The sequence below is a fragment of the Delphinapterus leucas genome, chromosome 9 (genome assembly GCF_059928025.1).
Source record: "Delphinapterus leucas isolate spDelLeu-1000000601 "Yukka" chromosome 9, BTC_Dleu_Yukka2, whole genome shotgun sequence".
NCBI lineage: Eukaryota > Metazoa > Chordata > Mammalia > Artiodactyla > Monodontidae > Delphinapterus > Delphinapterus leucas.
The window spans coordinates 66573100-66717278 of NC_143137.1; the positions used below are offsets into that span (position 1 = coordinate 66573100).

Consider the following 144179-nt stretch of genomic DNA (forward strand, 5'->3'; position numbering starts at 1 on the left):
GATTAACTGAAAGCTTCATTGTATAGCAACAGGCATGATTGACCTGAAACACTCATTATATTTGAATAAAAGTATCCCTGCTTCCCACTGTCACTAGCATTTTAAAGACCACTTCGTTACCATACTCCTTCTCCACAGACTTTATGCACTAAATAATGGATTATTTCAGCCTAACTGATATATCATATGTAGTTCTCTAAGTGTGGGTTAGATTCATGTGGGTTAGTTTTATGTAGTTTGAGGGCAGGGATCGTTTTTATAAATCTACTACATCCTCCATAGAGTCTACTTATGGGGTAGGGTAACTTAATTACAGTAAGTACACAATCAACTGATTTTATAGCAATGTTTAAGACCAATTTGTAGAAGATTCATAACTGGGGATTTTTGAGGGATGAAATCAATGGATTTCCCAACAAAGAACAAATTGAAATGAATAATCCAAAGTCTGTTCTAATATGAGTGAGTTAATACTCATTCAATGAATAAATTAGTGAGCAATGTATTTCTCCTTTGAGATCTAAATTATCCAAATATTTATTTTCATATTTCTCCTTGTTTTGGTTTTGGAAAACTGCCTCAGGATTTCTACATGATCACAGATTTTTACGAAAATAACTAAACAGTAAATTCCAAGGAAGAATTCTTTTTTCGGTTGATTCTATTTCATAACTTTTTAAAAAGATTTATTTATTATTTATTTTTGGCTGCATCGGGTCTCAGTTGCGGCGCACGGGCTCTTCATTTTGGTGCGTGGGCTTCTCTCTAGTTGTGGCGTGAGGATTTTCTCTTCTCTAGTTGTGGTGCGCAGGCTCCAGGGCACGTGGACTCTCGTTGAGGTGTGTGAGTTGTGGGATGTGGGCTTAGTTGCCCCGCAGCATGTGGGATCTTAGTTCCCTGACCAGGGATCGAACCTGCGTCCCTTGCATTGTAAGGCGGCTTCTTTACCACCGGACCACCAGGGAAGTCCTTCATAATTTTCGTGATGGTGAATTTCAAATGTTGGCATATGAAATAATTGAAATGGCAATTTTATGGGTGATTTGTTACACCTGCAAACAAGCTCTTCATGAAACAGACAAAAATCAACAAACAAATGTGGCATGTTATCACATTTGGGCCTGGCATTATATATCTGAGGAAAAAATAAATAATAGACTTCTCTCTTCAGATGCTGTGCTTTCAATAATAAACCAAAATTTACTCTATAAGTGAATGATTATAAACAAGTCACCTTGTGATTAAGCACCATATTTCAGGGGACAGATTTTGAAAGGAATATATGAGATTTGAAAAGTCACAGAAAAATATTCAATTTGTTTTAATTTAGCAAGTTCTTAGTGTTTGGTGAGGGGGTGGTGGCGTGATGCCCAGTGTATCTTGTTAACCTGATTTCACATTAATTCAGTACTTTTATTAAATCTCACATGTTTCTGTTTGGGAATACTTTCCTAAAAAAAAAGTTACCTGAAATTATCACTGTATTAAAGAGCATAGCTTCAGTATGTTTGTGTCTTTATGATGTGTTAATCAAATCTGTCCATTCAAACTAAAGAAACAAGAGTGCAAAAGGTCAGTTCTCTGTTTGATGTAGTTTGTTTTAAGGTTCTGGGCCGTTTTTATTTGTTAACATAGATGTACATAACTGAGTTATTTTCAAAGCATCCGGTAAGCTCCTTGTCTAAATGAACTTTTTTTCCCTGCAATCATTGGGACTTTGTAGAAATAGTGTTTATACATAAAGTTCTTTTTTTTCTTTAATAACGCTATTAAACTACAGTATGAAATCAAGGCCAACCTATTAATAAAGGAACTACAAGTAATGTGAATTACTAGAAAGCATAAGGTTGCATTTCTTACATTTCTAATTCTAATATATAACAAAGTATCTCCTATAGTATTTTTTTTAAAATACTTTAAGAATAAAATAATCTAAATGGATTGGAAATACTAGTGGTGATGGTTGCACAACACTGAGAATGTCATTAATGCCACTGAAGTGGACACTTAAAAATGGTTAAAATGGCAAGTCTTATGTTACATATATTTTACTACAACATTTTTAAATAGAAAAAATTTAAAGAATTTAATATTTTTAAATATCAAGTAAAATATTTCTCAAGTATTAAAAGTAGGAGAGCATTGTGCAGTTTAAGATGTAATGTCAGGACTTCCCTGGTGGTCCAGTGGTAAATAATCTGCCTTCCAGTGCAGGGGGACGCAGGTTCGATCCCTGGTTGGGGAACTAAGATCCCACATGCCGTGGGCCAACTAAGCCCATGCCACAACTACTGAGCTCATGCCTCAGCGAGAGCCCACATGCCTGCAAACTACAGAGCCCACACGCCGTGGAGCCAGCATACCACAACTACAGAGAAGCCTGCATGCCACAACAAAAATCCCGCATGTGGCAGCTAAGACCCGACACAGCCAAAAAACTAAATAAGAAAATAAATAAAAATTTTTAAAAATGTAATGCCACATGCATTATCTTATTTTCTCCCCATCTTTTTGTGCCATATTTGTCTTCTGTCAATTAAATTCACATTAAATTTTCTATAGGACAAATAGTTTTACTGGCTGTTCAGAAAATTTAAACGTACATAAGATGTCATACTCCCCTCTAAAACAATGTGATAGTTTTTAAAAATTAAGATTTCTTTGGAAAATAGTTGCTGTGATTTCAGTTCTACTTTAAAAATTCATTTGTTGCTTCTTCTGAATCACGTGACTTCAAAACTGCCGTGCTTTAAAAGTTTTCTGGGCAATCTATTACTTTCAGAAGTCATGTCTAATAGCGTAAGTCATGGGGGCAGTGTTTACAACATTCTGAAGAAGTTGATCTGTCTCTTTGGGGATCATTAAGCTGTATCCTCCAGTGGAAAAACCAAAGTGATACATCAATCATTTTGATTTCTAAATGCTTAAAGACTCAAAAAAAATTCATGTTATGATATTGCTATTGTTTAAGGAGTACTTGATTTCTTTTTCAGATTTTTCTATAAAGACTAATCAAAGATGTTTAAAGAAATACATTTTAAATAAGACTGTGTTTCAGCAAAATGTCACTGTTACATAATTTTTTTTTTTTTTTAGTAGCTAAGTTTTATTTTCTGCAGTAATAAACATTGAAGCATCCCACTCCTCAAGCTGCAGGGAAACAAAACAAGTGAACCAAGAGATACCAAGGGCCAGTAGAGGCAAAAAATTAAACCCAAATAACAAAGTGGCAGTTACTCTAAGTTTGAATTCCCTATGCCTTCCCTAGTAGGGGACACAAGGTTAGGCCACAGCCCCCTTTCCTCTGCCTAGCCTTTGGGGAGGCAGGGGCCCAAAGCGCCAAATATTCCGAATCACCAGGGAAAGCTGATCCAGGAATGAGTTGATGGAAATCCAGAAGAGGACAAGGTCTTCAGCAGACCATCTAATAGCCAGGGCACTGCCATTCACTGTATATTCCTTATGAATCATGCCTTGGTGGCATTAGGCATCTGGGATCAGAGATCTGCGGGGCATGTCTGCCCCCACCCCCGGGGGGGGTCGGAAAGGCACTGTAAGCGTGAACACCAGCAGTCCACTTCCAGGCCCTACAGCCGCGGGTGCTGCATCTCCACCATGTCCTAGGGCACGTGGTGCCGGCTCACCCTTGGGACCAGCGGCAGCTACTTCCATCCCTGCTCCTCTGCCAGGCCCACCCCAGCCTTCTGAGCCCCGGTGACCACCCTCAACTCCAGGGCTACCTGAACTACTCTGGCGATCAGGAGTTCCAGAGCTTTGCTGACCAACTCCGCCCCCTGCCCCTACAGCGCTGTCCCCCGGGGCCTGCACAGCCGACGCGTCCCTCTCTGAGCTGAGCAGAGACTTACATACATTTTTAAGTTATTTAAAATTTAAATCAAGAAAGTAGCTAGGTCCAGGTTACAAAAAAAAAAAGCAGCGTTTATGAATTTGCCTGTGATCACGACATTTTGAACACAATGACATCCTGGTTTTGTCTTTAGCCTCAGCTTCTCCTCAAAGCCAATCAGTGATGGAAACAGTAACATCTGTCAAGCATGCACCCTGGCTGGCACATGGGAGTCACTGAAATAATTTAGATAGTTCCTTTCCCAAAATTTCTTCCTGCTGTAGCTGCTGAAAAGATTAAGTGAAACCATGTATTGAAGGAGATTAGAACACAGTACTAGAAAAATATTTATCAGGTGTCCTGGGACCTAAATTACCAGAAAAAGAATAACACGTGGGAACTGACAGGAGGGCAAAAGACTACTCAAGCACACTGGTCATAAATTAAATGATTAAAATGATTCAAAGGAAGTCAACATCTTAGATGATATTTATCAGTTTTACATGTGCCACCTCCCAGAGTGATCACAATAGTGCAATATTTTCAGCTTCTGGGGCTTTTATTTCAGATTTAAATTTTGAGCATATTTATTTGCTATGATCACATAAACTTCATGGAATGTTTTCTCAAACCGTAAGTATAATTTTAATATATCCAAGTGAATTAAAAATTTCTTCTCCATAGAAACATAATTTTAGGATGGAACTAAATAAGAATATTGGAGTCTATATGCAAAAAGAAAAAAAAAAAACCCTATCTTACATATGAGTTTATAAACCACAGCTATTCTATGAATACTTTTAATGGAACGTTCTAAAATCGTCAATATTTTTCAGTAAAGGCATCCACTACTCTGATCAAATTCTCCTCTTCTTAAACTACATCTTTCCATAAAAATTTTTTTTAATAAATAAATCTTTCTAAAGAAGTCTCATATATTAAAAAAAGAAGAAAAAAAAAAGCTAAGTATTAAAAGTATGTACTAGTTGAGTTCTGAGTAAATTGAGCCGAATTCTTCACTATCATGTCCAACACTGATATCTTATGGAAACTTGGCTTTGATGTAATTCTTATCACAATTGCTCAATATGTTCATTTGCCTTCAACTTCCTTCTTTTATTTTTACCCGTCTTTATTTTTTTCTTACAATTCTATTTTTCCCCTTCCCCATATCAAACTGCAACTGGAAAATAGCTCACTCATTTCTTATTTTCAAATTTCAGCTTTTCTCTTTTGAGATACCAAGTAAGAAACATTCAAATGGTCTTCCCCTCTGTAATGTTTTGTCATTATACGCTCTGAAAATGCTACCTGATAGAACATTCATTTTAGAAGCACCTATGATCTGGCCAAATGCTAAGACATCTGGTAATAGATTTCTTTCCTTGTCATATAAACATAAGTTGACTCATATTTTAAAATTGCTCTTTTGAGTAGCAAACATATTCTACATATCATTCTTTCTTAAACAGTAATAACTTGTAGATGTTAAGGCTGTAGAGTAACAACCCGTACTAGCATCAAAATTTATATTAAAAAAAATAATCCGACTTGGATAACATAATTAACTGTGCTATAACTCTGTAATTATCACACTATATTTTTCTCTCATTACATAATTTTTACATGTGGGGGAATTAAATAATCTAAAAGCTCTATGTGATTATCAGATGCTTTAATGGAGTAGGTGAACTTTAACATAGAATGCCTTCATTACCTTTTATGCAGAGTAAAGTGAGACCATCTCAACGGTAAACAAAAATGTTCTTCAGTAATTTCTCACCCTAGATCCATCAATAAGAACATTTTTGTCCATAGGTAAGTCAATCAGTATTTTTAATACACAGTGTCTTCATCTGTGTGGTAAGCTGAATAACAGCCACCCCTTTTCCTCCATGCCCCTTACCTGTGTCCTGATCCCTGTGAATGATAACTTACCTGGCAAAAGGGACGTCAAAGATGTGATTAAGTTAAAGATCTTGAGATGGGGAGATTATCCTGCGTTATCTGGGTAGACCCTAAATGTAATCACAGATATCCTTATAAGAGAGAGGCCAAGGAAGATTTGACTACAGTAGAGGAAAAAGAGATGTGACCACAGAAGCAGAGATTGGAGTAAGGAAGGCAGGAGCCAGGAGCCAGAAATGACAACAGCTTCTAAAAGTAGAAGTAAGGATGGGCTTCCTCCAGAAGGAACCAGCCCTACAGACACCTTGATTTTAGCCCCTTTAGACTCATTTTGGACTTCTGATCTCTAGAACTAAAAGAGGATAAATTTGTGTTGCTTTAAGTTATTAAACTTGTGGTAATTTGTTATAGCATCTACAGGAAACATAAAAATCTATAAAAAGGAGTTTCAATTAAGTGACCCCCAAGAACTTTCTATAATTTGAGAAAACTGCTCTGCACTGTCAGCTGTGTGAATTTTTATTTTTAAGCATTTTTGTAGGCATAACTTAAAGAAAATCATCTTTCATTAGTTATTGGAGAGGTGACATTCTTTGTTGTAATTAGTCTTTTGGGTATTAACATCAAAAGGCAGCAAACATGAGGGGAGATAATTCTTTTATTTTCCTTTACCAAGTTGAAGGAAAATGTTATGTTGTTGATTTCTATGTTTGAATAGCCAATTCAATTAGAAATTCAAAACACAAGAATCTTGCAGAAATCAGCTGCCAGATTTATTAATCTATCTGAAAATAAAAATACAACCAAACAAAAAGTAGAATAAGAACAGAACCAAAAAAAAAAATTTAGATACATTTCCCAAGAGTTTATAATGTAATGTCTTGAACCCTTCTGTATGAGAAATATACTTAATGTTGGCCAATTACTTACTGCATTCAGTGAGTTAGTACCGTAAACAGCAAAATATATAATTTGTCCTTAAATATTATATAATCAATACCAATTCTTCCTTGATTCCTTAAAATAACTCATAGCCCAATTTTCTCACTGTCAAAGTAGAACTAGAAGTTTTAAAAGAATAAGAGAAAAAGAGGAAAAAAAAGAATACTCAATATAATTTTCACTTAGATCATATTTTAAGGACCCACTTTCAATTTCTCCAAATGTGTCAATTCTCTTTCCAGTAAAACTTTAGCTGAATATTTTAAAATCTGTTTTTATTCTACGTGCTGTAAATGGCCACATGAGCAAAGTGGGGGAAAAAAGTTCTGATTTTTAAGGCATATTTATTAGCCCATAATGGGCCTAATGCTATATAATGTAAGTGTAGAACAAGCCTTGAAATCGCAGGTTACATAGATGTGTTGAAATTAGAATTTTTTTTGTAGGATTAAACGTGAGTAGTATTGATTATGGTATGTGGGTTTCCCAGTAACTGTTCAATTTAAAGACATGAGTTGTGATCCGTGTCATGTTGGAAAATGGGTAGCCAGGAGATCATCTTTCAACAATTTTCCCTGTGTTCATCATGAAAAGCTTTTATAAGTCGATTTTGGCTTTGTGTTTAGGACTTTTTAAAAATTTTGCTACTGACTCTTTAAAAATTTTTGTTCCTCTGGGATATTGATGGAGTGAACAAAATTCGTGTTTCTTGCTTGAATCATTTTAGCAAGCTCTTCAGAGATACTGTACCACCATTTACTTATGGCTTTGTTATACCCTAATTTCAGTATTTTCTCCAAATGCAAAACAAAACCAAAACAAAAACCTTTGAAACTTTAAATCTTTAAATCTTCTTTCAAACAATCCAATCACATTTACACGAGTGTCCAAAACAAGATGATGGATAGTACCAGCGCCAGCACTATGTCATACAGCAACTTCCTCATATTCTTTGACAGTTTGTAAATAATTTTCCATTTCACCAAAAGTTACAAAATTTTCCACAGTTTCCCTTAGCAAGCTGAAGCTTACTCTTCATTTTGTCAATGTGCATAAAAGCTGCTTATAGCATAGCATGGCATAAGCTATTTTTGAAGCAATAAATGGTTCGAGTCATCTATTTTGTCCTGAAATGCTATCTGTAGTTAACTGCATTGCTTATAAATGGTCATAGTAAATTCAGCATGAAAGAGAATATTACAGAAAAGACAGCAGCAGAAGCATTAGCATTATCTAATATTTATATATGTTTCAACATAACACAGCAGTAAAAGGTTTAAATGCATATCAATGGGTACCATGTCTAAAAATTACTATAGTACCTATTTAGTGTATTGGATATTTTTCTTAAGGAGTGCTTGCTGTATCTAGAACAGCATATTATGTGATTTAGTACAGTTAATTCTTATTGATTAAATAATGTTTTTATGTACTGAAGGAAGCGAAAGGAGACAGATATTTTTTGCTTCATTGTGATCCCAGATTTACCATTTAAATGAAGATCTCAAAGGACCATGAAAAATATCATTATTTAACTGAAATGAGCTTCAAAATACTTTAACAACAGTATGATTTGTATCTAAAGAGCAAGGTGGCACCAGATACGTATACTGCTACTGGCCTGTGACTCAGTTTGGAGCCAGAGTCCAAAATTGTGCCCCTCATTTACAGTCATGGTGATTACTCAACTTCAGAGAGAATTACCCATTTTATGGTTATCCTCTAAGAGTCATATGTAAAGCAAAACGAAACAAAAAGCAGCAAATGCAATCTCTAGATACCTTTTTACAAGAGGTGCAAAAACAGTCATTTCTAACAATTAAACTGCCTTTTACAGTAGTTTTTTTTTGTACACCTTGCAGAGACTCAGAAATGATAGGGGAAAATGCCCAAGGCAAATAGTCTCCAAGTGGATATTTACACAATGTGAATTAACTGTGTACTATAGACACCCAGAGGAAATGAACATTTTCTAGGTTGTTATGAAATCAAATCAACATGATAGAGCTTCATCATACTTAAAACCTGTAGGACCCCATCCCAAGCCTAAGTAAAAAGTAATCCCCCAATCCCCCCCTCCCATTCACCCATTACCTTCCTGTTACACAGAATAAATGTTTAGATTACTCCCACCCACTCTCAAATAAAGTGCACAGTCCATGGCAGACCATAGAATAATGCAACAGGAAAAGCCCCTTTTTGTGTATTATTATTTAAAAATAAAATACAAACAACAAAAATCAGACAAAGATTGAAGAGAATTCAGAGATTCTCTGCATCTCGCAAAAGAGGAGAGGCGCGAGGAGGCCCTTGACTGTCACTTGTGTTAATACACGTAGCCTTCGTTATAGGGGTGAGGGTTGCAGCAGCCCCCTTCTGGCATATAGGCCATGCTCTCGTCAAAGTGGGACAGAGGCACCGTGTCCTCTTCGTTGATATGACGCTCCATGTCTGTCTTCAGCAGTGGGCGCTGATTATCTGGAAAGGCCATGGAGAAGAGGGCTTCTGGATCACATACAAATTTGTAGACGTATCTCTCTCCAGCCACCTAAGGGAAACACGGAAGAGAAATCCCATCCTTATGTGCAGTGCCGGATGGTAACTAGACTTAGTGTGGTAAGCATTTCGCAAGAGATACAAATATCCAATCGTTGCGTTGTACACCTGAAACTAATGTGAGGTTGTTATGTCAACTACATCTCAGCTTAAAAAAACCCAACAACTCATCTTCACCATCCCAGATTGGAAGGGCAGAGAAAGAAATAAACAAAAACATGATTTAATACTCCAGAAAGGATGAATAACAAAAGAAGAAGCAATGAACTATTAACAGATAGAAAAAAAATCCTCACTTTGTGTGACAAACTACGGTTCAATCGAGGGAAATGCAAAATGTTGACCTTGAGTAATAATTACATTCATTCCAGATATAGCTAGAAAGCTTAGCAGCTTGCTTGTTTTCATGTAAGTGTAAACTTACATTGCTATTTGGGGGGAAAAAAAATCAATGATTTCATGCAGGCATCGTCACATTACAATCTTTTCCCCTCTGTTTGAAAAGGTAATATCTATAGTACTTATAAAATAACCAGGCCTTTAAAGTGTAGTGTCTCCCTCTTAACATTATATTTCTGAAACTGTAGAAAAACTAAACTTCCAAAGCTTAGAAGAAAAATGTATTGTGTTCCTAATAAGACTAGACTAGTGATTCACTGATTCGCAGGGTGAACTGTTCTTTTTTTATTTTTTATTTTCTTTTGCACTGTATATTCTCACCTGAAAAAAAAGATACATAGCCTTATTTAAACGAAAGATAGATCGAGAGGGCAGCATTATCCTGGGTACATCACTTTTAAAAATGAAAGCAAGATGCCTTAGACAGAAGGTAAGGATGTATATAAAGTGTCAAATTGAAGTAAGAGGTGTAAAAAAGTGAAAGGAATTTAAAATACACGATGCATAGGGAGGAAATGAAAGAAAGAAATGTGACAGCTGCTTGAAATAAAGGAGAAGTGGCGTAATTTGTAGGAAATAACATGTCCCAAACTTAAATTTTGAAGAGTAATGCTTCTCTAGGAAATTATAAACAATTGAGTGGAACAAATACAGCCCTGCCCCCGCTGCCATTAATAGACAATGCTGAGCTTCTCAAAAACCCACGGGGGGGGTTGGGCAGGGCAGGAGTGGATGAATACAGTTCTTTGTATTAAGTTTGGCAGTAACTTTTTGTGTGTATGTAGAGTTCAGTAATTTTAGAAAGGTGCAAATTACTCAACTCCTCTGCTACTTTGCTGTGTGATGTGGGGGTATGGTGAGTTCATAGTTTATAAACTATCTGTGCATGTTTGGGAAGAAAAAAAAAAATTACCAAGGAGCACTGCTGTTCTGGACTCAGATTTAGAATGTTTTTTGCCCTGGATTTTTTTTACCCTGTAAGAGGAATCAATTTAGAGAATTCAAATACTCTGAATATCCTTAGGCTTGAAAACAGCCAAGACTTAGTTTTTATGGATTTGGACATGTTTCTTAAACTGCCCCCAGTTCCCCTTTTTTTTGTGAAATGGAGTCAGGAATGGCTTCTTGGAAAGCCTGTTGCAAGACTAAGATGGAAGTCTCTAGCACAGGGCATGGCAAACGGAGGAGTCTGGCATAAATTTATTCACTTTAGTCCTTTATAAAAAGGAAATTAAGTTCGTAAAGGTGAAATGGTGAAACTACCATAAAAGTAAAAATAGACCATATCAGAAACAAAGCTTAACTATACTAAATCCCCGTTTCCCGTGTTTCTTTGTTCAAAGCACTTTGAGAATAAAAATAAAATAAATGGCCTGCATACCTCAGAGCATTTAATAACCTGCTTTGTTTTGTCTGCAGCCGCTGAGAAGGAGGCATTTGCTTTAGGATACTGGAAGTTTTTTTGTACAACCTGTTGCTATTGGTTATAATTAGAAATGATTCGATAAATCACTGCGGGGAATTAAAATGTATAATATGCAATCAAGATTATAAAACCTCTTAAGGACTCTGCCTTGACTCACTGTTTTATTTTCCTTACAGTAAACATATTTAGGGCTACTACTATAATTACTGGCCTATTTAAATGCCACAAAGTTTAGAACAAGGGCTGATAACCAACCAAGGGACAGAACGTCTTCTGTTATTCAGTTATAATATGGAAAATGCTATACATTCAGTATACACAAATTGCAATGCTTAGATAGATAAAACATGAATTTTGAAAGACTAGCTATTTAAATTATGTGTTAACTTTTAAAATTTCAGAAGTAATACAGGGGTATTGGAAGAAAATTTTAAATTACAGATTAAGCCAAAAGAAATAATAATCTGATTATATCAACCAGAAATAACCAATGCTTAAATGTTTGTATATACTTTTCCCATCATTTCTAAATTTTGAAATTCATACATGTACTGTCTATAAGGTATAATGATCATTACTTCATTTCTTATTTCTTTCATAACTACTAAAATAATCAGGGTTTCTTTGATGTTTAGATCCATTTGGGTTTTATTTTATTCTCTAATCTTTCCATTTTATTTTCTTTTACATACACCACATACACACAGAGTTTTAAGTTCATGAACAAGCGTGGTCAGATAAACACTTTCCCCATACATTAAAATATATAATTCTACATCAGAGTTTTCTTTTTTTAAAGGACTGCATAATTTTTCTCTGAATGACTATACTAGAACTTACTTAACCATTATGTTAATAGGTAAAGATAAGATGGCAGGACATTCTAAAAAGAGTGAAGCAATGAGAGAGTCACAGGTGTGTCAGAGAGTGGCAAGTAGAACGGCTCAACACGTGGAAGGAAGAATAAGTATATGTACGTCTGTAAAAATTGTCCAAAGTCTTGATTGTTGTGCTAGTTATAAGTAGACTTCAACTTTTGCATTTTTCACCTTTAAACGACCTGGTTTTCCTTATATCGTATGCAATACCCCAAAAGGCCTGTGATGTACAACATTTTGCTCTCCTATATTAGCTGACAAATAAATGGTTGCTAATAGTTTCCTTTGGCAATTACAACCTAATAGAAAAAACGTGAGGAGCCACAACATTTTTTCAACATCTATGCTGTCATTAGACTATTTGATAGCATCTTGCCTTATTAATTTATTAAAGTAAGAGGTAAATAAATAGGATATGTGATAACTGTATAAATAAATAGGAACATGGAAGCGGTGGTATCAGTAATAAGCATAAGTTTGAACACCTTTGAGAATATTTAAGACCAGACATGTCATCCTGAAGATACCCCCTCAAATACTGTGTACCCCCTAAAACCTGAGGTATGATTAGACAGTTTACGATACTTTTTAGCTCTCCATTTAGTAAGGGACTTACTGGTCAAGACACACAAGCTAAATATGCCTTGGATTCAGGGTGTGAGATGCATTCACAGCTACCATTTGTTGAAGACTTTTGCGCCAGGTACAATGCAAGTGTCTCAAGTACATTATTTCATTTAATAATCACAGCAGCTTCACGAGGTAAGAATACCACTGCTGAGTAGCAGAAGAATCTGTTCAAAAAAGGTGATCTAATGAGAAGGTAGCATGCAAACCAAAGTCATGACTGCATTTTGTGTAACACTGCCCAGGGGACCTGCAGAGCACCTACTGTGCCAGCCCGCTTGATGTGCCCAATTAGGAAGATGGTGATGAAAACGAAAAGAATGGGATGTATGTGAAAGGGGTTGGCTGCAAATGGGAGTGGTGGATGAGAGAAAGGGAGGAATTAAAAAAGCCTCCGGGGTTGAGATGGAGAAGACAGAGCAGATAGTAACTGGTTTTACATTTTGAAGGTGAGATTCAGGGAAATAGGAAGCAATTAAGAATCTAATTCAGCCTTATCTTTTAAGGATCTTCCAAGTTCTAACTTGCAGGCTGGCCAACTCCAGAGCACAGATTCCCTTTGGTCTAGAAAACTCAATGATGCTGTTTCCCTGTCTTCTAGTAAGTTTCATGGACCAACTGGTCTAGTTTTTCTTGGCAGAACCATGGTGACATAAAACTATGCCACAATCTGTAATATACGTCTGTGTCCCCCCAAATGAACAAAGGATGCATAATAAAACTATAACGTAATATTCACGATGAATAAATCCTAAACGTTGTTCACAGTCAAGACTATTAGATCGAATATGCATGCAAGGCTGAAGGATGTAACAATAACAAATACCCACATGTTTTATCTTTATTTATTCGTTTATTCATTACCTTCTTCAAAAATTTTATATTTTGTTTCTAGGTGTAATTCATTTGTTTTATCTCACACCTTTTAAAAAAGCTACCTGGAAATATTAAGAGACACTCATTTGAAATAAAATAAATGTAACTTCATTATACCAATGAAATAAGATCAAATACTTATTTTTAATCAACGGTTTAAGATGTTAAGCTGTCAAGTAATGAAATCAGCCAAGAAAAAATGTTTTTCAGAATGAGAACAAGCAATGTTCTGAACGTTTTAAGAACCAGAACAAGAGGGAAAAGGTAATAATTCAGATAGTATTCAAAATTATATACTTGTGGAGAATGTAGCAAAATATCAACGACTTCTGGGGATATATGCTTGCCATATTAGTACGAAAACAACAGTTTTTCTACCAAACACAGGAAAGTGGGGACTTCCAGAAAGTCTACTACTTTGTATATGATATTATTACACATTTGTCTATAATGCCCATGCATTTATAAACAGAAAGGCTTGTAATAGCAAAGCAAACAGCTAAGCATATGTTAAAGTGGGCGGAAACCTTGCTTCAGCAGTGTAATGGTACGTGGCTTTAAAGTATGACACGCGGATGAATGCGCAACATTTCAATGCATTTTAACGCTGTATTAGCTGCTCACCTTTTGCATGATTCCTTTCTCATAATAATAGCGGAGTGAACGGCTAAGTTTATCATAGTTCATAGCTGGTCTGTTTTTCTGAATGCCCCAACGCCGGGCCACCTGCCACCAAAACAGAATTACATTGTAGTGTTAAGTATAAACTTATCAACATATCTCATAAAAATCAGTTAATTCATTAATTACTTCCAAGCACTCTAAAACACATCCAAATCAAAAACGTAAGTAAAGACACAAAAGCTATCATGATCTGCATATCCTGCGTCCTGGTTTGCTTTTTAAACCAGGCCTTCAGTGATCACCCTGAAGCCGAGGCATGCTTCGCATGCTGAGGTACCCTGTTTTCTCCTTCTTACTTTTTCTTTTCAGATAAAATCTACAGATCAAGAGTGGCTTCGTGATCTCTTTGTAAAGGTGTTTTTGAGGTCACGATAAACCAAAGGAAAACAGATATCCTGCATGACGCTGAATAAAAGAGTGAACAAGTGGCACAGCGTGTACAGCAGAGGAAACAGTATACCAATTAGTAAGCTGAACTGCAAATAATTTTTATTGCCTGAAGCAGCATCAGGATAAAACTGCAGCCAATACTACACTGGGGAATTAAGCGTTCATTTAAAGAACAGTAGTAATCAGATGCTAAAAATAAGGAGGCCGCCATGTGTATGAGTCCACAGACAAAAATCTCTAAAGCAGGATATCTGCTTTTGCTGTTCAGTGAACAATGTCTGAGCTTCAACAGAGCTTCAGCAAAACCTCCTTCCTCAACATATCTGTATCCCCTACCTCACCACTACCCTGGCTAGATGCAGCGTTATCCAGAACAGGGTGGCCTGCTTCTATGACCTCAGCTAAAGTCACCTTCGCATTAATTTCCACTTTTGCTTCATCTGAGCAGAAATTGCAGCTGCCATGCATGCCTAGGTAACCCTGAGACACCATTTTTAAATAGGGTTAGAGTTTTCCTTCATGTTCACAGAATTCCAGGTTGTTGCTACGTTTCCTTCATGTTCACAGAATTCCAAGTTGTTGCTACGTGTAATATACTAAAACAGAATGCTTTGCAAAGAGGTCATTCTGTCTCTCTCTACTTCATTAGCAATAACCTTTCTCCAGAGTTTTTTTTTTTCTCTTTTAAAAACACTGATCCTTGCTATTTTCTCTCTCGCTAATTTCTACTTCCTGAATGAAGATACAATGTAATTTAGTCACATATATCAGTATAATTTTTGAAGAGCAGAGAGATGTAACGTCACAGGGACGTGACTATATATCAAAACAGAGTCACTGTGACAGGTACACCTTAAAGTTCCAAAGATAAACTTCGTTTTAATGTAAATGTTCTAAGCAATAGCAAAATGGGCTGATGGCAATAAGAAGTGAAAGCAATAATTTCTAAATAAAGTGTCTTTTAAAAAGCTAACAATGGACATCAGTGAATCTTTAATAGACATGACAACTGAACAGCCTGCGAACCTGGAGGGGATGTGAAAATAAATTATTAGTATCTCCTGAAACTGAACAATTTCTGAACACTTATGCATTTGTAAATCATGCTTTTCTAGAGGCTCACCAGGAGGCACCTAGAAAGTAAAATACCTGCAACACACTTCAAGACAACACAGTGGAAGTCTTTGGGGAGAGAAAGATGTTTTTTTAATACCATAAGCAGAGTTTGACTTTTATGATGCCAGTTAATTCTCAGCACCATGGGTATCAGTAGACATTTTAAAACAATCAAATTTATTCTTTTTTTTTCTTTTTTGCGGTACGCGCGCCTCTCACTGTTGTGGCCTCTCCCGTTGCAGAGCACAGGCTCTGGACGTGCAGGCTCAGCGGCCATGGCTCAGGGGCCCACCCGCTCCGCGACATGTGGGATCCTCCCGGACCGGGGCATTAACCCGTGTCCCCTGCATCGGCAGGCGGACTCCCAACCACTGTGCCACCAGGGAAGCCCCCAAATTTATTCTTAGAGCTGTTTCAATATCACATTCATTATAAAGTTGAGGGAAATGGATACTCATATGCCTGAGAGATGCAGACAAGTTGTGCAAGATGAAGGAATAAGATACAGAAATCTGTTGTACAGCACTGTTCCTATAGTTAATGATACTGGATTGAACGTGTAAAAATTTGATAAGAAGATAGATCCCATGTTGTGTTCCTATCATGATAAAAATTTTTTAAAAGATTGCAACTTAAAATGAACAGATAACATAAATAATTTCCAGGATAGGTTGGACCATCCAACAACTAAGAAAGTCCACTCAGCCCTCACATATGACCCCGTCAATCACCACTATACCCGGCGCCACTAAAAGCCAAGGTACCAAATGTAAAACAGATAGCTAGTGGGAAGCAGCTGCATAGCACAGGGAGATCAGCTCGATGCTTTGTGACCACCTAGAGGGGTGGGATAGGGAGGGTTGGAGGGAGACGCAAGAGGGAGGAGATATGGGGATATATGTATACATATAGCTGATTCACTGTTATACAGCAGAAACTGACACACCATTGTAAAGCAATTATACTACAATAAAGATGTAAAAAAAAAAAAAAAAGCCAAGGTACCATTTTCAACATGGAGTGGGTACGATGATGGCAATACTTTCAGTAAATTCCTTTTAACACTCTTTCAAAAGAAAACTTTGGATGTTAATGAGGAGAGTGAAAAGATCTCTATAGCACTCTAGCATTTATCCTTATCACCAAATGAATTAAACAGGAAAATGCAATCGTTCAATTATTATTCAATTTATTTTTAAAATCACGCTTGAATATGCAACAGTAAACCTAGAAACCACAATCAGGGCCTGGCTATCAGACTTCTCGATAACTCTTCCAGCTCAACAAGCTTGCATATTAGCAGAAGACTTCTACTCTGCCTCCTACAGATGCTTCACTATGTCAATAACTGTTCCCTGGAACAATTCCCCAGAACCCATGATTAATTAAAAAATAACATCTCGTTATCTCGAATATCTCAAAAAGAGATGTTAAAGATTATGTGCTTGCTAAAGTTATCCAAACACACTGAGCAGATAATCAGCCACAAGACTGCAGTCTCACTCAGCATCATTTTAAACTGCAAGAGGAAATACAAAAAGCGGAACTCATGAGTAATTCCAACAAGGATGGCTTCAGAGCCACCTTTCATGAGCTGTGCTGTCACAGATCCTCAATTAACTGCTGTGTAGTTGAAAGAAGAGGGTGACCGTGGGCCACAGAGACTAAAGAAATTTCACAAACATTTTCCAAAGAAGAAATTTAAACATAAGCAGCACAGTCATTGCCTGATGGAAGCAATTGTAGCAGTGAGCAATGCAGCAATCAGAAATGGAACGTTTCATTTTGAACAAAGGGCCTTAGGAGACATTGAGCGCTTATTGCACAATTGCCAGGGAGTTAGGCTGACTCTGAATTCCCCTGTCCTTTTTTACTTTCTGAGTCTGATACAGAAAAGGTGTCTAAATGTTGGTTTGTTGTATGGAACAGAAATAATTGTATTCCTTCCCGGCATTTAAAAAACAAAAAATCACAGAAATTCACAATTTGATGTAACTTAATGGTCCCCTGGTCAAGTCTCCTATTCTACTTGTTCAAACATGATCAGCTTAAAAATCAACAATTGCTATATAAAGAACTTAATCACGTGTGCCTAAGTATTTTTACACTTCTGAGTGGATCAATAATCACAGACATAATTCAGTCATTTCCCCCATCTTAACAGATAGATGGCAAAAATAAAAATTCTGTTTCTGCTCACTTATTTTAACCACAGATGGACGGAAGTAATTGATATAAATCCCTGTTGAATGTCCTCAGTTCTAGCATGAACCAACTCTTGCAGAGATTATTAACATCTTTCACGAGGTGAAGAGCACACATTCCCATCATGTTAAAGGGCTTTCAAATTACTTTACGTTAAGTGTTTCTAGTCTCAATTTTTAGTGCTTCACATTTTTGCGGTTCTTTCACTTATACCATTTAAGTACACCTACATAAAAAATGAATTTCTTTTGACAGCCAAATTAAGTTTTAGATGCAGTACAAAATTCAAACACCCAAACATTTAGCCTATACTCAATTGAATTTCTGATTTAACTTGAGCCCTCAAATGCTACCAGGGTATTGATGTAACCCGGAGTACACTTAATCGTACTAACCGTCTCCTCTGATTTCATACTTTATTTAATACATATGCGAATCGGATAATCTCTTAAATCTTAATAAGTAATGTCACCTTATCTTCTGGAAATCAAATTAGGACACGTTATCTGATGATGATTAAGTACATGGTCTCATAGAGCAGAAGATGCAAGATGTATAGGCCCAGTAGCCTAGTCTAGGCTGTAGATGTCTAGTCTACGTGAAACTAATCACTTTGACTTAAAAAATAGCTGGATATCTCTCTCTGAATTTTTCGACTTTTCTGAGGTGTTTAGATCCTATAGCCAATATGATCAGTCATAGGCACGTTAGCTAAAAGTCTTCCATTGCTTTCTCAGCTAACGTAAACTGAAGTCAATTTTAACAGCAGCAGAAAAAGCATCTTTAATAAGACACAAACGTTTCATATAAAAGTCACCTTTCTTTTGAGGTCCAAAATGCTATTCGGTAGGTTATGTTGTAATAATAATAATAGTAGGCTTGGGACTTCCCCGGTGGTCCAGTGGTAAGGAATCTGCCTGCCAATGAAGGGGACACGGGTTTGATCCCTGGTTGGGGAACTAAGATCCCACATGCCGTGGGGCAACTAAGCCCGTGTGCCACAACTATTGAGCTCACGCACCTCAACGAGAAAGAGAAATCCTGCATGCCACAACTAGAGAGAAACCCGAGCACAGCAACGAAGAGACCATCCCGTAATGAAAAGGTCCTGCATGCCTCAACAAAGATCCCATGGGCCGCAACCAAAAAAAGAAAAGAATAGAAAAATAAGTAGGCTTAAGCCTAAAGTTAGTCCTGGGCAGAATAAAAATTGAACTGAGAGGTTTTTCAGGAAAACACTCCATTGGTATGTGCATGGGGGAGGGTTGGAGGAAGTAAGACAGCTGAACAGAATGAAAGGTGTTCCATTTACCTGTATTCTCTCTATCCAGAGTCTTCTTAGGTATGGTGACATTTTAAACTTTATTCCTACCTTCCAAAGGAGCGTACACAGCCCAGCAGATTCAAAACAGATGTCACCAATAATCAAAGGGAAACAATGGCTGTACAGGTCTGTGTCTCCTAAGAAACACTTAAGGAGTAAGAATTTCCCACTGTGGCCCTTGTGTGCCTTTATTGCCCACAGCTACGTCTCCCCTACACCCTCTCACACATGACTTTGTTCTCTAAATGTTCCTCTCTAACCCTCTTGACAAAAATCAAGACTGTCCAAATAATAACTGCTAATTCTCAAGAACAATTCCTCCATACCCAAAACTAGTTGAACTTTGATAGACATCTCTCTTCCTCAAAGACCATCAAACGTGCCCAACTTAGATGCACCTTTAGAGACTTCCCAAGCCCTGCTCTCTTGAATAAAGGATTATGCTAATAATCCGGTTGATTTCCTTCAATTCCTGTAGGACGGTGTGCAACTGGAAAAAGCCTGCAACATATTCATGTCTTATTTTAAATACATTCCTGCTTTTTTTTTTTTTTGGCCCACCTTTTAATTCACAATGTTTCCCTATAGTTTTAAAATTAAAAAATACTTCTTTGGCATATTAATCAAGTCTATGTTTCCTTATATTAGAACATATCTGATCTTCCTAAGTAGAATCTACTAAACTCACCTCTTCAGGCTCAATCAATTTAAATTCCATGCCTCTCCCGGTCCAGGCAATGAAATGGGAATTGGAAGGGTCGTCCAGAAGTGCTACCAAAAACTGCCAGAGCTGAAGTGATCCCCGCCGCTGGTACGTGGGTCCTTCCCGATACATCCCTGGCTCTTGCTTTATATCTCCTAAATTAAAAACATTTTAAGTTTCTATGATTAGCCATGATATTTACATAAAATTTATATTAAGCCAATCACTAAAATGGTTACACTACAACCAATTTAAGGGTGTCTATGAAATATACTGTTACCATTAAATAGGGATTTAAAATAGGTAAAAGGGTGAATATAACCCAGGAATCTACAAATTTACACACAGCTGTATATATAAAGGTCACTATAAATGCACAAAGGCCAGAATAAATCCATGGAGGTCATTTACTTATAAAAATGCTGTATATCTTTTTTTTCTTTAGATACTATTTTAAAAACTGTAGTATCCGATCATACTTCTTGCCTTCATTGTTAATGCTATTACTTACTGCTCTAAGTAACAATGCAGAGGGAGTAATCAATTTTAAGCTCTGTGCATTTTATTTGCGCAAATTAAATTCTGCAATTTATAAATACCTCATTGACCTGCACATGACAAACTAGTGAAAATTTTAATGCAAATACTTCAAAGCAAAGTTAATAGCATCTTAGACTCTGTGAGTTAAGTAAAAACTAGGACAATGTCATGGGTAATTCAGGGCATACTGGATTACCGGTATACCATCTTTCTTCCACACCTTCGCTGGCACTCTGCTTTCTCAACTGGCAGCAAATGAAAATTCTCTCATTTTTCCTTGTCTCTTGTTTGTATTGCACTTATCTGAGTTTAGCTTGCTATTCTTTTTCTAAAAGTCCAATTTTATAATGTTTATACACACACAAAAAAGAATACACCAGAGTTTTCTGTTATCTATATTTTTAAACAAGAAAGGTTTGTTTGTGCTACATTTATTTGTTATTCATACAAAGTGTAAAAAACTCTATTAAATAGATTACAGCAGCAAAGGTATTAGTTTCCAATTCTTTGGAATATCTGGCCAGATATTTTGATTTTACCAAAAAACAAACAAACCAAAAAAAACCACCACAACTCAGTTTCATGACTACTGATTATTTACTTCTATCTCCAGCAAATTGTCTCAAAAATATGTGGAATTAGTCACATTGGGGATTGAATGTCTAGGGCCCTACAAGCATATCACTATTAATGCATGAATTTCTCTCCTGCACTAAAGAAACAATTCAGACAGAATACATTTGAGCCGATTTTCTGACATTAAGTGTGAATTATAAGCCAGACCAAATCATGAGCTTTTTAAAAATTTCCTTTGGTCAAGAGACAGAAATACACCTCTTAAAATAATTAGAAAGAACACTTAAAAAACCTAAACCAGGGCTTCCCTGGTGGCGCAGTGGTTGAGAGTCTGCCTGCCGATGCAGGGGACACGGGTTCATCCCCGGTCCGGGAGGATCCCACATGCCGCGGAGCGGCTGGGCCCGTGAGCCATGGCCGCTGAGCCTGCACGTCCAGAGCCTGTGCCTGTGCTCCGCGACGGGAGAGGCCACAACAGTGAGAGGCCCGCGTACCGCAAAAGAAAAACCTAAACCAAAATAAAATTATTCACTCAACAGCTGCTAAAAATCATTATGTTGTTTTGGTCTAAGCTATAAAATATAGAAGTGTCTCTTCATACTGATTTCAATGACAGGTTTATTTATCTCCGTTTTTCCTTCTGAGATTTAGAAATTTTCAGGGGGGTAACTGAGCAATTATGCAGATAGAGTGAAACACTGTCAGATTCAGATTTTCTAACCTTTAGATTTCTTCTGCCTATAAATGTGACTGACCATACTGGCCTTGTACAACGAAAAAATAACCCTTTGTTCTTCTTTCTTCTTGGTCTCTATTCCTTACAAAATGTAAGCCCAATACTATCTTCCCCAAAATATTTTCTTAGTATAAAATTGAGGAGTATTTCAAAGCCAAAGGGAAAATATAATCAAGACAGTTAGCTTCCCCAAACATGTAAGTGACTTAGACTTTGCCCTGTTAGATTATATCATAATCCTGTTTACAGTTTTGAGCTATTTTCCTTCCTTACATGCCCATACTAATCATCGCGATTTCTTAAAATGTTAAGCTCACTAAGCATGAAAGAAACTGATGAAGGTCATGCCAAAAAGTAGACTTTATGCTTTATCTCAAGAGAAAAAGCTGGACTTTAAGGATTTTGATGCTCTGCGAATGATGCCAAAGAAAATAACACAGATCACACCTCTGAAACTCTAAGGTTAAAAGTAACATCTATTATAGAGTAAGGCTGAAAAAGTGATCCCTATTGGAGTTTAACCCTGTGACCTTGGCATGAATGTAGCAATGTAAAGGGAGGCTAAGGACACAGATCTTCCCAAGACTTATATCACCCCTTCTGAAACGTCTACCTGTAGCGAAAGCCTGGGGAACACAGTAGACTTCAAGCAACTAATTAGAGACTGAGAAGCAATCTGCACATACACTTTGCTGTTTAAATAATGACAATTAAAAACTCCTGAGAGCTACCAGGCCATTACAGCCATGATCCCTAAAGTTTGTGCAATCAGCTAATCAGAGGGCCCCTGCTTGTTTCCTGTTAAACAATCAAAGCAGGAAATATGGAGACCGCTCTGAAGAACCACTAAGTCAATCAACTGTTCACTTTTTACCCAAGCCTCTGGGTAGATGCTGACTGCTGCCACCTTTGTCAAGAAAAGAAGATTCTAACTTGACACCCCTTTCTAACGTGTGTGTGTGGGGTGATATTTTCGTTTTCATTGCCACAGCAAGTGATATTAAAAGAGTGATGCAGGGCTTCCCTGGTGGCGCAGTGGTTGAGAGTCCACCTGCCGATGCAGGGGACACGGGTTCGGGCCCCGGTCCGGGAAGATCCCACATGCCGCAGAGCGGCTGAGCCCGTGAGCCATGGCCGTTGAGCCTGTGCGTCCGGAGCCTGTGCTCTGCAACGGGAGAGGCCACAACAGTGAGAGGCCCGCGTACGGCAAAAAAAAAAAAAAAAAAAAAAAAAAAAAGAGTGATGCTTTCCTAACTCCATCTGAAGCAATTACAAAGTAATGTCACATTAGTAATGAACATCTTCCCAGGGGAAAAACAAAAAAGGAGGACTCACAATCACTAACTAAATGGGCAGCTGTATTGTTCCTGTGTTCCATAATGCATCTTTTCGTGAACAATAAAAGGCAAGAGCCTGCATTAGTCATCCATGCATCCACAGTAGCATGCTTTCTCCTCTGCTTTGTTAATTACGGGATCAGCTCTCAATAAATCTCGAGCAACAAGCTGCATGTCCTCAGCCAGGCAATGGAAAGGGCCCCCTTATTCTACATAAAGCCCAGCAAGAATGACACTCTGTCTAACTCTAAAAATGGGATCTCTCATAGGACAAAAGAAAAAAGCTTCTTAATGGGCAAAGGAAAGGGAATTTATAAGAGGCAAAGTTTAGCGAGACTTGAGTGCATCGTAAGTGATGGGCATGAAGATCGTTAAGTAGCGATGTTGACTGCTTTCAGGAGAGGCGAAGGTGATCTCTCCTCGCCCTCTTACAGAAATCAAAACTTGATACACAATGAAAAACCTACCATCGAATTTCTCTGGGACAACACAGGTGTCATCATAAAACTGCCTGGGGCCCTTTTCAAACATGCAGCCTGTGGGGGGAAATGAAATACATTTACTCATGACAGAAATAACACTCACAAATAAATCAAAATATAACCATTAAGGCAAAAACGGAGGTAGAAAAGGACTCTTCTACTTTTCCACTCCGTGACCTTGGACACATTATTTAACCTCTGTGCCTCAGTCTCCTCATCTATAAAATGGGAATGATAACAAAGCATCTACCTTATAGGGTTGTTGTGAGGATTACATGATTTAATATATGCAACTTTAGAACACTGCCTAGCACATGGTAATACATGAGAGTTAGCAATTTATATTATTACTAACCAAAGCATAGAGCTTACGTAAACACTGGCAAACCTGGGATGTATAATGTATCATTTCCTTTTCCATTTTCTTCCAAGTTTTGTTATTCAACCAGATGAGAGGGAAATCAGAGTGAATTACTGCCATGTACCTTGCATTATGACCCTGATGAACTGAAACAGGTACGGTTTACCCCCTTACTTCTTTGGAGAAATATTTAGCTAGGTTAACTTTCTCATGTTTTCATCTTCAATAGCCAAGGCAGTTAAAAAAAACTTTCCTTTTTTGCTGTAACATAACTAAGTCCATAGGAAAAATGCAAAATAAATTGACAGCTTTTCACAATCATTTTCTCCCCCAAATATCCTTGACTGTGGCACCTTCATTTAATTGCTGTTATCTTTCATCACCAGGAAGAAATTTCCCATAGTTTAGTCACAGTTTTATTTCTCAAAAGTATTGGTCTCTGTGGTAGGTACATAATATTAAAAATAGCAACAATAATTATATTGCATTTGTGCAAAATTCTTGGCCTCATATTTTCTGGATTTACCATCTCATAATACTACCCTTTAAACATGGGGATTTACTTCTATTAATGTTATTTAAACAAAACAACCAATGCTGGACTCAACCTAGAAGGATGGATCTAAGTCATTCACTGAAGATACATAGTGTTGACATCAAGGACCATGCACATAATTCCGGAAATACTTTAAAGGGGAGTCTATCCAGATAAAATCATTTTCATTCATTACTTTGCAGGTATCATGCCCATTAGAACAAAACTTTCCCCCCACGGTTACCATAACACATCCACAACAGAAAACTCCTTTTCTAAGTCTCTTCTGTGAAAGTCCATTCTTAACAATTACTTGTCCCAAAATGTAAAATCTAGGATATTTAAAGGTGAATGTATTTAAATCAACGGTGCTTTATTTCAAAACAATGACTTAGGTCTCTAAAGCAAAACTGAAAATTCCTAAAAGATACATTTCAGTAGAAAGCAGTAAGGTAAGGTGATCTTATAAAAGCACACGTTCTCTTTCAAAAGGATGTAGTTGCTGGCAAAAAAGAACAGAGAAGTCCACTTTTCAGCTGTTTATATGCACATGACTCATGTTAACAACCAAATATAAGAGATCATGACCTGAAAAATCTTCCTTTTACTTTAAAAAGAAAAGTTTTAAAATAATGGTTTAGTGGACATAAGTGATTTTCCCCATGTAATATAATGATAATCTGACAGCATCCTTAGGATGTCCAATTATGTTGACAGGTATTTACAAGAATTTCAATAGTGGAAAACTTAACTTCTGTTCTGCTGGGATGAGCCAGGAAGCCTTCTTGCCTCATATAAATGGAGTGGCAGCTAGGCACTTCTGCAAGAGGAAACAACAGTGGTCAAAGATGTCTGGAGCTGAAAATGTGCTGTTATCAGTGGACAGAGTGCAGAAAGGAAAAGTAACAGAAACTGACACGAGTCTCTTGAGGGGAACTTGTCAACACATAGTTAACATTTCAGGCAGGGCCCACACAAGAAACTTAAGGATGAGAAGCATATCATGGTGGATACTGATTCTCCTGAACAGGCAGGTGAATTCAAAGTTTTACCCACACCAACCTTAATAAAGTAAAGGTGGCTTTACCAGCAACCCTGCATAAATGTGATTGTGTCCTCAAACAGTGTCATGACTTAAAAAATATTTCAGGACATGTATGGAATAACTTTGTATACTCAATGTCATCCAAAGCAAAGATCAATAAAAGACTCATTCATAGTTTATTTCATGAACACTGGCTAGAAATTATTATGAGAAGACGAAATTGTTATATCTCTTAAAATTACTCCAGCCTAGTAAGGTGACTGCTCTTTTTTCTTCAGATAGAAACAAGACTGGCTTTTCATTTTGTTAAGCCCACAGGTCAGATTCAAATCCAGTGAGGCTATAAAAGAGAAATCCAACAACTTTTTAGCAAACACCATTGTTACCTTAAGAGTGAGGCCTTGCCTGTGTGACCAAGTTAACTCATCCCTGAGAAAATAAACTTGGTTAATGGTTAAACTTGAGTCATAGTGATGGTTGTGTATCTAATGTGTTTAGTAGCTTTAGATATGGAGAAAAGGAAAGATATATAGATTAAGAGACAAAAGATTAAAATTCAAGTCCTTCATTTACTACTAATAAAGCTACATGACTTTAGATAAGCCATTTTGTGTCTAAGTTTATATAAAACAAAGGGTTGGGTGAGATGCTATCTGAGTCTGTTATCGTCCCTAGTTATTTAACTCTGAATATAGAAGTTCACTCACATAACCAGAGGTCTATTCATGGTGAAGAGAGTGTAGTTTCAACCTCAAGACCCTCTACTTGCAAGAGCCCTACTGAAATCCTATGCCTAATTTTGTATATGTCATTTCCTTTTCCTTTTCTTTCAGAGGGTTCCCCAAATTTTATAAGTTTTAGGTACCAAAAACCTGGGCCCAACCCTACATATAACATATATAGGTTCCACAGGAATATATACACATGTGATTAAGTTGATTCTACCTTCTGTATGTATTACTTAAGTTTTTAAAACAACATGTACAAAAATAAATGTATAAAATATATATGACAAGTGTGCTATTTAATATAAGAATATATCTTCCTTTCCACCACTTGTAGTAAGTACTTAACTTCTGAACAAGTAATAACATTTAAATGAATGGGAATCCAAAGGCCCTTATCTCTCTACTATCCATCTATAGACTTTCAGGCTGTAATAGATAATGAGCACTGTTTAGCCCAGATGTCATTCTTTCTTGGTCTGGAATGTTCCATTTTTAAAGTCTACCTGATGTTCTAAAATTTCTTCTAGTGATAAATATCAACCAAAATATGAGATATTATTTCACAGGAAAAAGCTTATCTTATGTGGTTTTAGTCAAAAATAGCTTAATGGCGATCCCTAATAGCAGTAACATTGAAAAGTATGTGGCAATCAATAGCTTACAAGCCGAAAATAGTGTAAAACTCATTTTCAAACACTTTATTACATTGCGCCTTCTTTATATAAAGTATTATGTAGTATATAATTCTGACCCTACAGGGTTAAACCGTGCTCTCTGATATCAGTGCTTAGAATAGGGTTGCAGTGGAGTTGATCTTCTGGGTTAACAAATGATTAGCAATGCATTTTATCCCAACTCCTTAACCAATGGTACTTCAAATTAATTTTTCATGTTATTTTGATTTATTACCAAGGCGTAAGTTCCCTCAGGCAGCTGGGCCTGGAAAGGAGAGTGTTAATGACTCTGCCATCAGCTCCGCAGCTGCTCAGAGGCAAGCATTTTGTTGTACCAATGTTGACACCCTGCCACAAAATACTTTTACTGACTGCTGCCCAGCTGGAGTGTGGCTGTAAAAACAGCTGGCTGGCTCTGGAGGCAGCTAGGAAATGTATAGGTTAAACTCTATTATATATTTAGCGTGACTAAATGTAGTTTCCTCCCCAAAGGGGGAGAAAAAGCGGAAGAAAGAAAATGCAAGCGTTTCTGAGAAACCCACTATTCAAAGTTGAAGGGTCGGCTTATAAAAGTGCCCTAACATCATACGAAATAATCATAATCCTGGAAAACTAGACATTTGACATCAAAGATAGGATTCGATGGATAATTTCACTAATACTCGTGTCTATTGAACTAGCTGATTTATTGGTTTCTGTTGTACTTACTCTGTAATATTATTCATAAATTCTACTTATTATTCTATGACATGTAAAGTATACTGATTTAAAATTCATCATAAATTAATGACATAAAATATGGCTAATGCCACAGCCTCCATTACGTTTCCAAAGGCTCAACTTGTGGCCTAAGTTCTAAACAAAAAAGCACTGAACAGCAATTTAGAAAAAAATGCATACATGAGAATATATTTGTGATTATGCCAGTTCTTAATACTATTGATTACACCCCAGAGTAAATAAAATTAACATCTAGCTCTTGAAATTGAGACACTTGGCCAGCATCGTTTAAGTCCAGTCTATCTTTAAAATCGGTGCCCTCTGTATGGTCCAGAGAAGCCTGAAAAAAATATGGCTAAGAGAAGTTTATTCCCCTAAAGTAACTAAAGTCATGTTATCCTAAAGCGATATCAGTTAATTTATGACCATCAGAGTGGGTCAGACTCTAATCAAATTGTAGAAACATTTCCAAAGTGATTATTCAATCAAATGACTAACATGGTTAATTAGGAGCCATAAACGTTGCTCTGAAGTTCATCAAAGTAATGACTTGCCCAGAAAAATGACTGCTAATTAAATTGCCTGCTGCTTTCATTTCTACCTTATCTAATAAAAAATCCAACCAATGAAGTTTGGCATTACATTTTAACTTTTGCTAAATGCTCAACTCAGATCCAAACTAGCTAAGTGGCGACTTCAAAGGGAAATGTTTTGTAGCAGGGAATGGAGGCATTTCATATGCATTCGTTTATGTTTATCCATGAAATAAAACTTACATAATTCAGTGACAATAATAAGCTGCAGTTTATCCTATTGACAAACGTTAAGATGCGAGCATATTTACATTGTCTTAATATGCATCCATAATTATAATCTTAGGATCATTAGTACAGCAGTGATTACAAACATTCACCTTGTCATCTAAGACACCTGGTTTTGAATCTCAGTTCTGGTATTTTATGGGAGTATAACATTTTGTTAGTTACTTAACACCTCTTAACTCTCAACCTCCACATCTGTAAAATGGGAATAACAGTGATTTCCTTCAAAGGGTTTTTGGAAGACCATGCGGAGTAAGCCACGGGCAACATTCTGCCCACTTTCTGCTAACACTCAGGATTCAATATAAGGTACTTATTATTAACAGAATCTACTTTTAAGTGAACCTCACAAGTATTTAAACTGTGTGAATCACCGTACTTAAAACTAGAAATAATTACGTATCAAAATTATTTTTGTAACTTAATTTGCTATTCTTAAATCATGTTTCTATTGAGATGGTTAACATTGCTTATTCGTGTACTTATTCAGTAATATTCTTCATAAATCTATTAACCTATGATATTTAAAATATATCGATTTTAAATTCATTATAAATTTATAAGGTTTAAGTGAGAAGCTCCATTATATTTTCAAAATATTTGGAGGTACCTCTTTTGAGCTTCTTTTTACAGTATTACTCCCTGATATTTGATGCTAAATGGCTTTAGTCTAAAAAGTTTTAAATTCAATCTGTAAATTGAATTATGTATATTTAATTTAGGGTAAAGGATTGTTTTTTATTATTTGGAAACTTATGGATCAAAGAGCTCTTCAGCATGACCTTAGGACGGGGCCAAATCAGCTTGCAGAAACTAAACTGCCTATAATTTGTCACAGATGAGTTCTTGGTGATGAAAGCTGATCTAATATGCTGCAAAAATTCAAAGCAGCAAAGCACTGTTGTCATTTTAATGCGCTAGTCATAGTCACTGTGGCGGAAGTTAAGAAGAAGTAAACTAACACACTAAACTACCTGATTTGATTAGTCTTCACCTTTAGTAACGCAGTTAAAATTTCCTTTAAATTAAGATAAGCAAGTATGAAACTAAAAAGCTGTTTCTTGACTTGCATTTTAAAACTGTATTGGGAAACATAATACTGATTTGGGAAGCTTTACCAAAGGTCTGCCCACAAAGTGCAGTTTTGAAGTTGCTAGGCACTTTTCTGATTTGCATATGCGTTGCCCCATGTACAGGATGAAGTTTCTTCTTCAGGGCATGGTTTGCCTAAAGTTTCTAGGAGCTATAACAGGCCGGATCAGAGAGAAACTATTTGCCACAGTTGTATGAGACATCCCTATGATTTGCTGAAATTCTTTGTTATCAAATAGTGCACGAAGCTGAAAACACTTCAGATTGTAAACTCTAAATAAGGGGGAAAAAACACCTTTCTTTCATTTGATGCTTCTAGTTAAATTCCTGGAGAAACAATCAGTGTGATAACTTAATTAAGCATTCAAATCTCTGAGAGTAAATGAGAAATCCCAGTAAAATAGAAATAAGTTCGATGTTGTATTTTAATGTGATTTTGCTTTCATGTGAGTGTACACTGCAGAGATGGATTGATTACACACTTAACTAACTCCTTGAAGAGGTGATGTAACAAGATCAAGTCCACCTAAACTTGTTTATGGTATAATGATGATGGGGGAAATTAAAACTCCAGGGCCAAAATGTGTGAGTCAACATACATCTGAAATTAACAGGTACTTGGTGAAAAATGTGCTTGTGTGTGTGTGTGTGTGTGTGTGTGTGTGTGTGTGTATTTCAATGTAAACACAGGAGTTTAAACAAGTTTTCAAAGACATTTATTTATCATCTAAACAAATACTGAGCTGTACCAAGAACTAATGGCATCAATCTCATTCAAGAAAGAAGAGCATTATGACAGATCTTGCCTAAATTTTGTCTTTCTTAAACTTAAGTTGTTTGTTTCTTCTCATTTCCTAGCAAATTCAGATTAATGTTTAAAATCCAAAGGTTTTCCAGAGTGCATAAATAAATGAGCTTCATAAAGATGTATTTCAATGCACAGGTCTTCACATACATACTAGTGTAGCATCCTTGTACTCTGCATTTCTACTTGCCACATGAAGAGATTTCGTGTAACTAATCAAGAAAATATATTTTATAAAGTGTTCTAAAAAGGATGCTAACATGAGGATTTTTTTTTACACCCATACAAGCTATTTATAGAACAAACCTGAAAGTAATTAGCTCTAAAAAATAAGGCCCAGTATTAATATGTCTGAATTCAAGTGTGAAGGCTTTAAGTCAAGTTTTATAAGATCTATCTGTTGTCAGTCACAAAAGCTCTATATAAATATAACAACTTAGTCACTGAAACATGTAAAGAAGGCAGAAAAGTTGGAGGTGGCTAAAATCCTAAGAGAGTGATGCATTTGGTATTACTTCATTCACACTTAGATGGGAGCTTTGTCATTAGGATTTTTAGTAAACTGTGAATATAAATAATGTAAAATCTGCAGAGATATTTCTTTTGCCACAGATCAGATGTACTGAATCTACTGTTGACAGACTTTGAGGACAGAAAGAGAACTATGTCAGTCTTTGTATGCCTAGAATAGTGCTTGCAAAACCTTAAAAAAGAAAAAAAAAAGTAACACAGTTATCTGCATTCAGATGCTTTTAAAACTTAAAGGCTATATAACCTAAAACAACAGCATAGAATTTTACCTAAGAAACCACAAACTTCTCTTGTAAGCATCTGGGTTTTTTGGCTTTTTTTTTTTTTTTTGCAGGGGACAGTATCCTACGCAAATAACCACCACATTCAAAGAGGATTAGCTTATTATGATCTAGTTGGCTCACAGTTTTACAAGTTTTACAAGCCTGTGGAGGTTTCAGTAAGTTAGAGTTGAAAATAAAGTTGCAATGATAGGAAACACAATTGCACAAAATAAGCACAATTTTAACTTTGACTACTTATTAGATATTATTGCACTCTGACAATTAACGGAAGTTTAAAAATATATATGAGAAAAGATGCCATTAGTTGCCAAAGCGGGCCACAAAAAAAATTCTGAAGTGGGGGAATTTTTCATGATGAGCTTCAATACTGAATTGTTCCCTTTCTGGAACCTACACAATTTGAAACAAATACATCATGAATTGCTTTGTCCTCTCACTCATTTTTCCTTGGATCACCTCAATATTCAGATGATTTAGTCTCCTTGCTTTAAACATGAATAACACTAGCAGTAAGTTCAGTATGACTGTTTCACTACGTCAGAAACAGCATAATTGTACACTATCTTGCTGGCTATGCACAATATGATTGTTTTTCTTTTTTTTTTTTTTGCAGTACGTGGGCCTCTCCCGTTGCGGAAAACAGGCTCCGGGACGTGCAGGCTCAGCGGCCATGGCTCACGGGCCCAGCCGCTCCGCGGCATGTGGGATCTTCCCGGACTGGGGCACGAACCCGTGTCCCCTGCATCGGCAGGCGGACTCTCAACCACTGCACCACCAGGGAAGCCCCAATATGATTGTTTTAACGTAAGAATATCTCTCTTATTTTGTCTTATCCTTTAGCACTGAAGTGTATTTATAAATATTATAATAGTGGCACCTCATTCAAGAACTAGCAACAGTCTGAGGAAATCTCTAGAAGTTAAGATAAAATCATATCAACAGAAATCCTTATTCTAATTGCCTAGACCCCTAACACTATATTAGCAATTTTAAAAACATAGTCATATTTAATCCTCACAAAAACACAAAAGGTATAGGAATTATTTTCCCCTTTCCATGAATGAGGAAACTGAGGACAAAAGTGGTAACAAAACATGCTCAAAATGACATTAGTAGTAAATAGGTAACAGGTCCAGGATTCAGTATAATGTTTCCAGTGTCATACCAAGTGGGTGGTTTTATTTTTTAATGCTAAGAATAACAAAAACATGTGGATGAAAACAGTGAACTGTGAGGGCCCACACACTGCAAAGAAGGGTTAGCAGAATGGAATGTTCAAAGATACTTTTCTAAACTTAAGAGAATAGTAAATAAATCATAACGATATATGCGTGTCATTCTTTCAGTTTTGCCTTGCTTTGTTTTTCACATGTGTTTTTGAATAGCTATCTTTGTAAAATTTTCAAGACTGTATTAGAAGCAATTAAATAGAAAACTTACACACATGTACACACATGATAAAATCCATAATCTATTTAATCTGAAAAAAATTCCTTGAAAAGATTTCAATTAAGTTATGCCTATGTTAGGTAAAAATATTTTATGAAATAAAAAGTCTCCCTTTAAACTATTAAATAGTTAAGTCACTTAAGTATAGAGATCCTTTAAGTGTAAAATATTCTATAACAATATTCTAAACCTAAAACATATATACTCAGATATATACTTGTAAAAAATAAATATTTATCTTCCCTCTCTTGTTCACGTTTATGAAACACACACACAGAGGGAGAAATCCAAATGCGCATCCTTAAACTGTCTCATTTAATTGCAAATCTTAGTTGCACATATGAAAACAGTTGTATGTTCATCTCACCCACTCGCAATAAGCAGTTCTGGGCCTAAGCATCCTGGTTGTTTTCTTTAAAAAGAAACTAAAAATCCTACACTAAAAAAGTACACCCCCCTCCCCATTCTAATTCCCTTTTTTCATGCTAGTTCAACTCAAAAGCAGATTATCCCTCCCTTCCCCCTTTCCTGCCTGTAAAATCCCAGTTAGACAAACACTGTGTGGCTGAAATGACATATTTGAATGGAATTCAGACCCACCAGTTCCTGTTTATGTTTCTGATTTGAGAATGTTGCCTTCTCATTCACTATACATTAGGAACACTGCAAGGCCATAAATAGTGTCAGGTTACATGCAGGCAGGACCAATGAGCATTAATCATTACTTCCAGTCAACTGGCAAAAGCAGCAGCTGATGGAACACTATACCCTTCAGCTCTGTATAAATGGACATTCCAGAGAGTAAAGAGTGTGTGTGTGTGTGTGTGTGTGTGTGTGTGTGTGTGTGTCCTTTCAGTCTCCATTTTATGAATGAAACTCCAGGCTCTATAGAGTCCATTCATGTAAGAGAAATGCTTACAGGGCTCTGCCCCTAGGGATCAATCAGTCATGGGTAAAACTGATATGATTGGTTTAAGACAGCCTTCAGCCTTCCATTACTGACTTAAAATACAGTCCCTGTCCATTTGACCTGTGTTAATGCATAAAGAGTAAATCCAGACCATAGTCTCAATTCTCAAATCAAATCACTAGCCAATGCCACTTACTGTAACTGAAGATTTAGAGCATACTGAAGTATTTCTTAGAAAAACTGATATAGTGGACCAAAGTACTATTTGGGGAGATTTGCTATTTTAACCCAGAACTGAATGAGGAGAACTCATTCTGCTGATCTGCTAAGCAATAAAAAGCAAAGTCAAATTGTGAGCTCTATTATAATAACAAAATCAATTAGGAAGGCATCACCGTCACTTTTCATAATTTAAGCACCTAAATATCAGAGATTAAGTGATCTACTAGTCCACAAATCACACACTGAGAAAAAGAAAATTATATTTGGATTCTAGAGAAACAGGTAAGATGTTAATTTTTTCTGAAGGGTCAATAGCTCATTCCTTTAAATTCCCAAGTGATTCTCCACTTGAAAATTTTGGAGCAGTGGTTTCAAAGTTAGGAGGGAAAAAAATCAGCTGCCATGTTTTAGGAGAAAATGTGGCCATAAGCAAATGATGCTTAGTAATGGAGTAGGGCCAAGGCTTGGCCTTTGGGAGTGTTAAATAGCAGGTACAAAAAGCCAAAGTTCATGGAACCATAATCATCACTGCGCTGGAAATTACTAAAGATGGTAATACTTAAAAATATCCAGAGTTTTTAGGAGGGAAGAAAACTATTTATGAGCAATTATGGGAATGATTTGTAAAGAGTCAGTCCAATACCAAACACTGTTAAAACATATAATGGGTTTTATCAGCCATCTGTAACTTGGTCCTTGACTCCAGAGGGAAGAAAATACTTTTCTCTTCCAGTGACCTGAAGCCATATTGGGAAATGGTTGCAGTCAACAATCCCTGAATACATCTCTAACTGATTTCTCATAGGATCTTTGCTATGCCTATAGAAGAAGGAATGAGGAGAAACATGAAAAATGCATGGTCTTTGGTTTTAAATGTGTGCAAGATTTTCTACTATGGCGTTATAATTTAATATTTATCTTCCAATTTCTAATATCTGGCTAATAAAATGATAGAGAATAAATCAAGTTACTACCATATTTAACTTTAAACTAAAATTAAACTAAAATTAAAATACTTGACACAGCCAGGAGGGGAGATGATAAGGAATCCTATAATCTATCATCCAGAGAAAACATGGAACAGAGAAAGACCACTGAAGAGTCAACGTACATTCAATTATTAATTCTTAAATAACATTCTCTTTTTTTGGCTTTAAAAAATTTCAGTATTCTTTTAAGAATTAGTTTTTAAGGTGGTTCAAAGATATGTAAGTAAAAGTGATGAAGTAAAGCTTAATATTTCTAAATGTTTTTATTTCTTATTTTTAAAAATTAAAGTTATAATTATCAATCATGGGGCCTTCCATTTCAGAAATGAAGAAGCTAGTTTATGGCAAGCCTGGAAGTTCAAAATAAATATCAATAGCCTTTACTTCTCTTCTCTCTGTTCCATCCAACTTTAATGAGCATTTTTCAACAGTTTCCTTTTGTCATCACTGCATTCCTTGTATTTCTTGAACAATATTTCTGGTTGTTTACTTATGTATAACTCAATTGTTCAGAAGACATATAAGAACATTTATTATAAAATATATGAGGTTAGTTTCCCTAAAATATATATCCCCTCTTAAAAAGTAAATAATAAGAAATCATTAAAAAATAATATATCCTGATGACAGAATTTCTGAGCTATTACTACAGGAGTAGTAGTAACAATCATAGTAGTAACAGTTTAGAAATAAACTACTGAGTACATCTTGCCTTCTGAATTTTGGTGTTTTTTGGTTTTTGTTTTTTTGTAATTTTGTGCAAGTTGAGCCAGTTGATTGAGGCCCTGACAAATCATCTCCAAACACATAAAGCACTATTTACTCATATTTCCATGTGGCTGCAGAAAACAAGTACGTTTTTCTTGCTCTATTATCTACTGATTTCATCCTATAACTTTAACCTTCAAACCATATTCTAAATTCTGCAAGGGGAATCCCAAGCAATGCTCACTAAAAGCAGCATTAGGAATTACTTCACTATCTTCTCTGCTATTTAAGATGAGTACCCATCAACACAGCAAAACACAGAATAACATTGACAACATAAAAATCTTCTCTAGCCACTTCAGAAACGCAAAACTATTTAACTCTTACGACTACATTGCCAGCTTGGCCCTATGTGAGTACCAGATATATTTGTCAGCTCTCACAGAGGAAAGTTAAACGTATTCCTAGTTTTAACATACTTAACATGAGCTAAGTATTGTGCATCTATTTTATCATTTCTCTGCCTATATATTATTTTTCTACATGCTAAGTACAGATAATTACTCTCTAAATTTGAAGGTTTGTCTATTGGCCTTCATCAAAGTCCTAAGGTGATGAAGTATATGGAAGCTTGGAAAGGGTTGCTAGGATTTAAAAATGAAAGATAGAAAAGGTCCGTCTTATTTTTCCAAATGTAAGCTTTCCTTATATGTTCTTTTGTTTGTTTTGTTTTTTAATTTTTTGGCCATGCCACACAGTATGTGGGATCTTAGTTCCCCAACCAGGGATCGAACCCTCACCCTCTGCAGTGGAAGTGTGGAGTTCCAACCACTGGACGGCCAGGGAAGTCCCGTATCTGTTTTAGATACCACAGTCCTTCATAAGCTTTCTGCTGAAAAATAGCTTCAGCTGACAAAAGTTTGAAAATGACTCCTATAGTTAAATTTTAAGCCATCAAGCTATCAAGTGTTTTAACAGAGAGTGAAGTCCAATAAGAAAGAAGGCTCAGACAAACTCAAAGTTTATATAATCAATCAAAGAATTTTCGAGCTGGCTAGGCCATCAATTTGATACTTTTCCTTCTAATAATTGTTCAGCCTTTTCCAGAAGAACTATTAGGAAAAGTTACTTCTCTGACAATCTCAATGTTTGATAATGTTTATGGTGTATTTTTAAAAAGGAAATAGAACACATTTTAATCTGAAATATCATTTGAAGTTTTATATTTTCCTACCTTACAACAGTGAGCACCTAACAGAATAAAATCTGGGGACTGTCTAATGTGAAATAAATACCCCCAAATTAGGAAAAGCACAACTTAAGTTTTAATGCAAATGCTTTCTTTGCCCTGGGTCACATAGAGCTTTTAAAAGACATAGGCAGGGCTTCCCTGGTGGCACAGTGGTTGAGAGTCCGCCTGCCGATGCAGGGGATGTGGGCTCGTGCCCCGGTCCGGGAAGATCCCACATGCCGCGGAGCGGCTGGGTCTGTGAGCCATGGCCGCTGAGCCTGTGCGTCCAGAGCCTGTGCTCCGCAGCGGGAGGGGCCACAACAGTGAGAGGCCCGCGTGCCGAAAAGACATAGGCAAATACTCATTCTAAGAATTAGAGAAAAGGGTCTAACAAATTGTAGATTAAAGTACTTTATTTTGGACAATTATATAGAAAGATAGGCTGTGGACTGTGCACTAAACTAAGAATAAGAAAACCTTGGTTCTGATTTTGGCTGTTTCACAAAACACCTTTGTAACTGATGGTAAGTTAACTTGAATGAGCCTCGGACATTTTATCTGTATAATAGGGTGTAAAGAAGGAATGTGAATTAGGTGATACCCCAGCACTTTCATGAGTTTAAAGATTTATGATTCTATGAAACAGCTATTTGTGTCAATTTCCCAATTGAAAATAATGCTAACATTTACTACCACATAAATGCGACATGCCTCCAAACTGAAAGAAGGCCTCATCAGTACCAGGACTCATGGCCCTAAAAAACACAATTAAAAAGTACAGAAACTTTTTCTTCAGAAAACATGATGTCAGCTTTCTCCCTTACCCTCTACAACTACTTCCTCCTCTCCCGAAGCTCCAAGCACACGCTTTCCCCCTTTTTCTTATTTCAGAAACCTTATTCTGTCCCTGAAAGTTCTCTTTCCCCTCTTCCTTCCCAGCTCCTAGCTTAAACTGCTCCACCACAGGGCTGGGAAGTATCTTTTAAACTAATTAAAGTAATAGAATAGGCACTGAGTGTTAAAAACACCTTATTAATGTATCACCCCCTCCAATCAACTCCTAGGTTAAGATTTTTAAGACACCCCAAAATGCAAAGGAACGTAATAGCATTAAATGATGGTACTGCAAGAACAGTGCAGGGATGAACCTGAAACCCACCAAGTAGCATATTCATTCTCCTCCCTCTCTAAGGCAGTCCTGGAAACAAACGAATAGAAAGTCAGGTTTGCAATGAATGAGACTGTGTCATCTTTAAATTAGCATTCTTTTCACTTATAGGACTGATGTGATTAATTTGGACACTTTTTTTCTTCAATTCTAAATTGGCTGATACTTTAAAATATAATACGTACTCTGTCTGAATAGGAAAGCAGTACGTAAGCACTGTTGAAGGACAAAGCACTTTACAGACAAAATAAATATTGCCTATAATAGCACCATGCATATATAACCACAGTATTTATGTCCTGAGTCTTATTTTGCATAAGTCGGGCTTTACACTTATAATTTTTTTTACTCAACAGTCTCATTTCACTAAATATTTTTTAAAACCTGACTTCTAATGGCTGCATAGTATTTCTGTTATTGGCAGCCATAACTTACATTACCATTCAATTACTCTGTAATATTCCTCCCCCCCCAAACATTCATCCTGCATCTCCCCTTCCTTAAGATAATTTTCTGAGAGTGAAAATACCTACTAGTCAAAGCACATGAACATTGTGTGCTGATATTTTCTTGAGTCAAACTTTAGTTTCATGTGCCCACCACCCTCCTAAAAATACTACCCGAAGCTATCCAAAACAAAAACAAAAACAAAAACAAAAGACGAATCAACGAACACATACAATTCTAATAAAATATGTTGTTGTGAGTATCTAAAATATTTACCTCATTGGGCATTTTGAATCTGCAAAACCTCATATGCAAGCATGAAAATGGGAAAATAACCACGATTTTATGAAAATGGAGCATTGCATCCATATGAAGCGCACAATGCTTATTCAATGCTTTTTACATAGTCACTTGGCCATAGGGGCAAAAGAGAGGAACCAGGTTGGATTCAAGACCAACCAACCAACAAAAAACCTGTGTCCTGCTTTATGCAGCACTATTAGGCTAAAGAAGCAGAGGAGGAAAACAACAATAATAGATGCAATTGGACTGCTGAGGACTTAATATCATATAATCATGATCACACTGTACTGGTTCACCAAATTGGCCCTAAATATCAATTTTTTTTAATCTCCTCAGCGTCTTCTGATCCAAGATTTGTCCCTTTTCCTGAATGAAATTTCTACTCTACTAACATAATATTTTGCAATTTTTTAGCTTAAATACTCAGCAGTTGAAATTGCATTCCTGTAATTATAATTATACCTAATAGACCTTCCATTTCCCATATCATAATTAATGTCAGGCTTTATTAGAGCATAATCATGCTACCTTTTCACTTACAAAGCTTCTTTTATTTTCACAACATTTATGCTATATTGAATTAAGCAATAACGAGTTCTAGAGGCCTTCTTAAAGGACATACTTTGGATCACAGACGCTGAGTAAATGGACTATGAAACGTTTTTTGCATTGTCTTTAAATCACATAAAGTATTTTCTAATGTGCTACTTGTTCAACATCAATAAGTGAACAAAGAACTTAATGATTCAGTGATAAATACATTAGATTTCCTAAAAAGGTTATTTAATATTCTGTCAGCAAGGATGAAAGAACTAATGACAACAAAACAAAACATCTGGAGATCGTACTTGTTGACGGCAATGTATGACGTATACAGAGGCGTCAACTTAATTGCAGCAATTTGGTGGCCAGTAAAACATATTTTGAAACACACAGGTTAATTTTTCATCTGCCCTGGTTACACAGTAACTACAGTTCTTTAGACCACATCCATCCAGAAGATACAACTTTACTATTTAACTATTCAAGCGAAACTGAAGTGTATCTTATTGGCAATATTGAAATTAGAATTCAAAGGTGTTGTCCAACTTTAGCAATCGGAAATATAATTTACAGGGGAGAAAGTAACATAAATTAACAGCTTCTCAAATATTAAACAAATATTCCACAAGTCATTTGCAAGCTTTATGGCAACTTCCAAAAGAGATGCCCTATGTACCTTTAAAACAGGATACTGGACTGTTATAGACTGAATGATCGTGTCCCCCATAATTCATTGTGAAGCCCTAATGCCAAAAGTGATGGTATTTGGAGGGGGGCGGGGGCTTTGAGAGGTAATTAGAATAAGACTAGGTCATGAGGGTAGGGCCCCCACGGTGGAATTAGTGTCCTCATAAAAGAAGAGGAAGAGAGACCAGAGCCCTCTCTCTGCCGCATGAGGACACAGTGAGTAAGTAGCCATCTGCAAAGCCAGGAAAAGAGGCCTCACCAGGAAATGAATCTTCTGGAACCTTGATCTTGGACTTCCCAGCCTGCAGAACTGTGGAAGTTAAATGTCTGTTACTTCAGCTTTCCCACTGATGATGGTATTTTATTATAGCAGATTGAGCTAAGGAATGGACTATCCTTCTTTAGGTTAGAAGTGACTGAATCTGTGCTTTTGAGGGTCAGACCATAGCTGACTCTGGAATTCATATTATATATGGTCCACAAATAATGCAATTAAAGCTCACAGCCCGAGTTCCTATTTTTTTGCCCTCAATGTATTATCTAAATCTTTTTCTTGTTTGGTTCACATCTTCTCAGGAAAAGTTACACGTCTTCAACATCATGTTATATATAATTTTATATACAATATAAATATAAGGAGAATATATATATGTGTGTGTATATGTATATATATATATATGTATGGAAAACCACAGAATCAAGAAAATGATTTCAATGATAATCTTTCCGAGATTATACATATAAAAACATTTCTAAAAAACACAAAGAATTTTCTAAAAATGCTATGCCCTACAAGTCCTTTTCAACCAATTATTTGGGCTATTTTAACTGATTTCCACGTAAAGTTTCTTGAAATCACAATGAATTCAAGAAACTGTGCAGCAAATTAAAATGTGGTTTGGAGAGTAAGGATAACATCAGTTAACAGGACTAGAAATTTGCAGAGAAAAATGAATCGTGTCTATAATAAAGCCCATTGTAGTGCAGAGTTCTTAAATATGCCCGTAAATCATGGACAAACATAAAAGGTTCTAAAGTGTAAACACTATGGTACATTCTAGGACCGTCTCCAAATTACAGGGCCTGGGACAAGCATTCAAGTACAGTCCCTCACACCATATGTTTAAATTTTTAAACTATAAACCAGCCAAACAAAACGATAAATAAATATGTTCTCTCCTCCTATTCCTTGAAACTATAAAAACATAACAACTTGGAAGGCCAGGCCAAACCTAGAATTTGGGGAAATCTCTAGGATTAGTGCTGAAAGAGGATGGTATGCAGCCAGTTTTCAGTCTTCAGACCCCGGCCCCTCCACACCCCCTTCCTGCCTCTCTCCCTATCCCTCAACCCCACCTTGTTCCACACCACGGGGGCCTCACACACCAAACGTATGGGCACAACCAAGCTTCATCCTCATCCTCCCACAAGCAGCTGTCCCTTGGCCACCTCCTTGGACCTAGACAGGAACAGTGTGCTCTGCCTTCAGAAAACTAGGCCTGGGATAAACTTGCTCAGGCCCTGGAAGTGGACTCAAGGTTGGCTGGGCAGGGAATTCATGGGCCCTGGGTAACTGGTATACCTTCCAGAAGTAGAGGTATAGCCTCTCAGTGGGCAATTCCCCTTAGTCCTTTTCAACTTCTTGGCCAATGAGGAAGGGTGGCCAGAGGGAGACTCTCAGTGGTAGGGCTCCTTCTTGCTGAGCTTTAAGACCAGTTTATAATAAAACAGGTAACTTTATGCAAGTTGGCAACTTAAGACCAGGAGACAATTTTCTTTCCTCAAGTAGAACCAATAGAAAAACTCAGCAGAGTTATGCCTAGAGAAGCAATAGTTCCTTCCTAAAGAACATCCACAACTTTGTATCCAGATGAAAGGAAGTCACATTGTTTTCAAATACTTTTAAGTCCACAACCATCTACTGACCATGCTTACAATAACGTTAGTAATATTTTGCCTGGTGCCCTTCTTAGAAGCATTAGCTTTTATTTCACACTTTTTCCCCAAATTCCTGAGATTTCTGAAGGGCAGGTGTCCTGATTTTGAGATTATAACAAGAGAAATGAGCACAGAATAGTTAAGTAATTTTTCTGAGTTCTTAAGGTCAAACATTGGCAAAGTTGGTGGTAACATTAACAATAGACATAAGTGCTTTTTACTTTCGGGAAACCCCAATTCTCCATCTTGACGTACTACTTAGTGAGATCTTTCGGGCTCAGTGAGACTAGAGCTAAGCCTATTATTGCTATTTTTGCTATCCCTCTCCCAATATGGAAGAATCCTTACTTCCGGACCCTTGGAATCTTGCCACAAGAATAAAGAAACAAACAAACAGTTATAAGCAATAAGTTACTCAGTACAGAAGAATATTGCTTTCTGTAAATATTGTTATTAAACAGTGCAGCAGGAGCAAATGGAAAGAAAGCCCAGAATCAAGAAAAGAATGATCATGTTACTCTCTTGGGCTGAGAGTGTGCGTAATTTTACAAATTGTACTCTTCTTTGGACAGGTTTCATTTCTAGACACTATTTCATCCATTGGCTCATGCCAAAATGGTTTGACAGGCCAACCCTTCACATAAAGAGAAAGATTCAAAGAAGGAATAAATCAGAAAGATTCCACCAAAAAATGGTCAGGAGCCACCCAATCTGTGGCCAACACTAATGAAACTGACAAGCAAGTGAAAAGATTTATCTTAAACATAACTTAAAGCATAGGCCTACCTGAATCATATGCAAAATCTCTGGGCTCCTGTTTGATCATCAGAGGAGGGGGGAAGCTTTGGCTGGCCGCACCACCAACCATGGTGTTGTGTTCATACACTGGGTCGTGGTACTCCTGCTTAAAGCCTTGAGGTGGGAAGGGAATGTTTGGCTCAGACATCTGCCGTTGGTACATGGGACGTCCTTCCCTTGGCATTGTCGGCAAAGGAGGAAAGGAATTACAGGGTTCAGAAAGTTGGCGGCGAAATCTGGGAAATAAGAGAGCATGTTTCAAATAAAATAGTAACAAGGAATACCCTTTAAAAATACCGGCACGATTTTTAACTTCTAGTTAATGAACATGACACCAGCTGACCCGAAGTGTAAATCTTTACCAAAGACTAGATATCTCCTTCCTGGGTCAGTAGCACTGTGATTTCTAATCATAATACACCTTGTGTTCCCCTTCTAATTGGTTCCATTCAGCACTATTTCAGTACCTGACAAAAAGTTAAAGATGTGCTTCGGGGAAGGCTAGGAGAGCATTGTAGTGTTTGCAAGAAATAACACACTCTAACAGTTAAAATGCCCAACTAGAAATCAACTGGATCATTTACCAGATTTCCTTATTAAGAGGGTCTCAAATTAATTATAGACAAGAAAAACAAAACAAAACAGGGGAACCAGAAAGAATCTGATTTCAAACTGCAGCCTCCAGCTTTTAATTCTGTTATCAAACTAACCAACCAACAAACAAAATCAACCACATAAAAACCTCCTTATTGGTTTTCCTTCCCTTACCATCAGTTATCAAGGGAGCGAGAAGGGAATGACTTTCTTCTCAAATGTGCAGGACTCTTACATATTCAACAATGTCCTAAATAACACTGTATTCTAGTGAGAAATTAAACTGGGAAATATTATAGAGACTGAAATCCAAGCTAGTTGTAAAAGACTACTTCTTTACTGTCAAACAGCAACACAGAACTCACTGGCTTCCAAGATTTTCAAACAAAATATCAAGTTGATAAAAATAAGCATAAAATATTACAGCAGACCTCCAATGATGGAAGGAACATGCATGCATCACATAGCTTTGGGACAGGTCGTGCTGTTAGGTCATGGGGAAGTTCTGAGGCCTTGGCAGAAGGCTGAGAGTGAAGCTCTACGCTCCTTCCTTCCTGGTTATCCTGTGTACTGATTGGCTAATCACTTCATCAGTTCAGTTCTGTGTTTCTCATCCTAATATCATTGACCCACCGCAAAGATGTGGATTAATTAAAGATTTAACCGCTCTAAACATGCCCAGGAGTGCTTAAAAATAACCTATCCAACATTTCTATGAGCAAATGTAAGCCTATTAACTCCCCTGCACCCGCCCCCCAAAGCATTCCTCAGACTTTAATTTGGAAAGTTAACATTTAATTTTGGTAACGTTAAATGAAAACAAGGTAAAAGCGAAAGAATGGCAAGACAATTGCTTTAGCATTTCTAAGAACACTCCACCCTGTGATTCAACTCTAGCCTCTCTGGCTGCCATGGAAAGCACTGAAATTCCACCTACACCTGCAGAAAATAAACTCAGAAACTCAGATATAGCAAAATAGGCTGACTGGCACTGCATTCACTTCCCTTCGCTTGCTTATTTCATTAGCCAAAAAAAGAAACAAATTATCATTAAGAACTGTCAAGGAATGAATAAGAAAACTGTAAGTTGAAGTTAAAAAAAGAAACCAGCTCACTTGGGAAGCCTTCAAAAGAAGATAATAATACTTCTACTAAAAGCTTTGTTGAAAAATCAAGCCATTTGTTTTCACAAGTCAACATGATTCCAGTTGGTACTCACTGAGGACCAGGAATATATCAAACACACGTGCTTCATAAGAAACTACAAGTTTGTGGTATCATTCTTATGACCCATTGTAAAGAGAAAGCGACTCCAGAAGCTTTCTGGAGAGAGTTCATGGGTAAGGAGGGCGTGCTGATGAGCTCCTGGGTAAAGAAAAACAGTGCCTAAGTGGTGGGAAACATTGAGAAAAAGAGACAGGGCTCCTGCACAGTGGGTTCAGGAAAAAGTGCCAAAGGGCTGGCCCAAGGAGCAGAATGAGGCTGAGGAAAGGAAGCGGGGTGCAGCCCAGTTGGCCATGAAGCATTCCCAGAGTGAGGTGGGGTGCCTCGGCTGGATGGGGCTATTTGGGGGAAAGGATCTGTTCCCAGAGCAAATTTGCCAATTATAACTGAGGGACTGTCATTTGTTGGCTAGAGCTCTCCAAGAAATCCTCCTCAGAAGCATACGGCTTCAGAGATTTTCCTGGGATCGGCCAGCTGGTGCTGTCCTCAACACTCAGTGGGGGGCAGTGGGAAAAGACCCTGAGCTTTCCTCTTCTAGTTCCGGGCCGGCTGTTCGCAGTCTCAAATATTTGAGTTCAAGTAGAGAAACTAAAATGGATTTGGCTACAGCATTTCAGGTTAGGTCACCTAAAAACAGCCATACTGCTTGTTCAGCAGTCACCTCCCATAAGAAAGAACTATTCTGCACAGAGCACCGACTATGCAATCTCTAATTCTGGCCCTCATCTGAGGTGTGAGACACGCTATCAAGAACTCTGGGAAGTCACCAGAAGTAGACAAAACAAAACTTGCTTTTCTTTGGTCGCCCTCTTTTTCCCTTTCAGCCCTGCACAATGTGCATCTGTTAATGGCCCACCCGGCAATAAGATGTCTTTCATCTGTATTTACAAAACTGTTTACACAGATGCACATACCATTACACTCGGACAAAGTCTCAAGTCCACAGGGTGAGAAGGGAAAGATAATGGGAAGCATTTCATAACTAACGCACAAGAGGACTCAGGGATGGAAACCAAGGTAGGAAAGTTATTACTTGGTCTCACATTGGAAAGAATGCTTTCATCTTACCTTCATATCAAAAGAGTTACTGAACTTGAGATTGAGTCCCATTAAATAACCTATAAAAAGCAGATCTGAGTATTGCCTTATTTTCCGAAAGTTGCCAGTGGCACATCTTCTGGTTTCCTCTGCTGATCTGGGAGATTCCTCTGGCTGAGCTATTTTTATAATGGTGTGTCAGAGCCAATTTGCACGGGCTTCTTGTTAAATTTTCAGGAATTATGGGAGCCAACTCTTAAACACAGCCATTGTTAAGAATTAAATTATGTAAGTTTAAAATTATTAAAAAATTATATTTAAAACAAAGGCAGAAAACACTCAAAACTCATCACTTCCAAATTCTTTTACTACATTTTACTACTAATTATACTAATTATGCTCTAGAGGTTATGTCTATTGTATCTGTTTGGTAGAAATACTGTTTCATGGCATGTTACTACACATCTCTTTGCAATTCCACATTCAGGGTTGTCACAGTGATACCCTGGAGTCTGCCATGGGGGCAATATTTACATCACAGACGCATCAAATGCTATAGATCAAGGTCCTTGGGTTTACTCCCATAGAGCCCGTTGTTAACCATTTACCAGCACACCACTCACTCTATATAAGTACAAGGTAGAAGGGGAAGAAAGGATGCTATACATAATTGACTTGTGTTTTAAGTTGTATTATTAAGGCCTCTAAAGGTCCTCCAATATTTTATTTCAATATGAATTTTTTCATCTCTAGGAGTCGAGAATTATCCACCGTAACATTCTCTTTAGCTCTATGTTGTGTCTTGCATTATTCCTTTCTAAGTAATACTAATTGAGTCTCTACCTCTTTATATTCTCAGCGTTCAGGGTCATGCCTCTACTGACATTAAATATTCATTACTTGGAAAGGAGGAAAGAGTTCTATCAAATAAGTTTTCTTCTGCAAAACTATGTACAGCTAAACCACTCATCTAAGGTAAGGAACCTAATTCTGTAAGCCACCTACTAAAATTAGTCTCCTAACTTTATAGAAAAAGTACACACATATGCTCATAAAAATGGGATGATCTGATTTAAAGTTTAAGTGAAGCAATTTAATTCAAGCAAAGTGAAAGGGAAATGTTCAAATGTCAGTATATAGATTAATTTTCCATTTTAGCAACCAATTTAAATGTTTATAAATGAATGTTTATAAATGACCTTCTCCACAAATTATTTATAGCTAAAGACAGATAGAGCAAGCTCTTCCTAAAAATATTTTGCACAGATGTGCAAAATTAATACACTCCCCTTGAATTTACTATAGGTCTTAGGAATTGGTAGTAATAGGACTTTCTTCCAAGAATGCTAAAAACAGTTGTTTTTTTGGTTTGTTTTTTGTTTTTTTCAATGGTACTTGCAGTTACCAGGGGGTAAGGGTGGGAGAAGGGATAAATTGGGAGATTGGGATTAACACATACACACTACTACATAAAAAATAAGTAACTGATAAGGACCTACTGTATAACACAGGGAACTCTACCCAGTACTCTGTAATGGCCTATATGGGAAAAGAATCTAAAAAAACATTGGATATATGTATGTGTATAACTTAACCACTTTGCTGTACAGCAGAAACTAACACAACATTGTAAATCAACTATACTCTAACCAAAAATTTTTTTAAAATGGTACTTGCAGTTACCTGTGGTCCATGGGGTAGCTACTGTCTTGAATGGGCTGCGACGGAGGGAGGTGAGCTGGGAAGGCGCGGTCAGGTTTCGAAGTGTGAGCTGAATTGGGAGACGCATGGTGCAGGGGGGACACTGGGGTGCTGGATGGTGTTGGGGGGTTGGAGGGCCTCATTCCCACTTGTGGCTTCTGATCATAGGCACTACCCAAGGAATGAAAGAAAAGAGAACATGTGCTTCTTGGGAGCAATTAAAACTTTTTTTTTCCCCCAACCCAAGGGTAGAAAAAATATTTTAGGCTTAAGCCTTAAGGAAGTTGGAATTGCATGTTTTTTGGTTTCCGCAGCTCTAGAACACGTAATCTTTGAAACTGTCACACACTTAAAAAGAAAATGGGATAATGAATGTATAACTTGGTAACAGCATAAATATAAAACATCTATTTTTAATATATATACAAACAACACAGTATAAGGAACATCTCTGTCAATGAAAGCAGTGGCATATTATTTCTATCTATTCTTGATATGTCTCCTTAAGCAAGTTTCATAGATCTTTTCTAGATCATTAAATATTTCTGATATTATAATCCTTCTATATTACATAAGATTTTAGAATAAGGACTCACATCAGTTTAACGAGATGCGGATCATACCTGGCTCGCCTTTATTTGTGGTAGAACTCTAAGAAGGCCATGCTTTTGCCTTATTGTCATTTTTTTAATGTAAAATAAATGACGCCTGGCATTAATTTCCTCACATAGGATAATAAAGGTTTATGAGGCAAATTAATAAAGATTTATGTCTCTGATATCTTTAAACTTTCTTGGAGTATAAGAATAGGTACAAAATAATGTTCTTAAGAGTATAATCCTGTTATCGTCTAACTTCTGAACACAGTTACAAAATAATACAATGAGTAAGCTTGTTTTTATATACATTATGAATTTAAGTTGCTTTCTTTAGCGTAGCTCTCAGGAATATGATTTAACTAATTTTTGTAATCTAAAAAATATTTTATTGAAAACGAATTGTACTTAAATTTCTGAACAAAAAAAGATGTTCTAGATTAAAATACTGTATTTCATTTTAAAATAAAAAGCATTCATTAATATATATTTTTCTTTAAAAAAGAAACTTAAAAAAAAACTGACTTATGTAATAATTTACCCTGTTGCACCATCTATATAACAGAATAACATCCAAGTGCAAAAATACTTTATAGAAGTGAAGGAGTATGTGCTGCATAAGTCTTCCTTGCTTTAAAGCAAAGTCAGTGGAACTCATATTATGTTTGGTCCTACCTATTTCACTTACCAATATTTCTGAATGTGAACCCACTTCTTTTATAAAATGGTTCACATGTCTCATTCCCACATAAAAAGAAAAAATGATACATCTCCTGTCCTAGAATATTACTTTTTTCCCTTATGAAATGCTGTATTGAGTTACACTGTTTGTATAGAAATGGAAATAACAAAATTTAATCCATATATCACTGTGGGAATTACTGGTCCCCAAGAAGAACCTCAAAATATTCAGGTAATTCTTCTACCATTAATTTATGAAAGTCAGATATGTCTTTCTTCTTTCTAAGTCCATAAAGCAGCAGTTATTTCATAGTCACACCTCTGATCAATGCTAAAATGCAATGGCAATTCTATACCTATTTGGTTTATTAATTTAAAATTCCTCCATATGTTAAATAATTACTCTGAGAATACACAGTACTCTTAAGGAGAAAATGCAAAAATTAAAAACATGATAAAAATAAAACTCAGATTGATCAATATTGTTTTATCTGAACTCAGTATGTTTTATTAGTTGGCTTCTACAAGAGATCTGTTTTATAAAAGCTTTGAAGTTCAACTGAACTGCCTCATCATTTCAGGCTCTGGTGAACCTCCTAGAAAAACAGATATAAAAGACAAGTTGGCAAGAACAAATAGTAATAGAATGTCCAAGCACTGGTCAGGTACTGTGAGACTGCACAAATCGAAGTTTCTCAAATCTTAACTATCTTGGACAACAAACTAGTGAATATAACAAAAAGGAAGCAGACTCACAGATATAAAAAACAAACAAGTGGTTACCAGTGGGGAGAGTGAAGTTGAGAGGGGCAACACAGGGGTAGGAGATTAAGAGGTACAAACTACTAGGCATAAAATAAGCTACAAGGACATACTGTACAACACAGGGAATATAGCCAATATTTTATAATAACTATAAATGGACTATAACCTTTAAATGTTGTGAATCACTATCTTGTACACCTCTATCTTATATAATATTGTACATCAACTATACTTCAATTTTTAAAAAAAGGAAAAAAACTTATTCCACGAAAAAGAAAAAAGAATATATGTAAAAAAAATCTGAGGAAATAAAAGACTCCTTTGGATTATAACGTATTATGAACTGGAATCAACATAATTTATAAGCCCACAAATATTTGTAATCATTTTTATAAGTTTCTAAACTAACTCCTTTAAAGAACTACGTACGTCTCTACTATAATTGAGAGTAATAACATACAATATACAGAGCCAACTTTTTCTGTACGCAATTAGAGGCCGATATGAAAAGCAGCAGAATGCAATTTACTATGAAGGGTTCTTAATGAACATACATGTTATCAAATTTTCCAACAAATGAACAATGCACTTCTACTGCTCCACCCCCCTTTATTATCATCCGAAGGAACAACTGGCTTTTTAATAGATAATAGCCTCTGCTAAGCCTTATAAAATTCTAACTTTACTGCAATTGTCCATGAATGCATCTTATAGATCATCTGCAAAACCTGTCAGATAACTAATGTACAGCTTAGACCTGCCAAATGGTTCATTTTTTCCTACACACTCTATCTAAAGTGCATAATGCTTTCTTTCTAATGAGAACTTTCATGCATGCAAAGTAAGAACCTCTCTCTCTCTCTCTCTTTTTTTTTTTGTCTCTCTCTCTCTTTTTTTTAAGTGAAGATAGACACAGGAAGCACCTTTCTCTTTTACTTGTTTATTTATTTATTTATTTGGGCACACCGCACAGCATGTAGGATCTTAGTTCTCCGACCAGGGATTGAACCAGTGCCCCCTGCGGTGGAAGTACGGATTCTTCACCACTGGACGGCCAGGGAAGTCCCCAGTCCCTCTTTTCAATCCCATAGTGCATCACTACAGTAGAAAAGTAACTCATGATCTGGATAAAAATGACTGCATTAAAATGATTCTGGGGGCTTCCCTGATGGCGCGGCGGTTAAGAATCCGCCTGCCAATGCAGGGGACATGTATTCGAGCCCTGGTCCGGGAAGATCCCACATGCCGCGGAGCAACTAAGCCTGTGCGCCACAACTACTGAGCCTGCGCTCTAGAGTCCATGAGCCACAGCTACTGAGCCCGTGCACCACAACTACTGAAGCCTGCACGCCTAGAGCCTGTGCTCTGCAACAAGAGAAGCCACTGCAATGAGAAGCCTGCAAAACCCAACTAAGAGTAGCCCCCCTTGCCGCAACTAGAGAAAGCCCCCACACAGCAACAAAGACCCCCAAAAAAAAAAAAAAAGATAGGTCTCTGACTTGACCTTTAATTAAAATGATTCTGAAAGTATGTAATCAGACAGTAAATGGTCCTTCCGAATTCTGCTAAACACATAACCTAATTAGCTTGTTATATGCTGCAGGTGTAACTCATAAAATATGACTTGAGATTTTATATTATGCTGGAATTGTGTTTCAATAAGAACCACCAGGCCTTCTCTATACACCTGATTGCTTTACCTGACATTGTACAGGCACTTTTCTCCATAGCTGAATTTAAAGGGCTGTTCTTGACTGCAGGCAGAGCCAAGTTCTGAACATGGACTGTGGGGTTCTTTCTTGATTTTCAGTGGGAGGCCATGGAAAGCCACTAGAAAACAAAACACAAATACCCACAAAAATGAAATAGTTAGGAATTCAGTACACTAATCTGTTCTACTCCTCTCGGTTAAAATGTCACTAACATTTCATATTAACTTTCATACATAAGAAAAATCACATTGGATGAATTTCATGCAAGGAAAGATTCTGGAGGATCTCCATATACTCGTTGTTTGCTTTTACTGCATAACGAAATGCATGCTTAAACTCTCTCTCATTACTTAAAGTCAGATGGACTACTTGTAATTGGTTTAGCGGATATTGACAATACTAGAAGTTTTTAGAAAGTAAGCTTGAAAACATTTCAGAAAGGTTTCCAATGACTAAAGCAGAAAAAATACAGCTGATTATCCAAGAATTAACTGAAGACAGGAACATAAATTTAAGTATTATTGAAAGGAAAATATCTCAAATGTACCAATAGTAATGGTTTAATGGAATAACAACTGGACTATGAGAAAGAAAATCCAGATGCATGCAGTTCTCAGGGTAACTAATGATACTTCGGACAAAAGGACAAAAAACTCGACCTCTTTTTAGGCCAGTGCTCATATATAAAAATACACATAAAACTATTTGCCTAACTACTTACCACAAGTGTGAAGATACATTGTGAGAAATATGTTAAAGTTATTTTTCATATATAATCTACCATAAAACAATTATTCTATATGAAATGATGTTTCCTCCTTTTTCATATGACTTAGTGTCATATGTCATTACTGTTCAATATAATATAAAGACAATATCATAAAATATGAAGAAATATGTATATTTGGGGTGGAATCATAGCTTTCAAACCAATAAATAAATAAGATTATATATTTTTATTCTTCTATATGAAACTGAATAAATGCATATTAGAGATCCTCAGAATAATTGAAGTTTTAATATAAATGGAAAATGAATAAAAAGATAAGGGGAAAATAGACATGAGAATGAATTTTATTTTCATACAATTTGCACAGGTATGAATTATCAAGGATAAACACAAGAAGGACACACTGTGGATAGTTACTCCAAGTCCTATAAAACCTGGGATTAAAACAAAATATTAAGTGTATATACTATAAAGGAAGATATTACAAGAGAAGCTTTGTGGCTTATGATGCCATTCAATCTTGATTATGATATTACATCATTATGAACTTGTACTAACTTGAACGTCATATATAATTTTAGTATAAGAAATTGATATCAAGAGCTACCAAGCTCCAGGAAGATAAATGCTATTTGTTTACATAAGCACATAATTTTGACAAAAATGTTCAGTGGTACTCAAGAGACGTCTGAAACATTGTAGAAAACAAATGTGCCACAGAAGTAAACAAGTTTCATCTAAATTAGTTGTCTAAGGAAAACTTAATAGATAATAATACAATTATTTCGCTGAGTGGTCTATTTCAAAGTATTTTTTTCTAATTTAATGTGTGTTTAATATACCTACTCAAAGTAGAGAGTTAGAAACAAAGGGGAGATTACATGTCTCTTCATATGCAAAGGGTACGTATGTTCATTAACTTTACCAAGTCAGAAAGTTATAATTTATAAAACGTTACGATAGAAGAGGCTTAAGAACCTCAAGAATCAATTGTAACATGAGGACTTGTTTGGATTCTGACTTGAACAAACCAATTGAAAGAGACACCTTTCCAACAAATAAGATATTTCAATGTGGACTAGGTATTAGATGTTTAAGAAATTATTGTTAATTTTGTTGGATGTGATAATGAAATGGCAGTTGTACCAAAAAGAAAGGTTTAAAGCTAAAGCTTCATAAAATATTTACAGATAAAAAATAAGCTCTGGGATTTTCTTTAAAATACTCTAGAAAAAAAATGTATGAGGGAAGAATCAAATAGAAAAATGTTGATAAATGTTAAAAGCTGACTGATGGATAGGTGGGAGTTCACTACATTATTTTCTTTACTTTTACCTGAATTTGCAAGATGAAATGTTTTTTAAATGTGGGGAAAAAATCACAAAAAATTTAAAGTAGTATTCTATAAGAAAATTCTCTCCCTGTGTGTGTGTGTGTGTGTGTGTGTGCTACTTCTTAGAATGACAAATATTGTATGATGCAATCTTGTAATATCTTAACCATGCATTTGTTGCTTTCTTAACAAATAGTTTTCCACTGTTTATTACTTACTTGAACATATACAATAAAATGTGTATACCCTGGTTCAGCACTTTAGATTAAGTAGTAGGTTTTATATTTTCCTAAGAAAAAGCAGTAGCAACATCAAAGGAACTCACTTTGCCATTCAACTAAGTAACAAATCATTATACCTGAGAGATGAGATCTAAATTATATGAATGAAAATGGATAAGAACTTAAAAGCTAATAAATTGCCACGTATGATGCAAAGTTTATCATATTTATCAAAATATCAAACATACCAGAGACTGCCATATTCAACATTACTATATTTTAAAAGTCTTTGGGACCATAGTGTAGGAAAAGGTTAGTAAACAGGATGCAAAAGGCATTAACCATAAAAGAAAATAATCTACGAATTAGGCTTCATTGAAATTAAGAACTTCTCTTCATCAAGACACTAAGTTACAGACACCAAGAGAATACTTGCTATAGAAAGATCTGACAAAGAAATCATATTCAACGTAATAAGAATTGCTACAAATTAATAAAAGAAAACAAGAGACCCAATTAAAACGGGCAAAAGACTCAAACGGGCAGTTCATAAAAGAAGATACCCAAATGACAAACAAATGAGCAACAAAGCAAGCATATATGAAAAAGTATTCAGCATCTTTACTCATCAGGAAACTGCAAATAAAATCACACGAGGTTTTCACTATAGACCCACTAGAATGGCTAAACTGAAAAATACTGGCATTACCAAGATATGAAGAAGACCTAAAGCAATAAGAACTGCTTATATATGCTGCTAAGAGTATAAGCTGACAAAAACACTTTGGAAAACTTTTTGAAGTATCTACCAAGTCTCCATATAAATCTCCACTATGATCCAGTAACTATAATCTTAGGTAGATATCAAAGAGAAAGGACTGAATATGTTTACTAAAGTACATGTTCATAGCAGCTTTATTCACAATACCAAAAACTAGAAAAATTCCAATGTTCATTAGCAGAAAAATGGATGAGTAAATTGTGGCTTATTCATACAGTGGAATATTCCACAAGAATTAACAAGGAACACATTGATGACACATGCAGAAATGTGGATGGTCTCACAGATGGTAAATTGAGTAAATGAAGACAAACACAAAAGAGTATACAAAGAGTACACAGTATATGAATTTCAAGTACAGACCAAACTAATGGATAATGAAAGAATCTCCTTCTGTTGGTGGATGGGAGTGTTCATGACTGAGAAAGGGCACTAGTAACCTACTACAGAGCTGTAAATATTTTATATCTTGCTCTTGGCGGTGTATATATGAGTATATACCTATGTAAAATTCATCAAGTTATACACTTAAGATTTTTGCATTGTAATGAATGTGTATCTCCATAAAAAGATTTAAAAGTATGAGAAGCATCAAGCAATGCTATACAAATTAAGATGTTTGAAAATGTCTGGTGGCCTCCTCTTCCAGCAGAGACATCTGATAATGTGCTTCAACTTCACATAATAAATAATTCCAGATGACTCACGGGAGGAATGACAAGTCTGGGATACCGTTGGGAATGGTTGCTAGCAGGACAGTAGCCTCCTATCAAAATGTCCATTAATATCAACCTAGAAGCAAAAGGCATGACCCATCCTTGTAGATACACCATCTGGAGCTCTAGTGCTTTCAGACTGGCCCCATGAGTTTCCCAAAGTGACTTTAGAAGAAAGAACACATAAGGATTCCCAAAGTGCTATCAGAGGCAAGTAGATCCCTAAACAGGGGTTCCCCAAATTTGGCCAATCATCAGATTACCGAGGGAAATTCTGAAAAAAAACAAACAGGCATTCCCATACTCCATATGTTACAGGTTCAGTTGTGTCCCCTCCAAATTTTATCCTGAAGTCCTAACCCCACCTCAGAATGTGACCTTATTTGGAAAATTAGTTAAGATGGAGTCATTAGGGTAGGACCCAGTTTGTGGTACCTTGTTATGGCAGCCCTAGCAAGCTCATACCCTGTTCCCAGAAACTGATTCACTAAAGCTGGTATATAGATCAGGATTCTGTATCTTATAAAATTTTCTAGGTGATTCTCACAACCGGGCAAATTTCAAATCCACTATGATGCTTGGCAACACCTGGATCCAGTGTGTGCTGCACTGAAACAGGTCCAGTACTTGTAAAGACGTTTTTAAGAAAACTAACAATGTCTTCCTTTTCGTTAGATGCCAACACTCAAGGATTCTCACAGGTTCTCCAAGAAGTTTAGGGCTCCCCTACTCTCTCCGTGTGTGGGCCTCTTAATCACTGTGTGCCCTTGGAATCATGACTTTTTTTTTCTAGTCGTAAGCCAAATGCTAGGATTTTTTTTTTAATTGCTGTGTTGAGGGGAAAAAAGAAGCCAGCCTAAGATCGTCAACCTTTTGCACAAGAACCAGAGCTACTTTATTTTCCTCATTTTCACTTTTCTGCTTCCTCGAGATTTTAGATCACAAAAATGACTTCCGTTATTTATTATTCTTCAGTAAGGGTAGTACAGAGACTCCCACCACAGAGGGCTGAGCTGAGACCCTGTTGGGTATTTCATCACAGGGCTGAGAGCCTGAGCGTCTGTGAACAGGCAGTTTTCCAGCTCACTGGCACCGTCACAAGTGGAAGCAGCACATTCATTTTGTGCAATTTGCTTTACCTTCCCACAAGGAGTTGGTGCATGTAAAAGGCTGTTAAGTACTAAATTATTCCTTATCAAATCACCATCATCTGGAGTCATGATCAACACTAATTAAATTACTTTCGCTGAACATGGCTCCAGCCTGCTGCCGAGGCTGCTTAGGTACATTTCATCTCGCTTACTGTACTGTCCTGGCTGGCTCTGGAACCAGGGCTACAGGAATCGGCATTGTTTGTAGTTTTAATTAAAGTGAATCTTTCCTTCTTCAAGTGTATCAAATCAAGTGAGTTAACTCCTTCATTTCATTTACAAAGAAGTGATGGTTCCCAATGATATTATATTATATCCTTATCCCTGACTTCAGACAGTTCAGATCATTTATCTATGAAATCTGCTGTCTTCCTCAAACACGTTTCCATGCAAACTTTTATGACCTGCAACTCCTCTGGACAATCAGATTTTTAGGAGGAGAAGCCAAGAGAACTCTCAAGAGATGACTCTTGCATTTTTTCTTTGATGGAGGCGTGACCTTTAAAACCACATCTTAAGGCTGACTTACAATGACTGAATTCGTCTAATGGTTAAATGTAAGTGCTCCAAAGTACCAGGACTTTAAAAAATGCACTTCCAAAATAAACTTAACCACTTCTTAATTCACACAGTTTACTTGGGTTTATGGTATTCATCATAAAGTATTTGTTAGATTAGTGACTGTTTTCATTTTAGAACTATGAACTATGAGGCATCATCTTGGATTCCATTTTTTCTGCCCACATTTTTGACCAGAGACCCACTCTTGTTGTCATCGTTCTCCTGGAGCACAGAAATCCCCTTGGCTTTACAAATGCAACAATGCTGGTATACAACCAATTCTTTGGCTCAGGGTAGACATATAAGTCATATGTGAACACCTACAATATTAGAGATGGAGATAATGAATTTAAAAATTTGCTCATAGGAGAATAATTTCCTAAACAGTCATGACCCTGGAGTATTTTTTGGCACCACTAAATTGAGAACAGACCATGTGATGACTTACTGGTTCATGTTAGTCCAGAGAATAAACAATGAAACTTATGAATTGAGTTTCTGTTTATATTTCTATAGTGAACATGATATAAATTTAAGAAAGATAATATGCTACACTGTAGGTGTTAACATACTGAACTCTGGTTGAGTTTGGAATAGTGCTAGAAAACACCAGCTATAATGCTTTTTTTTTAAAAAAGACTCAAATTTACATAGTATTATAAAGTTTTCAAAGAATCTTCACCAACTCTCGATTCTCATCATTCAAGATAAGGACATTAGCATTCCAATTTTGCAAAAAGAATTTTTAAAGGCATGAAGAAGCTAAGCTTCATGTCCAACTAAAGACCGAGGACTAACTTATAACAGGCTAGGAATTAAAGCCATGGGCTTTGGGCAGCAACTCTTGAACCCTTGAGCATACAATTCAAATATATTTTTGAATAAGCACACTTAAGATCTCCTTCATGCATGAGCACCACTACAACATTATATCAGATGTTTCTTTATCCATTTACTTCTTCATTAATTCATTCATTTTCTACAGCCCAGACATGATGCCAGTTGCTAAGGGACAGGGAATGTGGAGCTATAGAAGAAGCTGAACAGTAGACACAGTCCTAACCACCAAGAGCTCACAGAAGTCCAATTAGAGCTTTATTTAGTTGTTTTTTTAAGAAAAGTTCTAATAAATAAATTAGCCAGTCTTCTTTAAGTTTGATCAATTCATGTGCATGCTATGCATACTTCTGTATACATGACCTTAATAATATATTCTTGCACTTGTATCTAAATGAAGACACTTAGAGCATTCACGCTTGCTTTTAGGCATTCTGCCTTCTTTCAATTTATTGCTGTGGCCAAAGGCATTTAAAAATTCACACCACTCATATTCCACTGAAGGAAAAACATTGCTATCCAACATCTAAAGCTTCCCCTTGATTCTGATAACCAAAATGTCACAAGTGATGGGTCCCCTTCTCTATGTGGACACTGAATGTAAATACGGTGATAAATTGTCTTAGCTCCGACCTTTCACTCTGCTTTCCTCCCAACTCTTATCCTAAGAGTGAAATAGAGCAGTAATTTCTGTGAGTACAAAACAATTACCCTGCAGAGAGAAGCACATCAGATTTTTAACTACTACTTCTGTAAACAAAACTATGTCTTTGAATCACATCTGTAGTTTTTGAATCAATATTAGCTGGGAATTTAGAGCCTTCATGAGAGTCTCCTGAGTTTGATGTTGCGATTTCTGGTCTGGTCAAAAAGTCTGTTTTAGAATGGTCTACTGTACAGTATTCTAGAACAGGGGTTAGCAAATTGCAGCCCATGTGTCAAATCCAGCTTCCCACCTGTTTTGGTAAATAAAGTTTTATTGGAACACCATTCTACCCATTCATTTAGGTAGAGTCTAGGACTACTTTGAGTAACAATGGGGTATTTGTGACAGAAACACTTTGACCCACAAAGCCTAAAACATTTACTATCTGAAAATAGAAAAACAGAAAAAAATGTCTGCTGATCCCTAGTCTAGATTATGGTCTGCAATGAGAAAGGAGAAAGATCTGGTACAGTGACCCCTGCTAGTGATAGGGAACAGCTAAATTAGTTAACAATGGATATTTAATCTTGCTTCACTAACCCTGTGTTTACTCTGGCTGTGTAGCCAATTTAAAGGGATATACACAAAAAAGATGGTGAAAAACATGACATGATATTCAGGCTCTAAAACACTAGAAATTTATGTGTTTTGAGGTATTTCAAGGCATTTACTTAGACCATGGTTATGTATAACGCAGAGAGTTTTTTACACTTGTCTACAAAATATAGCTGAGGAAGTCAAAACAAATCATTCTGTGGACACAAAAGTGTTTGTAAAATAATTTCACTTGGCTATATGAGCAAATTAAAAAAAAACTCTGTAAAAAGGGGAAAAAGTAAATGGTATACATAAATTAGGTTATTTAAGACCAGATACAAGCATGGCATGAAAAATGCATGTAGCCTTTTATACAAATATATATAGTTGGGAATACACTCACTAGATGAAAAGCATTCACTTTAAGTTAACATCACTTCAATTTCAGGTGATAAATGGGTGGCAGTGACCTCAATTAGTACTGGGTTAAATTCCAGAAGCAAAGGGGAAGGCTTGTGTACAAATAAAGACAATAGTGTCACACACTCCGTAAATCCATCTTCCAAGTCTTACAGAAAATCGGCAGGCACTTCTGCTGCATCTGAGCCTCTCAAAGATTCTTTTCCAGTACATTTACTTCTTCCAAGCCCTCCCCACCCCCACTGTGTACACATACCACTCACACATACACACACCAACATCCATTACTAAAGGGCCTAATCTCAGCTATCAGCAGAGTGCCTCTATGGGGCCATTAAACCATTTCTCTTGTTTACAGTGCCCGAAGAAAGATGTGAATTATGTCTGTGACAAAAAAAGCGATAACATTTCTAAACTGCTATCAAAATGCAAACTGAAACACATTTAAGGACAGAGACCCTGATTCCACTTTCCATGATTTTCCATTATTTGCAGCATCTGGAAATAGATTCACCTATAATATTTCCAAGACAAAAATTTAGACCACTGCACAGCAAGTTGATATATATTTTTTCTGAAAGAATATTCTATGAGTAAAGCAGTTATCAAAAAGATGATACAATGTTTCTTAAAGGAATATTATCAGTGGGGATAGATCCCATACCTAGTTGGTCCTTTGATATTATTTTGGCAACACATAGAATGCTGCCCCGTAGTAATCACAAAGGTAAAGTAAGGGAGACTCTCACCTCTTGTTATCAATCTCAGAATTTTTAAATTGAAAACATTAGATATGATCAAGTTTTAGCTATTGAGCCGGTGTTTGTACTCAGAAACCTCTGTGCTAAAGGAACCATAAGTGGACGCCCTATGGGTAAAAATATAAACAAGAGGAGCTACTTTAACTGGAGGAAGGCAAACAGTCATCAAACTGCCCCTGCATTGCTCCCAGAAGTAAATGTTCGGCACATGCAAGGAACTTCCTGGGCAGTCTGAAAACCAGAACTGAATCTCAGAGAAGCCACACCTTTCTCAGAAGGGCATATCAAACTTTTTTTCCTAATCGCAAACTCCTCCTATCAGTAACAGGGACTGCATGCTCCATTGCAGGGATTCCTGAATGGTCCTGCCAGGGGCGTACATACCCGAACAAAAGAGGGGATGGAGCTTGAAAAAGTCCCGGAGGTCATCCTGCACCCCACAGCCCCATCCAGAATCTGGTGTGGTGTCTACAGACGTGGAAACCAGTGCTGAGGACAGAGCCAAAATCAGAAGCCAGGAATCCTCACAATCTACAGAGAAAAGCCTCACGCAAGACAGTTATTTCTTAAAAGTACACTTCATAATTCAACTTTCTCTACACCACAGACTACCGTTATGCCATCTTAATAGACAGAATAGAATGGACAAGTATTCTGGATTTGGAACCCTCCCTCATAAAAGCTAGCGGTGATAGCGAGACGAGATACAACCAACTATGACTCATCTGAAGGTCACTACCAGTCTGAAGGTCCTGAAGGTCACTTATCTACCAGTCCTGATGGTCTAAACCAGAGGTTGCCAATGTTTCTGTTTGGTTCACATAGTGGCTTCAAATAATTTCAATTCGTTGTGATCTTTTTTTTTTTTTTTTGCGGTACACCGGCCTGTCACTGTTGTGGCCTCTCCCTTTGTGGAGCACAGGCTCCGGACGCGCAGGCTCAGCGGCCATGGCTCACGGGCCCAGCCGCTCCGCAGCATGTGGGATCTTCCCGGCCCGAGGCACGAACCCGTGTTCCCTGCATCGGCAGGTGGACTCTCAACCACTGCGCCACCAGGGAAGCCCCCGTTGTGATCATTAAAAAATCAGCTTAAAAATCTTTTTCTGGTTTAAAATTCTGGCTTCTCTAGAAAAAAACCACAATATCCAGCAACACTGAATCCACTTTCCAGCCTGAAAAATAGGACAGCAGTTGACTGAGCCCTGTATCAGCTTCCCCTTTGGCCACAACCCGTGTTTTCCTATTTGTCACAGTTCCCACCATCGCTACCACTCCACACCCCATTCTCTCTGGCACTAAATTCACTTCCCTCATTTCTATGCTTAGCATGAGAGTTTTCTACACCTCATCAAACACATAGCTAAGAAATCATTAGTCAGTGTGTTTCCACATGTGGATGTGCATGTGCCCACACACACACACACACACACACACATTACCTCTAATCAGCAAAAATAACTATTACAAAACTCATAACACGCTCTGGCTTAGGTACTCAAGTACTCGTTCTCAGGCAATAGGGCAGAGCAGTAAAGGTAACAAGTACTTAAATCTGCCTGGTTTCAAATTGTGCCACTGTTACTTACCAGTTGTAAGACTGGGCAAGCCTCTGTGTACTTCACTTTCCTCTTTTATAAAGTCGGCATGATAATAGCACCTGCCCTGTGGAGTCGCTGTTAAGATTAAATGGGATGCTACGTGTAAAGTACGTAAGTGCTCAATAATATTAGCTATTGGCATTGCTATGATTCAAACCCAGAATATTTACACATGACAGCTAAAAGAGAACACGTAGATCACTCAGAAACATGACAGCAGTGGCTAAGAGCGTGGAGATGAAATTTGGCTTTGCTACTTACTAGCTTAAGGACTTCTGGTCAACTAGGTAGCTGCTACAGGATTCAGTTTCTCCCTGTGTAATATGGGGCTTATCATAGACCTTCCTCATGGGGTTTGTGTGAGAATTAAATGAGGTAATGCACAGGAGAACTCTGAAGAGTACCTGGCACGTGGTAAGAACTCAGGAAACGTTAGTTATTACCATTATTACTCCAAGCACTTCCTTTCACAGAAGATAAACTGAAACTCAAGAAAGTAAAGTGACCAATGATAGGAACGGGACTTCAACCATCAGAGTGTTACCATACTACGTTTTCTATTTCATCTTGTTTCCAATTTCATAGGGAAACTTCACACATACTACACATACTACTTCACAGTAGTTACGTCAAGTCAACTACTTACTAAGAACAAAAAATGTACACATGGAGAAGAATCTATAAGGAAGGTACCTTGACGAGAGGAAAAAGCAAAGTGTGGCCTGGCAGAATGAGCATTGGATAAGGAGTCAAGTACTCTGTACCTAATTCCTACCACCGCTAACTAGCTGTGTGACCCCAGGCACAGTGTGCAACCTCTCTGGGCTTCTGTTCCTCATCTCCAAAACGAAAGCATCAGACTAAGCAATCTTGTAGTTCTAAAATGTAACTCTGGGTTAAGTACGTGCTTGCTGCTGATGTCAAAGAAAAATGTAAAAATCTGATGCAAGAATTCAGAGGGCATAACGTTCTGAGGCCACACAGCTCTAAGCACCTCAATAATCCCCGAGGGCATTACTGGATTTTAGCAAATGGTGGTCACTGAAATTCATAATGAGACTTAATCACCAAGAAAAGGCAAAATTGGGTGTAATCTACTATATTCAAGAAAGGAGGGTGCATAATGCACGTTAGAAAGGTGTACATATGGTTAACATTTTAAAACACTTGATGCTTTAAAAGGCATTTCATGGACCACCTTCTTTCCAGCTGATGATGAAAAGTAATGTTATTATGTTGATAAAATAAAAAGCAGAAGCAAAAGACAAAAAGTTATATTCCTAGTTTAAAAGCATCACAAGCACCATTAATTTAAAAATAGAGAGACCTCGGACAGTGTTGATTCATTCCTCTGAATTTTAAAGCCTAATCCTACTATAACAGTACTTCAGCAGTAGTGGTGCTAAATGATCCTCACCTTCACAATTTAACTGCCAGGAGAAAGTGCCCTGGTGGGAAACTGGTTCTTCCATCTGGAAAAGGGTAAGAACAGGGAAAAGAAGACCTAATGTAAAAACAATCCAAATCGAAGCAGTTTTGCATTCTGTACTGGCTTCAAATCAGATCTTCCTTCCCCTACTGGTCCAGTAGATGGAAAGCAGCACGACACTATTTTTTTGGAAAGAGATTCTGTACAGCGAGCCCAAACAGAGAGCACTTCATATCCAGCTGGCAGGAGTCAAACCTGAACAAGCTGCAGCTATTTGAGAAACAGATCTAATAAACTGAAATGAAGTTCTGAATCAAGATGCCCACCCAAACCCACACCCCTCAAAAACTGCCCTACTTCATCAATTACCTACTTACGACCTTTATAAATACACAAGATACCTCTTCTGCAGAAATTGTTCCATTGTGCTTTGATATGGATACTCGTTAAGACCTATACGGTTACAAAAATTAATATTACTTCTCTACCTTGTAATTCTGTAATTTCTTTCAAATAATGGACAACACTGTCTTGGAAAAGGCTGACCAGTATCTTATTATTCCTAGCTGACTTGGAAGATGCCAACACTACCTGGTGTTTCTCAGTCTAGCATGAAGAAGTTCTGAAGAAGGCCATGACAGATGGGCCCTGCTGAATACCCAGACACCAAGAGTGCTCTGTCCTCGATACTGTGTGACCATGAAGACAGCTCCTTCCCATAGGAAGGACATGTAAAAGGTGGGCTTCTTCTATCCTGCACCCCTCTGCCTCGTCCAGCTCTCCAGAACAAACCCCAGAGTACCACCCTCTGCAAACTATCTGTATAGATCCCTAACAAGTGGTTCAGATAAAAGGTGGTAAATATATTCTTTGAAATCTATTGATTAAAAAAAGAAAGTAGATGACAGTAGAAGAGAACGAAGGCAGATACTAGCATCTAAGGATATTTTTACTTAGAAGTAGCAAACAATTAATGTAATCTTTAATTTTCCTTTTTTATTAAATCACAAATACAGAAGCTCCAACCTAAAATTTTACATTAATTACTCTATAGACCATAGTAACATAAAAAACAAAATTAAGATGATATTTCATTGCCAAAGAAGACTGCCAATTACTAACATGCCTATCATCACTTTGGAATAATAATTAGTAAAAAGACCAGCAGTTTTCTATGATTTGTAAGTCTTACTCACTAAGAACAAGTAGTCAAATAAATAAGTTTTTATGAAATAAAGTATAACCACTTTCTCCAGTATTATTTTCAAAGCAATGAAATAAGTAATTAGTGATGCAAAGATTTGCTTAAACGAATTTGGTGGTCTTCAGAACTAGAGCAGTATAATTCTAAATTTAGAATTCATCTCACATGTAATGGCTTGAACTAGAAAAGTCTTTAAATGAGCCCAGAGGTAAGAGAAATGGTACATGGGCGACAGAGGGAATACCACCACCAAGACAACTGAAATTCCAAACGTATATGTCACACTCCCAAGTCTAACAAAATTCTATTATAGCACCATTTCTTCAATGTTTGGGCTTTACTTCTTTTAATATTCACCTCTTGAAAAGAATCTTTCAATTCTGATTTGGTGACCCGGTACTGCTTGAAAGATTCTATTTTCTTTCAAATTAGTGAATCCTCACTTTCGATTCATAATTTCAACATACTTTTCCTCCAGGCTGTATGTGAAAGAGCCTGTAATTTGCATCGTCTTAAATTGACCACTTTAGTTACAAAATGATACACGGGATAAGTAGGATACAACACTCAAATGGCTGAAGTACACCTGCAGTATTCTGATGTCACTCTCCTGAAGACATGATTGAGAACAATTCAGACATTATTAGCCACTTGGCTCCTTGTTCAAAAAGACACCATCGGGAGACAAAGTTGAAAATATGTTGTGAATACCAGAGCTAGAAAAGTTTACCCCACAAAGAAAGGCAGCTGCCTAGAGCCAAAAAAAGTACCTTTCAGTAAATGCCAATAAAACTTTACAGGCTGCCAAAAAAACAAAGAGTAATTACAAAGGAAACTTTGTAATTTTCCTGACAATAAACACCTTCTTAAAAAAGAAATTATCTGTCACTTGGCCTCAATTGTTACAGATGTTACTACTAATGAGGATAAATCCCACAAACACATCTTACTTAAACCAACTACTAATTTGGTACAAAATTTTTAGAATTTCTCCCCCAAAATAAATTTGGGGATTTTCTTTAAATATGCCCTGTAATATTGAATTCAAGGTACACTAGAGCATTTTCCATGAGAAATTACCATTCTTACAGAAAAGCTTTTATCCAAACTATTTTGCCCATCTTGAAAAATGGTTACTTAACTGTACCAGATTAAGAACTCTCTCCAAGAAAAGGGAGATTCATGAAATATAAAAGTAAATACTATGATTTGGGAGCCACATTTTTAACCCCAAAAGAGCCTTTATGAAGAAAAAAATGTTTCATTATTACGTAGAAACATTTAGAAAAGTGCATGTTGTTTTTCATACAGCAGATAATACTGCTGACCAAACTTCCTTATGAAAATCCATAAGATTTTCTTAAAAAATGAGACTCATAGCTAAGTAGAGCGTTTGCTTCCTAAACTGTGACAATGCCATCAGCACCTCCAGATGCCAATCAAGCCCTTTTGTCATTTCTTAACAGTAAATATTAACTTAAAGAATCTATAGCACAAATGATATCAGAATAACTCTAAAAAGTCTCTACTGACACAGGCCCAGCCTTCATAAATAAAATAAGTAAACAAGCCAAAGGATGAAGGGAGCTTTGGATAGGCTTAAACATGGCCATGAAATAAACAGTCAAGAGATACCACATAAGATACAGTATATAAGGAGCTGATTTTACTTTGCAAATGTTTCAGAAAGCAAATGTAAACAATCAGTGTATACACAGATCGCATTTCCACAGCTAAAGGATATAATCCCAAGAAAACTGTTATTGGGATGAAGAGTTTCAGAATTACACTAGCATTTTTTAAGTGGTTTCTGTGATTTCTTAACATACTTATTTTTAAAAGATTGCTTCCAGGGCTTCCCTGGTGGCGCAGTGGTTAAGAATCCGCCTGCCAGTGCAGGGGACCTGGGCTTGAGCCCCGGTCTGGGAATATCCCACATGCCACGGAGCAACTAAGCCCGTGTGCCACAACTACTCAGCCTGTGCTCTAGAGCCCGGAAGCCACAACTACTGAGCCCACGTGCCACAACTACTGAAGCCCGCGCGCCTAGAGCCCATGCTCCGCAACAAGAAAAGCCACCGCAATGAGAAGTCTGCTCCTCGCTGCAACTAGAGAAAGCCTGCACACAGCAACGAACACCGAATGCAGCCAAAAATAAATAAATAAATAAATTCATTAAAAAAATAGATCGCTTCCTCTGAATATAAGTTTTTTTAAAAAAATGTATTATAGATCAAATTAATTTTTTTCTACAGGAAGACATCTCTAATTTTTAATTGGCATAATAGTTGAGAGTTATGAATCACAAATGCACCAAGTCAGTTTATGGTACTACATAAAGAGTTTAAGAGACTACTCTTGTCCACTTTCACAATCTTTACAATGAACAGTTATTGAGAAAGACTTTAACCATGGATATACTTTTTAAATATGATTTTTATACCCTGCAGCCCAATTTATCTCAAGACATATTTATATAAACTTACAATTATAGGTGACTTACTTGCTATGATCTAGGGATATATAATCATGAGAATAGCTGAAAATACGAAATCAAGTATTATACAACTATTCATTAATTACACACACTGATAACCTTAGAAATTTCCTTAATTTTCACCCTATTCACAGTATTCCAGAAGGGCTTCTTAAATGTACAGAAAATTATCCGCAAATTTTTATTACACTTCATAGAGTTGTTGATGTAACTTCACGGCTGCTAGTTCAAAGGAAGTCTGTTCCTTTTTTCCCCTACTCTAGAGCCTTCCTATTGCATGATCCCACAAGTGCATCCTTGAGGTTACATTACAGGGGAAAACGCCATGTAATAAGATCATTCTGTTTGGTCCTTCAGGAACCAGCCCTGTCTGATAGGAACTAAGACTTTTCACCAGTTACTAAATTTGGCTCCAGAGCAATAGTGTCATGGCAACTTTCCAATGTACATTTTATACTTTGACTTGCTAATTGCAAATAAGGGGAAATTAGATTACCACATTAAACATAAAAGGTAGAGCATAACTAGGTAGCAGTATTGTACAGGTGTTATTGGAAATAGAAAATCACAGCACGGAGGCAATAATATTTGTATATTACAAATCTTTTTACTTCTACTTTGGACAAAGCGTTTTGTGGTAACATCAAGATACATATCAAATCATACTAATCTTTGCACAATGCAAGTCTTTATGTTATTCATAATATATAGATGCACTAACTGGGAAATAAATTCTGCATTGGATTGTATTTTCACATAAATTTCACTTAAATAAATATTAGTTACTAATACTCCTTGTGGATTTAAAAAATTAAAGATGTAAGGTATATATAAATGGATCTCCATGCTCAAATGAGTTGGTATATCCAAACAATCAATGTATTCGCATGTTTAACTGCTTTCTTTTAAAACTGTCAAAACTAGATTTACTGCTGTGTCAACCTAAAGCACCTATTTAAAATTTGCCTCTTGAGATGCTTAGATGTTAACAGCAAGCCCCTGTGAATAAACGGATATTATAATGCCTACTGTAGATCACAAATTATACAGGAATAATCATTTTTCTACAACTTAGTGATCAGAGGATGACAGACAATGAAAACAAACAGCGTTTTCTGAAGCCGCTTAATGTTTTACTGATGTAACACAATGTAGGAAACTCATGAGTAAAATGGACTTTTTTATATTTCTTTTGTATGTTGTATTCTGAAATATAATCTCATTCTTTAGGACACAGAGCTCTACCAATGCGTCTGCTATAACTGCAGGTGTAAAGTCAGTATTAAGTGTGTCAAATACTGTAGCCAGCTGATATGTTCGGCAGCTTATATTAGCACCTAAACCACACAAAGAAGATTTATACAGCCCTCCTTTGTAATTGACATTTCCAAGAAACTAGAAAAATATGAAGATGAAAGAGGACTCGGCTCTCCTTCCGTGTGTGCAAATAGAAAAGATGAACTTCGGAGAAACACAAGGATACCACCCACAAAACAAGTGTACGATCACAAACAAAACAGGCCTGGTTTGCATTCTCCACCTCGTTCCTTTGAAGTTAATCGAAGCTTTGTAAACTGAGGGTGTGCATAGGGATAAATATTGTCAGATTAAGCTTGATTCCCCTCTCCCTTTACAACTGCATGCATATAAATTCTTAGCCACTGCACATTTCTTCAAATTTACCACATTAGATTCCACCGACATAATTATAACATTTCTGATACAGGTGCATTACTTAGTATGTATCCCTTTTAAATATGGTTAGCTACAGTGTGCTTATATGCTGAAATATATGTGCAAAAAATATAGGGCTTCCCTGTTGGCGCGGTGGTTGAGAATCCGCCTGCCGATGCAGGGGACGCGGGTTTGTGCCCCAGTCCGGGAAGATCCCACATGTCGCGGAGCGGCTGGGCCCGTGAGCCATGGCCGCTGGGCCTGCATGTCCAGAGCCTGTGCTCCGCAGCAGGAGGGGCCAGAGCGGTGAGAGGCACGTGTACCGAAGAAAAAAAAAAAAAAAAAAGAAAAAAAAATATATTATGCGTCTTTGTTTTTTTCTCTCCACTTTCTCTTCCTCAATAACATGACATCTGATTTCATGCTTAGAAATTTCCAGGCTGGCCCGTTTGTCCTTAGGAATAAATCCCAAATGTACCTGACGGACTTTTGCTGACTCACAAATGTTGACTGTGACCTATCAAATTTCATCTTCCCACTATCCAGTGCACACCTAATCTCCAAATACTGCTGCCTTTCTCCCCAAAGGACAGAAAATGCTCAGGCCTTCTTCAGAGAAATTAACACCTGGCCTTCATCTCACCTCACGGGCCCTCCCATCATGACTGGGGAAATCACACAAATCGCGAAGAGCCAGTTGAGGTGGCGGATGCACAGAAGTATTGCAAATTAGGCGCTAAGAAGGATTAAGTGCCTAACTTCTTGGGCACTAACTACTAGTCACCTTGAGCAAATTGTTTTCCCCCACCAACCTTAGTTTTGGCACAAAACTCTATCTGGAACAGCACAGGATAGTGGTTATGGGTGTAAACTCTAGAGTCAGATCTGCAACTTGGTCACTGTGTGATCAGAAACAATCCACTTAACCACTCTGTGCCTCAATCTTCCCACCTGAAAAAAAGGAACTAATAGTTTGCAGTACACAAGGTTGTTGTAAAGATTGGATGATGCATGAAGATATATAAAAAGTGCTTAGGAAAGTACGCAGCACACAGGGAGCACTAAACAAGTATTCACTACTACTGCCCGTGAAGGGTGGATAATCTCTAGGTTCATTTCATTTCATGGATCATTTCATTCCATGAATCTGGGTTTCTAGTTCCAGGTCATGTTTCATTTGCTTCATGAAGACATTCTCAACTACCCCAATTTACATTAATCTCTTAAAAAAGCTATAGAAGTTATGTAACATTTATTTAATTTGTTAGTCATGCAGGACTTTTATTAATTTTATAATAGTAATAGTGTCAATAATTATGAACGCCCTGATTAGTTGTATGCTTGTTCCCTTGTTCCACATCTATAGCATCCTTACCATTGAGAGCCTTTTTGTAAGCTGAGGAAATGGAAGTATTGGGAGACTAAGTGACTTACTAAGATCACTGAATTAGAAAGTAGTAGATCGAGTTATGAGCCTAACTAGTAGGACCCCAGAACCTGTACTCTTAGCTGCTATGTTAACTCCTCACTCTACTGTATCTTAACTATCCCAGGCATATTTCACCCTCTTCTTCCAAACTTCCCACTATGTTTTTTGAATTCAAGGATCATGGTTTTGGTTTTTAACATATTTTTATGCACAAGAACTGTATTCCATGTAAATAAAGACTTAAATATTTGTCTATCTTTATCTTGGCACTACATCTATGCAAATAATTCACACAATTTCTAAAATGGAATGACTCTTAACCATGGTTTAAAAATGGCTGGGTCTCAGAATTCTAAACTGTTGATATGCTTTTTTTCCTCTACTAGAAATAAACTGAGGGAAAAAGATATTCCATGCAAATGGAAATCAAAAGAAAGCTGGAGTAGCAATACTCATATCAGACAAAATAGACTTTAAAATAAAGAATGCTACAAGAGGCAAGGAAGGACACTACATAATGATCAAGGGATCAATCCAAGAAGATATAACAATTATAAATAGATGTGCACACAATATAGAAGCACCTCAATACATAAGGCTACGGCTAACAGCTATAAAAGAGGAAATCAACAGTAACAATAATAGTCGGGGACTTTAACATCTCACTTACACCAATGGACAGATCATCCAGACAGAAAATTAATAAGGAAACACAAGCTTTAAATGATACATTAAACAAGATGGACTTAATTGATATTTATAGGACATTCCATCCAAAAACAGCAGATTACACTTTCTTCTCAAGTGTGCATGGAACATTCTCCAGGGTAGATCACATCTTGATCACAAATCAAGCTTCAGTAAATTTAAGAAAATTGAAATCATATCAAGCATCTTTTCTGACCTCAAGACTATGAGATTAGAAATCAATTACAGGGAAAAAAACGTAAAAAACACAAGCACATGGAGACTAAACAATACATTACTAAATAACCAAGAGATCACTGAAGAAATCAAAGAGGAAATCAAAAAATACCTAGAAACAAATGACAATGAAAACACGACGATCCAAAACCTATGGGATGCAGCAAAAGCAGTTCTAAGAGGGAACTTTATAGCAATACAAGCCTACCTCAAGAAACAAGAAAAATCTCAAATAAACAATCTAACCTTACACTTAAAGGAACTAGAGAAAGAAGAACAATCAAAACCCAAAGGTAACAGAAGGAAAGAAATCATAAAGATCAGAGCAGAAATAAATGAAATAGAAACAAAGAAAACAATAGCAAAGATCAATAAAACCAAAATGTGGTTCTTTGAGAAGATAAATAAAATTGATAAACCATTAGCCAGACTCATCAAGAAGAAGAGGGAGAGGACTCAAATCAATAAAATTAGAAATGAAAAAGGAGAAGTTACAACAGACACCTCAGAAATACAAAGCATCCTAAGAGACTACTGCAAGCAGCTCTATGCCAATAAAATGGACGACCTGGAAGAAATGGACAAATCCTTAGCAAGGTATAACCTTCCAAGACTGAACCAGGAAGAAATAAAAAATATGAACACAACAATCACAAGTAATGAAATTGAAACTGTGATTAAAAATCTTCCAACAAACAAAAGGCCAGGACCAGATGGTTTCAAAGGTGAATTCTATCAAACATTTAGAGAAGAGCTAACACCTATCCTCAAACTCTTCCAAAATACTGCAGAGGAAGGAACACTCCCAAACTCATTCTATGAGGCCACCATCACCCTGATGCCAAAACCAGACAAAGATACTACAAAAAAAGAAAATTAGAGACCAATATTACTGATGAACATACATGCAAAAATCATGAACAAAATACTAGCAAACAGAATTGAACAACACATTAAAAGGATCATACACCATGATCAAGTGGGATTTATCCCAGGGATGCAAGGATTCTTCAATATACGCAAATCAATCAATGTGATACACCACATTAACAAATTAAGGAATAAAAACCATATGATCATCTCAATAGATGCAGAAAAATCTCTTGACAAAATTCCACACCGATTTATAATAAAAACTCTCCAGAAAGTGGGCATAGAGGGAACCTACCTCAACATAATAAAGGCCATATATGACAAACCCACAGCAAACATCATTCTCAATAGTGAAAAACTGAAAGCATTTCCTCTAAGAACAGCAACAAGACAAGTATGTCCACTCTCACCACTATTATTGAACATAGTTTTGGAAGTCCTAACCACAGCAATCAGAGAAGAAAAAGAAATAAAAGGAATACAAACCAGAAAAGAAGAAGTAAAACTGTCACTGTTTGCAGATGACACAATACTATACATAGAAAATCCTAAAGATGCCACCAGAAAACTACTAGAGCTAATCAATGAATTTGGTAAAGTAGCAGGATACAAAATTAATGCACAGAAATCAACTGCATTCCTATACACTAATGATGAAAAATCTGAGACAGAAATTAAGGAAACACTCCCAATTACGATTGCAACAAAAATAATAAAATACATAGGAATAAACCTGCCTAGGGAGGCAAAAGACCTGTATGCAGAAAACTATAAGACACTGATGAAAGAAATTAAAGATGGTATGAACAGATGGAGAGATATACCATGTTCTTAGATTGAAAGAATCAATATTGTGAAAATTACTATACTACCCAAAGCAATCTACAGATTCAATGCAATCCCTAGCAAATTACTAATGGCATTTTTTACAGAACTAGAACAAAAAAACTTAAAATTTGTATGGAGACACAAAAGACCCCGAATAGCCAAAGCAGTCTTCAGGGAAAAAAACGGAGCTGGAGGAATCAGACTCCCTGACTTCAGACTATACTACAAAGGTACAGTAATTAAGACAGTATGGTACTGGCACAAAAACAGAAATATAGATCAATGTAACAGGACAGAAAGCCCAGAGATAAACCCATGCACCTATGGTCAACTAATCTATGACAAAGGAGGCAAGGATATACAACACAGAAAAGACAGTCTCTTCAATAAGTGGTGCTGGGAAAACTGGACAGCTACATGTAAAGAATGAAACTGGAACACTCCCTAACACCGTACACAAAAATAAACTCAAGATGGATTAAAGACCTAAATGTAAGACTGGGCACTATAAAACTCTTAGAGGAAAACATAGGAAGAACACTCTTTGACATAAATCACAGCAAGATCTTTTTTGACCCACCTCCTAGAGTAATAAACAAATGGGACCTAATGAAAATTAAAAGCTTTTGCACAGCAAAGGAAACTACAAACAAGACGAAAAGACAACCCTCAGAATGGGAAAAAATATTTGCAAACGAATCAACGGACAGAGGATTAATCTCCAAAATATATAAACAGCTCACGCAGCTCAACATTAAAAAAAAAAAACCCAATCCAAAAATGGGCAGAAGACCTAAACAGACATTTCTCCAAAGAAGACATACAGATGGCCAAGAAGCACATGAAAAGCTGCTCAACATCACTAATTAGTAGAGAAATGCAAATCATAATTACAATGAGGTATCACCTCACACCCATTAGAATGGGCATCATCAGAAAATCTACAAACAATAAATGCTGGAGAGGGTGTGGAGAAAAGGGAAGTCTCTTGCACTGTTGGTGGGAATGTAAATTGATACAGCCACTATGGAAAACAGTATAGAGGTTCCTTAGAAAACTAAAAATAGAATTACCATATGACCCAGCAATCCCACTACTGGGCATATACCCAGAGAAAACCATAATTCAAAAAGACACACGCACCCCAATGTTCACTGCAGCACTATTTACAATAGCCAGGACATGGAAGCAACCTAAATGCCCACTGACAGACGAATAAAGATGTGGAACCAAAAAAGAAGAAAAAAGATGTGGTACATATATATAATAGAATATTACTTAGCCATGAAAAGGAACAAAACTGGATCATTTGTAGAGACGTGGATGAATCTAGAGACTGTCATACAGAGTGAAGTAAGTCAGAAAGAGAAAAACAAATATGGTATATTAACGCATATATGTGGAACCTAGAAAAATGGTACAGATGAACCGGTTTGCAGGGAAGAAATTGAGACCCAGATGTAGAGAACAAACGTATGGACACCAAGGGGGGAAGCAGCGGAGGATGGTGGTGGTGGTGTGGTGAACTGAGAGATTGGGATTGACATATATAATCTGTATAAGATGGATAACTAATAAGAACCTGCTGTATAAAAAAAATAAAATTCAAAAAAAATAAACAAACTGAGTTCCTCATGGGAATGAAATACAGAATTGAGAAATATAAAGTACTTTAAAATACAGTATTGTGCCATGAATTGTATTTTGTCACTGAGATTCTGCATTGTGTGATTTTGGAGAGGGTTGGGTTCTTTTTACATGCACTTTTTTCCCCCCTGTTCTCCAGGGAGCTTGTAGTACTTAAAACTGTGCTGAATAATAGATAGTATAATCACTGTAAATTAAATGTGCCTCTGCCGATAAAAAATAAAATAAATAAAAATGGTTGGGTCTGTCAAACCACCTTTTTTTTTCCCCGCCCAATTGTGAGTCACGAATACAGTGTTTATCTTTCCTACAGGAAAAACTTCAAGCACTGGGCATAGACAACCTACCACACCAACTAGAGAAAGAGCAGGATCTTCCACAATTTTGCAATGTATATGCTGCTACATCTGTAGTGTTTCTTCCTTGTGGGTTGGTAATGGAGCATAATGGAAAGGAGGGTGAGGTTTACTTTTTAAAGAACCATCTATTGATTATCTCTATCTAGAGTAGGTATATTACCAACAGGTGGTTAGGTAGCAGGAATGACAACACAAACCAAATTTCTTCACCACTAGGTCAATCAAATGCAGTCATTTTCAATTGTTTTTAACTGTATTATTAGCATTACTATTCTGAAACTGTCACTGTAGTTTATGAAATCCTCTGGCCTCAAAAGAGTATAGACATCGATAACATCTTACTTCTATAGAGTTACTGAGTTATCAAATACTAACTTGCATGCCAAAATCTTGACATAAAATATCTCATTTAATCATTACACCAATCCATTTACTTTCTCCTCTTACTTACAAGGGTTAAAGAAGTTAAGTAATTAGCCCAAGATCACAAATACGGTAAATTGTGGAACTTAAGATTTGAACCTAAAGCCAACGTGTTGCCTTGTGAGATTATAGCTACTTTAAGATCATTATTTACTTCAGTGCTGAACAAGCATCCAACGTTAGTAATTCCAGTTCTGTTTTAGGTACAGCTAGAATCAACTTTTCTTAAATTTAGCATGCAGAGTCCAATTCTTAGGTCGAACACAACTGGTCTGGTAGAAGCCCAGCCACTGCCTAACTAATTCATTCATCCTATTTGATAAGGATGATCTTAGGTCATTCACAACTTAAGCAACCAATTACTTTTAAATGGGCTTCCACAGGCCACATCTAAAGCTGAATACCCTTTCATAGCACGTAGTGTTACAGCAAAGGTCCTGGGGATTAATTTTTATTATTTAAATAAGAGAGGATCATAAAATTAGCACCCTTCTAATATAGTTCTCATCTTGATTATTGCTATTTAACTGGTGAACTTTTTTCTTCAGGCTGAGTGAACACTATAATTATTATCGCTTTGCACTGTAAAGGTTGCATCTTGAAAACTCAACACTTTTTTTCCCTTTCAATGAATACATCAACTTCAAAATCAACAAAAACACTGAAGATGCAGGCAATTTTGCTAGACCCACAAATCAGGGTGTCCTTGATCAACCAGAATGCATAACCCATAATCTTAAATGTAAGATGTTAACTGATCCTATAACCAGGTCTGTTTTTCAAGTACCGAATGTTTCCAGGTCAACTTTCTGTTTATGAATCCTTAGAGTCAAAATGACAGTAGATCTGAACAAACAACACTTCTGAGTGTCTTCTGACAGTATCACTGTGGATATGCACTGAACTGCTTAGTGTGACCAACAGTAAAAGGTCAAATACTATTCTTTTGACCTTTTAAAATAGTATTCTTCTACTATTTTACAATTTGTGTAGATAAGCCTGTAAGTTGGGAGGTATAGATAACTTCTGAATATGGCAAAAGCAAACAAACAAAAACAACACAGAAAAGTAAGTTGATCAAAATAAATGCATTTGTGAAATATTATAATATGAATTATGTATTTTGTGTATTTCATATATATTTGTGTATATATAGAATAAAAGCTTATATGGTGTTTTCTATGTGCCAGACATACAGTTGTTGCCTAGGCATCCTCAGGGTATTAGTTCTAGGATCTGTTCCCACCCACGGATACCAAAATCCCAATGCTCAAGTCCTTACTTAAAATGGAATAGTAGTTTATTACTCACTGTTCATTACTTACATATTTTATATAAACATACACAAGTGACCCTAAGGGATGGGAACATTATTATCCAGGTTTTAAACAGGAGGAAACTGAGGCACAATGATCTTAAGTTGCTTATACAAAGCCACACACCTAGTAAATAGAGATTTCAACTCAAGCATCCTAGGTCCAATGCCTTGCTCTTATGTAGTACACTGCCCTTGGTCCCCTGAAAGGATCCCATGTTTATATTACATGGGTTTAGTGTCTATAGCATTAATACTATAAAACAGCATGAATAGACATAAAAAAGTTGTACCAGACAAAATGTCAAATATAATGTTCAATTAATTTCTGCACAATATTAGGAATTATTTCTGGCCAAATTATACAATGCCCAAAGAGAAATAGTGTTCCAACCCAAAATTTAAAAATTCTCTTTTGAGAGCTTCATTATTTTGTTAATCAAACATTCAGGATTCCTGAAGCTGAAGGCTTACGTATACACAGGAGTTAACCATACCTCTCTACAACTCAAAGTATGAGCATGATTTTCATAGAGTAATAGGGAACTTCAAGGACTGTCTACTCCACCCGTGCTTTCCGTATATGTTATTTTGTACATTGTTATAAATTAGAAGAAATCTATAAACAGTAAGAAACTTTTGGATGTTTTCCATTTTTCCTTTAATTTATTATATTATACAAACATAAATGTATGTATGTATACATGCAAATGGAAAAACTACTTATGTTTTTTATTCACTTGTCTAGTCTTAGCATTTCAAGGAATGACGGGTTATCACATTCTGCTCAGATGCGTGTAAGAGAAAATGCTACAAGATGAGTTGGTTCTGACATTCACTATCTATGAGACTTTGGGAATCTCACGAAACCTGTATGACACTGTCCGCTCTGCCTACATCCCAGGACCACTGCGAGGTACAAATGAAACGTGGGTGTGAAAATGATCTATGAATCCTAAATTGCTAAACAAATAGAGATTAGTACTATCACAAACATTGTTTTTAAATTTCATTCTATAGCACCTAGCATAATGCCTGGCACTATGAATATTTGTTGGCAAAACCTACTTTTCATTATGGAAAAAAAAAAAAGCAATGGTAGGAACTCAAACAAAAGAGCAAGCTTCGATTTACCAAAATAAAGAAGCGAAATCTTAAGATTCTTAAGCTATTATCTATTTAACTACGTAATTAATATGAAAATAAGAGTATTATTTTTCTGATTTCACAATCAGCATTTGAACCTTTATCTACTATGTGTGCAATTATTGAAAATTCACTTCAGGGGTTTAGAAGACATCTTAATACCAGTCTTAACAAAAATAGGTTTTATATATTTAGAGAGATAGGGAGAGAGAGGTTTACTGATCAGAATTTGAAAAAAAAAATTTAAGAAAAGTGAGAACGATATGTTAAATAAAATACAGGTAAAGGCTTTTTTTTTTTTTTGCGGTACGCGGGCCTCTCACTGTTGTGGCCTCTCCCGTTGCGGAGCACAGGCTCCAGACGCGCAGGCTCAGCGGCCATGGCTCACGGGCCCAGCCGCTCAGCGGCATGTGGGATCTTCCCGGCCCGGGACACGAACGCGTGTCCCCCACATCGGCAGGCGGACTCTCAACCACTGCGCCACCAGGGAAGCCCTAAAGACATTTTTATATGTGGATCTGCTTCTGTGTACATCACACACACATTAAACTCATACGACTACCTCTCAATATACATAAGAGGATTGGGCTATACATTCCATAAGCACATTCTCCAAACCTTCAGAAACTGCCATTTAAAGGCTAAGGGCCTAATTTCCACTTTGATCAATGAAACAGTTTTATCACAAGATGGGATGCCTGAAGTTTATTGATTAGCTGATAACCTTCTACTGCACCAGCCTTTAATCTGCAATAAAACAGTGAACGAATGTAGAGCTTTCAGAAAGGAAAATAAGGTTTGATTACCCTAGAAGAAAACAAGAATGTGGAGAGACTGAGGAAAGCAAAAACATTCAGAAAAAAGGGAGCAATGACATCCAGTTACTTGGCTTTCCCTGCAGCCCTGTCAGTTGAGACAACTGAGTCACCTGACATTCTAGCCCCAGTGCCATGGACAAGAGAATCAAATCAAATCAACGTAATAAGGCTGTTGTGTCCATGAGGATGGAGGAAAACAACCTCAAACAGCAGTAAGAGTTCACTTCACAGCATGACCTCCATTTCAAAGGAAAAGCTAACACTATTGAAAGGTTTGCTTCAATATTATCCATACATCTTGATAAGAAAGAGCCACTTTTAACCGAGTCCAGTTGCCTTGAGAGTATTTGACAGAACTTTTCCTGGCAACTCTATAGCTGGAAGACAATCTAAGAAGAGCGTATCATGGTTTAGGATTAAATGTCAGTGTTGAGAAGTTCAGAGGGAAAAGTGGACAAAGTAGGGTATATATTTCTTTCTGATCAAAATGTATCCAGAATTTTGTAGCAGTTTATAGATGTTGATCATACTTAATGTGAAAAACCTAAATAATAGTAAACTAAGAATTAAATACAGACACACTAAAATTGGTAAAGCAGATAAACAAAAGCCTACCATAAAGACGTATTGAATTAAATTCATTCCTTTATCTGAAAAATACACATTTGTGCTAATAAGGTTGCAGAGTTTAAAAGTATCTTCTTGAACGAGAAAATGGTTGAGAAAAATATTTTTTATTCCGGGGTTACAAACAGAGAATTTGATAAAGAAAAGGTCACATATAAGTGACAGTGTCTAGGTTCATAGAATTTTTATTTGCTGTTTTACCTACACACAAGTGAGAGCATATACTCTTTTTAAAACCAGAGACAGCCCAATAATATTTCTGGATTTCAGTTTTTCATCTTTAACATAAGAATGTTGATATCACTAATCTATAATGTCTCTTCAAGCTGCAGCTTTGGGATTTTCATGAATATTTACTACTATTTTGGCAATTCCATGGACACTACGACTGTGACTAGTACTCTTACTAATTCTGCTGCTGCTAACTACTACTACTGTCATAATTACCCAAACTATTCTTCTCCCTCCACCTCCTGCGAGGAAAATATGCCAGGTCTGAAACATTTCTGAAGTCAAAACCTGCACATAAACATGAAAATATATAGTGTTGTCATAAACCTCTCAAATGCTGGAAAAGTAAGATAAAATATTTGAGGAAGAGGAAAAAAAGCACTGTAGCCTAGATAAGGATTGGCAATAGTCCCCAAATACCAAGTCCTCCCATCTTGCTTTCCTGTAGGTAATTAGCTCGTATCAGTTCACAGACTATCTTTCTTGGGACAAACGCCTGGCTCTCTTGGTCTCTGTCAATTTATCACGCCTTGATAAGAAGAATTTTCAAACAATATTGATGTCCCATATGAAGAACATTCTTTTTTAGCAATGTAGGTTTTTTCCCAAGGGTAATAACAGTTTTGAAATCTTTACAAGTGGGCTAAGGAAGGGCTCTCAGGGAAGGAAGATTTCCACAGAGAAAGCAAGTATGAGTTGGGGTCTGACCTCTGTGATATCAGTCATCACATGCTTTACCTGCTGAATTATTTTACATCCTAGGTTTCTCTCTGTATAAAACTGGAACAATACCAAGTTATTTCAGAGTATTCGTGCTAAATAGAGATTACTGAGAAATGTGAGATATGAGTCTTAAATAATATTTATCAGAGAGCCCTAATCTGATAACTGAGACTTGGCTCTAATGTTACCCAAATGCAAACAGCTTTCCATTATCCTTCAAATAAAAATGAAACATGGAAAATAAAAGAAGATATCTGCGTTAGATTTCAAACAACTTAAGCCACCTGTGCATGAATATGTTTTTAAAAAGAGTCTAAGCACCCAAGAAGCTATTCATTCATTTCAATAGTCATTCAATCGCCACAACATGTGAATCATACAAGGATGAGTAGGACATGATCCATCCTCTACAAGCCAATTGAAATAGTGTTTAAATTGAGATGCACACAAAGCATTTATGGGCACACAGAAGTCATTAATTCGAACATAATTAAGGAATAAATGACATATGAACGGAATCTTAAAGAACGAGTATGATCTCAAAATGTAGAGGTTAATACACTGTATATAGTAATATACAATGTATAGTATTGGGTTGGCCAGAAAGTTCATTCGGCATTTTCCGTACCATGTTACACGAACTTCCTGGCCAACCCAATATTAACATGAGAGTACATAATTTTTAAAAAGCTGTAAAATATTCTTCTTAGTCAACCATCACAGGAATTTAGGCTTAGGCTAAATAGGTATGAACACAGAGAGTCATCCACTGGGAAATCCAGTGGCTACACCTTTAAGCAGAGTGCTTTCTGTGGAAATAAACATAAAATTTGAAAAAAACACCTAAGTACATTTTCTTCAGAACATAACAGATCAGAGTCTGAACAGACAATGACTATGAATACACACTGATCCCGATACAATTTCACATCCCTCAACATGGGATGAATAAGACTTTATCAGTTACATGCAATAAGAACGAAAGCTTCACAAGAGCAGAGGTATTTTTCTGGTTTGCCCACCACTGTATCAGCAATGCCTAGAACAAAACACGACATATAATAGGCTCAAAACACATTCGCTGAATGAATAAACTTTTAGTGTCTTATAAACTTACTTAGCATCCTTCATATACAACTGTATAGACGTATGTATCAGTAAATAAGTTAAATTAAAATCTCATGAGTAAAATAAAAATGTTTATACTAAGATTTATTATTCATATTTTAAATAACAAAAATGAAGATAATGGATATGGCTCACGCTTGTAAGCGTACATAAGCACTCCAATTTTGCAAACAGAAATATGAATATAATATTTCCCTATAAAACATAAAGGAACAATCACAATTCAAACCTCTCCCATGGGATCTAAAAATCGCTCTTAAAAGCACAGTAAATTCAACAACTAGGAGTAATTATGAAACAAACCTGAACGGTTTAACAATGTAGTATCTATGGCAAAATGAACTTTGCTAACCTTAGATTTAAATAAGATTTAAAGATGGCATACAAAATCATTAGCACACAAAAGTAGTTTTTCTTAAACTTTAATCAGACATTATATAAGTAGGATTTTTAATCTAGCCACTCCTGATAAATTGTCGATAAATACGTTCTTGAGTTCACAAAAGCCTCAGCTAATGCCAAAGCAAAGTAGTGCTTGTTGGGGCACAATTCATTAGATTTTAAAAAGCAACCACATCAAACCAACCATTTTTACTTAGTGAGACACAGCACAAACTCTCATTAGGAGAAAATTCATTAACAGACAGAAGCAAATAAGCACTGTGCATATTAAGTAGACGTTTAATGTTATAAAAGGGAAAAAATGGAAAAGAAAGAATGATATAAATAAAACCCCATAAGAACACTAAACATACAATTATGACATAAAGATTCTCATGTACTAGTTTAGCTCAGATTATCTCTTCATCGGTCCTTTATATCTGATTTCATGAAATTTACATACATTTGGTGGCCCCCAAATGTCCTCATTTTCACGACTGCTTTGGCTTTATTTGCAAATACTAATAAATGTTGTTTTTGCTTTTTTTATTCATCAATATATATATACGCATCTCTGTATGTATTAAAAATACTAGAACAAAGAACATAACTTTGGTTCTGCAAATACTTTTCCACCTTCATCCCTTACCTAAATTTTCCAATAAATACTGTTTGGCTTTCAGACTAATAAATCCAGTTACTGCATAACGATATACTTATTTAATACTGAGTAATGTTCAGCCAAAGAAGGCACAGATCACTTTTCTCAAAATAATTTGTTACTAACTATAGGCAGGCTAAGTGGAAAGCATTTGTTGACGTACTCCCTTTGAGCATGTTTCTGAAGTTAATTTCTAGGATAATTTGTTATACTAAAGGCAAAATTAAAGAACGATAAAGAAAATAGGAAACAAAAAGCTAAAATCTTGGGTTGAGATACGTAATTTTAGCTTTCAGCTATAAGGAAAAAACAAACTCCAATTTTTTTTGGAAGGTGGGGTTGTTTTCCTTTGTCTTTTGGTTTTCACTTTGGCACTGAGTCTGAACTATCTACCTTATGAAGAATAAACCGGTAGAACCAAAATTTGTGAAAGGGATCTCTCTCCTAGAGCAGATCTTAATAAAATTGATCCAACTGTTTACTTATAAGTACATAGTAATTTATTGTAATTTCTATTTATACACTTCCCCATTATGTTTTTTCTAAAGTCCACTTTCAAATTCAAGCAAGCATTTACCATATTTAGATGTTACCCTTCCTTCTTTCCCTTGAGCGTGGAAAAAGAGTCACAGTCACAACGTGGCCTGGGTCTGAGAGATTATTTCTTTGTCATTTTACGGATAAGTAAATAAAGATTAAGAAACAGGCCCAAGGTGTATTATTTAGATTTTCTTCTTCTCTAAAACTTCGTGGATTCCTGGGAGGTTATCTAAAATGAAAATTATTGCAAGATGCAGCTTATTTTTCACTGGGTTTCTATTTTGGTTTGAAAAATACGTTCCTTGTGAAACAATCAAGCACCAAATTAAATTTTTTTTGCTGAAAATGTGGCTGCTGGACTTAAAACTGGCATAGATAGGGCAGATGTGCACTACCAATGGAAGAGTAAACTATCTAATAACAAGAATCCCTAATGAATGTACTTGGAAAAGGATGGGGCCCCCAGTGCTTGGTTCTCTCTAACCAGATTGGGAAAATTCACAATTTACTAGGTAGCCTTCTAAAGTAGAATTGATTGAAGGATGACAGGGATCTACAATCAGCCATGACTTTCTTATAGCTAAAGGTAAGAGAAAATAAGTAGAAAATAGTCTTTGCAATTGGAAAACACAAGTAACTCAAGTAAAAATGATAAAAATGAAGAAACCACTTCAACAGTATCATTTTTATATAGATTTAATTCCCTAGTATATTTCAATTAGATGACAATATATTACTTAATAACATCTTCAGAAACTGTATCTATTACTTAATGAATTGTGTATGAATAGCCAAGTCCATCTTACAACTTAATTGCAAAAAATTGATGCTGCTATCTTTATTCTACAAATAAGTAAATAACAGGATAGTAAAATTTCTAACGTTGTGCTCCTTGGAAGGCCTGCATCAGAATCACCTAACAGCTCGTTAGAAACTACAGGGCCCAATTCCAGACCTAAACGGTCAAACTCTCACAGATAGGGACCATAAAGCTGCATTTGAATAAACTTCCCAAATAACTCATATTCACACTCAAGTGTGAATAAGGTTACTGGACTCATGTAAAATTACATAGCTGATGACTTTCAGGAAAATAATTTAAACCTACCCAAAATGATTATCTATCTGAACAGGACAAACAAAAAAACCCTAAAACTGATAAATCAATAAGTTGCAGTACAATTACATTATTTAGTATGTGAGCCAACTACAAAGGAAAAAAAAATGGTTGCCTCTAGAGAAGAGAACTGTGAAAAATGGGGAATGATCTTACTTGTGTTTTCCTACTCTATCAATATATTGCTTTGATAAAATATTTAAACTGTAAAAAAAAAAAAAAAACAATAAAAAAAACCCAAAGCAACAAACAGGCCAAAAACAACAAAAACCACAACAAAATCCATACACAAAGGAATCAACCTTCAAGGGCTGGCAATGGCTGAGATCGTACACATATGTATGATCGCAGGTGAGAAAGGCAGAAGACACTTCATCCTTGAAATGGATAGTTTAAGTCTGATGACGGTGACATGCTTAAATTTACCTCCAAAAATGTTTAAAAAGAAGACAAAACACAGTAACAAACTCATTTCCTCAAATCTCAGAAACGGAATTCCTCTGTGAATGTGTGCTCACCTTCTGGTAAAAGCAGTTAGAGAAATAAAAGACAAAATCTTCCTGACCAGTCACATCCAAAACATGAATCAGGTAAGAAAGGTTTCAAAATTAGTAACAAAAAGTAAATTTTATAAAGTACTCACTGTCTGTGTAGAAAGGAACAGAATGCAGGAAGGTAGCTTAGTAGAAAGGAAGAAAATTAAGAAACACAAACACTAAGTGGAACTTTCCAACCCAGGACAAACGCATGTTAATATAAAAGGAATTATTCAGTCAGGGTCTGCATAGACCTAACTTCAGCTTTTTTCAGAAGCAGATTTGTAACATGAATCTGTTAAGGTATTTTTTTTCTCCACTTCACTGCAAAAAGCACCCCAAGTGCTATTTTTTTTTTTTAAATTCCTACGAAGATGAAGTGCAGCTAGGACTTCCATTTACATAGACAACGTATCACCCGTGTAATAATGGCTTTAAACAGTTGAGTCCGCACACACTGGTTTGTCTTGATTATTTTCAGAATGGGTCACTAGTATTGTGTTACAAACTTCAGTTAAAGTAGAGAAATTTGCAAACTTTTTATATTTACTTTCATAAATATATCAGAGAAGAGTCAAGGTTATTATTCCTTTAATGACATCATTCTAATTGATTTGCATTCCAGTGTTCTTTCTCGGGTGTGAAAGAAAGGTGTAGAGTTACAAGGATCTATCCTACTGGGAATTTTGCATAACCCTGGCTAAACCCCTGGGAATGTTCTGGGAGAACATAAAATGTAAATGTGAATATCATCTATCATGTGAATCACTGCAGAGGAAACATGGAAAGGAACTAATGTAATCAAATGGAAACGAACAAGTTAGAAAAATAGTAACACACAACTTTGTAAATGAAGAAAATGAGGGGTGGTAGATTTTAAAAGACTAGTGATATAACTAAATATAAAGTATATGACTTATAAGATTATTGATGTACTGAATTTAAAACACATGATTTACAAAAATTCAGTCTATACACAAATTTGTATCTACTTTGGAAAGATAAGGCTCATCTATTATTGTAAATACTCTTTTAATTCTCTTTTCTGAAGAGATATAATTCTACTTCCTCTGGACTAAAGCGTATCCTAAAGTTATTCTATCTTTTTCCACAGTGCCTGAATTCTGAAAAGATTCATTTCTAAGAAACAGTATGTTTGAGCCACATAATTGTTTTCCTTAACCTCCATTCAATTCCTAGGATGGGCTTGTATGATGTTTTTGTTTGTTTTCATTTGTTTTTAATGTCTATACATGCTTCAAACGTCAGCATCCTTCAAAGGTTACCAAACTATAGCATGACATCATTAAGATTCCAGGTTTCCAACAGAAAAACTTTATAAATAATAAGAGATGCTCAGGAAAATTTTTAGGCAATACCCCAGTGCTATGGTTTAATTTCATTTTTCAGATTTTTTGAATGCTCTGTTCACTACTCTTCTACGTATGTTTATACACGTTACACGCGAATGTATGTTCTGTAATACAGTGCTGGGCAGAAACTTGCCATTCATTCTCCTAACCTACATTTACCAAAGGGCTAAAGCAATAAAAGCAAAAACAGAAGCATTTTATTCGATTGAGGTATGTAAGGAAATCTGATTATTCCCATTGGAAAAAAATAGCCCCATAGAAGTTATAGACGGGCCACACAGAGGGGATGGAGTTTCCTTCTGTTCCTAGAGATAGGATCCCTCTGCCCCACTAAGCTTTTCCAGACAGACAAGTATCAAACATTTGCAAAGGGCATTTAGGAGACAAGATGGCCTTTCAATTCTAATATTTGATAACCTTCTCCATCCAGAAATGCTCTTTAGAGTCTAATCCATATGCCCTATTCCTCTATTTAAATTATTTCCCTCTTTCTCCATCCTCAGTGAAGACTGAAATTAGCTGGTCACCATCATCCAAACAATAGTCCTTTAAGTCAGTGAAACTTAAAATAAATCATATCTCCACTTTCTTCTTATTAGACTATTTCAGATTTATTTTTACGTGTGTTTATAGGTTTCCCTTTATAATTAGGTGTTTTATTCACAAGTCCTAGAGCCATATTTGTTAAACTGTACTCACTCATTGAAGTAAAATAAAATTTCAGCATTCTGAAAGTGCTTGGCTAAACATTCATGGTTTTAGCATGTTTTTCCAGAAGGACACTATATATAATGCCTTAAGGCATGATCAGATGTTTCTACCTTAAGAAGGGAATTAGGACTTCGAAAATACTTAGGAGAAAATCAGCACTAAGAAGCTGATCATGGTTATGACAACAATTTTACTTATTGTGCTTCTGAAACATGCCAGGCATACTGACTATGACATGCTCCTAATCCTCAATAAGTTCACCATCTTACTGACATGTATCTACAATATTATAATAAACAGAAGATACAAGATGTTATAGAGTCTAACTCTGCAGGGTAAGGATGCAAAGAAAGGTCAAGAAAGACCTCAGTGCGGTGAACTCGCAGCTGAGTCTGGAGTTGGAGGTACACCAGACTGCAAAGCAAAATTTTAAAAAATTTTAAAGCAAAATGAACACGTGCAAAGGTAAAGAGGCATAAGAGAGCTCACTCTGTTTGGGGGACTGAAAAATTAGAAAGGCTCAAGTTTAGAGAATGGAGAGACACAGGGTGCTGGGATAGCAAGAGTTAAAACTGAAAAGATAGCCAAGGCCCAGGTTATAGAACAATGTTCTGTACAGCTAAAGAATTAGGACTTTGTCCTGAAAGATGTTTAAAGAGAAAATTAACAAGGTCACATGGCTGTGTGTTAATATCATTGCAGAGAGCAGACTGGAAGGAGGGAAACCCGAAGGCAAGAACACCAACAGAAAGGCTGATTCACAAGATCCGTGGAGGCAGAAAGTGGGTGTGAACTAAGGCAGTGAAATATTAGAAATGGAGTCGAAGCCATGAAATTACGATACTTTTGAGACGCAGAATTAACAACTTGGTAAGCAAAGGGAGGTTAATGGTAAAGAACTGGGACGGACTGAAGGTAAAGGTTTTCAGCTTGGACTGGTGATGCCATCAACTTAGAAGGGCAACAGAAGTTGAAGAGAGATGCTGGGCAGAAAAAAAGTAAAGATTTCACCGTTGGCCTTACTGAGAGTGTACTGTCAGTGGAGAATCACATTGAAAACTGGGGGTGCTATGTAAATGGTGTTTTATGCTGATGCTCAGCTGAGGGCGGAGGGGGTGAGTGCAGAGGTGCTGCGTTTTTCTAATTTGCACCAGGACCTCAGTGGTGGATCAGGGGCACCAGATGTTCAGTAGACGGGGACAGACTGGAGACCCGCACTAGAGAAAACGACGTAGGAGACATAGCTCAACAGAAGCATGCTGACCACAGTAGCTGATAGCCACATGTGTTCACATACATTTAAAGTCATAAAAAATAAATAAATTAAAAATTAATTTCTTCAGTCCCATTAGCCACAGTTCAAGTGCTCAATGAGGAATGTGGTTAGTGGCTCCTATACTGAACGGTACAGACATAGGTTATTCCCATCATCACAGAAAGTTCTGTGGGACTGTGCTGGCACGGCATAAGAAAAAGAAGAGGAAAGGTCTGGGGACAGAACCCTGGGAAAGACAGAGAAAGTAGATGAGTGACTTGAGAAGGAGTAATCAAAGGAATAAAGAAAGAAAGAGAAAATCATATGCTGTGAACCTAGAGAAGTGAGTTCAAGGAGACGAATTAATCAAGAATACGAAAAAACAAAAAGACGGCAAATAAGAAAAGGAATAAAAAATTACCTTTAGGCATTTGGTAGAGTATTAAAATCATTACCAATTTCTTCAGATATAAAATGACTCCATGAGACTAACTCTCCCACTCAGATGACAGGTGTAGTTTTTAGAAAGAACTCCAGTGCCTCACAGGAAGGGACATGTGGAAATGTGACCATTCTCTTCCCACACTTCACCGAAGAAAGGGAGACCTTGCCTAGCTGTCATCCTTAGCCATCATCCTTCCGGGAATTTCTAAGAGTCTCTAATCAAGGTCTAAACCTTAGCTGAACAGGTTTCTTGGAGTCCTATGTCTAATAAATATATCAAACAGTACAGAAAATTCTCTTCTCAGATCAAAAATCAAGCTGACACAACAGCAGTTACCAGGTGCTGGGGGCAGGGTAAGTGGGGAGTTAGTTTTTAGTAAGTACAGACTTTCAGTAGGGATGATAAGAAAGTTCTGGAAATGGATGGTGTTGATGTTTGCACAACAACGTGACTGCCATTGAACTGCACACTTAAAAATGATTCAAATGATACAATTTCTGTAATATATATTTTACCACAAATGAAAAAAAACTGTAATGACGCCGAACTAAAATATGTAACACGGGAGAGAATCTGGAAGAAACCTCTTACAACCCTTGACACCTGGGAAATGTAAGATAGCAAACATAAAAGCTGAAAACATTGCACACGAACATCTGTTACTCAAAGTAACGTAGGTATTTGTGTTAGATTTATGATATTAGGTGTGAAAATATGGGTTTGATAAGTTGTAAGGTATTAAAAGCATCTGTTGTTGCTGTTGCTACTGCCTCCTGTGAAACCGTCAATGGCCTGGAAAAATGAAACAAGTGAGAGCTTTAATTGGTGCTAAAAGAACAAGAATGTATTAGGTCAGTTTTATAATCAGGATGGCATTTATACCCTTATCTTTACTATTCACACCTCAGGTCAATAGCTGCAGTTTGCTGATAGAGGCAAACCATAAATATCGGAAGCAAACCCCGAGGCAACCATGTTGATACAGGCAAAATGCTCATTCTTTGATTAGAGGAGGGGAGAACCCCTGAATCACTCCTCTCGCATGCTATGACAAGCCCTGGAGCAAGGCTCGGGGAAAGAAACACAGAAGGGATCCTAAGAGAAGCCGATGGCTACTTGCATTTGTGTGACTGCAACCGGGAAGCAGATAATGAGGCTAAAAATTAAATCCAAGCAGGTGAAAGTTCATGAGTGTAAAATAATACAATAAGCCAGAGGATGTGTGGTCTAAGATTTTTATGTTATACAATAAATCTCATGAGGATTTGAACTACTGACCGTCTCCCATCAGCACACACACTTTTCCTGCTGGACATACTGAAAAGCTGGAAGTAAACACTTGCATGTTCATGGATCACACCCTGTTTCTTCTCCAAGGATATTAACGAAATAGAGAACAGGACCCTCTTTCAATCCAATCAGTTTTCCTAAGCTCTTTTCAGATCCTACAGGGGTTCTACTGAGGTCACAACCTGACAAATACAATCACCTCATGACTGTAAGCTAAAAAGGCATGGACACAATGCAAGAAAAGACACTGGAAGTGGAGACCAACCAAAGAGAAAGGATAAAAACAGGAAACAAAGACAAAGAAAAGTTCAAGAGATGAGTCATAGTATACTTACAACTTTCAGCCTGATAGTCTGGCACAAACTGCTCATCATTGTCAGGTACCTGAGCTGAGAAAAAAAAAATGAAAACAAAATTAAGAGAGAAACTGCCAAAATTAAGTGAGAAACTGCCATAAAGAATGTCAAGTAAGATCTCTCATGGAAGAGCTTTTTAGACTGAGACCAAATCTATGATTATTTGCCAATGAGCTCATATTTAAAATGGCATTGACAGCAATATTTGGGAGGAGAAATAGAAGCCATCATCAATGTCACCCAGAAAACACGTATGTCAGAAATAAAATGGTGGAAGTTGTAGTCCCTCTGAATTTCACCTGCCACGTGGAAATAAAAGAAACATGCAAAATAAAAGAAGCTACAGGAATTCCATTAGATGCAGTGGGGTATTTTTTGTTTTTTGTTTTTGCAAGAATGGAGTAAGAAGTATTTCAATTCACCTACTGCCGGTGCTTAAGCGGCCCATTTAAATTAACCACACAATTTTTCCAAATGGTGTGTAATTACTACACATATCCCTCTGCTTTTTAGAAATATCTGCTTTTGATATGTTCGGTCTACTGCCAATTAGACTACCATAATTAAAAGTGTTTGCCCGAAATTTGGCCAAAATATGTGACAAAGTTTTTTACATGAAAAGATTATCATTGATTTTGGTCATATATAATAAAATATTATATCTCAATGATTATGGTCACAATAATAAAAATAATAAATAATAAAAACAAACTCCATCTTTTCATGCAAAATATTTTCCAGGTGACTATTTAGTACTAACAAAAGAATATCACTATTTCATCAGTCCTAATGTCAAATGACTACCCTATTTTTAGTAAAGGAAAAAAATTCTGAAGAGCAAGAACTTAATGTATTCGGCAATCAAAACACAAGTATATTTTTCACTTCTAGAATATTTTCATCACAGTTAATTTAGATGTCAAAATAACCTATTCCAAATTGACATATTAAAAAAATGAGTTTTCATCTGCACACACAAATATGCACACTTACCGACATACAAGCTACATAAAAGCTGGGTTTATAATGAGTTATAATCCTAATTAACTTTAGCTATAACCTGATTAGTTAGTATTACTTTACTAGTATTATCTGAGAGTGAAACTTTTTATCCAATCAAGTCATACTAAAACAGATGTCAATTAATTTTTTTAAAAGTGCCTATTCGGTATGGGGAATTCTTATTAACATAATCAGTCTTTGTTGAAAAAGTTTTGTGTTGGTAATTAAGAAAAAAAATTCATATAAAAAGTAATTCTACATTTTAAAAATTCTGTATAAAAAAGGAACACAACATACATAGAATTAAAATGTCTGTTGTGTCAGCTTATTTAATAGGATTTAAAAAACAAATATTTGGTTGAATAAAATTTATGTTATATTATTAAGAGCGGAACAAACGATAATCTTGCCTATTACCAAGACATATGCAGTTTGACATTCAATTATTTTCTAACAACTTTCTTCTGTACACCAATACTTAGGTTATTGAAGACAAATTCCATCCTCTGCCACTTAAGAAAACCAAACAAATTAAGCGCTTTTTTCCAAATTAGAACTGATACCTATTTGATCAGCCTGTACTGGAGGAAGAGGTACTTTTTTCTTCCGATTCCACTAATACCTGATACCAAGGTTAACTAAAGGCCAACAACCTTCAAATCATTGTTCTATGTTACGCTGTGTAAACTGTGTAACATTATTTAACCTCTTTGAACTCCATTTTACTCATCAGTTTAATAGTGATAATACAGGTTTTTCATGAGGATTAAATGGAATAGTCTAAACACAACGCCAGACACAATATCAGATACTCAAGAAACATTACTTATATTCTTCTTTCCAAACCTCCACCACCCATCCCTTTTTTTCAATTCACACACAAAGTACTACTCAAATCATTACAATGCAAGTTTAATATCTTTACTTCTAATGAATTATATTGGAGACGGATAAAAATCGCAGCTAAAATTTGTACATTAGCATTCTCTTAGCTATAAACATTCTTTTGACAGTACAGTAAACCTGATTTTTCTCAAAGACTCACAAATTACAAGTGGAGGAGTAACCACTGAAATAAGTCTTTTCACCAAAAAAGTTACAAAAAGTGTTTTTAATATCTATTTAATAAATAACAGCAGGCAGACAGAATCAAATCCTACACATTTTTCCCACCATATCCACAGGTTTTGGTTTTCCTTTGAAATTAACAGCTAAACCCAGATAACTACTGAGATGCAAAATTATCAACCACGGCAATTACTATGCTTTTAAAAAGCCAACATTTACAAGAATCTAATAAAAACGTAATATCCCTTTACAGGAATAGTTAAAAATAGCGGGTGAGTAACAAAAATGTATTTGTAACAGAATATGCTGGTATGACTGTCCCAAAGGCCAGACTTTTTTTTTCTTACTATCAGAAGACAAAGTTGCAATTCAATGATATATATCACTGCAAGAAAGGCGTAAAAATCGCTGATGGATAAGCAGCGTATGTTGGGAGATGGGAGCTGGGGAGGGAAAACTTCAGGAGGAGAAGAAACCAGAAGTTATACCTCACAAATACAGAAAATAGCTACATACCAACAATTTTGTAAAAAGAATAAGAACTGCTATTTCTGTTCTAACTCCTTAACATACTGAATAAATACTTCACACTTATGCCTGAACATATTCCAGAATTTTAACAAAAAACATATGACTCACATTTTCACAGAAGCTAATCTTAAGAAACTGAATAGACCAAATGAAGCAGCATGCTACTTAAATGGACAAAAGCTGAAGTCTACCTCTAACTTGAAGTTAGAGTCAAAGGAAAGCAGCTAACGAAAAACACAAGTTGGATCTGGGCAAGGAAAATATGACAAAGTATTGCCACACTCGTATCGTACATTTCCTTTTTTTCCTCCATTCACGGGGAATTCTGTGAAGTAGCAAACTACAGCTTCCTGAAAATTTGCGGCAAGCCACACCAACTCCAAAGTGGAAAATTAACAATAGAGGCCAACCTAAAAATAGATTAGTTTTTTCACTGCTATCTATAATAAACTATGCTTGGAATAATCACCTTTGGGGAATGAAAATGTTTCCCCACACTCTGTAATTAAAGAGGAAGGGGAAAGAGTAAGAAGGGAGAAGAGAAAGTATATACCAAAAGACCAATAAAAGGCTTTCAAGAAGATGAAGCATGTGGATTTTACTGGTAATAGCTGGAGCGCTTCTATCAGTTCATCACACATTAATAGACAAGTTGCCATCAAGTCTCAGGACTTCGCCTTTATAAGGGAAGTATTTGCACTCTCAGCCATTTACCTACATTATTATCCAAAGTTGTTTCTCCTCCCTCTCTCTCTCTCTCTCTCTCTCTCTCTCTCTCTCTAGTTCTACTACATCGCAATACATATTATGAGAAAGAAACCCATGAAAATATGAATCACAATCTTGATGTCACAGAATCACTAACTCTTATTTTGAATTTTAATATACTTTCTTAACTAACATTTCTTGGGCGGGGCTGGGGTGGGGAGTGGACAATTTTTAAACAGAGTTTGTCTGTCTTTTGTGCTTATTTTAAACCTTCAAATAAAGTAATAATCATTACTTAAGGAAAGGTGAGTGTTGAAATATTTTCCGAGTTTGGCTGCAAACAAGTAAAAACCCCCTTTTTCTTACAAACTAGGCGCCTGTCAGGTTTTCTTTTAAAGCTAGGGAAAAAGTGGAAAAATTACAACTGAAACAAATGTCAAGTTGAAAAGGGGTTAATATTTAATTAAAACCAGTTCTATCCACTGTAACAATGACCTGGAGCCAAACAAGGCGGAAGATGTATGAGTCATTCTTTCTGCCAGTGAATGAGACAGCTGATCTCCTCAGCAATTCCTCCAGACAAGCAGGCAGAGCTGGAGTTCCGCCTCCATTCACAAAAACACAGTCCAGCATGAGCCATGGGGCCCAACCGCAATCTTTTCATGTCACACCCTTCCAGAGAGCTAAAGCAAGTCAACTTGAACTTGCAGTATAAACATACCAGTTTTATTGCTCTGTCTCAAATACAGCTCAAATCCATTAAGGTACACGTTTAAATAAATGACAAAATTAAATCCATATATATATTTACATATGTTTAACCCATCCTGCTTTATAGGGTAATTTGTCACAGAAACTTGAATGTATAAAACTAAGAAGGAAAAAAGAAAAGAGGTAAAGATAGACGGATGGATGGATGGATGGATGGATGGATGGGTGGATGGAAGGAAGGAAGGAAAGAAGGAAGGGGGAAAAAAGCCAAACCATTAAAGAAATACCTTATTTTTCTTGCTTATTATTCAAATGCTCTTTTTATCTTAAGATTATAATAGTTTATTGCTGAACTTAGTAGCATTTCACTCTCACAGGGTTAAGAAACAAGTTTCTCTAAAGAAATTTAAATTTTCTTTTAAATAAAAGTAAAACAACAAGAAAATCAACCTTCACACAGTCATATTTTGTTTAATCCTAAAATGAAGCTTCAGGCCATGGAAGAAAATAATCATGAGGCCGCTAAGCCTGGTTTTATACCACATCGCTTTTAACATTAAAATGATTGTACCAATGTATAAACATTAATTAATGCAGAAGTATAAATACATTGAAACAGATGAAAAAAGGGGGGCCATTTTCCCCATGACAAAAACATCTTTAATACTGATAAAGGCATTCTTTCTGTATGCTCTAAAAGAAAGAAAACTGTAAGTTTTAGTTGTCTTTAGTCTCAAATCAACTTCAATTTCCTAACTAACCTATAGAGAGGCTTGAAAACTTAAGCGTAGCTCAGAGCTGTTGTTATTATCCATATATTTTCTCTAATGCTACTGAGGTCTGACTTCTATTATTATTATCATTATTATTATTTTAATTACAATGCTGTGCACAGATCAAAGGAAATAAAGTTATATTATGAAATTCAAGAAATTATACATTTTCTGTAACTGAATTTGAAAAGTTCAGCAATATTTCATTAACATGTATTAGGACCCTCTGGAAAACCGATATCTAGGCTACATCAAATCCGAATTCTATTTTTAACAAATTTTTCTATTTTGCAAATAGACCCTAGATGAAAATGCATTTATATACTTCCAATAAATGTTGAGAAACAGAATACATCTACTCTACCTGCTATCCTTTAATGAAGTCCAAACAAGAAGTCTTTGTTTCATAGTTTAGAGTATTTCCTGGTACAAGAAAAAGATGGATAGTAGCTCCCCCCTCCCCCCATACAATGACTCTTGCTCAACTCTAAGAAATAGTATGGACTTCTGTAATTTAATGCCTAACTCTCAATTCCTTTTTTATTTAAACCACACAAAATAGTGTCGTTTTTAAAGCTTTTTTCTCCTTACTGCCTCACATTTTAAAAAAAATCGTGAGTACATACCCAATTTATGTTCCGTTTCAAAAAGAAACAGTCTAGTTTTTAAAAAATAAAAATGAGTACATTATGACTACTGTGTATTATGGGTGGCATTATGTATATTGAGTAACAAGAGCACATATTATTTGATGAAATTCATAATAAATGATTTTGATTATAAATTTAGTATCAGCCACTAAAGGGAACTGAGGAGATAGAATGACATCTCTACTTTTCAGCAAACCTGACTACTAATAGAAGGTCACATAAAACAAAAGGAAAAAAGCTTATCCGCATGAGGGCATGAGGTAATAATAATCTTTAGTGTAGAAAGATTATTCTTGGATGCACAACTTTGACTAAAGCGTCCTGGCATCATGAAACTTGACTTACCACACAATTGAAAAACATTCTACCCTGATGGCAGCGAATCACTATCGACAATTTTCCTTAATATTACTGATGAAAAGAAACCTCAAGGACATCTAGACCAACATCAAAAATAACACTCAAAAGTTGCTATGTATTTATATTAGATACATATGAAATGTATTATTTTTCTTTAAGTTGTGTTAAAGGTAAACTTTAACAAGCAACTTTAAAAGAACGTGATCCTCTTTTAACTCAATTTTACATCCTTCCATTTCTGTCCCCCCCACACAAAAGGTTCCATTTTAACTATGAATTTCTAGGACGCCCTTCCTTAAAGCACCACTTAAAAAAACAGGACGTTACCAGGATGTTGATAGAATTGATATTTGAACTCATTATTTCATGGGATCAAATAATTGGAATTGCCTTTCTGTCAGTGGCAATCTAATTCAAAAGTCAAAGAATCAATAAATAAAGAATTGTACACAGTAAAATGACAATATAAAGTGGCTATGGCAAAATTTAAAATAAGCACATTCTTCACTTTTTTAACTGCTACTCTGGTCACTGAAAACATTACCTTTTCAATTTTCTTCAGAATAAGATGTGATTTTTTAAAATTGTGGTGTATATGTTAAAAAACCTTAAAATTGCAGTGTTAGTACTTCAAAACTGATACTAATATAAAGTTATATTCTTCAAAAACATATTTTTGATCCCTGTTTAGAAATTTGGAGGAAGAATGGAAGCATATTTTTTGGAGAGGACTTTAGTGAATTGAAAATACTGGTTCCAACCCCACCCTCAAATAAGTCCTACCTTATCTATCCAAATTTTTCCTTGGACATAAAACACATTTCATAATCCATAATAATTTACCTCTGACCAATCCATGTTACACTTCGGGTCTACCTTATAAAAATTTTTACAGGAAAAAAATAAATTAAACCTGAAACAATATATTATTTCCCAAGTATTTAGGGACTTCGATAATTTTTTAAAAATTCATATGACACATTACAAGTACCTTGACTCTCCTGCCTAGTAACATTTTTAGACCTGTTTAACTTCCCAGTGGGATTCTTATGGGAGAAACTTGGTTAATTGCCAATGGTCTTTTTAAAAAGGGTCAAGATGCCTTAAAATTCCATGGTCCCTTCCTTGGCGATAAAGAATTATGAAAAGAAATATGTAAACAGTTTATAGTCTGCCAGTTTGGCAATGTTTTAATTTCTGGATGACCAGAAGAACATAAATGAACAGATCTAGCTACAAATAAACTAGTATAATTTTGAGATCTCTTCTTAGCTAATATTGTTCAAGATGTGGGATAAGTTAACATGCTAATGCAAATAGCATAATTATATAAAATTGCTAAAAATAAATGTGCAGTTCATTAACAGATAATTTTAAAAACCTACCTCTCTTCTTACTCTTAGATTTTTAAAAATAAAATTAATTGTTATGCTTATATCATGACAGGATAAATTAACGTAAAGTATTCTGAACAAATGTTTAAATTATCCTCAAATGCAATCTTACTCATGGTTTGTAAATAGGAGCCCACCTGGGTACTCAATAAAACGCTCCGAGGATTAATTCCTGAACTTATTTAAGCTTATAAATTCTTTTCTAAGTAAAAGTCCATGTTCTTTCAAATACATCAAACATTTTCTAGGTTTATTTTATATAAAGCTAAATCTTCAGATCTGATTTACAGGTAAGTTAATTATCATGGGTAAGAATATTCAGTGCAGAGTTTTAAAATAAACTTGGATAAATTACCAAATCACTTATCTGAGGGACAAAGAAACAAAACAAGTCAAAAGTAAAACACTGCACTGAAACTGATTATAAAATGGTAAGAGTCTGTCACAGATTCCACATTTTTTAATTCCAGGAACAGAGTTGCTGTGCACATTCAAAATCTGCCAGCAAGTGCACTGACTTGGAATCAATAAGACTTAAACATCTTAAGAACCAACAAACCTTCCAGAACAATTAAAATAGATATCTGAAGGTATTCTGGATAAGCGAATAAATTCCCTCATAAACATAATGTTCTCACAACATTTAACTTTGCAAAACTAACAGATAAAATTCATGCAAGAGCCTCTGTGCAGATTTTTCTTGAGAAAGTTACATTTGAATATATGGCTTATGTTGCAATAATAAGTGATCTATTGCAATAAGTTTCATTTACAGTGACAAGCAAAATGACCTTTAAATGTAACTAAAACTTTCATTAATACTTACCTTTCATTAACATACAAATACAATCACCCTTGCAAAGGGATACTGGAAAAGCTATTTAACTTAAAAGCTTTCTAAAGATTGCAGAAGCCCTTTGGAAGAACTAGAATATCAGCAAAACAAAGAAACTTATTTTACATGCTAACAGCAACTTGATCAACTGCAAGCAAGACCACTAGAAAAAACACAGCAGTCTGCCTCAAAGTAGCAACAGCAATGCTTGGGTTCCATTTAAAGAGACCCTCTCTCTTCTTTGAACCATCTTAAAAATATGTTCCAAAAATTGCATGTTTCCCATGTAATGCAAAGACAGAAATAACACAACTATACTCAATACCTAAATATCTATAATTTTCTCTTTGTATTTCCCACAGAACACATCGTAGGATAAAATTATTACTTCACATTTAGTGTACCAAATCCAAAAGAAAAATTTCAAATTATAGACGCCAACAAAAGTCCCTCAACATTAGACATTTCTCAAGTTGTATAAAGCTGTACTGACGCAATAGCTCCTTGTTCCTATAAAATAAAGTTTCACAAAAAAAGATACAATAGACTGCAACACAAAATTTTATCAAAAAGCAATCAAAAGCAATCAAAAATAAAAGTAATGCCTTTAAATATCTCCTTGCTATATTAAATAAATCCTAATAAAATTGTTATAATAGCAAAGGTCAATTTCAACAAACATCACATCATAGTAACAAACAGAAAACATTTTTAAAATCCTCCAATCCCCCCAAGATTTATTTTAAAGCCATGGATTTCCTTAGCATTGGATACACACCTAACGTTCTGTGTTGTGAACAAGGTGGAAAGAAGACACTTGCACTTAAATCTTGAAGCATCCCGTCCTGATGAACCCAGAGAAACTAATTTCTGCCATCAGAAAAGTCCTCCGCCAGAACACCAAATAATGATATGCGCTGCTCTAAAGGAAACAGCAAGCCGAGTTCTGGCTCTAGGAGGTCTCTCGAGGTACAATAATATAAACCTGATCAATTGCAATTAAAATCTGAACAGAGGCTTAGAACTTGAAGTCTTGGTGCATTAGTTCTTGCCAAAAGCAGATGTGATTGTGAGCTGGAAGCAATTTCTCCTGGTAATTTTTGATGACACTGGGTAGTGCAGTCCCAGATTCCCCGAAGACAAACTCATCAGAGGCTCTAATGTATGCATGACACATGAGGTGGCTCTTTTAGAGCTCAATTAATTGGGCTGAACATTAAGACAGCAAGTTCAGGACTTTTTTTCCCTCCCCTTCTAGAGTTGCTTTTCCCCTCCTTTGAAAGCAATTTTTTGCCTTACCTTCTGCAAGCCATGTTTCCTGTAATTGACTTAGATCTTGAAAGAGTTCTAAAAAACAAGTCAAAGACATAAACAAAAGATTTGCAAACCTTTAGCCTACATTAAATGGAAATGTTTGTCATGAAATTAGTACTATAGATCAATTTAATTTGGGGAGGGGCGTCAATATAAAAAGAAATCAGGATTTATAACTTAATTATATCAATAATCCTGCCCATTTTGATGCCTATTAAGCAATACTTCTCAATATCTTTTTTTTCCCCTTTTTAACAGTTAGCTTAATAAATAAGCTTCAGGACCTCAAACAACACGCATACACTAGAACTCAAAAAGGCTGAGGTAAAGGCATGTCTATCCACAGAAACCTTTCTTAAATATATTCAACTCTTGCTAAAACAGTAGTAGGGGAAAAATCAGAACGACTGAAAAACGTTTTATTTCTATCTTCCGAATCTTATATAAAACATGTAACAGTACATTGTATAATTCTCAAAGTACTATATGTTTTGAAGTTCAACGCCTCAAAACTAAAAGGGACAACTTTTAAATACAAGATTTTGGAAGAAAATTTCTACAGGAATAGGTTTACAAAAGTCAGAGAGATAATTCTCTGGTATCTGATTATTATCAAGTCCAAAACTGTGTATTCTGTCATAGTGGGGAGGGAGAGGCATGTGTAACTTATTTATACTTATATGAAGATTTGAGGATGTTTCAGAATCCAATATACCTAATCTAAATGGCAAACTGAACTTTGGTAATTAAATCTAAGTATGGTAAGTTTATTATGAATGCCTGCATAGGGCTGGAATAATTTATAATATATTGACCTCCTACCAACAGTTCATAAAAAGAATCTGTGACCCAATTTCCCAAATAGGTATTATAATTACTAATTAGGCCTTGATTATGATTCATTGAACATTTTAAGGCCTCACCATGTGGTCATCAAAATCATCAATGAAAAGTTTGATAACAGTATATGGTTTTAGTGTAAGGGGATGGGAAATCAAACAATCACTTACATTGCTCAACTTCTAACACAGGAGAAAAGAGAAATTAAGCAGTGTGCACAGCTGCCTAATTTGTCCCACTGTGTTGGATATTTCAAAATTGTTACCTTAGTGTATGGGATTACTTGTATGCCATATGGACAAAGGTATTTAAACACAAAAGAATGATTAAAAGAAGGTTGTCACTGTTTTTATTTCCTTCTTACATTAGTTTGTGACAGAGCCATAAAATATCTCTCAACGCAAACTGTCACATCATGTTAATTGCTCCAAATAAAAGTCTTGGTTAAATGCAGTAATTTGAAAGTGTATTATTCTTAAGGTAAGACTGAAGTGCTTCTCTTCTTTATGAGGGTGGGAAGTATAGGTAAAGAGGGGGGATTCAGCCCAAAATCAAACCTCACCTTCTGAATCATGAGCCAGATCTCTGTTAATGAATTTTCTTTTCCTGACATTTGTTGGTTTCTCGTTACAATTTCTCCCACGCTGATTCTACAAAGGGAAAGATAAAATCCTTTAAAAGAATGTAAACCTCACATGGCACACACACATAGAAACACACATGCATACAAAAGTCTACTGGATCTTCTCCCTAAATAGAAAAATAAAAGTCCATCGTATCAATTCCAATAATCATTTTCTGTGTTCATTTGACAGTGAAAGCTTATGCTGAGAACTCAACAGCCAGGGAGAGTTGCTCCCCTGTGCCGATGGTAATACACTATTTATCAGTCATATATTCATGGTATCTCAACATCAAAACAACATTAAGCAATTACACTTAAAGTCGTTTTAGGCTGGATCAACGCTAGATTAAAACACAGTGAATTTTATTCTCCCTGAAACACCCCTAAAAAAAGAACAAAAACAGAGTGGTGAAATGAAAAACGTATGAGACAATGAAAAAAAAAAGAAAAAAATAAACACCCCATATAAACAAAAAGTGTCAGCATTTGTCTCAACTTCATTCTTTTCAATGTGGCAGACAAACCCAGCCAAAAACTTTGAGAGCAGCGGCTGCTGCTGCCCCCCATCTCCTCTTCCACTCATCTTGAGCACTTTAATCAGAAAAAGGAGTCTTAAAAACAAAACTATGCCTTATCCAAATCACTGAAAGGTAAGCTCATTTTGAAGACTGGGCTTCTAGAAGCAGAGTCGCCCTACAGTGGCAACAAAGCAGATAAAGTATCTGCAATCCCAGCCCCCTTGCCCCCTCCCTCCTCATTCTCTCCCTCCTCCCCACCCCACCCCCTCCGTCGGAGTCAAGTTTATAAACAGCAACTTTCGAACTGATCACTCACATTGGTGACCATGTAAGGCACTTGCTGGTCATAAAATCCATCCATTCTGCTGCTCTTCGCAAATCTCAGCTCAGTATTTTATATTTTGAGCATTTAGCTGGAGATTTCCTCAGGATCTGGACTTCTATCAACCTAGAGGGGAACAAGATGGCTTTTAGGCTACAAAAAAAAAAAAAAATCATGAATGAAGCTCTTGAATTTGCATAGCTAATTACCCTCCGACAGTCCCATTCACAAAAATAACCCTCCCTACACCGCCTCCTTCACCTGGATCCAAAGAGAGACAAGAGAGTTCACAATTTACATATTTTCGGCAGTAGCAAAAATCCGAACCAGAGGCGATGTATTTATTTACACTCTCGATGTTTCCCTGCGCGGTCGGTGTACCCCGGGCAGCTCTGATTCGCAAACGTGTGCAAAACTAGCAATGGCGATCAACGAGACTTGCTTTGCACCTAACGGGACTAAAGAGACGGAGACACCTCTTTCATAAGGATAGTTTTTGCAACCCACAACCATGCAATTATCTGGAGAGACATAAAAAGTTGTTGGAAAGACCCACCTGAAGGCCACGCTAGGCGAACGGCTGCAAAAAATTCCCTCCAATTTTAATAAAAACATTAATTATTGCCCAGCACTTCCCCCTTGGAAGCCGAAAGCGCCTCTGACAGAGCTCAATTCGGTGGTTTTTCCTCTACTTCTCCTCCAGGGGCCTCCAATCCAAACTGATGGATCGCTGCCTCCCATTGGCTCCGCGTCTCTTTCACAAGATCGGATTTCGGGCTGTCAATCAGGAGGCTTGCTGCCCCTGCTCGTGAATCTCCCGCGCCCCTCTGCCCATACCCGTGCTCCGCCGGCTGGCGCGGTGACCACAGCCTGGAAACGCCACAGAGCAAATCGACTGCCGTCCTAACCCGCTGCTTATTGTTAAGGCGCCCGGGGACACCGAAGCCATGTGTTTCGAGTCGCCAGTTCTCCTTACTGGTGTGTTTGGTCCACTAATTGGGCTGATTTCCTAAAGCACATTCGTTCGGGTCAGATATATACTCTGAAGTGCGATCCACCAAGACCGTGCCTCCTTAGTCTCCCACCACCCCTCCCTCAAGATCTCCAGCCCCTCTACTTTGAACCTGATAAGGAGCCCACCTCACACTATAGCCTCGCTCCCACTAAGTTTTTGGCCCAGGTTCTCTTCCCATTTTTCAACACCCACCATAACCATTATGGCATCAAAAACATTATTTTTTTAACGGCATCCTCAAGTAAATCTTTCATGGGACAGTAAAATCTATGGGGAAAGCACCTGGGAGAAGCAGAGGAATTGCTTCAGGAGTGGTTGCGTTGGAAGGGAGAACTACAGAGCGATCTAGGTGAGGTAAAGTATTAAAATAAAATTTGTCCCACGTGTGCACTGGGACAAGGTGTTTCCAGTCCCTGGTGGAGGTGGGGAGGAGCAGGGATAGGTTGGGGTGGCTCGGATATCCTAGGGACCCGCACGTTTCCTGAGCTTTTGTTATGTATACACGGAGGCGGAGGGTATCACTTACTGTACTTGACGCTTTCACTTCCTCTCCAGCTTTTAAACAGCCAGAGCCGGGAGTTGGGGGAGAGAGGCGAGGGGGGTCGGGTTTCAAGGACAATGACTAGGACGTTAAAAAGTGAGGGCTGCAATTCTGAAACCACTTGCCCTGACCCTCCTACGGGGCTTAGAGCTGTAAAGAGTCACTTAAGAAGCCTCGGCCCAACCGGGGATGAGAGGCCTCGGGGATGGGACCAGGGACTCAATGGTGTTGAAATTCATTTGTGATCCTGATGGCGACCAGAGCTAGAGACCAAAGGATGTTTCCGGCAGCTGTTCAGCCCTTTGAGAAACGTGCTGCAGTTCTTTATTTCTAACTGAAAGTTTCCTTCCTTAAATAGAACGTTATGGAGCCGTATTAAACAGGAGTGTGAGCGCACAAGGCTCAATTCCGGACCCATGGAGGTCATGGGTCAAAAATTTTTTTAATATTAAAAAAAAACTTATTACTGGGGAAACACCCAGTAACTGTGGACAGCAAGGACACACACCGTGCGTTCCCTGAAAGTAGTAAATCAGTTAGCCCGTCCTAAGGCGCGCACCTACAAGTATTTTGAGCGGGAACTGCACATTTACCCGAGTCGGGGAGGGGTTCGGGCGCAGCCTGGCCTCGAGGCTGGCATCTTGAGGCTCTAGGGTACTTTCTGAGGGTGCAGTCAGGCGGCAAGTGTGTCCCGCCGCCCAGCACTCCCGGGATAACCCAGCCCCCGTAACCTGACCAACAGTTTCCAAAGACCTCTGCGGCTGGAGCCTGACGGGTAACGATGGTAACCGGGAGGGGGCGGAGCTTCAGACTCAGCCCCCGCGAGGTTCTCTCGGTAGCCAATAATTTACCGTCTGTTCCCAGCCCATTGTTGTTTATTGCTGACCCCGCAGCGCTCCGCTAGGAGATTGGCCGCTTTAGGAAAAGAGGCGGAGCCTCTCCCGCCCTGCAGCCACCTTTCGGCTCCATTCACAAAATTCCGGCCTTTCTTGGTCACGTGGTTGGGGGCGTGACGGGGCAGGGGAAATGACACAACAAAGGCCCAAGTTTTCCAAACCGCAAAACTTTTCTGTCTCGCTACCCCCTCTCTGTTCCGTCAACGAACAAATACTAGAATATGAGGAAAAGGAGGCTTGGGTCTGGGAGCAACAAAGACGGGGGAAAAAAAATAAGTCCGAAATTAAAGGAAGACTCACAGGGAGATAATTACGGGGTACATACACTGCATATGAGAAAAGCTGCGAAAGAGGAAAGGAAGAGAATAAAGGAGTGGGGAGAAAGCCTTAAGGACAAACTAGGAACTTAGGCTTGCTGCTTCAAGTCATTGCTTTTAGACTGTCAAAGAGTAAATGGATTTCAGTTTTCTCACAACACTCTAATTTTCATTCCTACCTTAGATTTATCCCATAGTTTGTTAACTTTTTAAAGCTTCTTTTAGGCACACTGCAGGTTTTCACTGGCTGACAGTTTTAGTTTCCATTTGCCAAGACTTCACTCTTTCACCGGCCCCCAAAAGCACTACCCCTACTTCCCACCTACGCTGGACTGACCAAGAGAAGCTGAGCCTTAATCCTCGGATTTGACTACGTATTGCAGGGGCTCCATATTTTCCCTTTGTATTCTTTAAACGAACTCAGCTTTTCTAACTATTTGATCTTAACAGTAACTGAATATGATAATATGTGAATAAGCAGACAAGCCAGTCTCACTACAGCTCAGTTTTGTTGAAACAGCACACAGTTTTGAGATTAATGTTTCCCTCTAGCAAGTGGACTATCGGACCACGCTCCCTCCTCCCTCCCACTTTCTCTTCTGTCCTTTCTCTTTCCGTCCTTTTTGTGCCGTGATACTTAGTGAGACGCTAGCTTTTAGTTTGGCTTCTGTTTATCTTCTCTGCTTGGCGCTGGGAAAAACCAGTAGACCTAGTAGAAGGCATTGGAAGGGCTAAAAATTCGTTTTTCAGAAATTGTTACCATTGTGGAAAATGTCTACAGAGGCAGCTGTTCTATCCACAGAGAGGAACGTCAAAAGTTGCACAAAGTTTCCACTACTTTTGAAAGTGAGTCTTTAAAAATCAGCTTAGTAAACGCCAGTCCTTCTTGAATGGAAAATTTCATTTTGGCAGGATTTCAGCCATAGAATGGCAGAGCAGAGGCCAAGAGGCTTTGACATTTATTTACTTGTATTTTGAAATTCCATTTGGGTTTTGAAATTAGAGCTCTTGAGAGAAAGCCCACCTCCCCCCCTCCGCCCCCCATAAAAATCCATTTCTGAGTTTGGAAAGTTTTTAACTTGCACAAAAAGCTATTTAAATCTTTATAGTTCCTTTGCTGTTATTTAATAAAATGAAATTCATTAGTGGCTTTTCTGCAGTTAACTTATTATAGCATTATATTGAAAATGCCTGATGTTAAAGCACATTTCTAAAAGCAGCAGAAACAAACTAAAATGGTACTACTGATAGTTTGAAATGGTTAATATGATTAAAATTAAATGAAATTTGTTCAAATTGGGTTGATTATTAAGTAAAAGAGTAACCTGTATAATTTTTTGAATTCTTTATAAGCAAACTGTTAATGGCCTAGTTTGCACAGAGCTACATCAAATAGATAAGGAAAAGACAGACCATTAAATAGACAAGTGGGCATAGGAATGAACAGGTGAATATAATTTTAAAGGAAAACTTAGAAACCTGCCAGAATAGTGAAAGATAATGAGTGGCTATAGTGGGCTCCCTGTGGGAAGAGAAGCAGGGATTTGAGAGGAGGGTAGACCCTAGGAAGAAAGTAAGGGTATCAAGAAAGTTGACACTGTGTACAAGGTGTTAGCTCCCACTCTAACCCTGCCATTCTCAGCAGGGGAATATCTCCAATATTCCCTTGTAGAGGAAATGTGATTTAAAAAATTGTTAACTGCACTGGAAGTCAGTACATTATTCATTAAAAAAATTTAAAACATCTTTATCCCATCAAATTGGAAAAAAATTCTAATGTCCAGGGATGTTAGTGTTGGGATAAGGGCACTCACATGTATTGCTGGTTGGAATGTGACTTTCTGCAACCTTTATAAAGCAAGTATCTACTAGACCCTAAAATGTCTAAAGTAAGTATGAAGCCAGTATCTACTAGACCCCAAAATGTACAGTATCTATTAGACCTTAATTAGACCCAATAATCCTGATTTGGGAAATCTGTTCTATAAAAATAAAAGCAATGTGCATAAGGACATTTACTGAAGTATTATGTATAGAGGGGGAAATTTAGAAGCAACTTCAATACCCACCAATAAGGACATGGTTTTTAACATAGTATGATCATTTCATACTTTGGAATTCAATTATCGTGCTTATATAGCTGTTAAAAAGTATGCTGTGTTCTTGGTTCTCAAACTTGAGATTACTTAAGAAACTCCTTGTTAAAACTTCAGATTCCTGCGTGGACCCACAGAGTTTCCGATTCAGTAGACCTGAACTTGGGCCCAGCAAGCACATCACATGAAAATTCTGTTGCAGAGGATTTTGTTGTAGTTGGCCTCTGAATCTTTCTGGGGAAACCCTGGGTTGGACCTCTACCAGAAATCCAAAGGGAGACCTGCAAGGTTAACTAGTTTGGACATGTTTTGCTTGACACACATAATGTTGACATGCTTGGAAATTTCATCATCAACACGTAAAATTTCGATTTCCACTATTGCTTGACAAATCAGAGAATATGATAACACTGAGACTAAATTCCCAAATAGCAACCATCAGCTGGAGCTTGTGAAGCTCTTGTGAAGGAGCATGGGTTTCAGTTTTGCCATGGCCCACACTCTTCCCTAATCCCTGTTTTTCTTATTTATGTTATGTTATTTATGTTACCCACCTGACCCCTGTAAGCATTTGCATGTGTCAATCCCGAATTACACGTGGCATAGCATGTTAATAAAAGCAAGGGACAGAATATAGAGTATCATATATTCTGTTTTTGTTCAAAAGAAAAAATAGTGTGAATAAAGGTGCCTGTATACACATATAGGAGACATATGTGTATATATACCTATACACCAGTGTTTGTCAACAATTTTTCATTACTGCCTCCCCAAAGAGGCTTTGTGGACATTTTTTATTTCTAATTGCCCCCCTCCCATTAAATTTTAATACTACAGATATACTATATATTTGTTTATATCCTTAATCCTTTGGAAGGTCACAAATTAGTGTAATATCTAACATTTATCCCTCCAAGAACCAATTTTCAACACTTGGGGGCAATATCACCCCCATTGAGAATGTATAATATAGACCTTTACTTTTCTCTTTCTATAGGTACTATATTTAGCTAAAAATATTGATTTTTATCATCCCAAAGAATACACATCCATCTCTTATTATTAGTTACAGGTACCTCTAGTAGGTCTGATTGGAGGTGTGAGGTAAAAGATAATCATGGGGGCTTCCCTGGTGGCGCAGTGGTTAAGAATCTGCCTGCCAATACAAGGGACATGGGTTCGAGCCCTGGCCTGGGAAGATCCCACATGCCGTGGAGCAACTAAGCCCGTGTGCCACAACTACTGAGCCTGTGCTCTAGAGCCCGCAAGCCACAACTACTGACCCCACGTGCCACAACTACTGAAGGTTGCGTGCCTACAGCCTGTGCTCCGCAACAAGAGAAGCCCGTGCACCGCAATGAAGAGTAGCCGCCACTCGCGGCAACTAGAGAAAGCCTGCACACAGCAACAAAGACCCAACACAACCAAAAAAAAAAAAAACCAAACAAAGAAATTTATAAAAAAAGATAATCATATTTTTCTTTTAGCACGTGGAATGGTTTGTTACAACATGCATGTATCAGTCATTTTTTAATCCATTTAAGGGGTGAACACATTAGTAATTTAGAGTTAACTTTGTAAGAACCATAGAAATTTTCATTTATAGAATAACAATATATCTAGATAGTCATGGATCTTAACTGTGAGTGATTTGTAAATTTTAGAATAAATAATGAACAAGGAACAAAACAAATCTTTTACCTTTCTTTGGAAAGAGGACTACTTGCATTTGAAGGCACGGCATTGGTAACATTAAACAGTAAGACACCAGCGGAGTTCACCAATCTCTACCCTTGTAGTTGTTTTCTGAACCACTGTGAGAGATGCAGGTTTGGTGGAGGTGCTTTCCTCATGTAAAAGAGAGGTTAGTAACAAAGGGAAAAAATGATTCTAAAAGTCCACTTTAGAAATGGAATTTTATTCTCCTGGGACACAACTTGATTCAGAACAATCTAAATCACCAACAATAAAGTTAATCTTTTATGTGTATTACACATTGGGAGGACTATTTCCAGGCTGGCTTCCCAAAGTACCTCCTCTGGGTGGTCCTCCTGGAAATAGTTTGTTTTCCCCAGTTCTGAATCCCAAGGTAGCTTTAGGAGAGTTTCTTCTTGTGGCCTCTCAGAGCTGGCATTCTTTCATAGCTCTAAATTCTGTGTAAATGTTAATAACTGTCCTTCATTCAGTACTTAGGACCTGATTACAAGTATCTTAGCCACTGGTATATAGAAGGTGTTTAATGCTTGTTGTAGGATGAATGAATCAGTGAATGGATAGCCTACTACTGAACTGCCTCACTCTACAAATATAAACACATTTCAAATATTAACTAAGCAATGTTGTAGGCAATGACTGTTCTGAAAACAAATAAAAATTTGCTGGACAACTGAAAAGGGCCGATTTACCTGAGTACAAATGGCTTTTTGATAAAAGTTTGTTCTTGAATTATTACCGAAAAGAAAATTAAAAGCTGCCTTGAGCTAAATATATTTCTCCTATGTATAGATTTCTTTCATTTTTTTTTGACACAGAGAAACATTCTTTGTGATTTCTCACGATCTGATATTTGTGACTGACAGCAAAGTATCTGAAGTACATAATTCAGAATCATAACTTGTACCAATGTAACCTTTCTTTCTTTTTTAAATGTATTAAATGAAGGGTTTGTAATAGATACCCTTGAGATCCCTTATGAAAGAAGTCTCCTATCTTATTTTTAGTCAATGACTGTGATAAAGTCACTCAGAGGAAAAAAAACAGCGGTGTAGTGGAAAGAGGATTTTGTATCAGATGGTCATAGATCTGAATGCCGGTCCAACACAGGCTAAATTATGTCACGTCTCTGAGTCTCAGTTTCCACAGCTATATAATGGATATAAAACCTCTTTTCCAAAATTGCTGAGGAAGAAATGAGCTAATGTATTTAAATTGCCTCACAGAGTTGGTACTCATAGAAGTTGCCTTTCTTGTCCTGTGTGTTAGAGATTTTCTCTGACATAAGACAAAAGACTTCTCCTCTCTGGGTCAGTCCTCCTTGGCCTAATGTCACAGATCTATCCCTGTGACCTTCCAGATGACTTTTAGAACTGTCCTTAATACCTAAGAACAGTCAGCCTGACTTCCTGTCATGGACTTCCTGTCCATGTTTAAAATAATTTTCTAGCTTCCTATCAATGTGGAGGTCAATTCCTGGTCTCCAATACTTATCCTGCTCAGGCAGGGGACTGACACATCAGATTCCTCTCCCTGGTCTCTAGTGATCAGCCAACGTGACGCCTGACACCACATGCCAATTATCTTGCAGTTAAGATCTCCTTGCTGAGTTCAAAACTCTAGCACAGTAGCTGAAGGAGAGAGAAAATGCTGCTTGACGGCAGTGCACAACAGAGGAATTAGTCTCAAGAAAGTAAAACAGAAAAGTTGTCCAAATCTGCAAAGGGGGAAAAGAAGAGCCTCGTGTCCCTCACTTCCTTAATACCTAGAGAGTCTTCCCTGAATGAGGGTCACCAATGATCCTTAAGTCAGTTTCTTGGTATTTGAAGAACAATGTGTCTTTGAACTTTGTAATAGTGATTTCACTTCTTTGTGATCTTCCTGAATTCTCTTTTATATTTAAAATGTTCCTTTTGTCCTGAATTTCTTCTCAAGTTTAAAAATAGCCCTTTGACTACAGGCATTTCATGTGAGCACATCAAAGAAAGCTACAAATCTTCTTTGTATCTGTATGACACACTCTAAATACAACTCAGGTTTTTATTCTTGGTTCACTTTTATATTCTAAATTGAAATTACTCCCTATTTCTCTTGTGTCAAATAATATCAATGCTCATAAGTTTATCAAATATATCTTGGAGCAACATAGTCCACCCAGAAAAATAAGTTATTTATGATGAGAGTCTTACCTTTGTTAGGAAAGATTTGTATCTGACACTCTTGACATCATTTGAGTCCATAAAGGAAGGCATTATCAGAAAGGCATTCAGGAAGCAGGTATGTATATGGATGAGACCTAAAAATAATTTTGCATTCAGAGTTCAAACAAAGATATTCTTTCCTATACATATTCTCACACCCACTCCTACTGAAATATCAGAATTCTTTAAATAATAAGTGTTATCAGTTAAAACAGAGGAAAAGGCCATGACATTCATTACAAATAGCTCTTGTTATTTGACTCATTCGTGACGTAATGTGAGATATCCGTGCTTGGTTTCTAGATAATTCAGTCTTATAGCTCAAAGGGGCATCAGTAGCTCATCAAGTTTGTTATCAATGCCATCACTACTCTTCTTATTTTCCAACACATAGAGCCATACTTATTTAGAGCTTATCAATTCTTACTTAAGCCTTCCATATCTGATCACTGATCAAGAACATTCTAGATCACTGTCTCTCAAATTATCTGCAGTGAAAGACCAGCGTTAGTTATCCATCACTGAGTTACAAACTATCTCCAAATTTAATGGCTTAAGTTACTCCACATTTATTATCTCACTATTTCTGTGAATCAGGAATCTAAGAAAAACCTAGCTGGGTATTTCTGGCTCAGGGTCTCTCCCGAGGCTGTAGTCAAGCTGTGATCTGGAGCTAGGAAATCTGCTGCCAGGCTCACTCATGTGGTGGCTGGTGCTCTCAGTTTCTTGTGACTATTGATCACATAGCTCAGTTTTTCACCATGTGTGTTTCTCCATAGGGCTGCTGATGACAAGGCTTTCAAGTACCAATAATCCAAGAGAGCCAGCTCAAGATGGAAATCAGTCTTTTACAACCTAATCTCGGAAGTGACAAACCATCAGTTCTGCCATAGACTACTGGTCATACAGACTAATACAACGTGAGAGAGAGATGGAACAAAGGTGTGAATATTAGGAAGCTGGGATCACTGGTGGCAATCTTAGAGGCTGACTATAAGAACTTTTTTCTTTTCAAATGTCCAATCTATCACAGAGTGAACACAGATTTACTTGCCATTTTAATTTATGCAAAGTGGCTTCCACAATTAGACCCAAGGCTCCAAGGTAACAGGGACTTCATGTTACTCATGGCTGTATTCCTATCACCTCAGTCATCTCTGAGGGATGACTGTTAAAGGACTTATTAAACACATCCTCTTGTTAAAGATACGTGTGTGGACTGAATGTTTGTGTCCCTCCTCCCCAAATTCTTATGTTGAAGCTCTAACCCCCATTCTGATGGTATTGGGAGGTAATTAGGGTTAGATTAGTTCATGGGGGTAGGGCCCTCACGATGGGTTTAGTGGCCTCATAAGAAGAAGGAGGAGGAAAAGAAAGAGGAACTCCCATTCTCTCTCTCTCAAATCCCTTCCCTCCCTCCCTCTCCACTCACAGCTTCTTGAGCACAGTGAAAAGCCAAGCCAGGAAGAGAGCTCTCACCAGAACATGACCATGCTGGCACCCAGATCCTGGATTTCCAATCTTCGCAACTGTGAGAAGATAAATTTCCATTGTTAAGCCAGTCTGTGGTATTTTGTTGTGGCAGCCCGAGAAAACTACAAGAACTTCAAATTACAACGCCATTTAGGGATTTACCGCTTCAGGATTGGGATGTGCTTAGTAATAGCTAAACTAAATCCCTTATGCTGAAGTGGAAACTTATTTCCTCTTATTAAATTCTCTGTTCAGCAAATGAAGAAGTGCAGCTGCAGGTCTCAGCACTCATCATCACAGCATACCAGGCACTGTGTTATATGAGGAAGACACAAACATAGCATCCCCAATAGATGAAAAACGTAAGCTAGGAGAGATATCCCAGCCAAGCAGCCTTTTAGAGGGGCCCTCCGTGACTCACCCCGTGTTTCCCCTAACTCACTGTTTCTCCGACGTATTAATCTGCTTTATTCATCGTAGGATTTAGCTTGTTTAAAATATTCCCACTTGTTTACATACAGGTCCTGGTTTTTGTTTGTTCCCTGACTCTTCCTTACCCACTACAAGATGTAACTCCAGGAAAGTTGGGTGGATCCTGGTGGTCTTGTTGATTATTTTATTTACAAACCTGCCTGGAATTGGACTGAGCTCAAGCGAAGCGTTCACCAAATACACACTGAATGAATACAGTTAACTAGAGGTACGTTCAAGGCAAGATGGGATCTGTTACGCTTTTCTATAAATCCTGTCTCAAACTGTGCATGACAAGGCCTAAAATTCTACTTTGTTCATTTACGCTTTCACTTAAGTTCTGGCCTTTCAATATTTTGATCATTGTTTTTTCCCTTCACTCCGTCCTCTTCTTCTGGCTTTTTAAGCTTTGGAGCCACAGTACAAGCACAATATTCTCGTGTCTGTTTCGTGATTCTACTTCATCTTTGGATCACCTAATTTAGTTTGGAATGAAGTGACATCAATGGGAGTTTTGCATCAATAAGGGTTGCAGATGAATCTGTTCAAATTAAATGGAAATTAAAGAGATGTTTTCAAGGACATTTGTTCTAAAAATTGATCTGCTTTATAATTAGTCTCATGTAAAATTATTTTTCAGTAGTCATGGAAATTGCCAGGTAGCCCACTAACGCAAATAAGTAAATTAACCATTACCTAGGAATTTATAAAACTGGGATGGGAAAGGCTTTTTTTAATCAGAATTATTTTTGGTTAATACTTAACTGTTTATTTGTGAAAAAAAAAACATTGAGTTCTGCTCTGTGCTAAGCTGTGCAGTGGGCATATTATATACTGCACGATTTCTCTCACTAGATCTTCAGAACAATACTGCAACAGTGGTACTGGTGTCCCATTTTACAGTCTAGGAAACTGATAAAAAAAAAAGGAAAAGGAATCACCCGAAGTCACAGAGCCATCAAGTGGAGGAACAGAACTGCAAACCTCAGCTCATATGACTCCCAGGCACCTCAAGACCATGAATAATTGGCTGCTGAATAATTGCTCAAGTCTGGTTTGAAGCACTTTCTAATGTGTAGTCGGGACAAATGTGACTACACAATAAACAGAACAGAGTTCCCCAAAGTTTTTCTTGAGGGAAGGACTTGATCTTGAAATACTAATAGATATCTGGAGAGGAAAAAGTTGCCAGGGTAGATTTGAAAGTTTGAGAAATCCTGAAGGGAACACAAATCAATTTATGACAAAACAAAAGAAAGCAAATAACCCTTTGGCACTTATCAGAACCCTCAACGCACTAATGCTCTGGGTGAATTAAATCTCCATGGTGGTGGTTTAGAGCCCCCTAGAGATGGGGAAGGTGGGGACCTGGATTGAGACAGTACAATAAAATTTCCAGAAGTAGTTGATCATCTAACATTTTTCCCTCTTAGAACATTTTTAGGACTAAAGCCCTATGGGTTACAGTTTGTAAAATACTTGCGTAAATTATTAGAGCAAAAAAAAAGCAGCAATTCTGAAGGAGTTTACAATGAGGGCTGCTAATTATACTGATTCAATATTACCACATGAACACAAAAGATGCCCTTTTCGAATGCTCCTACACTGTTGGTGGGAATGTAAATTGGCACAGCCACTATGGAGACCAGTATGGAGGTTCCTTAAAAAACTAAAAGTAGAGCTACCATATGATCCAGCAATCCCACTACTGGGCATACATCTGGAGAAAAACATGGTTCAAAAGGATACATGCACCCCAATGTTCACTGCAGCATTGTTTACAATCGCCAAGACACGGAAGCAACCTAAATGTCCATCGACAGAAGAATGGATAAAGAAGATGTGGTACATATATACAAGGGAATATTACTCAGCCACTAAAAAGAATGAAATAATGACATTTGCAGCAACTTGGATGGACCTGGAGGTCATCATACTAAGTGAAGTAAGTCACACAAAGACAAACATCACTGATATCACTTACATGCAGAATCTAAATTTAAAGAATGATACAAATGAACTTATTTACAAAAGAGAAACAGGCTCACAGACTTAGAGAATGAACTTGTTTGACTTGAGTCCTAGGCTTTGTGAAATTGACCTCAGCTACCTTTTATTGTGTCTACTTTTCCTTATGATTGTCAGTATAGGTTTAAAAGTTATAAGTGATATTTGCACGAAAAGGATGATTCTTATTTCTTAATTTGTTTTGGTTGGGAAAAGATAATAGCATGCCATTGCCTGGGAAATATGAAGGATGCTAAATAATAGGCAGATAACTTTTGGGGAAAGTTATTTCTACAACAAAACTTAAGAGTGGTTGACTGTGAACTTTAGTTTTTAATGAGAGGCAGCATAGCACAATGGTTAAGAACATGGCTAGATTTGACTTCTTCGAACCCTGAATATCTTTGCTTTCATGGGCTCCTTCCTCCATTAAAAATTAATACTAGGGCTTCCCTGGTGGCGCAGTGGTTGAGAGTCCGCCTGCCGATGCAGGGGACACGGGTTCGTGCCCCGGTCGGGGAAGATCCCACATGCCGTGGAGCGGCTGGGCCCGTGAGCCATGGCCGCTGAGCCTGCGTGTCCAGAGCCTGTGCTCCACAACGAGAGAGGCCACAGCAGTGAGAGGCCCGCGTACCGAAAAAAAAAAAAAAAAAAAGAAAAATTAATAGTAAAACTATAAAATTATATTGTTATATTTTAAGACTGTCTTGACATAAGAAATCTGAAATTATATATTCAGTGTTATGATATTGGTTATATTATACACTTGATATTATACTTATTATCTACTTGTTATTATTAAATTCATTTTTTGCTTCTGATTTTAAAAGAAACTTAAATTGAAACATTTTTAATGGTCCACTAAAATATGGCAGGCCCTTGGCTCTATGTCTATGTGCCTAATGAGAAGTCAGCCCTGCTTAAGAATGTAGGTTCTGAAGCCAGACTGCCATGTTGCAAATCCTAGCTTTTCTACTTAGCAGCTGTGTGACCTCGGGCAAGTTATTTTACTTTTCTGTGCCTTTATTTGTTCTTCTGCAAAATGGGGATAATTAAATACCTCCATCACAGAGTTGATAAAAGGAATTATCTCTTGTCAAGTGCTTAGATCAATGCTTGGCACATTCACTTTCTAGTAGGTTATACCAATTTATTTTATCAAATTAAAAATAGCTGATATTGGAGTTGAAGTTCTTTTGAATAGAAACAGGCTTCTCCTTGCCCAGGAAGACAAATAATAATAAAGAAATGTGTTGCATTCAGCTGAGAAAAGATGGGAGAGGAGGTGGACATTGAGAAGGATGAATTCCTGGGGCTACATTGCCTGATTCCAAACTTGCTTCAGCCATTTAATAGCTGTGTGATCCTGGGCAGGTTGCTTAATCTCTCTAAGCCCTGTTTCTACATTTTTGAAATGCGGATAAAAATAGTATCCAGTTTATAAGGTCTTTGTTAATTGAAATGACCAGTTTATGATATACTTATAATAACAGCTACATACTATCAACAATTATTTTATTTATTTATTTTTTCTTTGCAGTACGCGGGCCTCTCACTGTTGTGGCCTCTCCTGCTGCGGAGCACAGGCTCCGGACGCGCAGGCTCAGCGGCCATGGCTCACGGGCCCAGCCGCTCCGCGGGCTGTGGGATCTTCCCAGACCGGGGCACGAACCATGTCCCTTGCATCAGCAGGCGGACTCTCAACCGCTGCGCCACCAGGGAAGCCCAACAATTGTTTTTATTTCTTAACTTTCTACCAGCTGTTTTGCACTTTAGTTCTCCCTTATTACTTCCACCTTTCCTTGGAATCCAGAGTGTTGGCCTCAACTCTATGGAGTGACAGCAGTAGCTGTAGTTGGGGAGCCCAGAGTAGCCTCCTTGATCCAAAGTGTGTAAGGAACTATGAAACTAAGGAAATTTTACAGTATAAATACAAACTTTTTGTCATTAAAAAATTCTTTGTCTCCATTTTCTCACCGATCTCCACAAGCACAAATCCTTTCTTGATTTGTATTATCAATTTAGCCATTACTAAAGTACAAAAGTGGTGGAGTGTGAGGAATGAGGATGTAAGAGGGAAATATTAAGTGTAACTTCCAATGACATTTGCTGTATACATCATTGATTCTAAAGAAGAATCTCTGATGTATGATCATTACCAAGAGCGGCTGAAATGACGTTTAAATGCAAGCTAGTCAATCTTTTCAGGGCAAAATTATATTTGGGGATAAAAATTCATGTGAAGGCCTATATAAGTGTGGGACCCTTGTCAAGTATGAGTCCCCTCTTGTCTAAGGACAGTACTACTTGGATGCTTCATAAGTCTCTTCTATTCCCTTCTATTCTTCCACACTTTTAAGAATGAAAAGGCATACGACACGTATGTGTACATTTGGTATTCATAACCTCATTCTAATGGTTGGCTTATGTTCAACAAGTCTTTAATTCAATGAAATGGCATATCTTTAATGGAAGAATAACAAAGAAGGGCAATTTGCATTTCCTATTTGGTAAAGTGAATACAATATATAGAATTCAGGAAGTGACTGCTAATATTGTCAGGAGGTAGTTATATACTATTACAGAAGATTTGTTTTCCAAATAATATCATACATACAGACATAATTTTTAAGTCTTTAAAAAAAAGAGTTGTGAATTTTATTTATTTTTTTAAAGATTTTTTGACGTGGACAATTTTTAAAGTCCTTATTGAATTTGTGACAATATTGCTTCTGTTTCATGTTTTGTTTTTTTGACCCCAAGGCATGTGGGAGCTTAGCTCCCCGACCAGGGATCGAACCTTCACCCCTGCATTAGAAGGCAAAGTCTTATCCACTGGACTGCAGGGCAGTCCCCATGAGGTGAGAATTTTAAATCACAGATTGAAAATATGGGTGCTTTAGGGTAAGTCTATGTGTGCATAGATAAATATACAAATATAAAGACATTTTTTAAATATGGGGAGAAAGAAAAATATTTATGACATTTGTCTATTCATACAAGTTTCTACAATTTGACTGCTTATTTTCTGTGGGTTAAAGAAACCAAAGATATGATTTCTTTGCTGTTTAGATGTAAAAATTTCATACACACTTCACAAGACAGACTGCATTCCCCCCCCACCCCCGTATTATCTATTTTGTGTTAGTTAGTCGTATAATTTTCCTTTAGGGAATGGGCAAAAACTCGCCTTATTGGCTAAATATTCTTGTACTTCAGTAAGTACAAAGTATAGCCAGAAAGTTTTACTGCGAGACTTAATCTAACTTTATTTCTTTTCATCCAATGTAAGATAAATGGCTTACGATTCTTTTTTTTTTTTTAATGGAAGTATTGTTGCTGTACATTTTTGTGGATTTTCCATTGAAAATTTCAGCAGTTCTGTTGATGTCACATGCTAACTGAAGTCCACATCGATTGCTCTTGATTTCTCGGAGTCTCATATTTTGGTCCTGATACATGAAAGGGGCTCCAGAATGTTTTAATGGGAGGATTTGAGACAACAACCAGACAATAATCTGTCCTGGCTGAGAGGAAGGGCAGTGGAACATGGCAGCTGCATTTGCCTCACAAGTTTACTGTTCTTACATAGATTTTATTTAAGGTGTCTTGGGACACTGATCTTCAACTCAGATAGAAAGAGAAGAAAAAAAAGGCCATAGTCAATATTAGAGCTATGTTAATTTAAATGTCTTTATTAGTTATATATTTTTCAAAAAAATGACTCATTGGGTAGCTATTAAGGTACTAGAACTGATAAATGTGTACAGGGTCCTTTTGCAATAAAACTGCCTATGACTTGAAAAATAATTCTTTATGTTCTAGATTTAACATCACCTCCTCCATAAGTTTTGGAACTCAATTATGCCTCTGCTTCAGTTTTCCCAACTATAAAATGGAATTACTACCTTCTCTGCTTTCTTTCCTGCCCTCAAATCCTGTGGACTCCTCTGAGTATTGAGTTCAAATGAATGCCCTTGTTTTAGTCTCGTTAAAGTATTGCAAACAGTTCCCATTGATAAAGGCTAATGTACAAAAAATATGTATGCATATTGTGATTGTGTCATTATTGAGCTGATTTCCAGCAGACATTCTAGATCTTTCAATTCATAAGAATGCTGGCGCTTTGATATTTTGGCTCTTTGGTTAGCAGTGGGCATATGCCTAACAGATGCTTCTAGAAAAGGGCATTTCTTGAAGAAAATCATAAATAAGGTAAATATACATTCCTTATATTTAGTGAGTTGAATACAATATATAGACTAAAGGATGATGTTTATTTCAAAGACACCGCCATCACCTAAAGCACTTTCAGATTTCATCCTTTGTAGCTGGCATCAATGCTGGCAGGATATTCTTATTGAATAATTTTAACATAAGGGAGTCTTTGAGTATGGATTTTCTTTGAAACAACTAAAATCTTTTGGAGGGCATCTTGTGAATAAAACAAAGTGGGGGCTCCCCTGGTGGCGCAGTGGTTGAGAGTCCGCCTGCCGATGCAGGGGACACGGGTTCGTGCCCGGGTCCGGGAAGATCCCACGTGCCGCGGAGCGGCTGGGCCCGTGAGCCATGGCCGCTGAGCCTGCGCGTCCGGAGCCTGTGCTCCGCAACGGGAGAGGCCACAACAGTGAGAGGCCCGCGTACCGCAAAACAAAACAAAACAAAACAAAACAAAACAAAGTGGGTAATGTTGCTTTTGTTCAAACACTGATGTGAGTTTAACGTACTAGTATTGAGACTCACTCTGTTGTGTAACTCAGATGGACTCTGAAGACAATAAGAAAAGGGAATTCCAAAACTGTTAGCTGATGAGAGAATCATTGTAGTGACTCCTTTAACTTTCAACATTAATACATGAATGGCAGTTAAGATGGCAGTTCTTAGGATATTGGGCTAAAGGCCAGGGAAACAAAGTATTTGGAAAAAATTACCATTATAATAGAAAATTCAAGTTGGCTGAAGCTTTGGAGCCTCTTATCACAATCTTTTTAACTTACAGAGGATACTTTTGAGAATCAGAAGAGTTAAGCAATTTAACCAAGTCCACAGATGTAAAATCAGAAACTGGGACTAGAGTTAGGATACCTGACACACAGTAGAGTTTTTTTCGCACCACTGCATCATGAATGGTGACAAGTTCACTGGGCTGTCTCTCAAAATAACAAAGCTTTGTAGAGGCAAATCTCTTGAATGTGTAATGATGTACACAGATAAGGGCTAAAGAATGCTGTATTTTTTTTTTGTTAGGTCTCACCCCTTCAGCTTGTAAAAACAAATTTGAGAGCTTTAAATTTTTCTGTGCATTGGAAAGTCCTAGAGAGTTTTTACCTACGATGATGCATTCTAACAAACAGAACACTACTTTCATTCTATTGGATCATATATGTTTATTTGATATATATAGTTTGAACTTTGCCTTTTGATGTTTATAGCAGAGGAAAGTAATTCTAATTTAATTATTCAGTTATGTTTTTAGTTAATTTTCAAAGGAATTTTTATTGCTCAATACTTGCAGCCATTATAATTTTCAGTTTCTAAGTACATGAGCAAGAAATGTCACATTATCTTTCTTGTCGTTAAATCAAATTGCATCTGACTCCAAGCCTCTCCTTGTTTGGCTGGTAAGAGATCCAAATTCAGTCATTTTGGCAACATCCATCTGCCTCTCTAGGACCACACAGAAATCCACGTATTTAATAGGAAGACTGGAACATGGAAGAAGGCCTCAGTTCTTTAGTCAAATATGACTTTAGTGATATGCTCAATATCCAACCCCAGTTTTTTTCCTAAAAAATAAATTATGTTCTAATTTTATTTTTTAGTCAACTTATTTAAACTAAAAACAAACAAACAGTTCTTTCATTTATCCCATTCCCATCCCCAGCTCTGGCAACCACTACTCTGTTTTTGGACCTAAAAACTTAGTTTTAGGTTTATTCTTTTTTATGCACTAACACACACACACATATATAGTATTTGTCTTTCTCTATCTGACTTATTTCACTTAGCATAAGGTCCTTGAGTTCCATCCATGTTGTTGCAGATAGCATGATTTCATTGTATTTTACGGCTGAGTAATATTCCATTGTGTGTGTGTGTGAGTGTGTGTATACACACACCACCTCTTCTATATTCATTCATCCATTGATGGACACTTAAGTTGCTTCTATATCTGAGCTATTGTAAATAATGCTTCAATGAACATGAGGCTACATATCTTTCTGAAGTAGTGTTTTGGTGTTCTTTAAATAAATGCCCAGCAGAACTGCTGGAACATATAGTAGTCCTATTTTTAATTTTTGAGATAGTGTTTTCCATAGTGGCTGTACCAATTTAGATTTCCACCAACAATACACAATGGTTCCCTTCTTCTCACATCCTCGCCAACACTTGTTACTTCTAGTCTTTTTTATAATATCCATTCTAACAAGTATGAAGTGGTATCTCATTGTGGTTTTGATTTGCATTTCCTTGATGATTAATGACGTTGAGCATCTTTTCATGTACCTGTTGGCGATCTGCATGTGTTCTATGGAAAAAAGTCTATTCATTTTTTCTGCCATTTTTAAAATTGTTTTTGTTGCTTGAGTTGTATGAGTTCTTTATATATTTTGCATACTAGTCCCTTATCAGATACATGATTTGCAAATATTTTCTCTCAGTAGGTTACCTTTTCATTTTGTTGATAGTTTCCTTTGCTGTGCAGAGCTTTTTAGTTTGATGTAGTCCCACTTGTTTATTTTTGCTTTTGTTGCTTTTGCTGCTTTTGCTTTTGGTGTCAGGTTCAAAAATCATCAACAAGACCTATGTCAAGGAGTTTACTGCCTATGTTTCCTACTAGGAGTTTTATGGTTTCAGGTCTTACAGTCTGTAAGTCTTTAATCCATTTTGAGTTAGTTTTTGTATATAGTATAAAATAGTATTCCAGTTTCATTCTTTTGCTTGTGGCTGTCCAATTTTCCCAATACCACACATTGAAAATACTCTCCTTTGCCCATTGTTTATTCTTGGCTCCTCGTCATAAATTAATTGACCATATATGTATGGGTTTATTCTGTTCCATTGATCTATGTGTCTGCTTTTATGCCAATACCGTACTGTTTTAATTACTATACCTTTGTAATACTTTGAAATCAGGTAGCGTGATGCCTCCAGCCTTGCTCTTTTTTATCAGGATTGCTTTGGCTGTTTGGGGTCTTTTATGGTTCCACACAAATTTTAAGATTTTTTTGTTCTAGTTCTGTGAAAAATGGCATTGGAATTTTGACAGGGATTGCATTGAATCTGTATATTGCTTTGGGTAGTATGGACATTTTAACAATATTAATTCTTCCAATCCGTGAGCATGGAATATCTTTCCATTTATTTGGTCTTCTTTCCTTTTTTTTCACTGATGTCTTATAATTTTTAATATACAGGTCTTTCACCTCTTTAATTACATTTATTCCTAGATATTTTGTTCTTTTTGAGGCATTTGTAAATGGCACTATTTTCTTAATTTCCTTGATTGTTCATTATTAGTGTAGAGAAACACAACAGATTTGTGTACTGATTTATAACTACAACTTTACTAAATTTTTTATTAGTTCTAACAGGTTTTTTATGGAGTCTCTCAAGTTTTTTTATATATGACATCAGGTCAGCTGCAGGTAGTGACACTTTTCCTTCTTCCCTTCCATGGGTGAGTTACTTTTTCCTGCCTAATCGTTCTGGCTAGGACATCTAAAACTATGTTGAATAAAAGTGGCAAGAGTGGGCATCTTTGTGTTATTCCTGATCTCAGAGGAATAGCTTTCAGCTTGTAACCACTGAGTATGATGTTAGCTGTGGGCTTGCCATACATGGACTTTATTACGTTGAGGTATGTTCTCTCTCTACTCACTTTGTTGAGAGCTTTGATCACAAATGGATATTGAACCTTGTCAAATGCTTTTTATGCACCTACTGAGATGATCCTATGACTTTTATTCTTCAGTTTGTTAATGTGGTGTATCACATTGACTGATTTGTGGATGTTGGTTTATTCTTGCATCCCTGGAATAAATCTCACTTGGTTGTGGTGGCGTATGATCCTTTTAACGTATTTTTGAATTCAGTTTGCTAATATTTTGTTGAGGATTTTTGCATCTGTGATCCTCAGGGGTATTGGCCTGTAATTTTTTTTCTTGTGGTGTGTTTGGTTTTGGTATCAGGGTCATGCTGGACTTGTAAAATGAGTTTGGAAGAGCTCCTTCCACTTCAATTTTTCTTGGAATAGTTTGGAAGGATTGGTATTAATTCTTTGAATGTTTAATAAAAGTTACCAGTGAAGCAGTCTGGTCCTGGATTTTTGTTTGTTGGGAGGTTTTTGATTACTGATTCAATCTCCTTACTAATAATCAACATATATTCAGATTTTCTATTGTATCATGATTCAGTGTTGGTAGGTTGTAAGTTTCTAGGAATTTATCCATTTCTTTAGGTTGTCCAATTTGTAAGTGATTATTCATGGTAGTCTCTTATTATCCTTTGTATTTCTGTGGTATCAGTTATAATATCTCTTTCATTTTTGATTTTTTTAATTTGAGTCTCTTTTTTATTGGTGAGTCTAGCTAAAGGTTTGTCAATTTTGTTTACCTTTTCAAAGAACCAGCTCCTAGTTTCACTGATCTTTTCTATTTTCTTTTCAGTCTGTAAATTCATTTATTTCTGCTCTGACATTTTATTTCCTTCCTTCCACTAACTTTGGGCTTTCTTCTTCTTTTTCTAGTTCCTTGAGTTGTAACGTTAGGTTGTTTATTTGAGACCTTTCTTGTTTGTTTCTTTCTTTCTTTATTTTATTTATTTATTTTTGGCTGTGTTGGGTCTTCGTTGCTGTGCACAGGCTTTCTCTAGTTGTGGCGAGTGGGGGCTACTCTTTGTTGTTTCGGTGGCTTCTCTTGTTGTGGAGCATGGGCACTAGGTGCGTGGGATCCAGTAGTTGTGGCATGCAGGCTCAGTAGTTATGGCTTGTGGGCCCTAGAGCACAGGCTCAGTAGTTGTGGCTCATGGGCCTAGTTGTTCCGTGGCATGTGGGATCTTTCCGGGCCAGGGCTCGAACCCGTGTCCCCTGCATTGGCAGGCAGATTCTTAACCACTGTGCCACGAGGGAAGCCCCTTTCTTGTTTCTTGAGGTAAGCATTTATCTTTATGAACTTCCCTCCTGGAACTGCTTTTGCTGCATGCCATAAATGTTGGTATGTTAATTTTCTATTTCCATTTGTCTCAGGGTATTCTTTGATTTCTTCTTTAACCCATTGGTTATTCAGTAGCGTGTTGCTTAATCTCCTCATACTTATGAATTTTCCAATTTTCCTTGTGTAATTAATTTCTAGTTTCATAACACTGTGGTCAGAAATGATGCTTAATATTATCTCAATCCTCTTAAATTTACTAAGACTTGTTTTATGGCGTAACATATGATCTATCTTGGAAAATTTTCCATGTGCCCTTGAGAAGAACATATACAATTGACCCTTGAACAATACAGTGGTTAGGGGTGCTGACCCTTTGGTGCAGCCAAAAATTCCTATACAACTTTTGACTTTCCAGAAACTTAATAACCTTCTGTTGATCAGAAGCTTTACTGATAACATAAACAAATGACTGACCTGTATTTTGTATATCTACATTTTTATTCATTCATAACATACCTTTTTCTTATTTTTTTGATATTTCTAGGCTATGCAGTTCACCTGTGAGTTTTTCAAATTGTTTCAAATCTCCAAAAGATTTTCCAATATCTTTATTAAAAAGAATCTATATATAAGTGGATCCAAGCAGTTCAACTCATGTTGTGTAAGGATCAACTGTATTCTCTTGGTTTTGTATGGAATGTTCTGTAAGTACCTATTAGGTCTATATCATTTAAGGCTGATGTTTCTTTATTGATTTTCTGTCTGGATGATCTATCCATCGATGTAAGTGGGATATTATAGTCCCCTATTATTACTGTATTGATGTCTATTTCTTTCTTTAGGTCTGTTAATATTTGCTCTATATATTTAGTTGCTACTATGTTGGGTGAATAAATATTTACAAATGTTATATCTTCTTGGTGGATTGACTCCTTTATCATTATGTAATGCTCTTCTTTGTCTCTTATTATAGTATTTGTTTTAAAATGTAGTTTGTCTGATTAAATATGGCTATTCCAGCTTTCTTTTTGTTTCCAGTTGTATGGAATAACTTTTTCCATCTCTTCACTTTCAGTCTGTGTGTTTCCTTACATCTAAGTGAGTCACTTGTAGGCAGCATATAGATGGGTTTTGCTTTTGTTTTTGTTTTAAATCCATTCAGCCACTCTGTGGCTTTTGATTGGAGAATTTCATCTATTTACATTTGAAATAATTATTGATCAATTTATGCTTACTGCCATTTTGTTAATTGTTTCTGGCTGTTTTTGAAGTTCCTCTCTGTTCCTTTCTTCTTCTCTTGCTTTCTTCATTTATGATTTAGTGACCAAGCCCACTTTTTTTTTTTTTTTTACATCTTTGAGTATAACTGCTTTACAATGGTGTATATTACTTTCTGCTTTATAACAAAGTGAATCAGTTATACATATACATATGTTCCCATATCTCTTCCCTCTTGCGTCTCCCTCCCTCCCACCCACCCACCCACTTCTTCTTTTTTTTTTTTTTACATCTTTATTGGGGTATAATTGCTTTACAATGGTGTGTTAGTTTCTGCTTTACAACAAAGTGAATCAGTTATACATATACATATGTTCCCATATGTCTTCCCTCTTGCGTCTCCCTCCCCACCCACTTCTTCTTGAAGGTAGGTAGTGCCAGTGAAAGGAATCTTTGTAAAGTCCTTCAAGAGCAACCTCCCTAGAAGTCCCGTGTACTCAACCAACCTCCCCCAGCTTCTTCCGTACTCTTGGGGTTTCTGCAAGGCCTGAGGCCTGGATCCCTATAAATCAAGGGTTCGGTAGTCTTCCATTTCCTTCCTTTAATGCTTCCTCTACCTTGCATCTTTCTCCATTCCTCTCTCTCTCTCTCTCTCTCTCTCTCTCTCTCTGTCTCTCCAATCTCTAGTATAACTCCTCAGTAAACTGAAAACAAAAGCTGGGGAGTGAGTTTATCTTTAGGTAACAAAAGGAACACAAATTCTGGTCACTTACTGGAATGAGGACGGGAATGTAATAGAAATGTCAAAATAAAAATAATTCTTGTTCTTTCTGATCCTTCCATAGCAGTGAAAATGAAACACAAATTAATATTTCAATAAATAATCCTATCACACATTCTGCCATGAATGTACATTGTATTTTGATCATTATAAACACTGGTATATAAAAATAATGGTTAAGCACAATTCTTTACTACTCCAGTATCCTATCATCAGAAGGGACTCTGAAGCTGATACAGTATCAATTCCCCATTTTATAGGAAATGAAACTAAGATCCAGAGTGAGACATCTTCATTCTTACCATCATATACTTTGGTAAAGTTAGTATTAACTCCCAGGGCAGCAACTTTTTATTAGAGAAATTCAAACACTTTTCCTTATCAATAGGAATAAACGACTCCAATGAAAACCAAAGAATTTCTTAAAGCACCAACACTGCCAAACTTGACAATAGTTTCAGAGTAATTTGCACATAGCTCTTCCCTGATATAGACTTAAACTCTAGTTAAAATCAATCAATAAAACATTGAATAAATGCATAGAAATATACAATTAATTTTCATTACAAATTACTTCAAATTAGAACATTCTTCCTGCCTCTCCACCCCACCTTATAGAGAAAGCAGAAAATCAACATGAATAGGCATGAAAAAATGAATTTTTTGTTTGTTTCCTCTTTTTTTTTTTTGAAAGAGAAAGCACCTTTTAATTGAAACAAATATTCATACAGTATAGGTCACAAAAATCCAGGTCTTTCAAAAAATACAGATAGGAATAGAAAATAACCACTTTTACACTGTCATCTAGTAAATCCCTTTACTGCAGCTGAATTATGAACACATTTATAGGTAGTACCGGTGGTTGTGTTTCCTCTTTAATGATGTAATGATAGTTTGGGGGCCCCACTTTCTTATGGAATCTGCCTTACCTTTTCTCTAACCATGGCAACTGGGCGCAAATAACATACTTGATGGGTTACCCTCTTCAGAGTTCCTTATAAAAACAAGAGAGAGAGAGAGAGAACAGCAATTATTAAACTGTGGGGAAAAAAAAAGTCAGAATTGTTAGGCCCATTTTGACATGAAATTTCTAATAAAACTGGGCAAAGGATTTCTGGGTTGGATAGCCAACCCAAACAAGTATAAAATAACTGAGAGAGAAATTTCAGTACTGAATCTTTAAGTTACAGTAACACCATTTAAACAACTTTATATTTTCAGTTTTCAGACCCCAGGTCTTCAGTGTGAGTGCTGTACAATAATTACTAGCTGCATATTAATTTCCAAGGGGAAAAAGAACAGTTAATCCCTAAATTCTCATTATTTTGAGCTTTCTAAAACGGTTCCATCTTGTATATAAGGGGTTTAAAAGCAATTTAAGGGTTTGACCATCTCAGTATTATTAATGAAAAATATAGCTAAATGTATAGTGGTAGATCTTACTAAGTATCATGGCAAAGTAGTAGGAATTTTGAAATAAACTTGTATGATATATAGTATTTTGCTTCTCATATAATATTTTGATTAGACTACAGGCAATCACTAGCAATCACTCAGGGAGGCAAAGTTTTGGTAAAATTAATAAATGCTGGATATTTTGTTTAATGATGACATTTTCACATGGAAGTCAATTTAAATGTGTAAAATATTCTGGAGTGCATCTATATAAACATGATTCATGAGGTTTCCCTTTTAAGGAAGGGTTGACTGAAACTGATTTTGGGTGATGTGTATCAGAATTAATCTGAGTAATTGTTAAAAGTTCAGATCTTAAGCAATTTTCTCATGAATTTTATTACCGCAGATTAAAAATTATACCTTTTCATTCTTCTCTTTGGTGCAAACAGAAAACAAAATCCAAATCCCTCAATATTTTAAAACATAGTTTTACTCATTTAAATTGCTAGCATTGGGGCTTCCCTGGTGGTGCAGTGGTTGAGAGGCCGCCTGCTGATGCAGGGAACACGGGTTCGTGCCCCGGTCCGGGAAGATCCCACATGCCACGGAGCGGCTGGGCCTGTGAGCCATGGCTGCTGAGCCTGCACATCCAGAGCCTGTGCTCCACGGCAGGAGAGGCCGCGACAGTGAGAGGCCCGCATACAGCAAAAAAAAAAAAAAAAAAAAAAATTGCTAGCATTTAAATGAAGTCACTGTAATTTCTCACACTAGTAGAAATATGAATAATCAAAAATAATCAGTATAGGCCAGTCATATAAACATTTTGTCAAGTATGAAGACAAAACTGAATATATATATATATATTTTTTTTTTTCAGTTTCATAATGGAGATACAGAAACTAAATTTCTATATTGGTTAATTTTCATTTATTTTCTTACAAGTTGCACTTACTACAAGGAATATCTAGAATTGTATCTTTAGAAGTTAAAGCATTTTGACATATATACATATTTCAGATATTAAATATAATAAAAATTACTTCCTTTGGCCAATGGAATGTGGGCAGAAATGATAGTTTGACAAATCAGAAAAAAGCAAAACAGCATGCCTTAGGTAGCTGCTGCCCCTTTCGCTTCCCATCAGAAAGAAGACACATGAAGAAAACCTGAACCCAACCATCAGTCTGTAGCTAAGCCCAGCTGAATTGTAGCCTAATGCAGAATTCAGTGTAGTTCAGCTGAAGAACAGTGGACATCAATCTCCTAAACATGAGGATCGATGCTTCTTGTTGTATGCCAGTAGAACTGTGATGATTATACAGCATTGTTGAAACAATAGAATAAGCTTATACAGGACACTTATAGAAATGTGAAAAATAAATATACTGATGTATAAATGTACATATATACAAATGAAATAAGTGTATAAATCATCTGAACAGAGAATTAGTCCAATATACTTCTGGACTCAGTGTCATCCTTAACAGTATGATTTGGGCAAGTCATTGTGTTACTCATATTTCTCAACTGTCGTGCTAGTGTTGGATAGGGTAGTTTTTAAGGTCCATATACAGTCGATAAAGCAAGAACACTCTTGCATTCCAAGAGTAATTAAAAGTGCCAAAGATAAATATTTCATAAGTTGAGTGTATCTAGAAAACTATTATTGCAAGTTACGTGTTACGATCATTAATTCATTCAGTGGTTCCTTTGAAACAACCATCCTGAGTCCAGTATTTATGCCAAGCACAACAAGGGATGAAGAGAAAGAGATAATGATGTGTTTTTTGGTCTGTAAGAAGTGAAAAACTTAACAGGTGACATAATACAAAAAAGAAAAATCTAAGTGTTTTAAGAATATTACAAACTAAGGGCTTTAAGAAGGTAATCTCTTGCAGCTGAAGAGATTAGGAAAAGCTCTTGGGAGGAAGTGCCATTCACACTGGATCTTGGTGGACATGATTTCAACGGGAAGAAATTTTAAGTCATTTGTTGACTGAAGGAAGGGCATTGAAACAGGGCAGAACTATTTATTTGAAATGCTGAGGGTTTTTTTTCTTTTTCTTTTCTTTCGGTAGAGTATACTGTGTCAGGGACAGGGCAGATATATGGCTTAAAAGAGAGGTAGGGGATATATTTTGAGGATTTTGATTTCTATGTTCAGAAGCTTAGACTATCATGTACAGGATGATTAACAACTAAAAATTCTGAAGTGTGCATAGTGAGTGCTAGAAAGTTCCTATGGGTTATATGCAGGAAGAAAAGAGATGAGGAAGACACAAGGGGAGTTGGAAGCAGTTTTCAATGGGCCTGAGCTAAGGTGAGTGGGGGGGTAACAGGCATTTTAATTTAATTTTTTCCTCCAGTTTTACTGAGATATAATTGACTACAGCTCTGTGTACTTTTAAGGTGTAGGCGGACTTTTTGTTTTGTTCACTGTGCAAAAGCTTTTTAGTTTGATGTCCCATTTGTTTGTTTAGTTTATTTAATCCCACTTGTTTATTTTTGTTTTTTCTTGCCTGAGGAGATAAATCCAAAAATATATTACTGTAACTGATGTCAGAGAAGTTACTACGTATGTTTTCTTCTAGAATTTTTATGGTTTCAGGGCTTATATTTAAGTCTTTAATCTATTTTGAATTTATTTTTGTGCATGGTGTGAGAAATTAGTCCTGCTTGATTCTTTTGCACATAGCTGTCCAGTTTTCCCAGCACCATTTATTGAAGAGGCTGTCTTTTCCCCATTATATATTCTTGCCACTTTTGTCCTAGATTAATTGTTCATATAAGCATGGGTTCATTCTGGCCTCTTTATTCTGTTTCATTGATATATATGTCCGTTTTTGTCCTAGTACAGTACTGTTTTGATTATTGTAGCTTTGTAGTATAGTTTGAAATCAGGGCACATGATACCTCCAGCTTCCTTGTTCTTTATCAAGATCATTTTGGCTATTCAGGGAAGGGGACATTTTAAATACAAACCCCAGCAATGTGCATTTATTTTCTTTCAGGAAGATAGCATATTGATAAGATAAAATGGATTTACTAAAGAGTGACTTTAAACTACTGCCAGATGATAAGAAAACAGCATTTTAAGAAAGGAAATTCAAGTATTAAAGTAATGTTTCTCAAACTTTAATAGAAGAAGTAAAACTATCGCTGTTTGCAGATGACATACTATACATAGAAAATATGACACTATCAGTAAACTACTAGAGCTCATCAGTGAATTGGGTAGAGTTGCAGGATACAAAATTAATACACAGAAATCTGTTGCATTTCTATACACTAACAACAAAAGATCAGACAGTGAAATTAAGGAAACAATCTCATTTACTGTCACCTCAAAAAGAATAAAATACCAAGGAATAAACCTACCTAAGGAGGAAAAAGATTTGTACCATGAAAAGTCTAAGATGCTAATGAAAAAAACTGAAGACCACACAAACAGATGGAAAGATATACCATGTTTTGGATTAAAGAATCAATACTGTTAAAATAACTAAAATGCCCAAGGCAATCTACCAGTTTAATGCAATCCCTATCAAATTACCAATGACATTTTTCACAGAACTAGAACAAAAAATTTTTTAATTTGTATGGAAACACAAAAGACCCCAAATAGCCAAAGCAATCCTGGGGAAAAAAAAGGAGTTGGAGGAATCAGGCTCCCCGGTTTCAGACTATACTACAAAGCTACAGTAATGAAAACAGTATGGTACTGGCACAAAAACAGAAATATAGATCAATGGAACAGGAGAGAAATCCCAGAAATAAAACCATTAAATTAATCTTTGAAAAAGGAGGCAAGAATATACAGTGGAGAAAAGACAGTCTCTTCAATAAGTGGTGCTGGGAAAACTAGACAGCTACATGTAAAAGAATTAAATTAAAACATTCTTTAACACCATACACAAAAATAAACTCAAAATATATTAAATCCCTAAATGTAAGGCCAGAAACTATAAAACTCTTAGAGGAAAACACAGGAAGAACACTCTGCAATAAACTGCACCAATATCTTTTTGGATCTACCTCCTAGAGTAATAAAAATAACAACAAAAATAAACAAATGGAACCTAATTAAACTTAAACTCTTTTGCACAGCAAAGGAAACTATAAACAAAACAGAAAGACAACCTACTGACTGGAAGAAAATATTTGCAAATGAAGCAACCTACAAGGGATTATTCCCCCAAATATGCAAACAACTCATGCAGCTCTATATCAAAAAAAAAAAACAACCCAATCAAAAAATGGGCAGAAGATCCAAATAGACATTTCTCCAAAGAAGACATACAGATGGCCAAAAAGCACATGAAAAAGTGCTCCACATCACTAATTATTGGAGAAATGCCAATCAAAACTACAATGAGTTATCACCTCACACCAGTAAGAAGAGCCATCATTGAAGTCTACAAAGAATAAATGCTGGAAAGGGTGTGGAGAAAAGGGAAGCCTCCTACACTGTTGGTGGGAATGTAAATTGGTAAAATCATTATGGAGAACAGTAGGGAGGTTCCTTAAAAAACTAAAAATAGAACTACCATATGATCCAGCAATCTCACTCCTGGACATATATTCAGAGAAAAGCATCATTCGAAAAGATGCATGCACTCCAATGTTCATTGCAGCACTATTTACAACAGCTAAGACATGGAAGCAACCTAAATGTGCATCAACAGAGGATTGGATAAAGAAGATGTGGTACATATAAACGATGGAATATTACTCAACCATACAAAAAGAACAAAATAATGCCATTTGCAGCAACATGGATGGACCTAGAGATTATCATACTAAGTGAAATAAGTCAGAGAAAGACAAGTATCATCTATCACTCATATGTGGAATCTAATTAAAAAAATAATACAAATGAACTTATTTACAAAACTGAGACAGACTCACAGATTTTGAAAACAAACTTACGGTTACCAAAGGGGAAACATGGGTGGGAGGGATAAATGATGAGTTTGGGATTCACATATACACACTACTATATATAAAACAGATAACCAACAAGGACCTACTATATAGCACAGGAAACACTACTCAATATTCTATAATAGCCTATATGGGAAAAGAATTTGAAAAAGAATGAATATATGTATATGTATAAATGAATCACTCTGCCATACACCTGAAACTAACACAACATTGTAAATCAACTATACGCCAATAAAACTTAAGTAAAAGAAAATATACATAAACATCAATGTTCATAGCAGCACTATTTACAATAGCCAAGACATGGAAGCAACCTAAATGTCCATCGACAGAGGAATGGATAAAGAAGACGTGGTACATGTACACGATAGAATACTACTAAGCCATAAAAAGGAATGAAATAATGCAATTTGTAGCAACATGGGTGGACCTAGAGATTATCATACTAAGTGAAGTAAGCCAGACAGAGAAAGACAAATATAATATGATATCGCTTGTATGTGCAATCCAAAAAAAAAATGATACAAATCAACTTATTTACAAAACAGATATAGATTCACAGACATAGAAAACACACTTATGGTTAGCAAAGGGGAAATGAGGGGAGGGAGGGATAAATTAGGAGGCTGAGATTAACATATGCACACCGCTATACATAAAAGAGATAACCAACAAGGACCTACTGTATAGCACAGGGAACTATACTCAATATTTTGTAATAACCTGTAAGGGAAAAGAATCTGAAAAAGAACAGATGTGTGTGTGTATACATATATATATACACACACATTATACATGTATATATGTATAATTGAATCACTAGGCTGTACCCCTGAAACTAATATAATATATAATATAAACTAATATAACATTGTAAATCAACTATACTTCAATTTTAAAAATCAAAAAAACTGATTAAAATTGGAAAAAAAGTTTTAATATGCATAAGAATCACCTGGGGTTCTTTGAAAAATGCAGATTTCTGGGCCTCAGCCCTAGAGATCTTGAAACAGTTGGTTCTGAGAGAGACCCAGCATTTGTAGTTTAATAAGTACCTCAACAGATAACAATGCAGGTGGTTTGCAAATCATTCTTTGACACCGGTTGGAATATATAACAGTAACAATAAAAGGAAACACTTATTGCCCACTTGGCTAAATACATGTATACAGTATCTCATTTTACCCTTTTAGGAAACCTAAAATGTAGCTATTAATATTATTTCCCAAAGTTACAAAAAACCAAGAATTAGAGGGGTTTTACAGCACTTTAAAAGTCATAGAGTTAATAAGTGATGAATTCAGAAGAAGAGTCAAAGACTGTCCAACTTCAGAACTCACATTGGATAAGTTCATGTTATTAAAGACTGTAGCTTTTGCCTCTCTTCTTATACTTTCTCTTTTCGAAACTTTCAACTGATTGGGACGAGTGCCACATTTAACAGGATTTTCTGATTAAATTTACTCCAGTAAAAAATTTCATTCCTAAGTAGAGAAAGACCAGCTGGAACATAATCAGTCATCATAGTGGGATGCCCTAGATATGAAGATGCCCATCCTACCAAGAATAATACATATGTGCATAGCAGTAATTCTAAAATAAATATAGGAAATTTCTGCAGCATGTGTTATTGTAACTATTTAAGCAAACACATAAGAACTTTAAAGTAGGACGTTATCATTGCCTAGAACATTTTTCTCTCATTTTTCTTTCTGTCTTAAAACTGACAGCTCAAAATAAATCCATCATCTAGAATTTGAAGCATTAATTGTTGAAAGGAATGGTCCACAATAAAACATGCTAAAAGTCAGATTTAATTTATTCTTCTTAACTATCTCTTGACCTAAGCTACTATTTTTTTTTAAGACTGAAGGTCCAGTCATTTATCTACATTCCCTATGATAATGGAAGCAGTAGTAGCTTATGGTGTTTGAAGTAAAGGAAATGAGTTAAATATGTTATGTGCCACTATTCGAAGTCCAATCAACCCAGAAAAGACTTTACAAACACACTGAGAAAAAGGCCTAAAGTGGGAATCATTAATAGATTCTTTCCTCCAAAAATTTAAGGAGAAATGAACTCAAAAATTTTCCAGAGTTGGAGAAGCAATTGATATCTGTTATCAGTTGTAATTTTCCAGTTTCAAACCCAACAACTGTTCATTGTTATTTGTTCTTGAAGATGATGACTGAGAAAAAGGTGATGGTAGTATGTTGTCACTTTAAACTGATAATAGAATTTTTATTTGCTTTTCTTATCAATGATATTCTTTCCAGTAGTTCCCTTGCTCCGCAAGTGAAAAGGATAGTGTTAGAAAAATTTCCTTTTAATTTCAGACTTACTAATCAAGGTCCATTTACAAAGTTTTCATTGTTTTTTCTAGGCCATGTAGAGGGAGCTTCTTTTATTTTTTTCTAATACATCTTTATTGGAGTAAAGTTGCTTCACAATATTGTGTTAGTTTCTGTTGCACAACAAAGCAAACCAGCCATATGCATACATATGTCCCCATATCTCCTCCCCCTTGAGCCTCCCTAGAATCCTCCCTATCCCACCCCTTGAGTTCACCGCAAAGCACTGGGCGGATCTCCTTGTGCCATGCTGCTGCTTCCCACGAGCCAACTATTTTACATTCGGTAGTGTATATACCTCGATGCTACACTCACTTTGCCTCAGCTTCGCCCTCCCACCCCATATCATCAAGTCCATTCTCTATGTCTACCTCTTTATTCCTGCCCTGCAACTACATTCATCAGTACCATTTTTTTTTTTTAAGATTCATTTTTTTTTCCACATCTTTATTGGAGTATAAGTGCTTTACAAGGGTGTGTTAGTTTCTGCTTTATAACAAAGCGAATCAGCTATACATATACATATATCCCTAGATCCCCTCACTCTTGCATCTCCCTCCCACCCTCCCTATCCCACCCCTCTAGGTGGTCACAAAGCACCAAGCTGATCTCCCTGTGCTACGTGGCTGCTTTCCACTAGCTATCTATTTTACATTTGGTAGTGTATATATGTCCATGCCACTCTCTCACTTCATCCCAGCTTACCCTTCCCCCTCCCTGTGTCCTCAAGTCCATTCTCTACATCTGCATCTTTATTCCTGTCCCGCCCCTAGGTTCTTCAGAACCATTTTATTTTTTAGATTCCATGTATATGTGTTAGCATACAGTATTTGTTTTTCTCTTTCTGACTTCACTCTGTAAGACAGACGCTAGGTCCATCCACCTTACTACAAATAACTCAATTTTGTTTCTTTTTATGGCTGACTAATATTCCATTGTATATATGTGTCACATCTTCTTTATCCATTCATCTGTTGATGGACACTTAGGTTGCTTCCATGTCCTGTCTATTGTAAATAGAGCTGCAATGAACATTGTGGTACATGACTCTTTGAATTATGGTTTTCTTAGGGTATATGCCCAGTAGTGGGATTGCTGGGTCTTGTGGTAGTCCTATTTTTAGTTTTTTAAGGAACCTCCATAGTGTTCTCCATAGTGGCTGTATCAATTTACATTCCCACCAACAGTGCAGGAGGGTTCCCTTTTCTCCACACCCTCTCCAGCATTTATTGTTTCTAGATTTTTTGATGATGGCCATTCTGACTGGTGTGAGGTGATACCTCACTGTAGTTTTGATTTGCATTTCTCTAATTAGTGATGTTGAGAATCCTTTCATGTGTTTCTTGGCAATCTGTATATCTTCTTTAGAGAAATGTCTATTTAGGTCTTCTGCCCATTTTTGGATTGGGTTGTTTGTTTTTTTGATATTGAGCTGCATGTAAATTTTGGAGATTAATCGTTTGTCAGTTGCCTCATTTGCAAATATTTTCTCCCATTCTGAGGGTTGTCTTTTTATCTTGTTTATGATTTCCCTTGCTATGCAAAAGCTTTTAAGTTTCATTAGGTCCCACCTGTTTATTTTTGTTTTTATTTCCATTTCTCTAGGAGGTGGGTCAAAAAGGATCTTGCTGTGTTCTGCCTATGTTTTCCTCTAAGAGTTTTATAGTATCAGCCTTACATTTAAGTCTTTAATCCATTTTGAGTTTATTTTTGCATATCGTGTTAGGGAGTGTTCTAATTTCATTCGTTTACATGTAGCTGTCCAGTTTTCCCAGCACGACTTATTGAAGAGGCTGTCTTTTCTCCATCATATGTTCTTGCCTCCTGTGTCATAAATTAGGTGCCCATATGTGCATGGGTTTGTCTCTGGGCATTCTATCCCGTACCATTGATCTATATTTCTGTTTTTGTGCCAGTACCATACTGTCTTGATTACTGTAGCTTTGTGGTATAGTTTGAAGTCGGGGAGCCTGATTCCTCCAACTCTGTTTTTCTTTCTCAAGATTGCTTTGGCTGTTCGGGGTCTTTTGTGTTTCCACATGAATTGCAAGATTTTTTTGTTTTAATCTATGAAGAATGCCATTGGTAATTTGATAGGGATTGCATTGAATCTGTAGATTGCTTTGGGCAGTATAGTCATCTTCACAATACTGATTCTTCCAATCCAAGAACATGGTATATTTCTCCATCTGTTTATGTCATGTTTGATTTCTTTCATCAGTGTTTTATAGTTTTCTGAGTACAAGTCTTTCACCTCCTTAGGCAGGTTTATTCCTAGGTATTTTATTCTTTTCGTTACAATGGTAAATGGGAGTGTTTCCTTAATTTCCCTTTCAGGTTTTTCATCATTAGTGTATAGAAATGCAAAAGATTTCTGTGCATTAATTTTTTTTTTTTTCGGTATGCGGGCCTCTCACTGCCGTGGCCTCTCCCGTTGCGGAGCACGGGCTCCAGATGCACAGGCTCAGCGGCCATGGCTTATGGGCCCAGCCACTCCATGGCATGTGGGATCCCCCTGGACCAGGGCACGAACCCATGTCCCCTGCATTGGCAGGCGGACTCTCAATCACTGTGCCACCAGGGAAGCCCTGTGCATTAATTTTGTATCCTGCAACCTTACTAAATTCATTGATTAGCTCTAGCAGTTTTCTGGTGTCATCTTTAGGATTCTCTATGTATAGTATCATGTCATCTGCAAACAGTGACAGTTTTACTTCTTTTCCAATTTGTATTCCTTTTATTTCTTTTTCTCCCCCGATTGCCGTGGCTTGGGCTTCCAAAACTATGCTGAATAAGAGTGGCTTGAGTGAACATCCTCGTCTTGTTCCTGATCCTAGTGAAAATGCTTTCAGTTTTTCACCATTGAGTGTGATGCTTGCTGTGGGTTTGTCATATATGGCCTTTATTATGTTGAGGTAGGTTCCGTCTATGGCCATTTTCTGGAGAGTTTTTTTTACCATAAATGGGTGTTGAATTTTGTCAAAAGCTTTTTCTGCATCTACTGAGATGATCATGTGGTTTTTATTCCTTAATTTGTTAATGTGGTGTATCACATTGATTGATTTGCATATACTGAAGAATCCTTGCATTCCTGGAATAAATCCCACTTGATGGTGGATGATCCTTTTAATGTGCTGTTGGATTCTGTTTGCTAGTATTTTGTTGAGGATTTTTGCATCTATGTTCATCAGTGATATTGGTCTATAATTTTCTTTTTTTGTGTGATATCGTTTTCTGCTTTTGGTATTTAGGTGATGGTGGCTTTGTAGAATGAATTTGGGAGTATTTCTCCATCTGCAGTTTTTTGGAAGATTTTGAGAAGCATTGGTGTTAGCTCTTCTCTAAATGTTTGATAGAATTCACCTGTGAAGCCACCTTGTCCTGGACTTTTGTTTGCTGGAAGATTTTTAATTACAGTTTCAATTTCATTACTTGTGATAGGTCTGTTTATGTTTTCTAATTTTTCCTGGTTCAGCCTTGGAAAATTTTACCTTTCCGAGAATTTGTCTATTTCTTCGTGGTTGTCCATTTTAGCGGCATATGGTTGTTTGTAGTAGTCTCTTATTATCCTTTGTATTTCTGTGGTGTCTGTTGTGATTTCTCCTTTCTCATTTCTAATTTTATTGATTTGCGTCCTCTCCCTTTTTTTCTTGGTGAGTCTAAGGGTTTATCATTTTGTTTATCTTCTCAAAGAACCAGCTTTTAGTTTTATTGATCTTTGCTATTGTTTTCTTCGTTTCTATTTCATTTATTTCTGCTCTGATCTTTATGATTTCTTTCCTTCTACTAACTTTGGGTTTTCTTTGTTCTTCTTTAGTTGTTTTAAGTGTAGTATAGATTGTTTATTTGAGATTTTTCTCGTTTCTTGAGGTGAGACTGAATTGCTATAAACTTCCCTCTTAGAACTGCTTTTGCCGTGTCCCCTTCGTTTTGGGTTGTCGTGTTTTCATTGTCATTTGTTTCTATGTATTTTTTTATTTCTTCTTTGATTTCTTCAGTGATCTCTTGGTTATTTAGTAGTGCACTGTTTAGCCTCCATGTATTTTTTCTGTAATTGATTTCCAATCTCATAGCGTTGTCATCAGAAAAGATGCTTGATATGATTTCAATTTTCTTAAATTTTCTGAGGCTTGATTTGTGACCCAAGATGTGATCTATCCTGGAGACTGTTCCATGTGCACTTGAGAAGAAAATGTATTCCGACACTTTGGGGTGGAATGTTCTATAAATATGAATAACATGTATCTGGTCTATTGTGTCATTTAAAGCTTGTTTTTCCTTAATTATTTTCTGTTTGGATGATCTTTCCTTTGGTGTAACTGGGGTGTTAAAAGTCCCCTACTATTATTGTGTTACTGTCAATTTCTCCTTTCATGTTTGTTAGCATTTGCCTATGTACTGAGATGCTCCTATGTTGGGTGCATAAACATTTATAATTGTTATATCTTCTTCTTGGATTGATCCTTTGATCATTATGTAGTGTCCCTCCTTATCTCTCGTAACAGTCTTCATTTTAAAGTCTATTTTATCCGATACGACTATTGCTACTCCAGCTTTCTTTTGATTTCTATTTGCGTGGAATATGTTTTACCATCACTTCACTTTCAGTCCGTATGTGTCCCTAGGTCTGAAGTGGGTCTCTTGTAGACAGCATATATATGGGTCTGGTTTTTGTATGCATTCAGCCAGTCTGTGTCTTTTGGTTGGGGCATTTAATCCATTTACATTCAAGGTTATTATCGATATGTATGTTCCTATTACCATTTTCTTAATCGTTTTTGGTTTGTTTTTGTGGGTCTTTTTCTTCTCTAGTGTTTCCTGCTTAGAGAAGTTTCTTTAGCATTTATTGTAAAGCTGGTTTGGTGGTGCTGAATTCTTTTAGCTTCTGCTTGTCTGTAAAGGTTTTAATTTCTCTGTTGAATCTGAATGAGATCCTTGCTGGGGAGAGTAATCTTGGTTGTAGGTTTTCTCTTTAATCACTTTAAGTATATCCTGCCACTTCCTTCTGGCTTGCAGAGTTTGCATTGAAAAATCAGCTGATAACCTTATGGGGATTCCTTTGTATGTTATTTTTTGTTTTTCTGTTGCTGCTTTTAATATTTTTTCTTTGAATTTAATTTTTGTTAGTTTGATTAATATGTGTCTTGGTGTGTTTCTCCTACTGTCTATCCTGTATGGGACTTTCTGTGCTTCCTGGACTTGGGTGACTATTTCTTTCCCCATGTTAGGGAAGTTTTCCACTATAATCTCTTCAAATATTTTCTCAGACCCTTTCTTTTTCTCTTCCTCTTCTGGGACCCCTGTAATTCGAATGTTGGTGCATTTAGTGTTGTCCCAGAGGTCTCTGAGATTGTCTTCAATTCTTTTCATTCTTTCTTCTGCTCCTCAGCAGTTATTTCCACCATTTTGTCTTCCAGCTCACTTATTCGTTCTTCTGTCTCCGTTATTGTTATTGATTCCTTCTAGTGTATTTTTAATTTCAGTTATTGTGTTGTTCATCTCTGTTTGTTTGTTCTTTAGTTCTTCTAGATCTTTGTTAAACATTTCTTGTATTTTCTCAATCCGTGCTTCCATTCTATTTCAGAGATTCTGGATCATCTTTATTATCTTTACTCTGAGTTCTTTTTCAAGTAGATTTCCTATTTCCTCTTCATTTATTTGGTCTTGTAGGTTTTTACCTTGCTCCTTCATCTGTGACATATTTTTTTAACGTCTCTTTTTTTTAATGAGTGGGATTGTGTTCCTGTTTTACTGGTTGTTTGCTCTGAGGCTTCCAACACTGAAGTTTGTAGGCTATTTTGTAGAGCTGGGTCTTGGTGCTGAGATGAGGAGCTCTGTGAGACCTCACGCCGATGAATATTCCCTGGGGTCTGAGGTTCTCTGTTAGCTCAGTGGTTCGGGATTGGAGCTCCCACTGCAGGAGCTACCCCCCGACCCCAGGCTCATGAATCAAGATCCCACCAGGCACGTGGGGCAGCAAGAAAAAAAAAAGAGAGAATAACAAAGTAAAAAATAAAATTAGGCTAGGAAACTAAGAGATATGTTAGAAAGAATGTAAAAATAAAAATACAGATGAATCAACAACCGGAAGGTATATCAGTACCACAACAGTAAAACAGAGGAGGAGGGAAAAGAAAAAAAAAAAAAGGCGGGGGTGGGGCAGGAAAGGCCTTGGCTGTGGTGAGCGGGGCTAAGCAACAGTGAGGTTTGTGTGGTTTGTGGGGCCAATGCTCAGGACCCACAGGGCTGGAAAATGCCCTGGGAGCTGTGGGAGATGGGGCTTAGGCTCAAGGAACAGAAGGGGCCCAGGCATGTCCCCCACCCCTTGTCTCAGAGGGCAGGGGACCTCACCCGGGAGCCCAGCAGGCTTCCTGGGCTCAAGTGGGTGGGGTAAATGCCTTCCTTTCCTCTCCTCTCCTGCTCCTCTGGTCTGGGGTCTGGGAAGTCCCCTCCCACCTGCCACTCCTGATCTCCCCGGCCTCCCTCCTATGCCTCCAGGAACCACACTGCCTGGATGGGGCTTTGGAGGTGGGGGAACCAGCTTGGGAGCTCAGCAAGCTCCCCCGCCCAAGTGGGCCAGGCGATCACCCTCCACTCCTCTCCTGCTCTTCCTGGAAAGTCCCTCCCACCTGCCTCTCCTGATCTCCCCAAGTTCAGGGGCACCAATCTTGTCTGGCCTCCACTTCTCCTCCCCCCTTCGGTCCCCCTATGTCCTACCAGTTCATTCCAGGGTTCCTCCCATCTCCTTGGGGGTCAGAGTTCCCCACCAGTGGCCGGCAGGCACCATAGTTGTGGGGAGACTCTAACCCTGCATTTTCCCACACCGACATCTTGATTCCTCAGGAGCTTTTATTTAAAGTTTATTTAGAACCAACTATGTCCCAGACACTGTGCTAAACTATATGCAGAGCCCTGGTGGGTACTGATTTCTCTGCTTTGCTTTCCATTTGTATCCAGCTTGCTGTGTATCTTCTTTTATCCTCCAGGAGCTTATTAACTCTTCAAGCATAAGGGAAAAATTAAAGTCTACTCAGTACCATGAACAGAAATTTTGATATATGATAAAGTATGTATATTTGAAAAACCTATCAAATGAGAGTGGCTGAATTTCTCTAATTCCTTTAAAAGAATCATTCATCAGAGGTGCTAGACATTTGGGGCTGACAGAAGATGTATCAGATAATCCTTCAAGATCCCATTTTACATATGTCCTCTGGTTTATACTTCAGTATAAACTTTTTGATTACTTGATAATGTGGAGAGAGCCGGGCAGTAGTTCTAGAAATGGAAGACTGACAACAGGGTGCCATAGTTATTTACTTAGGATATGATTTTATTTATTATGACACCAAAGAGAATCAACTGAAACTGTTTAAAACCAATGTATAAATATGAAAAGCAGATACAAAATGAATACATCTAAATCAATATTCTTACATTTATCAAAAAAATACATCAATAATAAAAAGAATATCCCACTCCTAGCAAAAAAATACAAAGTAATAAACCTAAAAAATGGACAGAAATTATATGAAAAATCTCTAGAAAATTATTATCTCTTTATGTAACATTTGCATAAATGAAGAGATAGCAGATGTGAATACTCAATATTGCGAAGATTTTGATCCATTCCAAGTGAATCCTATAAATTTAGCACAATTCCACTCAATATCCCAATTAGATTTTTCTTATAAAAATAAATAAGTGCATTTTCTTTTTGATGGAATGACTTTCTATCTCCAACTTTTGTTTCATTTTCTAGCAGCAACTTATATTCTTTAAGTGAATTATCAGCCTGCAATACTTGTTTTATTTTTCTCAGTTTAGAAAAATCTCTCTCAACCTCACGTATTCCTCAAGCTGCCATTTGTTTCCTCTTTCTCTTTACAGCAGTACTCCACCAAAGATTTGTCTATATTTTTAAAGTTTCCCTCTATCTAGTCTTTCTTCAATTCACCCTAACTCTCCACCAGAATGCTTTTATCAAGGTCACCAAGCAACATGACATCCAACATCCATGTTACTAAAACTAATTGTCCTTTCCCAGTCCTTACTGTATTTGACCTGTCAGCCTCCTTAAACACAGCGAGTTGAGGCATGTTTTTCTCCTGACCGCCAGGATACCACACTCTCCTAGTCTTCCTATTTCCTTACAGTTTTCTTCCTCTCAGGCTCCTTCTTATGGATCCTCCTCAGCTCCCTGATCTTTAAATTTTGGGGTGACTCCCAGTTTGGTCCTTAGACCTTTTTTCTGTTGATATGTAAGTTCTAGGTGGTCTTATCTAAACTCAAGTCTTGAAATACCACCTACAGGTATTCTGAACATTCCCAAATTCATGTTTGCGACTGGGCCCTTTCCCTTGTTATCTGACTCATACATTCAATTGATGACTTGAAGCTTCACTTGGATGTGCATTAGGCATAGTCAATGGACAGTTGTCAGACTCAGCTCCTATTTCCATCACCTCCAAACCTGCTTCTCTCATAGCATTTCCCCATCTCTGTAGATGGCAGATCCATCTCGCCAGATACTTTGGAGACATTCTTGACATTTTTCTTTCCTTTCCATACCCTCCATCTATTCCATCAGCAAAGTCTTTTGGCTTTTTCTTAAATGTATCAGATTCTGATCACTTCTTAACACATCCACTACTGTCACCCTAGATTAAGCCTCCATCTTCTCGCTTGAACTAGAGCAAGCAAAAGCCTCTTAAAACTTTGCAATGGACTGCATGTTTGTGTCCCCTCAATTCATATGTTGAAACCTAGTGCCCAATATAATGATATTAGGAGGTGGCACCTTTGAGAGGCGCTTAGGACACAAGAGTGGAGCCCTTAAGAAAGGTATTAGTGCTCTTATAAAAGAGGCCCTGGGCTTCCCTGGTGGCGCAGTGGTTGAGAGTCCGCCTGCCGATGCAGGGGACACACGTTCGTGCCCCGGTCCAGGAAGATCCCACATGCCGTGGAGCAGCTGGGCCCATAAGCCATGGCCGCTGAGCCTGTGCGTCCGGAGCCTGTGCTCCGCAAAGGGAGAGGCCACAACAGTGAGAGGCCCACGTACCACACACAACAAAAAGAGGCCCTGCCCAACTCTGTAGCTCCTTTTAGCATGTGAAGATACAACAAGAACTCAGCAGTCTACAACCTGGAAGAAGAGGGTTCTCACCAGAACCCAACTATGCTGGTACCTCATTTACACTTAAAGCCTCCAGAATTGTGAGCAATATATTTCTGCTGTTTATAGGCCACCTAATTTATGATGTTTTGTCATAGCAGCCTGAAAGTACTAAGATACTCTTCTTCTTGCTTATGTCCATATTCCCCTGAAATTATTGCCAGTAGAGCAGCAAGCAGAATCCTTTCAAAATGTAAGTCACCACAGCTCTGCCCAAAATTTTGCAAGAGCTTTTCGTCTCACCCAGAGAGATAAAATGTCACCGCAGTGGCCTATAGGATCTTAAATGATATATTAGCCATCTATGGCTATATAACAACTTACCCCAAAACTTAGAGGCTTAAGACAAGAAATGCTTATAAATCACAATTTTTGTAGGTCAGGAATCTGGGGGCAACTTAGTTGGTTCCTCCAGCTCAGGGTCTCTTAGAAAGCTGTAATCAAGGTGTCAGCCAGGGCTGTTGTCTCATAGAAAGGGTCCACTGTGGAAGACCCACTTCTAGTCTCACTCAGGTGGTTGTTGGCAGGCTTCAGTTCCTTGCTGACCGTTGGATGGAGGTCTCCCCTAGTTTTGTCACAGGCCTCTCCTTAGGTCAGTTCACAACATGGCGGCTGGCTTCCACCAGATCAAGCAAGCAAGAAAGTAAGAGAAGTAAAGCAAATTTAGAACCAGAGTCTTTTTACACTTAACCTTGGAAGTGATATCCCAGGATTTCTGCTTTATTTTCTTTACCAGAAACAAGTCACTAGGTCCAGCTCACACTAAATCGTTGGTAGTGAAACACGAGCATGAATGCCAGGAGGTGGGCATCATTGGGAACCAACTTAAAAGCGGCCCACAGCAAATGACTGCCCCTCTTCCATTACACATGTGGCTTTTTCTCTTGCCATTTTCATCTCAGTCGCTCTGCTTTAATTACATAGGCTCCATGGATATCCCATGTGTGAGCTATACCCTCTCAGGCCATTTGGGCTAGACAGGTTGAAGAGATTTTTGATTTTTAAACGTTGCACCCAAATCCTAAGAAGTTGTCTGGAGGATCAAGGATGGTAGTTATCTCATCTCAGCTTCAGAGGAATCCACTGTTGTCCTGAAATCAGGAGCATGTTTAGTATCTTGCTGCTGAAACTAGGCTATGTGATATAGTACCATGAATTCACAGCATCGTGCATGATGGAAAGTATCTCAGAAATCATATGGAGCTGGCCTTGTGAACTGCAGGATTCTCTTGACCAGTTATGATTTTACCAGCAGGTAGGAAGTGAATCTCAATTATCCCAGAGCTTGTTCATTAGTTAAGATAAGAATGTCATGGCGGCTGCAATGTTCAGAATGATCAACAGCAACAAACAAACAAACAAAAAACCAAGAGGAAAGCAAAACTATTATAAAAGTTTACCAGGTTGAGCTTCACAGGACTTGAAGCAAAGGCTACAGACAACCTAGAAAGCCTGTGAATGAACTGAAAAGTGAATATGATAGGATAGGGGTAAAATATACCATTATTATAGAAGCAAGGCCAGAGATGAGTACCTAAATTGTGACTGTGAAATAGTACACATCATTAATATGTTCTGATGGAACAGTGAGAGGAAGCGAGAAAGTCTAAAGGACAATAGTATTATAAG

At 36.8% G+C, this 144179-nt stretch overlaps 1 protein-coding gene and 1 pseudogene across 2 annotated transcripts; both read right to left on the reverse strand.

The window, feature by feature from the left end:
• Positions 1-2860: 2860 nt before the first annotated feature.
• On the reverse strand, positions 2861-3879 carry LOC149748424 (EKC/KEOPS complex subunit LAGE3 pseudogene; annotated as a pseudogene).
• Positions 3880-8822: 4943 nt separating this feature from the next.
• Positions 8823-100580, reverse strand: ETV1 (ETS variant transcription factor 1). Of its 2 annotated transcripts, XM_089917669.1 has the most exons (13): positions 100452-100580; positions 99893-99980; positions 98476-98523; positions 89124-89177; positions 50841-50970; positions 47081-47269; positions 42530-42777; positions 25201-25268; position 24456; positions 23538-23606; positions 19867-20036; positions 14084-14185; positions 8823-9245 (listed from the first exon to the last, which is right to left on the reverse strand). In XM_089917669.1, exons 1-13 carry the CDS (start codon positions 100536-100538, stop codon positions 9024-9026), a joined length of 1476 nt encoding a protein of 491 aa, XP_089773795.1. In that variant the 5' UTR covers positions 100539-100580; the 3' UTR covers positions 8823-9023. The 2 variants fall into 2 exon arrangements, with proteins under 2 accessions (XP_089773795.1, XP_089773796.1); XM_089917670.1 differs by lacking the exons at positions 98476-98523; positions 99893-99980; positions 100452-100580 and adding an exon at positions 97955-98464.
• Positions 100581-144179: the final 43599 nt, after the last annotated feature.

Excerpts from the sequence above, each read along its gene's own strand:
- ETV1 (XM_089917669.1), bottom strand. The coding sequence starts at position 100,538 with ATGAGTGGAAGAGGAGATGGGGGGCAGCAGCAGCCGCTGCTCTCAAAG. Across the intron at positions 98,524-99,892 it reads TCTGGCTCATGATTCAGAAG|AACTCTTTCAAGATCTAAGT; the intron begins GTGAGGTTTGAT and ends CTTGTTTTTTAG. Across the intron at positions 25,269-42,529 it reads AGATTTTGCATATGATTCAG|AAGTGCCTAGCTGCCACTCC; the intron begins GTAGGCCTATGC and ends TTCCTCTTGCAG.